General features: G+C 41.2%; 2 protein-coding genes across 4 annotated transcripts; both read left to right on the top strand.

Annotated features, from left to right (window-relative positions):
• The first annotated feature begins 1,248 nt into the window (after positions 1-1,248).
• Positions 1,249-35,583, top strand: caprin2 (caprin family member 2). Of its 2 annotated transcripts, none has more exons than XM_078243060.1 (21): positions 1,249-1,427; positions 2,565-2,820; positions 3,405-3,467; positions 3,979-4,065; positions 5,845-6,083; positions 13,123-13,205; positions 13,654-13,767; positions 13,980-14,017; positions 14,119-14,337; positions 21,420-21,461; positions 21,539-21,667; positions 21,802-21,886; positions 23,644-23,693; positions 23,794-23,901; positions 23,988-24,089; positions 25,018-25,158; positions 26,524-26,668; positions 26,762-26,938; positions 27,150-27,211; positions 30,899-30,953; positions 33,988-35,583. In XM_078243060.1, exons 1-21 carry the CDS (start codon positions 1,375-1,377, stop codon positions 34,563-34,565), a joined length of 2,826 nt encoding a protein of 941 aa, XP_078099186.1. In that variant the 5' UTR covers positions 1,249-1,374; the 3' UTR covers positions 34,566-35,583. The 2 variants fall into 2 exon arrangements, with proteins under 2 accessions (XP_078099186.1, XP_078099187.1); XM_078243061.1 differs by having other exon boundaries at positions 26,762-26,878.
• Positions 35,584-39,807: 4,224 nt separating this feature from the next.
• ipo8 (importin 8) lies at positions 39,808-92,765 on the top strand. Of its 2 annotated transcripts, none has more exons than XM_078281625.1 (25): positions 39,808-40,165; positions 44,324-44,405; positions 45,643-45,799; positions 47,410-47,568; positions 48,377-48,533; positions 48,802-48,891; positions 54,533-54,627; positions 54,726-54,810; positions 55,236-55,370; positions 58,419-58,518; positions 59,261-59,337; positions 61,148-61,264; positions 62,283-62,372; positions 62,508-62,673; positions 64,733-64,893; positions 65,315-65,440; positions 65,544-65,619; positions 67,680-67,805; positions 73,550-73,647; positions 73,773-73,868; positions 82,500-82,720; positions 84,898-85,103; positions 87,587-87,808; positions 90,756-90,885; positions 91,962-92,765. In XM_078281625.1, coding segments are annotated over exons 1-25 (3,057 nt in total). In that variant the 5' UTR covers positions 39,808-40,081; the 3' UTR covers positions 91,963-92,765. The 2 variants fall into 2 exon arrangements, with proteins under 2 accessions (XP_078137751.1, XP_078137752.1); XM_078281626.1 differs by having other exon boundaries at positions 65,544-65,610.
• The last annotated feature ends 12,212 nt before the right edge of the window (positions 92,766-104,977 follow it).

The raw sequence follows: 104,977 nt of genomic DNA on the forward strand, positions 1-104,977 counted from the left end.
TGCCTCCGAGTAGACCGGGTCTGTCTCTATGTCTGATGTATTAATTGTGCTTTTTGAACAATGTAGTCCCCGCCAAAACAGAGTGAAAACAATATGCTTGTAAAGTTTTCTCTGAGCTCAACACCAAAATTCCTGTCAAAGTAAGTTGGGAATGGTAAACAGCATTTCATGTGGACGCCATGCCTGGAGCTCCAAGAGAACGTTTGGTCACAGGAGTCTCTGTTAACTGGAACACGATGACTAGGCGATTCTTAATAGTGAACTGTGGGCAAGACAAATAAACTATTTTGATCAGAAAACAACTAAGAAAGAATATCAATACTGTAGAAAATGTCAGGTTGTTTCTTATTTTGAATTGAAAAAATGTAAATGCCCTCATGTCAATATGAATTAGTCTCACATTGCCAGACCTTACTCCACAGCGCTGTGCTACACTAGTAACCCTAGTGAAGATAATGACCTCTTCTGAAGAGTCCATCATGTTTTTTAATCCTCCGTGTCCTCCTTGGTTACTAGCAACTGGGTGTATCATGTGGACACGCCGACAGTTATGTTGACATTACTTAGAATTCCTCATGGGGGAGACAGAAACTACACACTATAGTTTTAAGATGTTTTGTCTGAATATATTGACACAAATTTAATTCCATAGCCCTATCTCCACAGCGCTGCAGGAAAGGACACAGCATAGGCCTACATTAAAATGTTTTAGTTCCCTTTGACTTGTTATGCAAAATGTAGACTATTTATGTGTAAAAATATCTCTGTCCTTCATATAGTGTGCTACAATACAATTATTTTTAAAATCAATAAAAAGTTCACTACTGCGCACCACTTTAAATCACCAAACAGTGAATCCCTGTTTAATATTATAAATAATGTGATTATTTTTATTCTTTAAATTTTTATTGCAAAACAAGTACAATGACAAATTCCAAAACTCAAATAGGCTATACCAGGGGTTAAGTGATAAATATGTTATGAACGAAAAAGAAAAGAAAAATACATATATTTAATATTTTAGCAATTCATGCAATTAAGAAATTGGTATGAGTCTTTAAAGCTTTAGGGTTTGTACAGCGCTGAATGGTTTGTATTACATTCATTAAAGAAAATGAAGGTTTTCTGTTACATGATTTACTTTTGTGAATGTGAAATAATAAAAAGATTTAGGTCTATGATGCATTTTGTGTAGTCGTGCGTAGGTGTGCGTGCACCGTGACAGGTGCCAGAACCGGATGTGGATCTTTTCGCCCCCGGCGGAGCGTATGTGTGCCGGTGGCCGGGTATATAAAGCTATGAGCGGACGCCGGCGTGGCCTCTACGAGTCAAACATCACGGTTGGAGAGGGGTCGCCCAGTTCGGCACTGTCGGATGTCCAGCGGCTCTCCGGAGACGATTCAACGCGCACGAGTCAAAGCTACAAGGTGCGTCAGCTGTTTGTTTGTTTGTTTGTCTTTAATAAAATGCTTACGTGTGTTGTAATTAAACTTGAAATAATGGAAATAAGGAGCGAAAGTTTCGAAGATCCTAACGTGAGCGTCTTGTCTTGTCAAAGGATCTCTGCAGCAAAGTTAGTTTTTAACCGACTGCATGGTCAGGACTTGACCGCAGCATGATTAAGCCCGTGCCAAGGCTAATCATTGCGCATTATATCCTGCTTAATTGGCTACTTCCATACTCCAATCCGCAGCCGACCCTCAGAAGTATGACTCGCGGAAAATGATGTATCACATGCCCCATCACATTTTTTGTAGTTTTTAGTTTTGCACGATGTTTATGTTGGTGTTTTGAGCTGTGGCTTCTGTCTCTTTCATGATTGATCCAGAATGAACACGCAGTTCTGTAGCCGCTGTAAATGCAGCGTCACGGCATTGGCGGCTGCCCAAACTGGGTTGAGTCCAGCTCCATTTCTCTAGAAACACTCTGCTTGGTACCAGCCAAGGGCGTAGGTTTCGGGGGGGGGGGGCGGCGGCGTCGTCCCGTCCCCAATAAAAAAATAAAAATTCCAAATCCAAGGGCGTAACTTTAGGTTAAACATTTGCACAGGCCAGTTTCGACTGTTATTACAGCTATACGTCAAACACTTAATTCTGGTTAATTTTAATGCTACAATTTATGATGTAAATTATCTCCTGTATTGTTCAAAACTTTCTGCATATTCACAACATCACACATGTTTTGCAATGTTCTTTTAGAAATCCTGTACATCTCAACAACAAATCTAGAGGGGGACTGTTAAAGCCAGAAGCTCCAAAGTTTAAATCTCTTTGGTTTAAATCTCTTTGGTTCGTGTCCTTTAACCCCCCAAATGTAGACACAGAACACGTCTTGAGCCCCCTGAACGGTTATTTTTACCTCTTTTGGGGTGTGGGTTGTTTTGATGGGGGACAATACTACCTCTTCTAAATAATTGGTGGTACACCCCCCACCCCCCACGAAATCTACACCTGTGGTCCAGCAGCATCTTTTCTCTGTTGCAGCTGCATGGCACAGAAACCGCACGGCTCCACATTTGCAATTATGACTAAATTCTTTGCTAAAATGTGTCCCTCCCTTTGTAGTGTGGAGCTCAACATGGTGCAGCTGTCTCCTTCCCCTACCCTGGATGTCACCCCTCCACCTGAGCGCTCGGTGGAGGGGGAGGAAAGACTGGAGGACCAGGTGACGGCTGAAAGCCCTAAGATGGGCTCGCCCGGTGGTCTGAGTGCCCTGCAGCTCAGCCTGGAGGCCTGCACCACCTACCACGGCTATGAGGCCTACATAGAAGATGGTCTCATCTGCCTCAAACACAAAGTCCGCAACTTGGAGAAAAAGAAGGTAGGATTGTTTTTAGGGCAGAGTAAATGATGGCTGTTTTTTTTTTAATGGATAGGTATGGTCGGGCAGTTACAGAAGAGGATTAGGGCCACATGGGGGAAAAAATGTATAGTTTGAGTTTAAAGTCAGAATTCAGAGAAAGTAATATTTCTGACTTTAAACTCAAAACTCAAATACATTTTTCACATGTGGCCCTAATCCTCTTCCGTAGGCAGTAGTGAGGGAGACAGACTGTTCTTAATGTGATCTCAATGAAATTGAAAATTAAGTTAATTTAGCTTTGTATTGTCCATATATCATGAATTTTAAGATTGCAATTATTTAACAAAGTTGAATGCATGATATAGATCTGTTAGTTTGGCTGTTTGAACATAAAACCTTTTTATTTGCAGACTTTAGAACAAGCATGGGCTGAAAGGAAGACTGCTTTGTATTGATGATTCTGTCTGGAAGTGACATTCCCCGTTTCATTTTACTTTTAGTTATTGTTGGTGTGTGTGTGTGTGTGTGTACACTTGTATTGGTGTCATGTAATTCCATGTGAGATGGTTTTATTTTTTGTGACGCGTCTTGTGTGCCCACAGCTGAAACTCGAAGACTACAAGAAGAGGCTGAACTGGGGCAAGAAACTTAACAAGGATCAGATGGTAAGACCTGGCGATGTATGGAGCTCAACAGTGTGGTTCCGGAAGAAAAAATCCTGTAAGGGTTTTGATTATAAGCCATATAGCTAAACCATCCAAGGTAGACTGACCAATGAGCTACGAGATTGTAAAATGATGGTTTATGCCACCGTAGAAGCCACAAGTCTGTATATCAACATTGTTTTAGTACTACGCTACCCACGATCCTAAGCGTGACAGCGACATCTGATTTGGGGAGCTCGCTGTTACCATGGAAATGTTTACAGAAGCTGTGAGCAGCTATAGCTAGCTGCTACCACTGAAGTCCATGATCTACAGTCTTGTACCTTTGCCTTTTTTTCAGTTTTGAAAAATGTTCTTTTGCGCTGAATCATTGATTCTCACAATTCAACAACGTCAATGGAGATGTTAAAGAGGGAAATTCGCTTCCAGAGCCTTTCAAAAGGAAGTCATTGTTAAGCTCTATTGACACAACTTATTAATATGATCTTGTATCTCATCTTTGTTTTTTCAGGTGGCTTTGGAAAAGTACGAGGAGGTGCTGCATAACCTGGCATTTGCACGGGAGCTGCACAAAACTCTGGATACCTTGACTCAGACGGTATGGCAATCTGACTACTCTTTACTTTGGTTTCTTTTTGTGTGAGAACAGGTGGGTTGTATTGGCATGTCAAGTATAGTGAGGATCCTCTGTTGTCAGTTCAAAAGTAATTTTACATGGCACCAAAGTAGGGCTGCACGATATGACCTAAAATCACCATTAATTACACATTTAGCCTCCAACGATAAATGAACAATTTTTTTTTTGTGATTCAACGACGGACACTGCGAAATTTTAAGAAACCTCTTTGTGTGATAAAAATGTAAATAGGCCATACAATCTATTTCTTAACTGCTAATTAACTTTGAACTAGCAAGTTTTGTTTTAAGCTCTTCTTTTTTCTGCTTGTGGAGAGCTACGTGACACATGAAACTATAGTGATGAGGGCCGGCGAGTTAAATCTGCCGTCTGAGAGTACACTAGGCAGACACACAGCTGACCACCTGCAGGTGGAGGCGTTGGAGACGGGCTCGGACATACATGCCGCGGATTTGCGTCAGTCTTTCAGGAAAGTGTCCGACAATGCACAGAACATCAACACCGGTACAAGCCTACAGCTGTCAGCAGACTCGGAGTGCGGAAAGTGTGTCAGAGCGTACCGGATGGGTGAACGGAGACTCTCTAAACTCAGCTGTCGTCGCACTCAGTGGCACTCAAGTTTTTGTCAGCTAAACTCAACAGCCATGGCCCCTAAAACGACATCTGGCAGCGCCCTGTAGCCTGCGCCCAGTAACCCTTTCTCAGCTAAACTCTACTACCATGTGCCGCCGATACAGCCGATGGCTTTCCTTAGCCAGCGTCGCATGACCAGTCGTTCATGGGAAAGGGTAGTCACATGGTGCTTGATCACACTGCATTTAAAATAACCAAAGAGGCTAATGTTACAGCCATATTTTTAGCTGCCGACTGTCTACTAAAATGACAATGTTGTTGGAGTTTTTGTAACCAATAAATGTCAATTCTGAGTTGATGGCACAACATGAAGCCTGGCTGTTTTGTCTGAGACTAGCCTACTTCTGGTTGACATTATCTTACTAAAGACAGTTTCAAAGAGTAATAAGACTTTGCTTTTTTCTATCTCTGTGCTGTTAGCAGCTAGTTAACTAATTGGCTTAAAAAAATAATTTGGACAGTTTAAACAAAACTGTCACATTTTCACACACGTTGAACTATTTACTTTAAATTGATACACATGCTCTTTTTCAATTAAAAATAATGAATAAGAAACAACTATTGTCACAGCCCAACATTTTATACTTTTTTCAACACCATTGGGTTTAGTAGTCTTTTAAACTTGAGTTTTGTGCTCCAACATCCAGCAGTGGGCTTTCCAAACATTGCACAACAGATGTAGTACTCAAATGTCTCTATTGTGACTAGGGCTGCAACTAACTGTTATTTTAATACTCAATTATTTTGGTCTATAAAATGTCAGGAAATGGTCGCAAATGTGGATCAGTGTTTCCAAAAAGCCCAAGATGACATTCTCAAATGTCTTGTTTTGTCCACAACTCAGATATTCAGTTAACTGTCACACAGAGAATAAACTAGAAAATATTCACATTTAACAAGCTGGAATTGGAGAATAAGCACATTGGAAAATGTTTCTTCAGACTAGACTAGTTTAATGATAGCCAGACAGATTATTTTAAGAGGGTGGAGGTGGATTTTTTGACCACCATTTACATCTGCAAAGCTTAATTCATCTTTGCAGCTGTAAATGTGACTAGTTGAATGCCATGTTTTCAAACCACTGCCTGAATCATCCTTCCACTGCAGCTGCTGAGAGCCCAGAGGAAGGTGGTGAAGAAGCAGCTGCTGTTGAAGGAGGAGGCGGAGAGGAGGCGTCTGAGCACCGTGCTGCAGGTCCAGCACCTCCTCCACAGCATGCAGCAGGAGCATGTCAGGCAGGACCTGCTGGCTGGACACAACCAGGCGCCCCTCATCCCAGCCCAACGGCTGCACAGCCTGGGTCAGCTCGCCGCCCTGCTGGGAGTCAATAGGGATAACAGGCTGAGGTCAGTCACCAGGGTTGGGTAGTAATGGATTACATGTAATCTGGATTATGTAATCAGATTACAAAATCAAGGAACTATAATCAGACCTGATTACAATAAAATGTGTAATCAGATTACAGTTACATTGTTGAGGATTACCCGATTACATTTTATCATGCAAACAATGCAACTTTTTTGTGATGGCCTATGTTTTAATTTTACAAGCAGCTCATTCATTTGTCCGCTAGATGTCACTATCATCCAATTGCCTGTCAAATCAAAACTCAAGATGGAGGAGCCGCCAATGTCAAGACGCGTTTCAGTTGGGGAAAAATGCATTTACTAGTTGGCAATATCACCACAACTTCAATTTAAAGATGGTGGAAAATGTCTATGTTGTGTGCAAGTTGTGCAAACCAAAAGTGCAAGTATTGTCAACGGCGCTAACATCTACTTCAAAGCTGAAGAAACACATGGAGGTAAGTTGAACGTTAACATTAAAGTGCTCATATTATGCTCATTTTCAGGTTCATAATTGTATTTAGAGGTTGTACCAGAATGGGTTTGTGGTTTAATTTTCAGAAAGTATCATTTTTTGAGGCATTTCACTTCTATTCCATCTTTGTTGGGAGTCACACATGCTCAGTAAGTACTGCTAGCTAGTCAGCTGCAGAGTATGAGGGAGTGCACGCTAGCAGCTAGGCGAGCATTATAACGTGTGGTCCAAAGTGACCACGTTTGTCTCTGAAGTAAAGGCTGGACTACAATAGAGCTGTTTGGAGCAGTTTGTGAACAGTGTTTTCTGTTGGAGATGGTAAGTCCGTTTGGGGGGGACTTTGGGCTTTTTCACTTTGTAAACCTATAACGTGCACAAAAAGATGTATAACACAATAAAGGAAAGGGGGGGGGGAAGCCAGAAAACATGAGCATAATATGAGCACTTTAACATTACAGGAACATGCTCGGCATCGTTCAAACATTGCTAACCAATAGGTTGTCCAATCATGATAAACTAATGGTTTCAGTTATTTAACCATTTAATTAAATTTTATTTATAGTATCAAATCATAACGAGTTATCTCGAGACGCTTTACAGATAGAGTAGGTCTAGACCACACTCTATAATTTACAAAGCCCCAACTATTCCATTAATTCCCCCCCCCAAGAGCAAGCATTAGCAGTGGCTAATGCAACCGTGGTGAGGAAAAACTCCCTTTTAGGAAGAAACCTGGGACAGACCCAGACTCTTGGTAGGCGGTGTCGGACGCTGCCGGTTGGGGATGTGCTGAACAGTGGCAATAGTCACAAAGATAATGGAACAGTGACTACAAATGGTAGTTGTAGTAGTTCATGTCATAACAGGGCACTGAAGGGCATTATAGGATGTAGCGTGGCACAGCATGGGTGGACGTAGCAGGACGCAGACACTTGGCAGGACGCAGCCGCACACTGCAGAGCATCGCCGGACACTGCAGGGCATTGCAGAGCGCTGGACTATAGTGACCGCGCCAACCAAGATTGTGGTGCCACCCTAATCCAAAGGAATATTCTTGGCGAAAAAAGGAAACATAAGGACTCTGGGGAGTAAACTCCCCAGAGCTAGGTTAGTAACAACCATTTCTGGGACAAGGATGCACACAAATGGAAACAAATAGAGAGAGGAGAGAGCAGCCCAGTGTGTCACAGGAAGGATGGAACTTCCCCCGTAGTCTAGAACTATAACGGCATAACTAAGAGGCAGGTTAAGGAGCGGAGCCTGGTCGGGCTAGAACTCTCCCTAACCGGATCGGGCTGTACTGGCCTGCCTCCCTCTATTCGCTCCCTAACTATAGGCTTTATCAAAGAGGAGTGTTTTCATTTTATTCTTAAATATGGTGACGGTGTCTGCCGCCCCGAACCCAGACTGGGAGCTGGTTCCACAGGAGAGGAGCTTGATAGCTGAAGGCTCTGGCTCCCATTTTACTTTTAGAGACTGTAGGAACCACGAGAAGCTCTGAATTCTGGGAGTGTAATGCTATAGTGGGACAATAAGGTATTATCAGCTCTTCAAGATATGATGGTGCTTGACCGTTTAGAGCTTTTGTAGGTCAGGAGAAGGATTTTAAATTCAATCCTGGATTTTACAGGAAGCCAATGCAGAGAAGCTAATACAGGAGAAATATGATCTTTTCTTTGTTCTTGTCAGAACACGTGCTGCAGCATTCTGGATTTGCTGGAGAGTCTTAAGGGACTTATTTGGGCAACCTGATAGTAAGGCATTACAGTAGTCCAGCCTGGAAGTAACGACTGCATGGACTAGTTTTTCAGCATCGTTTTGCGACAGGATGTTCCTAATTTTGGCAATGTTACGAAGAAGAAAAAAGGCTGTTCTTGAGGTTTGTTTTAGATGGGTGTTAAAGGATATATCCTGATCAAAAATAACTCCTACATTTCTGACCATAATGCTGGAGGCCAGGGCAATGCCACCCAGAGTAACTATCTTTAGATATAAGAGAAGTTCAGAGGTGTTTGGAGCCCAGCATAATCACTTCAGTTTTGTTTGAGTTTAACATCACAAAATTGTAGGGCATCCAAGTTTTTATATCTTTAATGCACACTTGAAGTCTAGCTAACTGACTGGTTTCGTCTGGCTTGATTGACAAGTAGAATTGGGTGTCATCTGCATAGCAGTGAAAGTTAATTGAATGTTTCCTAATAATATTGCCTAGAGGAAGCATATATAAGGAGAATAGAATTGGTCGAAGCACTGAGCCTTGAGGACTTTAGTGTACTTGGAGGATTTATTGTTGATATTAACAAATTGAGATCGATCAGAGAAATGGCTTAAACCAGCTTAGGGACTGTTCATTATTTAAGGGGCCACCGGAGGAGTTTTGGGACCTTTTAGACCCACATGACCCTCACCTCGCCAGTAAAAAAAAATTTCTATGACCCTACCCCAGCAATTTATCGATACCTTCTGTACGGTTTGTGCTTGGGAAATATACAGATTCCCATTGTTTAACAGCCATGTCATACATGACTAAACCTCTGCATTCTCATCTTACACATCACACTCCTCTGTTATGGTGTGGGGGCCATTTCAGTAGATTTACTCACTAACATTGTTGTGGAAACACTAAGCATGGAAACTAAATGCACACTTACTGCATTACTTCAAATACTAAGTTACTCCTCTAGTAAACTAGTATGCACATGAAATAAAACAATAAAATATTGAGACATTCAGCAAGGCACTCTGGGTAACATTCAACTAGGGCTGCACGATATTTTGTTTCGTCGTCTACATCGTGATGTGCGATAGTCACATCGCAGGACGTTGCGATGTTGACGCTACAACAACTTTGCTGCTTGATAAAAAAGTAAACTTTCACCGTTCTCATTTTCCATGATTGTTACTGGCTGACCCTTCCCCTTTTAGACAGGTGGTCATGTGACGTAACGTTAGTCCGACGGGGGGTTGTTATGGGAAGTGAGGCTCTCCCGTGTGTAGAAAAGTACCGTAAGCGGCAGCTGCCACTGACAGTGATGCACATGCTTTTCCATGGGTAGTGAAGCTACAGTAGTCAGTTATGTTCGCTGCAAAGACAAACTAAATCACCTGATTAATGTAACGTAATCACGACATATCCCGGCCATTTTTCACCGCAGAAAGCCGCTACCAGCCAGGCTAAAGCTAACATAGTTAGCCTAAAGAAATAAGGCGTCTGTCCCAACTAACGTTATGGTTCGGAGCTGCGACGCTGGAAACGTAACCCTAATCTACAACAGCAGTCTGTTTCTGATATAACGTCATTTACACTGATTTAAGTGCTCTTGGATACACAGTTTGTTGAAGAGTGTGACATGCAGGCTCTGCATGCACAGCAAACCAGCAATCATTATGAATTTTAATCAATTCATCAAACAACCAAAACCAACCAAAACCTGCTAGTCGACCACAACCTGACATTTAGAGGAAGCAACATGCATGCATTATTAATATCATTCACTTTAGCCTGGATTGATATTATATGAATACATTAGTGTTATGTCAGTCAACCAGTGTATTTCTTCCTAATGTCCCTCTCCTAAATCTCTTCAGAAGAGTAATCACAGCCTTACCTGCTTTGGTTTTTGTAAAGCTTTAAAGTTCAACAAAGACTGGTTCACATAAGAACATTTGCTTTTTATTTTCTTTGTAGATTCACTCCCCTACAAAATCACCCCAGTAGTTGAGAATGATTTAGTATTTCTAAATAGGGCTATTTATGTCCTGTAAAAATTAGTCTTTTTTTATCTAGCGAAGGAGGGCCGAGACTAAGAGCTACATGGAAAAACATGCACCAAACAAGCCACTTTCAAATGTTGCTGTTTCATGAATACAAAAGTTGGGTGTTTTCACCAGTGCCGTCTCTGTGCTATGATGCTTTCTAAATCCTGACTGAAAGTCCTCAAATAGACTATTCCTATGTAAAAAGTCACATAACTGATTAGCGACTACTTTCTCAAGGATTTTGGAGAGAAAGGGAAGGTTAGATATAGTTGGCTAAGACTTCAGGATCGAGGGTGGGTTTTTTCAGAAGAGGTTTTAGTACAGCTACTTTAAATGACTGTGGTACATAACCTGTTAATAAAGACATATTGATCATCTAGTAATGAAGTGTGGGTAACGCTTCTTTAAGTAGCCTCGTTGGGATGGGGTCTAAGAGACGGGTAGATGGCTTTGCTGAAGAGACCTTTAGCATTAATTGTTGAAGGTCTATAGGAAAAAAGCAGTCTGTCAGGTCCTGTCATTCTTTCTAGCACTCCTGCATTCAAAGGTGAACCGTTAGAAGTTAAGGGCAAAAGGTGATGAATTCCATCCCTAATCGTTTTAATTTTATAATTGAACCTCATGAAGTCGTTGCTACTCAGAGCTATAGGAATAGATGGCTAAATAGAGCTGTGACTCTCTGTCAGCCTGGCTACAGTGCTGAAAAGAAACCTTGGGTTGTTCTTATTTTCTTCTATTAGTGATGAGGAATAGTCTGATCTGGCATTTCAGAGGGCCCTCCTATAATTTTTCAGACTGTCTTGCCAATCTATGGAACGCCATTTACTTTCAAGTTTTTCGTGAGATTTGTTTTAATTTGCGAGCTTGGGAGTTATACCAAGGTGCTAGTTTCCTTTTCTTCATCTTTTTGATAGGAGCAACAGTCTAAAGTAGTCCGTAGGCAGGCCGTAGCAGCGTCTACAAAGTTATCAATTTGGGAGGGACTAAAGTTAACATAACTGTTATATTAAGGCATGACATTGAGTTAAATGCTGTTGGAATATCTTCCTTAAATTTAGCTATAACACTGTCAGATAGGCATCTAGTGTAGAAACTTTTATTTAATTTCGTATAGTCTGGTAGTAGGAATTTGAAAGTTGTTAAAAAATGGTCTGATAATAAAGAATTCTGTGGAAATATTATTAAATCTTCATTTTGATGCCATATGACAGCACAAGGTCGAGGGTGTGGTTAAAACAGTGCGTGGCTTTATGCACTCTGACTGAAACCAATTGAATCTAATGAGTTGAAAGCAGTACTAAGGCTATTGCTGTCAACGTCCACATGGATATTAAAATCACCTACAATAAGTACTTTCTGATTGAAGGACTACACATGATAAAAACTCTCTGAATTCAGATAAAAATTCAGAATACGGACCTGGCGCTCGGTAAACAACAACAAATATAATTGGCTGTAATGTTTTCGATGTTGGAAAAGATGAAGATTAAGAACAAGGCTTTCAAATGAGTTTTAATTTAGTTTAGGATTAATTAACAGGCTTGAGTCAAATATGGCTGCAACTCCCCCTCCTCGGCCTGAGTCTCTAGGAATTTGAGTATTATGACTGGGAGGAGTGGCTTCATTTAAACTAACATATTCTTCATGGCCCAGCCAGGTTTCAGTGAGGCAGAGTAAATCAATTCGTTTACCAATATTGCTTTAGACGACAGAGATCTAATATTTAATAGTCCACATTTGGTTCTCCTATTCTGTTCTATGGTTGCAGTGGTTGTTTTAATTCCAATTAGGTTAAGTATAGCACCTCGTTGGTTTACGTTTGATTTTACCGATCTCAGTCGGGGGACAGACATCGTAGTTATGGCATTATGAATGGGTGGCTGCTCCAAAGGAAGCACAGAGGAGCGTGTAGCGCTGTACCTCTGATTACTGATATTATTGATATTATTGATTCTAACTGGAATGATATAGCTGGTCTGTGGGTTAGTGGAGTTATTTGTAAAGGAGTGAGCTTATGGGAGAGTGACTGGGAAGTGTGCTTGCACGTGTGTTTACGGGGTGCAGACAGTCGAGCAAAGGTCTGGGTCTTTAGTGAAGGTTAAATTTGCATTTGCCACATCTGTATTGATCATGGTAGTGATGGTTAGGCTAAACGTTATGTCGACCACCCATAATGTTATACTGGATTTTTTTTTTTTATTTTTTTGGATCTCAACGTTATCCTGGAATTCGTTGTAACGTCACTCGACTTGTTAGTTAGCTTAGGTAACGTTGATACAGCAGTGTTCTGCGGTAGTAGTCTGGATTACTCTTCGATCACAGTAATTTAAAGTAATCAGATTACGTTACATGTTTTGGGTAATCAACGGATTACGAAAATTGCCATGTAATTTGTAGTCCGTAATGGATTACATTTCAAGGTAATCTGACCCAACCCTGTCAGTCACTGCATAGTAAATATCCTTGACCTTCCACTTCCACGATTGCTCCATTGCCGCCAGAAATTCTGCCGTATGTCCTTCTTTTTGGCCTTATTTTTGTTACCTTCCTCTTTTGTGTTGGCATTCTAAACTCCGGTGGATGTATGAGGACTATGGTTAACTGCTGGATTTACCTTCACGACTAAAACAACTTTTGAACGTACACCTATTCCACCAAAACAAGTTCCTTCCTGAGGCTATTTTGCAGAAGCACTGTGGCTCCGTGCAGTGGATTATGCTAATTTTTGTGTGTGTGTCACAAGTTCAATGGTATAAAGCCTCCACAGCAGAGCTCCTTGCTGACCCTCTATCTGCACTGTTGTAGTTTAGAGGCGCAGATGGAGCAAGCGGCTCTGGCCTACTTGGACCTGCTAGAGGGCAAAGACAAGCCTGTGGCTGGATCCACATGTGAGTATAAAAGCATAGACTTCGGAGCTTAGTTGCTGGGCCCCAGACTTTGTATGTCATTATGCTAATCCAGTTTAATGATTTGTGAGGCAAACCTCAAAGGTACAGTAGATGGCAAATTTAGTTATCACTCTTGGATGTAATTATCCTGGGATTACTATGTGCTTTTATATGTTGGAGTAGTAGTAAAAGGGGTCATGGAGTGCCTTCCAACCCACAAACTGTACTAAGACTAATTTTATTTTTTTTGTGGGCTGCCTAGATCAGAAAACATCAGATTTGGCATATACTTGACAAAACTTAGCAGTTACTTTGAAGATATGAGAAAAGTATCCTTGATGAAAGTGAAGGCCCAAGCTACAGAAATTCAAACCAACTTTTAATAAATCGTACATTTCCTTGTTTGGGTCATCTGAGCTGGATTTTCTTAATTGACTTATCTTTTCAGTTAAGCTGTTCAAAGAAGAAGTCACCAGGCTGTTGAACTGCAAGTACTTCAGTTGTCTTCCACCTCCGCCCAACAAGTCTCCAGAGGTGCTGCTGAAGTCAAACGGCCACAGCAGTAAGATGATCATGCTTACATTTACTGTGACAAACACCTATGGGTGAAGAGGGAGAATTTATTCAAACGGATAATTTAGTGAAACAGAAGATTAGGGCTCGGCCTTAAAAACCTTGCCAGTATGACTTTTAATTGACTACTGAAACTACTCTATACCCTTTTGCTAAGTATAAATATGGTAAACTGTGGATTTGTTTTTTTGCTCCTGTCAGCCACATCAAAGTCAAAACCAAATGAAGTTCCTAAGGAGGTAAGACTAATATCCAGTTTGTTTTTCAAAGCTATATTTCTGTGCCGTTTGTTTGTAAGCATGCTCCAGGATTCACTGATGCTCTGTTGGTGATATGGCAGTTTTTCAACAGACTGTACCTGACCAATACGGAGACTCCTCCCACTCCAAACTGGAAGGGGGACTTCCAGACCACAAGGGAGCCTCCTGACTCCTGGGATATGGAGTTCTCAGATGGACCCACATCACCCCAACCTGCAGTCCACAAACCATGGAGAGGAGCTGCCACTTTTATCCCCAAAGTCCCAGTGATTACCAAGAAGCAATATGCTGACTGCAAGGTGAGGTACCATCTAGTCTCGCTTTGCCAGACTTTTCTCCACAGCGCTGCAGAGGAGGGTCTAGCTAGTCCACACAGCATTCCAGGAAAAGAGAAAAACGTGCCCTGGTTTATTGGTGCTCAATGGTGTTTAAGCCCCCAACGTCGACTTCAAGGCAGCGCTGCGCCCGTCGACTTCAAGGCACCTAACCCTAACCATTGCCTAATCATTACATTAACATTACATGTTATTTAGCTGATGCTTTTATCCAAAGCGACTTTTTGTGGCATTTAGGAAACCTTTATTGCAACCTTGGCACGGTAAGATGTCCAGACTAGCAACAGTAACTTTCGTTTTTTACATCCTGCTGCTCCCATTGTCAGCCAGGTAATATTTTTTTTACTAAAGCGGTATATGAAATCAGATGTATTACCTACCACCGTTTAGTTGTTTTTTGTTTAAGATATTTATAAATATCTGATCATGTCAGACGTAATTATTCCGCTCATTTTTTTAAACAATGCAATTATCCGTTTCAGCCACCAGCAATTCCAAATTGCTATATATTAGAGGTCACACACCTCTGGAGCAACAAGGGGTTAAGTATCTTGCTCAGGGACACATTGGCTGATGTATCGCAGTGGCAGTCGAACCCTGATCTCCCACACCAAAGGCATGTGTCATATCCACTGTGCCATCACCACCCTAATCCTAGTGCCTTCCAGGCAGCGCTGCCTGGAAGATGACGTTGGGGGCTTAAAACACAGATAACGGTGAAGAACTGTAAGTGAGTTAGCAAGGTTGGTTGATGGCACTTTGTTTACTGCGTGACACGTTGTTGTGGAGTTAACGTCTCACTTTGAGTAAAATAAGCGCTATTTGCATCGTTCTTGTATAAGAGCTAGGCTCAATCAGCACCATGAGAACACGTTGGCAAGGGCTTGAAAGTAACAGACGTTCATTTATATGTAAAAACTGTAAGACTGTAGTTCACATCTGGCATCAGAATGCATCTTGAGTGACCACATGTTATTTGTTTATGCTTCTGTGCTCACATTTGTTTGATTTGTTCCGGTGGATTAAGGACATTTCTAAAAACAGGTAGCTCAAATCAAGCCATGATAACAACCATATATGGCTATGAATTCTAATTCCTTTGCCCAATACATATCACTCCTCTTTTTTCTTTCTTTTTTTAACATGTTAGACAAAGTTCGCCAGCTACTAAAAACATTTAAGGTTAACTTCGACCTCTCGAGTGGCCCAACGACAGAGGAGTGGCCCACATAGCCATGACACAGAACTTGTTTAAGTATCCCTTTAACTGTATGATTTCTTTAAACCAATCACAATCATCTTGGGCTAAGCACTGGAGAAAAGCCGTGGTGCCGCTGCAAAATAAGCTCGGAAGGAACTTATTTTGGTGTACGTTCCAAAGTTGTTTTTAGTCATGCAACGGAATTTTCTGCGGCACACAAGCAGCCCCGGCAGTGGAATGTCGGATATAGACTAGGTACCATCAAACCATCGGTGCACCGAACTTGGCATTGCAATTGTGTTGGACAAAAAAATAACTTAATGTGTAGTTTAATCACATTCATGATTTTGGCTTCCATAAAGATTTAAACTTAAAGCCCTGAAGCCCTATCTGTAGAATACATCTAGTGGTGGTAGGCAGGTAGGAGCAAAAAAGACCGTTTTATCTACTTATAAATTGTATCATAAACATTCAGGATGGCATTTACTAGCCAAATGTAAACAGACAAATGTCTGTACGGAATCAAATTAATGTCTGATTGAAATAAAAGCCTGATTAAAACGATAATGAAGTATTCACTCATTATAGTCAAATCCAGCAGTGTGCTTTAATTGTCACCAGAGTGACAAAGCATTTGTCACCGCAACCTCAGGGACTGTAGATGGGCAAAATAATCTACGTGGGAGTTTTGGACATTTTGTTGTTCTGCCCTTTTAAATGTTGCTCTGCAATGATTTTTGGGATGAAGGCCTGCATCAAGCCTGAACCGCTTGGCTTTCATTTACAGATTTTGCACTCTGCTCACTCCGCTTTGTTCACACGTATTCTATGAATTATTTAGCCCTACAGCCAATAAGTAACAAGAAATTGCTTGTTTTTTGTTTTTTTTCATATTTTATTAGATACAGCGTTCAAACAATATTTGCAACATAGTACAATATAAGTCTCCATTTTGTGTGTTCAGAATGAACAGTTCTTTAAAGTGCCCATATTATGAAAAAACACTTTTTCTGGGATTTGGGGTGTTCTTTTGTGTCTCTGGTGCTTCCACACGCATACAAACTTTAAAAAAAATCCATCTATGCTGTTCTGAGTGAGATACGGGTTTCTGAATGTGTCCTGCCTTCAGTCTCTGGGTGAGCTGGTCAAAATCGGCACGGCTTGTGACGTCACAAGCCGAAACGAGCTGGCTAACCACAACCATTAGCTCGTAGCGTTAGCATGCTAACACTAATGCTAACACTAGCATGCTACCTCGTTCTCAATAGCAAAGCACTGCTACAACACACAAGTTCACCATAATTTACAAAAGAACTACTTCCATGTGCGCCCTCATTTAGAAGAAGTCTCCCAGCTAATCCTGCCTTGTAACTGACTGAAGGAGGAGAAACAGCCTTTCTTTTACTGTCTATGGAGCTAGCTAGCTGACATGATCGACATCTGAGCTACTGCGCATGTATGCGAGTGCAATCAAAGATAGTACAGAAGAAGAAAAGAGGTCTCACTCTGTAGCTAAAACGGAGACCAGCTGAAAAGAGGATCTGCAGCAGCGGTGCAGCACAACAAAAATGTTTTTTTGAAAATTAAATGTAATGTAAACCTATTCTGGTACAACCTAAAAATACAATTATGTGCAAAATGAGCATATGGGTGCTTTTAAAAGAAATGGCCTTTTGTGGTTTCATCCCATATGAGCTGAGGTAAACCAAAGCATGCTCTTATGAGAATTTACAGCCTAGTAATAACCAATAAGGCTAGGCAGGCCAAGACCCCCAAGGGATCTGCTCCTCTGTAATAGTGATCTACCGGTTCTGGCGTGATTGCCAGCCCAAATAAACAGATCCTTTCTATGGCAGTGAAAAATGACCTGGGTAAGAAGATAGGCAGACGTTGGAAAATGTATAGGTATCTAGGAAGTATATTCATCTTAACAGTCTGTACTCTTCCAGCCAGGGATAGCGGTAGACGGCTCCACCTCTGCAAATTGGACTTGACTGTTGTCATTAAAGCAGTAAAGTTCTGCTCTCGTAATGTCCGGACTGATCTTGTGATTGCAATGCCTAAATATTTGAATCCTGAATTAGATAGTCTAAAGGGGACTGAAGACGGGGGTAGCTCCACAGCTAATTGGTTAATAGTATAGCACTCGCTTTTCAAGATGTTTAATTTATAACCCGAGAACGCGCCAAAGGACTTCAGAACCGAGAGAGCACGTGGGATGCTGGACTGAGGGTCAAGGATGTACAAAAGGAGGTCGTCGGCATATAACGAGACCTTGTGGTCGGTGCCCCATCTCTGAATCCCCTTGATTCCCTCCTCTGTCTTCAAAGCAATCGAAAGTGGCTCGATAGCAGCCGCAAATAAGACTGGAGAAAGCGGACATCCCTGTCGAGTCTCGCGGAAGATGAAAGGACCCAGAGCACTGGGTGTTAGTACAAACTGATGCGCAGGGGGAGTAGAGTAACCGAATCCAAGAAATGAAACCTGCTCCAAAACCAAACTGTTGGAGGGAGGAGAACGGGTAGGCCCACTCCACCCTATCAACAGCCTCCTCTGCGTCAAGAGATATAACATCCTCCGGTTCTGAAGGACAATGCGGGGTGTGAACGATGCTGAGAAGTCTTCTGACATTAGCCAACGAGTGCCTCCCCCTTATAAATCCCATCTGGTCCTTTGATATAACTGAGGGCAAGACCGACTCCATTCTGCGGGCCAGAGCCTTTGCGAGTATTTTAACGTCTACGGATAAGAGCGCAATCAGGCGGTACGATGTACAATTCAGGGGGTCTTTTCCTGTTTTATAGATCAAAGAAATAGCAGCCTGTGTGAGGGTGGGCGGTAGGGAGCCCAGGCGGTATGAGTGATTTCCAATAATAATGGGGCCAGTTTGTCTGAGAATTTCTTATAAAATTCAACCGGGTACCCATCGGGTCCCAGGGATTTACCGTTGTTAATTAACTGTATTTCCTCTTTAATTTCTGAAAGCTGCAAGGGAGTGTTTAACATCTCACGGTCGCTATCAGATATTTTGGGCATGGCCAATTTAATAAAAAAAAGACCTGAGCTTCATCATAAGAACACTCTGACTTGTATAACTGGGAGTAGAACTTCCTGAAAGTACCATTAATCGTTTCTGGGTCAGATGTAAGGGAGCCCGTTTCGTCTTTTATGTGTAATTTGATTTTAGGCCATCTTGGCCTTCAGTTGGTGGGCCAGGAGGCAACTTGCTTTATCCCCATGCTCATACATATATCCCCGCGCACGAAGGAGGTTTTGTTCAGCTTCCTTTGTCAAGAGGAGGTCGAGCTCAGTATGAAGTACCCTCCTGTCTTTATGTAAATCAGGTGATTGGTTGGTAGAGAGGGAGTTGTCCAAGTCCACGATAGCTTTTTCTAGTTCTATTCATTGAGCCTTATTTGCATAATTTCATAATAATTTATACTCTTTATTAGGGCTGTCAAACGAAAACATTTTAATCGCTGAAGTTCTATAGTTAATCGCATGTTTTATCACAATTAAAAATTCAATTTTGCATTTCAGAACTGTTTTTTTAGTACATAACAATTCTTACCAGTGTATCTTGATTAGTGACTTTATGAACTTGACTATTATTTATTTACTGTAAACAAATGTGTGAATCTGTCATTATTACACAATTCTTCCAAGTACCTAACTGAGATGTAACACTAACACTTTGCTTATACAGTACAAACAAAATGGTCCAAAAACCAGATGCCACAGCAGGACATTTAACCTTTACATTTTTAACAAGGATTGAGAACGATTGACTGAGATGTAACACTAACAACCACCGTTAAGGCAAACGAGTGCAAAGTCCAGCCAGAGTCAATCTAGTGTTTAGTAACTCCTAAATAATGATTACTGATGACGTCCAGTGATCAGCGGTTAATGAGACAGCGTTTGCACTTGGCAGCAGTTCCAGTTTAGTTTCTTCCCCCAATTCATACAGGCTGTGTGTGGTGAAACTACTGTCCCCCTGGATGGCAGTGTATAAGACGGGTCAGAACATGCCAACCGTAGCACTTCTTTAAGACCTGAGTCCTCTACGATGTTGACAGGTCTGCAGTTAGTTGCCACCCATTTTGCAAGAACTGTAGTAATTTTTTTGGGATTTGGTTTCATCCACAGGTCGGCAAGTAGCACTCTCCAAAATACTGCTTTGCCTGAGCCCGCTAGCATCAAACTGCGTCACGTTAATATGCTTAGCTCGTAGGTGGTAGCTCAAGCTTGACGTGCTTCTGTGATATTTTAATTTGGCTTTACACAACGTGTGCTTTCGACTTGTCTACTGAGTCCGGGAGTTTTTTAAAAGAAAAGCGTCCTTCAGAAGTGTGTTGCTGCTGTCTTTCGCAGAAGATGTGTTATGAAGTACGGCAGCGCCAAAGGGTCAAAATAGTAGCTGTTAGGCACGACGCAAAGCCGAGTGAAGTGTAAAATAAATTAATGCGTTGTTTTTTTTTTAAAATAAAAAATGAATCTCATTGCGCCGGCCCTTAATCGCATCGCGATTAACGCTGACAGCCCTACTCTTTATTGATCCCCAATGGGGAAATTACAATTTACACTATTACACACAGGCCTGAAATACACACACATGCTCAGGTCCTTTTTACATGCACTAATGGAGAGCTGTCGGAGTGAGTGGGCTGCGACTGCTGAACAGGCGCCCTGAGTGGTTCGGGGGGGTTAGGTGCCTTGCTCAAGGGCAACTTGGCAGTGCCAGTCCACCTCTGTATTTCGGACTTGAACCTGTGACCTTCTGGTTCCCAACCCAATTCCCTACAGACTGAGCTACTGCCACCCCCAATAAGATGTGATTGATATAATTTTAAGAAATTGCTTGTTTGAGGTCATTTAGTGGCTCCATTAGTTTGTCAACCGGAAGCACTGACTGAAGTTTATTTTGCAGCTTTAAAGTGTCCTGCTCAGTATTTGGTATCTTTTGGTATACCCAAATGTAAGAGACTCTACCAAAAATTTTTTTTTAAATCCGTATTTGTATGGTCATTTCTAGCTTGCAAAGAGCAATAGCTGTGTAAAATGGAATTTATTTTGGAAACTGTTGTCTGCTCACAACCTCGGCAAACAAAGATGTGGGTCTGACATAAGTGCTCATATTATGCTTTTTTGCTTTTTCCCTTACCTTTTATTGTTTCTTTTTTGTGCACGTTATAGGTTTACAAAGTGAAAAAGCCCAAAGTCCACCCCGAAGGGACTTACCATCTCCAACAGAAAACACTGTTCACAAACTGCTCCAAACAGCTCTATTGTAGTCCAGCCTTTACGTCAGAGACAAACGTGGTCACTTTGGACCACACGTTATAATGCTCGCCTAGCTGCTAGCATGGCATGCCCTCATACTCTGCTTCTGACTGGCTAGTAGCCCTTACCTAGGTACTGTGCATGTGCAACTACCAATGAAGATGGAACAGAAGTGAGATGCCTCACTCTGTAGCTAAAACAGAGAGGGGTGAAAAGAGGAGCTGCAGCAATGTACAGTACAACAAAATATGGTGTTTTTTTGAAAATTAAACCATGTAAACCTATTCTGATATAACCTAAATACAATTATGAACTTGAAAATGAGCATAATATGAGCACTTTAAGGATTAGGTTCAGCAGTTGATGCAGGAGTTGCCCTGAATGGAAAGACTATAGGTCATACTGTACAGTAATTATCCACAATGAACTCATGAGGGGAAAGAAATAGTCTGTCTGTGCCTGCAAACTGTGGAGTTGGTCTGATTTGTAAATCCATTGTATAGGAAGTGTATTTTTCAACAACTGTCCACTTAATGATTAATAGCTTGATTTTTTTCCCCAGAGAAAACAAAGGAGAGCCAATGGAGAGCAACATGCCAAGTTGGTGAGTACAAAATGGTTAGTTTAAAATATGCAGACATCTCTACTGGAAACCATTTGCGACTACCCTCTTCCTAACAGGCAGTTGACATGGATATTCCTGTGGAGGTTTTCAACTCTCCATATACCTTGCCCAAAGACCCTGTCCTGAGGAAGCAGCACCTAGAGGACCTCATGACAAAGATCCATGGTTCCTTCAGTTTTATGCAGGTGCAGTTTGGCTGTTTGCAAACCCACGGAAATCTTATTAACCAACCAGTACAAAATGAAACTATGGTCTGAGTATTTGAGTTTGCTTTGTGGCTGTTGGAGCTAAGTTTTTAAAATGATCCTGTCCTCTTCAGGACTCTCTTCTGGATGGTGAGGTCTCCCCCACTAATGGCCACCCCAGACTGAAGAGACGGCCATCTGGATCTCCATCTCCTCTGGGTAACTTGGAACAAGTCAACAAGTTTTCTAATTTGCCAGACAATTGCAATGGTCCACTCACTAACTTTTTCTGGAGCTCTAAACCCATAGCACATGGTCTTCATCAGTTGATGGGAGATTGCTCATGGAACTGAATCTCCAATTAAAATCCGAATGGTCTTAAAAACAATATTTTGCAATTGACCATGCGTGATATTTAAGGTGAAATGTAAACAATATAACATAACTGGAAGATATTTCTAATCTACCGCTACTTATTCTAAACCTTAAAGTAAGGCTATAGATGTGTGCAGGAAATATTGTATGTCTTTAGTACAGGGTTTCAGACAAAGCAAAAACACTTAAACTCTAGTATTAATATGTGATTCACATAAAGTTGAAAGTTTCTGCTGCCAATGCCTAATGAGGTCTAGCTTTAGAGGCTCTAAAACCAGAGTGGACACGTGGAAAACCTGGAACGGCAAAATGATTGTACTGATCTATTTAAAAAAAATCTATTGCTCTTTATTGTTTGTCACTTTACTTTAAAACTCTTATGTTGGTATTGTGTAGGAATGATGCCCCAGTTTTTCCAGTGTCTTATTGGTCAGACATTGGGCTGTTGACAGGTTTTGATTTGAGCATCTGAAGTTAATGTGCTCCGCAAGGTAGCCATGCCACATAGGTTACCTAGGTGATCCAGCCCAGTTAAGTGAGCCAGAAAGCCTGGCATGACCATTAATCTCAATTTGTGGTAGAGGCAGATTGGTTGGGGGGGGGGGGTTGAGCTGTGAGGACTCATGAGTTGGGATTGCTTTGTCAAACTGAGGTTGAAAATAATCTTTAATGCTAAGGCTCTGTAATGGTCAAGTTAAAGTGTTTGACCACTGTACCACTATAAAGCATTTTTATTTACATGTGGCGTTTACATGCATCCATGTGATAAAATTTGATATAAGATTTCACACTATTGATGACATTTGGTGGTAGAAATGCACTAAAACGAAGACAGCTAGCTTAACGTAGTTTAGCAATCTATCTTCATTGGCTGGATTGCCATACATCCTGACTTGATTAATCCCCTGACTTCCTTTAGTGCCACCACAATACAATTTGCCCAAAACTTTGGTTTACTTGCTAAACTAATGGGTTTCCCATTAGCCTCAAGGCCTTTGCACACCAGGGGTGTGACGAATAAATGACACAAATGCGACAAATTTGCGACATTGGCTGAAATAAGTTTTTGAATATTTGCACTAGTTTATCTACCATGTCACTGGGACAGTTTGAGGTCTTTCTGTGGTTGCTTGTAAAAACAGGAAGTGACTGGAGATGTGGTGTGAGCGGACGAGAGCGATCGAAGCAGGAGACTTGACATCTAGCGGTGAAGATATCAAGTGAATGTACAGTAGCTGGAGTCTGCAGTTTGAGCCTAAATACATTCTGCAGCCCCACAAGACCAGTGGAGGTGTACCGTGTGTTTCCCCGGCTGCTGAGTGGAGTGACAGGGGTTAGCTCCGGAGACTCCATCCCTGCCTCCCCCAGTGCTGCCAGACCACAGTCTGGAAGCAGGAAAAGCTAACACTAGGCTTCTGTCAGCTATTGTATTAAATTACTGTAGACTTGTTCAGACCTCTCCAAAATAATGGTTAATGTAAACGGGTAGGGTACTGGGTATGAAATGCAAATGCAATTGAGCAGTAAAATGTATATGGAAATTTGTCTTGTGTAATTTCTTGATCAACTTTTTTTGTTTTGATATGTCCTCATACTAACAGGTCACACAGACGTGAGAAGCCCAGTCGAAGACCTGTCCGAACCAATGCATGTAAGCTGTCTTATCTTGCTATTTTTCTGCGATAAGTCTGTTATGATCAAAATTGAAATCACTTGGACTGGTCATCACTTCATCCTCATCCCCCACGCAGTCCACCCCACTGCCTGCCAGGCTTATGGAGCGCAAAGCCAGCCTGACAAATGGGGATCAGTGCCTGGAGACCTGTGACCTGACGTTTTCCTCAATGGACCTACCTCATGTGAGAAACTGCACATTGGCTATAAGATGCAATACATTTTTTTTAGCCTGCATTACTAAGCAGTTGAAGCTGTCTTGTCTCTGCAGGAGCCACTGCAGTTGGCTGAAATAAAGAAGTTTTCTTCACCGCCGCTGTACCGCAGGGAGTCGATCATCTCGGTTGGTCAAGAGGAGAAGAGCCGTCCTCAGGTAAATGAGCATTCTGGTCCATTTCGTCAGACCAAGTACTTAGGCTGATGTGAAGTGTTGATGCATATTTTTTTATAAACCATGTTAATTGAGTTTCATTTTAATCAAGACATTCAGAAATGTAGACAGCCTGAAAAACAATAGTAGCCAAAACCAAACAACTGACAGCGATTACTGTAACAGACAAAATACAAGAAAAATCTTTTTTATAATATAAAAACAATTATAAAGAAAACAAAATTACCTTACAGTGGCTTGATCCAACAAATCAAACTGTCACAAGCCAATATAAACCTCTCTCTCCCACATGAAAAATACTAGATTTCTCAGAATTCCCCTCATTTGCCAGTATATCACTCACATCATTTTGTTCAAAGTCCAAGAATGGTCCCCACACCTGTTTGAAAGTATCTTGTCTATCCTTAACTATGTACGTTATTCTTTCCGTTGTTTTCCAATGTCAAAAAGACATTTCTCTAAGCCACCGGCAATACTAGGCCTATTCACACTTTTCCAAGCGAGAGAAATCAACTGTCTTGCTTGCAATAAACCCATGTCTAGAAGTATTTTTTTATTTGTATTTATTTTTTAACCCTTGTGTTGACTTTGGATCACATTGACCCGTTTTTAAATTTTAGTTTTATATCAGAAAATATGGGATGTAGAAATAAGCACTGAAAATGTGTAGAAGAAAAATTGAACAATTTAAAACGTTGGAAAACAAACGGTGAAAAAAAGGCGTCAAAGTGTTTTTTTTTTTTTTTTTTTCAAGGTTGACGGGAAGACAACACAAGGGTTAAATTGGGATCAGTTGGGTACAACCCCAGGATAAATACTTTGGGATGGAGAGGCAAATTTACAGACACAGATCATTTCCAGAAGTCTGTCTATACTTTTAATGGAACTTTTCTCCTCTCTTGGTGTCTAGACACCAGTAACTGAGTCAGGGAAGCAGTCCCCCTGTAATGGGGTGGCATCTGGCACCTCCACCCCCCCTCAGGGACAAAGTTTCTCTACACCCCCCACCAGGCGAACTCTGACGTCTGCACAGTTTGAGAACATCCAGTCAGTAAGTCTTACCAAAAGTGTCATTTTTCTTTTGGGTTTTATGCTATTAAGGCTCTGTCTTTACATATCTGAATCATATGCGGAGTTTGTGGCTGAAACGGGTAATTTCATTGTTTCAAAAATGAGTGGAATAATTACTTCTGGCATGACCAGATATTTTTATAAATATATAAAATGGCACAAAACGACTACATTGTGGTAGGTAATGCATCTGATTCCCCCCGGCTCAAATGTCAGACTCCGCTTATGATCTGGATACCTTATGACATCTGGTATTCCAAAGCTCCTTGACCCTTAGTCTCTCATTGCCAGACCTAGCTCCACAGCGCTGTGGAGGAAGGTCTGGCAACAGGAGCGTACGCTCCTGGATGGGAGGAAAACTGTCAGGGGTTGTTGGTTTAAAGAAATGCAAATCACAATCCTCTTGGGCGGCGCTAAGCTCCGTACGCAGAGTCCGTGGCTCTGCAAAATGGTCTTGGGAAGGAACTTGTAATCGTAATCAAGCATGGTTTAAAGTGTGATTTTAAAAAAAAAATTCTGTCGTTGGGCCACTCGGGAGGTCAAAGTTAACAAATGTTTTTAGTAGCTGGCGAACTTTGTCTAACATGTTTTAAAAAGTGATATGTATTGGGCAAAGGAATTAGAATTCATAGCCATATATGGTTGTTATTATGGCTTGATTTGAGCTACCCGTTTTTAGAAATGTCCTTAATCCACCAGAACAAATCAAACAAATGTGAGCACAGAAGCATAAACAAATAACATGTGGTCACTCAAGATGCATTCTGATGCCAGATGTGAACTACAGTCTTAACGCGTGTGGAGTTTTTACATATAAATGAACGTCTGTTACTTTCAAGCCCTTGCCAACATGTTCTCACGGTGCTGATTGAGCCTAGCTCTTATACAAGAACAATACAAATACCGCTTATTTTACTCAAAGTGAGACGTTAACTCCACAACAACGTGTCACACAGTAAACAAAGTGCCATCAACCAACCTTGCTAACTCACTTACAGTTCTTCACCGTTATCTGTGTTTTAAGCCCCCAACGTCATCTTCCAGGCAGAAGACTTAAAACACCATTGAGCGTTCTTTACAGCATAGCTGCTTATTCTGGCTCTCTGATTGGTTACACGGTATATCAGTCTACCTGTATTACCCAATACCTTGACAGGCAGAGTTGAAAGACCTGCACAGCTTTGAATCTGACTGCTTTAGTGTTTGTGTAATAAGTCTTACCACCAGAGGGGGGAGACACAAGTTCCACACCCCAGCTTCAACTAGACTCAGATGTAATCTGAACAAAAGCTTGCAGTCACAGTCTGCAAGCTTCTTTAATGGACATTTTTTTTCCTCACTGTAGGCCTTCAAAGCGAATGCCTCTTTACCTCAAAATGGGGAATTGAACTACAAACCAGATTCTGCAGTTTTCAATGAGCCCAGGTACAGCACTGCCAGTACCCAAACACCACCGGAGATGGCTCCCTCAGAAGAAGAACTACAGCTGGGTATGTTGATCAAATGTTTGTTCCTAAACTCTCTTGGCTGAATGGTCCAACAGCCAGTTGTCTGAGACCCATTTCTTGCTGCATTGTCTCTAGTGTACCAGGCAGATTATACAGTGGGTAACGGTGGACAGATCTTCCTGTCCCCTGGCCAATCAAGTGAAAGTGTGGGTCGTCCTGGCCAGTCGTACTACACCAGAGGATCTGTGAGAGGTATGGCACGTGGCGCCAAGGGACTGGCACAAACCTTTCGCTCTTCTGGTTGGCATCGAGGTATCTATCCTCAATTTTCCTTTTCCTCTTTTGGGGTTTTCAACACTTCTGCATTTCTCTCCTCCTTCTGCATTTCCCTCCTCTATTTTTGCTAAATATCTGTTTAGGATCAGGTGTTGTAGGGTGGCTTTGTCACATCTTGGCTAAAGTTTGGCTAAAATGGATCTGACTGAGTTAGTTCTGAAGCTTACCACTGATATCTACTCCTTAGGAGGATCCTACCTCCCACAGACTCATCTAAGGGACTCTGGACCTGTCCTCTATGCTGCTAGAGTAAGTGAATAATTCCCCATGTTCTCTATTTAGTAGTCGTACTGTATTTGGTTTGGGGCTGAGGAAGTAACTGCGACTAATACCTATCATACACTAGAAGACTTTGAGCAGACTTTGAAAAGACTAAAGTCTGACCCCTTCTCACATCTAAAGATAATAATCTCAATCTAACGTTAAAGACTGTCATATGTGAACACTGGAGATCTTGCAGGGTCCAAAATTGCAATACTACAACTAGATTAATTTTGAAAAATGTAACCAAGGTAGCTAGCTACTGCTAGCATTAGCTGCTTAATGGAAAGTTTGCAGATTTTCTGTTCTGCCATACATGCAGATGAATGTCTCAGTACCCAGAGGTCTGCGTTTATCTGCCAGTAAAACTCCGTTGGATGATGTGCTTCAGAAGGTTAGAAAATCAGCACCTTTCCCTTTTTAGCGTTTAGCTTAGCGCCATAGCAACCATAAACACTGGCACAGCGGTTTGCTGCTTCCTGTTTGGTGCTGGAGGGAGTGCACTGATTGGTTGTTGACAATGTTCATGTGCTTCAACTTCCCTACCAAGACTTAAAACTTACGATAAAAAAAAAACACTGACTGGGACTGAGTTTTATGACCACCAAACGATTGAGACGACGGGAAAGCCCAAACTCTAGCAAGACTCATGATTTCATTCCGATATTGGAAAATGGTCTGTGACAGTGGAATAACTTGAAAAGTCATTTGTAAGATCGGCATAATATGTGGTAACACCAAGTCCACGTAAATTTATTCGGAAGAAAGAATTGAAGCAAATGGTAACATTGGAGAAGTGAGCTTGTGACCGGGAGGTCGTCGGTTCAATCCCCCAGACCGGCAAGATAAAATCTGGGTGGGGAAAGTGAAAGAACAGCGCTTGTCCCTCCATTACCACCACTGAGGTGCCCTTGAGCAAGGCCCTTAACCTCTAACCGCTCCAGTGGAGCTGCTCAGTGGCCAGCAGATCAGACTGTGGTTGTACCGGGCAGCTTCCAGGTATGAATGTGATCAGATCAGACTGTGGTAGTACTGGGCAGCTTCCAGGTATGAATGTGATCAGACTGTGGTAGTACTGGCAGCTTCCAGTATGAATGTGATCAGATCAGACTGTGGTTGTACTGAGCAGCTTCCAGTATGAATGTGATCAGATCAGACTGTGGTTGTATCGGGCAGCTTCCATGTATGAATGTGGAACTGTGTGAATGTGATCAAGGTGTTCTGCAAAGGAGATACTTCCTCTTAGTGAACCTTCAATGAATGAATGAATGAATGAATAAAGGTTAAATAAACAATGAATACCCAAACTGTCCATTGTACACATCCATTTGAGTTTACAGTTCCAGCTTCAACTGGAAGATTTTCTTATGCAGTTAGGGCTATGCAATAATTAAATGATAAATGATGGTCTTTCAATAAAATCCTATTGTGATGAAATATTTTATTTAAAAATGTATTTATATTTCAAGAGTGATGCATAATTATGTTCTCAATTGATAACAAGCACATTCTAACATTTCTTAAATCTGATGTGAAATATTTAAAGAGATGGTAACGGTTTTGTTTTTACAGCACTACTTTGTTAAATATAATAAACTGGACTATGAATGGCAACCTTCTGGTCACATGCGTCTCCAACCTTTCATCTCCATGTCCCCAGAACACATCTGTGCATACAGCTCAGGACACAGTTCTCTCTGCATAAAAATGGTGGAGAATAATCCATAAAGGTCCAATTGGAACTCAAATGTTTTTTTGTTTTTTTTAAGTAAATTGTGAGTGATGTTTAGGGCTGCAACTAACATTATTTTCATAGTCGATTAATCTATCGATTATTTTCTCGATTGATTAGTTGTTTGATCTATAAAAATGTCAAAACATGGTGAAACATGTGGATCAGTGTTTCCCAAAGCCTAAGACGACGTCCTCAAATGTCTTGTTTTGTCCAAAACTCAAAGATATTCAGTTTACTGTCACAAAGGAGAGAAGAAACTAGAAGATATTCACATTTAACAAGCTAGAATCAGAAATCTTATTTTAACGATTAATCGATTATCAAAATAGTTGGTGGTTTAATCGATTCATCGTTGCACCTCTAGTGATGTTTTCCAACAGCAGTGACTCCTGCCTACACCCAAGAATTCTGCTTGCTTGTATTTTTCTCCATTTAACTTGACACTGTTTGTTTTTTGCACAAAAGTTCTTCATTAAATTAGAAAATTCTCAATACTTTAAATTTGTCAATACTTTAATTCACACAGAAGTATACAACATTAGGCTTAACCATGTGGTTATTTCATATAGACAGTTCAATTACAAGAAAACATTCTATATCATAATAGATCGTTATCGAGATATGAAATGACCTATGTCTGGATAGACGATTCGGGACATATCGCCCAGCCCTATATGCAGTGATGGCCGATAAGCAACATAGTAAAGTGGTTTAGAAAATGTGGCTAAATTGACTGAACAACCTGTCTGATCATATGACTGCTCATTGCCTTTTTCTCTATTTTGGTCAATACAAGGTTATCACAGTGGATGCAACTGAGGCCTATTTCCATAGTTTTGGCCATCATTGATAATTAAGCAGAATTATTATAAACTAATGCTGGGACAATATGCTTTTGTCCCAATTCAATTCCTTCACGATTCACGGGTGCCGATTCAGTTCGTATTGTGATTTTATTTTTACTTTAACAAAAACAAAAGTTGAATAATACACTTCTAGAGATGATATATCATGAGACATTTCCAAAAACAAATGTCAGTCAGTCTGACATTTATTTCATTTGTAAACAAGAACATAACATGGATTTTCTGCATTTGGTCAAAAAACGAATATGATTTAGTCGCCGACCACGGTACCGTATTAACACAAAATGTTTAGGTGGATCATTGGTGCAAAGAAGAGGAAAAAAATCACAATTCTAGGGAAAATATTTGTTTTCTTTTTTTCCCACCCCTATTATAAAACTGACCCCAGCTATATCTTCAAAACTGAAAGTACCATGTTACTAGTATGTAATGTAGATTAGCTACAGGCAACTGCATACTCCTAAAGGGTAATTTTGGGGTTTTCAACCTGGACCCTATTTCCCCTGCAACCATTCACCAGCATTATTAGATCTTGGTAGAAGCATGCTGCGTGCTTATTGGCTCGCTGATGAGATTTACTTCTTAGGTATTGAAATGTGGTTATTGAATGACAAGGCACTTATTTGAAACTTGATACTAAGGAGGCAATTCGGTCGGTGCCTAAAAAGTCAAATTCTGTACCCACCCTATAAATAAGTTTAATTTAATGAACTCTGGTGGGTTTAGCGATAGCTCTCTTGCAAGTGTTGCATGTTAAATGTAAAGGATCTTACTCTTTGACAACATTAAAAACTTAGAATAACAATCTGAGAATGTCAGTGGAAAAACTAGCACTTTTTAGTAAGTTGGTAGTAAATTGAAGCATTTGCCCATTAACGTTACATTGTAGCTTGTTTCGCTGCTGCCGACTGCAGCCGTCTCCCTTAATGCTGGACCAATGTCAAAGATTGTTGTTCCCATCAGTCACTTAGATACAAATGTAGGAAAATGGGCTCCAGTTTGAAAAAAACAAAACAAGTTACCCTTAAAGTCCAGTCTGTCTGTCTTTATAGTTCCTCTGTGGTATTTTCTCAGGACTCTGGATATCAACACAGCTATAGACGTGGAGGAGGAAGGCGTCACTCGAGTGGTAAGAACACAAGTGCTAGCTCTAAACTGATCTATCGCTCAGGGAAGGGCTTTTGTGGCATACACATGCTAATTTCGTCCCATAAGGATACTACTATCACTCTTATCAGCACTGCTTATGTCTGGTAGTTTATTACTACTTATGGTTTCTTAGCAGAAGAACATATTTTGATATCCAGCCCTGGTAGTTGGGGGGGGGGCACAAAATGGCATTCATATCTCCAATGAAACACTTGTATGGGCATATAAGTGACGGCATTTGTGGAGGTGAAAATGTTTTTTTTTTTTTGGGATGAAGTCAAATGTACAAGTCTGTTAAATGTGCTTCATTTTATTCATCTCATGTCTCTCCAAACAATCGGCTGTAATGGCCAAGTAAGTGTGAACACGTGCAGGGAATTTTGACTCCAGCTTTTTGTTGCTCTCACAGTACATACACAGAAATAGTCAAATGTTTGTTTACCTTGTTCAGCTTGGTTGTCCTTGTTTTTAGCCATTTGTCTATGTACAGATACGTTTTTATAAAGTGAATATGTATACATATACACATACGTACATGCATACACACAGCTCTGAGGATGATTGTAAACCATAAGAATGGGCAATGCAAATGGTGCTAGAATAAAGAATTATTATAACAGGTTGCTTATTATCTGAGGTAGGTGGATATGACATATGTACAGTACAATGTATTTGACAGATATTTACATGTTTAACACTATTGGATATATAATTTATTGAAAGGTAGATGCTTGATGTTATAGGGTCATTGCACAGGGATAAGTCTCATTGCCAGCTCGTTCTCCACAGTGCTATGGAGTAAAGTCTGGCTACACCACACATACATTCTGGGATAGGAGGAAAAAAAAAACGCCCTGGGTTGTTTGCATTTCCTGAAACCAAATACAATTGTCTTGGGCGGAGCAGAGATCCTGAGGCAGCTGCAGAACGGTGCCTCTGCAAAATAGTCTTGGGAAGGAACTGGTTTTGGTGGAACATTTGCTCCCCGCAAAAGAAGACGCCACATACAGTGTTAAAAGAAGTTAACTGTTCACACAATACAATAATGTGCGATATTTAAATTAGCTGGATACAGGGTTAAACGTCATTTAACGCCGTGTGTACTTTGTCCACAGCAATCCCAACAATCGGTCCCAAATGTCTAACCCGTAAATGTCGTAACATTTTTTGTAAACCCTTTACAATCATGCCCCGAAAGAACGAAGCAGGCCTGCCTTGTTGCACGATCCAAATTTTCTTCAAAACGGGCAATTATCCTGGAATATTACTACCATTGATCCAGACTACAGGGATTGATCCTGACACTATGGACTGGTGTTAAGTGTTCGTCATAGTGACAGCCTGTGGGAAGAAAATGTTCTTGTCTGGTTGTTTTGTTGAACAGTGTTCTGTAGCGCCTATTAAAGGAGAGACGCTAAAATGGCTTGTACATGGTGTGATGGGTCTGATTTTGGAGGCGTATACGTCCTGAATGGAGGGCAGGTTGGCACCAATGATTTTCTCTGCAGTCCTCACTATCTGTTGCAGTCTGTTCCTGTTTGGTATAGTGATGGATGTGCAGAGATCAGACTGGATGATTGCACTGTAGATACTGGATCAGCAGCACCTGAAGCAGTTGAACTTCCTGAGCTGGAATAGGAAGTTCAACCTCTGCTGGCATCTAGGGACGTCCACTTCAGGTCCTGAGAGATCGTGGATCGCAGAAACCTGAAGAATTCCACTGCAGACAGTGTTGTTCAAAATGGTGATAGGGGGCTCACCCTGAAGTCCACTGTCATGGAAATGTCCATGTGACTCATGGGTGCTGTAGTATTTCCAAAATTCAGTTTAGAGTAATAAGGTACAATAATAGTTTGTATTTCTAGAACAGAAACGGGGGTGAATGCCACGATCTACAGTGAGTTTGGCGTCCTTGTGTAATAAATTTGTTTTTAATGTTTTTTTACGTGTTCTTTCTTTCAAGCGAAATAAAAACACTTTTGTTGTTGTAGCAACATTGCACAGATGCTATAGAAGCAATGTTTATTTTATATTTTAGTGGTTAAGTAATTATTGGAGCCTTCAAGGCATTGTCCTTTAATTATGTCTGTTTGTAAAATGTGCATCAAGATAGTACTTAATTTAACTGCAGACCAAATCAGCTATGGGTACAAATAAAAGAACCTGAATTTAAATGCATTTAGTATGAAAGTGTTGGAAGTTCCCCAAATTGAATTCAGTGGCTTGGTGCACTATTCTCAGGTGCCACCTTTTTAAACTAAAGTAGCAGCCATTTGTCAGAGCCAAAGTCATAGATGTATTTCTACACAAAGCCCAAAAAATACAGTTCTCCTTCTGCGAACGATTGGAAGATAGATTTGTAACATTACACTCTGGCTTTTGCTGGCCATCCCTTTTCTAAGGCAGTTTTTAAACCTATAGTTTAGTCTTAATCAGCGGAAGAGTTGGTAAATGTGTTGCATTTTCATTTGGCTCAGTTTCTTCACTCAGAAATTCAAGCAAACCAAAATGCATCCCTAAAATCCTTGTGAGAACGTTCACTCCACTCATTGGTTAAATTTGTCTGGGAGCAAGAAAGCAACCGCAGGAAGAAAATCCTATCTCTCCAAATATCAAGAAGGCTGCATACTTCATTGTTAATCCAGACCAGACCCAAATTCATTCTCTGGCTAGCTGCTTGCATAATGGGGTGTTAAAACCTCCGTTTGACTGAAATGTGCGGTGAGTGCCTTGTAGTTTGCTCAGATCAAAGTTGAGTCCTGTTCCCACCTCCAACAAACCCCTCCAGAATTTGTGACTGGACGGAGACCTCTTCCTCTAAAGGCTCTTCAGTGAAGTTGTTTTGGTCTGCAGCCAAGTAAGATTGCTGTGTTCACATCTGCTCAAACTAAGCATACCAAGGGGAAAGCAAACATTCTGATTCAACCAGACTAAACGCAATTTTGAAAACGCCCTGTACTGCACACAGTCCACATTGTTCATTCCTAATCTGCTTTTTGTCTCGACCCCCGCAGCAGCCTGGAGTGACTCTTCACAGGTGAGCACCCCAGACAGGGAGGGAACGTTTACAATTGTGGGTCATGACTCAGGTCATGGGGATTCCCTGTCGGTTTCCACCGTGGATGTCCCTCTCACTCCCCACGGCCACCATCACGCCCTGCTTCCCATGCAACTCTACCCGCTCTCCCAGCCGATGAGAGTGGCCTTCAACGCCTCTCGCACTGCCAACTTTGCCCCAGGCAACCTCGACCAGCCAATTGTGTTCGACCAGCTGCACAGCAACCTAGGGGAGATGTACGACACCCACGTCGGACGCTTCACTTGCCCCGTCAACGGAACCTATGTCTTCATCTTCCACATCCTGAAGCTTGCCATCAACGTGCCTCTCTACATTAACCTCATGCGCAACGAAGAGGTGATGGTGTCAGCGTACGCTAACGATGGAGCCCCAGATCACGAGACGGCCAGCAACCATGCCATCCTGCCACTCTTCCAAGGAGATCAGGTGTGGCTCCGGTTGCATCGTGGTGCCATCTATGGCAGCACCTGGAAGTACAGCACCTTCTCCGGCTTCCTGCTGTACCAGGATTGAACTTTTGGTCAAACAAATGGCTCTCTTCTTCCAGTGTGTGGACTGTTTACTTTGTACTAAATGGTGATTTAAACTGACATTTCAGTATTGTGGTCAGGCTGCATGGCAATGGCCTCTTCACCATAAAGCTCATTCATAAATAAGGTGTCAGTTGCCAAATAGTATGATCTGTCCTCGCAGCCATTATCTATTTGAAATGGGGACTGTGAGTACTTGACGTAAACCTAATGTAAGATTCCATGTGAATGTATACATGATGGTGGTGCTCCCTGTGAATAAGTACAACTGATAACATGTCATCTTGCTGTGAATCAACCCATAGTATATCACCTGTTCAGCCCACAGGTCACTTATTGCAGTGAGAACTCCAAATGCAATGTTGTGAATTTGTGCCTTGTTTTCTGAATGGCTTTGGATGACTGACCAGATGTTAAATGGCTAATGAACTGAATTATTGGCTGGTTTATCCAATGAATAATAGTTGACCCTACTGTCAGCACTTCGCTTGTTGCTGGGCTCCTATGCATTCAGTCTCACCTTACTGTATGTGAATGTGAAGCGGAGGAAGGAAAGATTGTGTTCTTGGTGGTGGGTATGGTGTTAAACACTTGAGGCCAAATTGTTGCACTAACAGACTACTGTGGAGAGATGGAAGTGGTTCCTTGATGTGCCTAAATAAAAGACGCTGTGAAGTTTGGGTGCTTAATCTTTACTTTGGATGGAAGATGGGTGTTTTGTTTAAATTAGACATGCATCTGTTACATTCAACTGTGTCCATTTACTTAGCTGACTTATTCCAAGCACTGGGGCTGTAGGCCTTTTTAGTGTGCATGCTTTAACAGGGCTGTTAAGCTAAAAATCTTAAATTTCCGTACTGCAATGGAAACCAATTTTGTCAAAGCATTGCTCAACAAGATGATCTGGGGGCCTCATTTATCAACCGTGCGTACAAACCGATGTGTGTACATGTAACGCGTAAGAACATTGCCTTGCAATGTGGAATTTTCTAAAGTGTACTTACACTTTGGAATGTGCGTGTAATAAGCACAGCTCTGGCCCTGCTTACGAACAGAATCTAGGTAGAATAGAGATATTACAAATGAAAAGGCATTGTCACAGTATGCATTAAGCAATCAACATATTCCAGTTTCCTTTAATTAGAAAACACTCAATTAGTCATTTGTCTAGTTTTAAACTGACAAGTTACCTAATTGGTGTCAAACCCTATAAAAGAGAGCTGTGACAAATGTTTGAAATGCAAGTGCAATGGCTTATCTTGCATTACTGGAAGACTTGGCAAACAGTGTGCTCTGCTGTGACATGTTTTACTTTGTCAAACCATTTTTTTGTTTTTTTCTGGGAGAGTTCTTTCCTCAGACCCAACGGAATTAACCACATTGTTTATATTCTCCCATGCAGCATTTTTTTCTTTTGTAATTCCTCCTGCACTGAGTGAACCAAACAATATTTGTTGATTGGATTCAGCCTCATCTACCAGTACGGGGTGGGATTTATCATGATTGATTACTGATATGCGTACAATTGGCTTGCGCACGTTTGATAAATACAGATTTTTTTGTTGTATTAAAGCACATACTACATTTCATTGGTAAGCCAGAATTTAGAACCTTTTCTACGCACTGTTGATAAATGAGGGCCCTGGGTCTTAAACACACAAGACAAACAGGACAGAGCCAGTCATGTTAAGCCTTTTAGATGAAAAGTGGCCTTCTGTAATAAAAATGCGTTAGGAAAAGAAATATTGATATTAAAATTGACAACTTTAAATGGCTAACTGCTGGAATGAAATAAAAATAACCTGCAGTAAACTTTTAATGATCTGGTTTTTAAGAATATATTGGATTATTTCACAATGTATTGGTTTATTTTATGTATCCATTGTAGTTCAATAAGCTTCACTTCATTTTGAACACTTCAGTCTCTGTAGAGTTAAAGCAGAAATGGGTCGTTGGTGTCATCGCCTGCTACTTTGCCAGAGCAAGTGCATGTTGATTGAAAAGACAGACTAGTTTCATCTATCTGCGAGGTTGTGGAATGTTTGTCAGAACGAGGAGAAGTGGAATCCGATAGCTATGAAGAACGCTGCACATTATACATAGAATAGATTTAACTGCAACATTGATTAGCCTAGATGCAGAAAAGGCGTTGATAGGGTCAATTGGGAATTGTTATACATAACATTGGAGAAATGTGGCTTTAATAAATCAATGCATCACATCTTTTTATAACTAGAGACCATCTTGGGATGGGATCACACCAGCCGTGACGCCAAATCGGGCTAGGGGCGTAAAGGGCCTCTTCCCTACTTCCTACTTCCGACGCCCCGACCCCACGTATTTGAGAACTCCGCTTTCATTTTGGTCTTAACTACAAACCTGTTGAGTTTCATTACTGCATCTTGCACAGTTGTGACACTATCGTGGTGATAAAATGTGTCCACAGACAGAAATATAAACACCTGGTGTACACCAGGGAAAATTTTTTTCCCAGTTTATATTCCGGGTACAAATTAAACATATCTAAAACTAAAAATCTCATGTTTAGCTGCTCACCAAATCAAAAACTTAAAGAATAAGAAATAAATTGGGAAGCAAAATCACTTAAATACTTAGGTTTTTAGTTATATTTATACCTATCAAATCTATATCAAAGCAACTGAACATATTGATGTCAACATAAGGAAAGACAAAAGATGGTCCACTTACCCAATGGATTTATATGACTGGGTGTGAGTGAGGTGAAAATGAACATTATACCACGTTTGTTATATTTATTTCAATCTAAGCCTAAAATTACACAACATTCATCCCGGCTAGACTTCTGCAATTTGCTTTTCACCTGCCTCGGCAATTTGTCCCTGAACAGTCTGCACCTGGTTGTTGTTGACAGGACACCTCAAACTACAAACAGGGTTGATTATAAGTATTTATTTACAGTTACAAATCCATTTTAATCCATGGAGTTTTTATATTTGTAAAACCTTACTTGAGCTGATTTAAAAACCCAAACCGTGCTCAGCAGAGTGTACAGTATTTCACTCAGTGTTGCCAACTTGGACACTTTCTCGACATATTTACCCTCTTAGCAAGTTTTATTTGTAAAAAGCAACTAGCAAAAACTATTTGGCAACTTCAGGCCATCAGAGATGAGATGAATCGTGACCAGAAAACATTTGATTTGACCCAAAATAACAATTTGAAAAAAAAGGCAAATGTACAAGACTTTGTACATAAACTATCTCTGCCTGTTCGAGTTTTGCATGTGTGATAAACATTTCCATGGTAACAGCGAGTTCCACCAATCAGAGATGTCACTGTTATGCTTAGGATTGTGGGTAGTGTAGTATTTATCCATAAGATCATGAATAAAACATGTTTATCTTAAAACAAGGTTGATTTTGGAGGAAGGTCTGGCTAGTCCACACAGCATTCCAGGATGGGAGTGCTCTGGTTTATTGGCATTTCTTTAAACCAATCACAATCGTCTTGGGCGGTGCTAAGCACTGGACGGAGCCACGGTGCCTCTACTAAATAGTCTCAGGAAGGAACTTGTTTTAGTCGAACATGTGTATGTTCAAAAGTAGTTTTAGTCGTAGAAAACTCCGATTGGACAGATAGTCTAGCTAGCTGTCTGGATTTACCCTGCAGAGATCTGAGGAGCAGTTAACCATAGTCCTCACAAATCCACCAGAGTTTAGAATTTAGAACACAAAGAAAGCCCAAGACAACGGATATCTGGCATAAATGAGTGAAATCCAGTGGAATTTCCGTCTGCAACGGAACAATCCCGGAAGTGGAACGTCAAGGATATTGACTAATTTTATAAGAACTTCGAGCATCTACAGATGTAAAAACCTTTGTTTCACAACCTCGGAGCTCGTGGTCAGTCTACCTCGGATGGTTTAGACATTATGGCTGATAATCTAAATCCTTATAGAGAAAATTAATGGGATTTTCACTTCCGGAACCACACTGTTGAGCTCTACAGCACGGGGTCTCTCTCTCTCTCTCCTCTAGCAACGGGGGCATCAAGGCAATCACCTGACCCAGCCTTAATGCAAATGATGATGTGACCAATATGAAAATGAGTGTATGATGTCATCTGACGGCTTTTACAGGCTTTTAGAGCTAGTGCTAGCTACTTTAAAGGACAATTCCGGCGCAAAATGAACCTAGGGGTTAATAACACGTGTACCGAGTCGAACGTTCTCTGGGATATGTTTTCATGCTAATCAAATGTGTCCCTAGCTTTTAACAAGCTACCGCAAAACAGGTGGTTAGCTGCTAACGCTAGCTTTCAGGGCACTTGGTAAATCACTATTTTATACCACTAACAAGGCTCAAAATAGCACCACACTTAAACGGTAGCATAATGAGGGTCCCTACATGCAAACCGAAGCATTGAGAACTTTGTAAGTGTACAGACAGTTTATTAAAAAGATAGATTATAAAGACAGTAGCGTTCGTGTTTACATTCGGCTGCCATCTTGGAAAACAGTCATGAGCAGTCGAACCACGAACGCTGTGTAACCACTAACCAGTAACATAGCATCTTGCTTCCAGGTTGAGAAAACAGTAGTTACCCTTTAATATGGGTAGTAGCAAACATGCAAATAAAATTATTGAGCGCAGAATATTTTTTTTTTTTGCTCAGACGGAATTATATTTTGCTTGTTTAGCCTATAATTTATCATCAAACACGTTTGTGCTTGCAAAATATATTTCTCTGTGCTCAAAATATACAATTGCTCGATCAGGAATGGGGCACAAATATAACGCCATGGCTAATCAATCTAAGGCAAGGATGCAAGAAGATCTAAAAAAAAGGCTGGACTCATACTTTCTTACTGAAAACATGAATGAACGTGTCAACTGTAGCAACCAGTGCATCTTTTTGTATTCATAATTTTCTCATAGAAACAGGATTAGCGGATATGATCTAATCTCTGAAACACACTCCAAAACTGAAGGTGGCGGCAATGCACGTTATACACTGGTTGCCAACCGCTGATAACCCCCCCCCCCCAAAAAAAAAACAACAACAACAAAAAAACAACGTATTCCTTGCTAGTTTCTGGAAACAACAGCGCCAGCACTCAGGGTGGCAGCAAAAGTCCCAACGTACCGCTATGACAGAGAAGAGGAGGAAGCCCGTAAATTGTCTGTTTACTTTGCTTTACGTCCACGGGTTGCCGGTAAAACGGGGCAGGGCCATCGTTCTCTGTCAAGCTAGCCAGAGTTTTACAGAAAGAAAAGCGATTCTGCCTTCAGAATAAACGCACCACCGCTGTTTAAAAGACATTTTGAGTCTTCCGCTGATGAGCCATTTATTTTGAATGTACAGTGACCGGGACTTGCATATGTAACTCGGAGGTTTGACCCTGTTTGGGCCACAGTGAATGCTTAACGTTAGCTTAAATATAAGGCAGAAAGGTAAGCTAACTCTACATGTATGTGATACTAACAACACAGAAGGAACCGTGGAATTGAACACATATGGATCCTAACCGCATAATCCAGGCTCTGAAAGGGACTATCGACCCTAATTTGAGGATAGCGGCGGAGAATGAACTCAATCAGGTGGGTGAGCTAAAGTAGTCGGTTGGTTTTTGTTTTGTTTTTTCAGAGGGACATTGCATTAGAGAGCGGACCGTTGTGGCAAGGAAATGATGCCAGTGTTTGGAGGATGGAAGGCCGTGTTTTGGTGATTGAGCTCGGCTTTGGCCTGGAGATTCTTTAACCCTGCTTTAAGGGGGTTTATATCAGGCCTGGGATAACTGTTCCCCACCACAGACTGTAGTTCTCCCCACACACAGACTGTTGTCGACGAACAATAGGAGTCAGATCTGACAGCCATCACGAAGCATCAGGAGCTATGGTGGCTATCCAAACTTTCTCACGTCAACACTGGAGTTCACACAAACACTTTAAAAGAGCTCTGCTGCTGAATTAGGTATCCAGACAATAGCTATCTATCTATCTATCTATCTATCTATCTATCTAGGCTGGGATGATATGCTTTTGTTGAATAATACACTTCTAGAGACAATATATCATGAGACATTTCTAACTAATTGTTTTCTAAAAAGAATGCATATCAGAAGTCAGTCAGTCTGACATTTATTTCATTTGTAAAGAAGTAATATGGCTTTTCAGCATTGTCTGCTTTTGCTCTGTTTTGCTGGAAACAGATATGATGTAGTCGCCATCTGCTGTAGCCTACACATACTTTTGAACACATTACTCAGGTACTCAAATCACTTCCTTGGCTCCCGGTACAATACAGAATCACTTTCAAAATCCTGCTTATAGTCTGTAAAGCACTGAATGGTTTATCGCCTCAGTACATCTCTGACTTGCTCACTGATCACAACTCCATCAGGCCTCTCAGGTCATCGGGCAGAGGCCTTCTACTGTAGCTGTACAAAGAAGATCCAAGTCAGGTGAGGGGGCCTTCAGTTACTGTGGTCTCTGAAACAAGCTGCCTGATGACCTGAGGGCCATCACTACTGTGTCCACATTCAAAACCTTATTTTCTCAGGCATTTGTTTAGAGTGTGTGTGTGTGTGTGTGTGTGTGTGTGTGTGTGTGTGTGTGTGTGTGTGGTCTTGTTGTGTATTCTTATTTCTATTTTCTCATGCTTTGTTCTAAATGTAAAGCACTTTGGGTTTATGTGTAATAAAATTGACTGACATCTGTTCTTAATACTGTTGGTAGAGTGAAGGGTGTTACAACGTGGCGACTGCAGTGCACACAGAGACTAGAGTGTAGAGTAGAGAGACAGAGTGACATTGTGATTAAATACCTAATTGATTTGTTTTTCTGGCATTGCAGCAATATGGTTCTGGAAGTTTGACATCTGTAAACAATCCAAACGTAATGCCATCTCCCTTTTCAAATGAGAGGTTAGAGATTAGGTTGACCTACTGCAGCCAGATTGCTTGTCCTGTGGTATTGCTGCTTACTGCTTTCTCCAGAACCATTGTACTCAGAAATAACTTACAGAAGGACCCCAAAGCAACCCAATTGTATACTACTGACTAACTGTGTACTTCTACTTCAGAGGAAAACATTATACTACTACAATTTTCAATTTCAGTTTGCTTTATTGCCATGACAAAACCAATACATCTGGGTTGCAAAAGCATAAGAACAGACATACATATAAACAACAAGGGGTAAATACATCTGATAACACAAGTAAACAGGATAATTATTCACATTCTGTGAATGCTCCTCAAAGGGTATGTTGAAACAATATTTACAAAAAAAGAAGAAAAAAAAACACCCAAAAGAAGAATAATAATTATAATATATACAAGTCTCCACTTATTTAGCCTTATATCGTGGCAGGAGAAGACAGATTTAGCTGCTAGCTATGCCGTGCTTTCATCTTCCCCTAATAAAAAAGGAAGCTGTTTGTCTTCAGTGTAGGTAGTGAAGCCTGGTATGCATTTTTCTAATTATTGAAAATATTTGGTTCTTAAGTCTTCATATTTGGGACAAGTACATAAGAAATGCAATTGTGTTTGGATGTCCTGGTGGCAGTGTGTACGGACACGTTCCTCTCTTGGTCTCCACAATTTTAAATGGCAACCTCTTTCTTCTTCTACTACATTTACCTGACAGAAAAACGTTAGTGGTTACATTGCAGATTCAGATTTTATTCACAAAATATCACAATTAAAATATGATGCAATTATTATTCATTATATTAGAGTTGAAAGCTTGAACAGACGTTAGTAAGTACATTGTGCTGATAAAATGCCTCTTTTTCACTTTAAGTAAACATTTGAATGACGGTATCAGTAGTTTTAGCCCAGTATTAATAGTTTTACTTTGGAAAAAATGTTTTAAGTTCCTCTTTTACCAGTGCCAATACCAACATCGACATCTAGGGAGGCCAATTTTGTTTTTAGTTTGTTTTCTGACCGATAGCCAACTGATAGCCAACTCTCGTGTATTAACTGCTAACAACTGAGAAGCAGGTGACAAAGTCCCACTTCACCTGTCCGGGAGGCTTGGGCATACTGTCCACGTTCCATGGACAGCTGAGGAGTTGTACCGGTCGCGCAGCCATGATGTTCCGTGCATTGTCGTGAGCACATGCCGACACTTTCCTGGAACCGCTTGTGCGACAGACACAAGTCCACAGCGGTCTGCGCAGTGTTGCCAACTCTTTTCCAATTAAAGTAGCTAGCACTAGCTCCAAAAGTCGTGACGTCACACGCTCATTTGCATATCTGTGAGTGACGTCATCGCGTATCAATTGCATTAAGCTTAGTGGTTGTGTTGGCTGAGTAGAGGGACAGAGACCCTGTGCTGTTGGTAGAAGAGCCATGGCCCGTGGACTGTGCTGCTCTGAGCACCATGCTGTGTGTCTGCCTGGCATAGCCAGCGAGACATGAACACGAAGGGAGGGGGCCCTGCATCACCCTGAAGGTAGTCTATATCCAGGAAGTTCCACTTGCGGGATAGCTCCGGTGGCCGGATGCACGTCTTTTCACCGATGTCTGTTTCCTTCCGCTTTCTTTGTGTTGGAATTTTAAACTCCGGTGGATTTATCCAATCTGAGTATTCCCTCGCAGGGGTAAACAACCTTTGAATATACACGTTCCACCAAAACAAGTTCCTTAGTCTGTGCGGAGCTTAGCGCTGCCCAAGAGGATTGTGATTGGTTTAAAGGAATACGCCACCGTTTGTTGAAATAGGGTTATTCACCATCTCCTCTATATTTATATAGGTAAGACAATGCATGCACTGAGACAAAAATGCGTTTCCCACCTATATAAATATAGAGGAGACGGTGAATAACCCTATTTCAATAAACTGTGGCGTATTCCTTTAAAGAAATGCCAATAAACCAGAGCCTGTTTTTCTCCCATCCAGGAATGCTGTGTGGAGTAGCCAGACCCTCCTCCACAGTGCTGTGGGGGAAGGTCTGGCACAGCGAGGCTACCCTGAAGGGGTTCAATTCATAATGACAGGCATTATCCATACATATTTGATCAGATATTGCGGACGTTTCTGTTGTGAAGAAATAAAGAAATCACTGAGTAACGTTAATGGTGTGAAATATTCCAAAAACTCCATAACGTTAAGTTACGTTACACTCAAGTATTTCTTTGACCTCATGTCAGCTAACGCTAAAAAATGTACAGGTTAAATAATGGACCGCAACCGTGATCCATCATGTAACGGAGAGGGAATGTAATTATGTCCGTGTGTTTGCTTTTGAATTAATCAAAAGGGACACAAATCTGGCAGATTTAGCTAATGCTAATTAGCTGAAATGAGATCTGACTCTGAGAGACACTAGTTACGTAGACCCAACTAATCAAGGATAAAAATCTGTTGCCAACTATTTTTTATAATCAATTCGTTGTTGTTGCGTTCATAAAAATACCACAGGTGCAATTATTATCTCTTTGTCTGAAGTGCTCTGTGGGAAAGACATTACCTTAGTGGAGAAATAAATGATATAATTGTAATTATTCTGGTGTCTAGACAGCAGGTTCTCTAATTTGACATTTACATGAATGCAAATTATACATTATAAAAAAAAGCAGTGTGACTGATTTTTTCTCTTTAGGTCCTCAACACAGGTTACTATGTTGTGCACACAAGGTAATCGATTGAAATTTGTATTTTTGTCACATCATGCACACACAAATGGAAAATAAACTGTCCGTCTGTCCTCTGCTGGTTGTTTGACGCTGAGTCTGCTGTGTGTTTCAGTCGTACAAGATCATCAACTTCGCTCCGACGCTGCTTCAGATCATTGTGTCGGAGCAGGTGGAGTTCCCTGTTCGTCAGGCAGGTAGGACTCTCAACTGTTGCTTTGCTCACTGCGGACATTTTTTTTTTTTGTTGGTATAATGTACAGGTGTAACGATACATCAATCTGGATCGATGTATTGATCCAATCCTCAGCGATCCAATATCGTCCATACAAAGTGAAAATATCGATACATATCGTCATCTTTAAGAGTAGTTTGTTTTTTAAGTTCAATGTCCTGAAGAGCCTAGCAATGAAAATGTAAAATCATATGTTAGTTTTTTTTTTTTTAAATGTATATTAATATGTAACTGATTGTGTTAAGTGGGCTTATGTATCTCGGTCGGTATCGGTCGCAGGCCCCTGAATTGGAAAGAATCAAAATCTTATCATGGCAGACTTTGAGATATCAGTAAATACTGTATGTTGTCCAAAGAATTAATATAATATCGTACATGATAAAATGTGTGATTTACCCCTCTAGTATAATGTCTGAAACATTGTTTGACCATTTCCATCTCGATTCTGTAGTTATGAAGATAATACTGACATAGTTTTGGCCAAAGTAAATTACACTACGTGTGTGGTCAGTTTGAAGGTTTTCTGGCATTCATACATTTTATGAATGTCAACAAACTGAGGGAAATAATATCAAGATTACACCTCAGTGTAAATCCCAGAAGAATTTTAAAGAAGGGGTCTAGCTCACACAAAAGTATTGCTGACACAGATTCAAAGCTTTAGTTTAGTTTTTATTGCTATATCAGTCTCTATAGTTGAATATCAAAAAATAGGGTTGCACTCAGGTTGTACACTTTATGTACTTTCTTGCTTGAGGGTATCAATGAGTATGTTTCCATATTCCGAGTATTCTGAAAAAGAATAAGCTGTTTACATGGCTAATGAAAGTGAATATTACCATTTACATGCAGCCGTGCAAAATATGATTTTTTTGAATATTGTCATATTTGGAATATTAGTGTGCATGGAAACATACTCAGTCAAGTGTGTTTAAAATATATGAGGTGTGTTTCATGCCATGCATGTATTTTCATGCATTGATGACATAAGTGTGTGTGTGTGTGTGTGTGTGAGACATGTCACCCAGTGTGACTCCTTGATGTGTGTGATGTGTTTTTAACAACAATGGAGCATGTTGACGATAACAGAAATATAAAATATCACCAGAATTATCTTTTTAATCCAGTCTCTGTGATTTGAAGATCAACTGGATAGATAGAGTTCAACATGATGTCTGTATGTGACTCCCTGTGTGTAGCGGCCATCTACTTGAAGAACATGGTGAGTCAGTACTGGCAGGACAGGGAGCCGTCTCTGGGCGAGGTGGTCTTTCCCTTCAACATCCACGAGAACGACCGGCAGCAGATCAGAGACCACATAGTGGAAGGGATCATCCGCTGTCCAGAGTCCATACGGTACATATACTGATCTCACAAACTGTTTCCATCTCTAATTGCTGCAACTCTTGTTTTACTGTCCCTGTTTACACCTCCATATTTTAAAATGTAAAGGACAATTGACAAAGTTTTTCAACTTTCCTATATATTTTATGGAGGACACAGTTGGACCCTGAAGGATATGCAGTAGGTTCGGTTCATATCACGGTTTGTCACGTTTTTTGGTTCAGTGTGGTACGTATTTGGTACGGAGGGGGGGGCATTGCCAATATCAACATGCTTTTCATTTATTTGCCATAACAAAATTCAGGCTTTGAACATAAGGAACATAAACATATCTTGATTATCAAATCTGTATTAAAAGAATAGGTTTTCTAATTAGTGCAATCAAAAAATGCAACTTTGTTATTTTTATATAAAAAATGGCCATATGAACATAAAGCACTGGCCTATTTAAACAACAGTAGCCTATAACATGTTGGTTCTTAATGGAAATATTAGATTTCCCACTGAAATTAAAGTGCAGTATTTTAAATTCAGTGAAAGAAATATGGCTAGATTGTTTTGATCAAAAGGGAAATTGCCACTGTGTTATTTTAAAAACAAACAAAAAAAAAACACATTTAGTGCATCATAACCCAAACACACAGTGTACACTTCGAAACAACACTGCTCTGTTCATTCTATTTCCATGTTCCCCTGCAAGCAAAATACATTTAGGGATTGACTGTGTTGCTCAAATGTCAACAGATATTATAGTGAGTGGCTCAAGTAATGTTACTTTAATCAAATGCTGAAACCCTGTGTCCTCCACGACTGCATATCTGATGGCTTTAGTTCTGGATGGGATTGTCCTGTCTGAATCTGCATGGATAGGTTGTTTAAACGTGTAAGGAGTTACTCTGTCCTACCCCACTCTCTCCTCCTTGTCTGTCCTCCGTGAAAGCACCGTCATATTGGAAGTATTGCTGCTATCGTAGGCAACACGTGTTGCACAGTGCTCTTACACAGTCGCTGCTTTAGCCATCACTTTTTTTCCGTCATTGTCAGCTAACACTAAATCCGAAATGCTTTTTTGACTGAAATCGGTGAGGTTAAAGCTTTAGTGTGTAACTTTTTGATATTAATGAATGTCCGTTACATTCAAGCCATTGACAAATGAGTTGCTACAAAGCTACTTAAGAGCTAATCAGCTCCACACAACTCTCTCTGGATTTCTCAGTAGGACTATGTTCAGAAGATTGTGTTGTGCGCAGAAGCTCGAGTGAAGATAACGACCTCTTCTGAAGAGTCCATCATGTTTTTTTAATCCTCCGTGTCCTCCTTGGCTACTAGCAACTGGATGGAGGAGGGGTGAGGGGGGTGCGCGATCATGGAAGGCTTGTATCATGTGGACATGCCGACAGTGTTGTTGTCATTACTTTGAATTCCTCATGGGGGCGACAGAAACTACGCTCCTATAGCTTTAAAATGAACCAAACAATACATACAGTGCATGCCCCGTACCGTGACTAGCGGACCAGATTTTATTCTTGAACCGTTCCATCCCTAGTATGCAGACACTGAATGAATAACCTTGCTTACTGACTGATACAATAAATGACTATATGTTTTTGTACTGTCCGTAGCGCCCAGCTGACCATGTGTCTGCGAGCCATCATCAAGCATGACTTCCCCGGCCGCTGGACCGCCATAGTGGACAAGATTGGCATGTACCTGCAGTCTCAGAACAGCGGCAGCTGGTACGGCAGCCTGCTGGCTCTCTACCAGCTGGTCAAAACATACGAGTGAGTAACCGGTTCAGGTTCCACTTCACTGTCTGAACATTACGACTACAGATTTACAATAAGGGTGGTTCAATGATAGACTTCATAAGGCTTATGACTGGACAAACACAAGACTGAGAGAATAACTCTGAACTCAGTATTTAAATCCCTGCAATGTTTCCACAAAAAGTGTTCAGACTGGTTGGTAGGCTTCCACTGTTATTTCAGGAAGCAAACCCTGAGTCAAATTAGGGATAGACCGATCATCAGCCCCGGCCGATTATGGGCCTGTTGTTTGCAGATTATCTGTATCAGCGTTTTATTCGCCTGATAACCGATCAAGTTAATGTCTAGTGTCTGTCCCTCTGCTATGGTCCCCCACACCCCACACACACACTATCTGACTATCTTTTACTAGGGATTATGTTGAAAGTTATTTATTAAATAATTGCTTAAAGCATCTTAACTATGTTTTCTGTTTGTAACATTCCAAAATCTTAATTTTGACTTAAATATTTTTATTTTCTCTGTAAAGGCATATCAGTTCTAAATATTGGATATCAGTTGTATTAACTACTAATAATCAGTATCAGTATCAGCCTTGAAAAACCAGTATCGGTTGATCCCTAGTACAAGCCTCAATCTCCACATACAAACATCCTTGTAATTAGGAGGACCGGTCACATTTACCTGCATAAATACCATTGCAGGATTGCACAAAACCAACTCCTGAGTGTTTTGCATTTGAGCCGGTGTAAACTTGAGAGGGCGTGTGGTTTTGTGATATTCCATTTCTAACCCGGCATCATGGGTTTGTGTTGTGCTTCAGGTACAGGAAGGCAGATGAGAGGGAGCCGTTGCTGGCAGCCATGCAGATCTTCATGCCCAAGATTCAGCAGCTCATCAGCCAGCTGCTGCCCGACGCCACCATCTTCTCTGTCCTCATCCAGAAACAGATCCTCAAGATCTTCCACGCTCTCGTACAGGTGTGTGTGTGTGTGTGTGTGTGTGTGTGTGTGTGTGTGTGTGTGTGTGTGTGTGTGTGTGAAAAAGCCAGTGACCGCAGGATTCAGAAATTTAGAAAGAGAACAACTTTGTCAGACCGACGCATCTCAGCTTGTTGCCTTCATCTGGGACATTAGAAATACCCTGCAGAGAACTCATGTTAATAAATATGAAACATATAAGAAAATGTACTACGGAAGTGACTGTGATGATGATGGTGACAGCTTTGAACTTATCGTTGTCCTGCAGTACTCACTGCCTCTCCAGCTGATCAACAACACAGTGATGACTCAGTGGATGGAAATCCTCAGAGCCATAATGGACCGAGACGTCCCAGCTGTAAGAGACGCGCACACACACACACACACACACACACACACACACACACACACACACACACACACACACACAGATTTGCATTCTTGGACTTGTCAATGAATTACGCTGACTTCCACAAATATATCATATGAAATGTGCCACATTTAGTTCATACCTCATACAACAATTGAACCCTTAAACAAACTAGTAAAATAGGAATATAGGTACTGTATGGGTTCTGTATGGAGGTGCTCTGATGAGGCTATATGCATATGTTTCTATGTATGTAGCTAACTGAATTACCTAAAATATTCAGTGCCAAGTAACGCCACTCCACCACCACCATCACCCCTACATCTCCGCCGGACCACAGACAAATGACAACATACCAACTCATCAAATTATAATGAGAAGTCTTTTTTGACGAGATACATCAGCTTTGTAAAATAACGAGGTTTTGTGATATAACGACAGTGGTGGAAGAACTATTCAGATCCTGTATGGTATTAAAAGTATTAATACCATACTGTAATAATGCTTTGTTACAAGTAAATGTCCTGCATTGAAAATGTTACTTACTGTAAGTAAAAGTATATAAGTATCATCAGGAAAATGTACTGAATTTGAATTAAAAGAAATAACAGTAAAAGTACTCGATGCAGAACAATCCTCACATTTTAGAAACTGGAAACAGTTCTGTCAAATGTTTAATGGTCTAATCAGCTGGACTTGTAGGCTATTATATTCAGTGTCTCCCCCAGTTTGAGAATTTACTTGTGGCGGTGGGTGGCACAGGACGTGATGGCACGGCCCGTAATGGCTGGGTTTAGTAATAATGGATTCAGTTATAAACTAGTCAAACTAAGGTTAAAACAATGACTACATAACATTATCAGATAATTTAGAAAGAAAAAACTATTTACATATTAAACAAATTAGACTAAAAGATGATACAGATGAAAATATTGCGACACTATGCGGCATCTGACACAATTACAGGGTAGTTATTAAGGCTGCACGATATGAGGAAAATATGCGATATGCTCTAACGTTGTTGAATATCGCATAATGATATAACTTGTGATAAATAAACAGATATTAAAATGTAGCCTACTTAGTTCTGCATTTCTGCTGCTTTCAGTATTTTGCTAAAATACAACAAATTGCACGTTACATTTTAAACAAATGACAAAAAAAGTGTAGCCATGTTGTGCTTTGTCAATTAAATCTTGTGCTAAATGTTAACGATTCAGCAGATGAAATACTACTAATTTATTTAACCCTTATTTAACCAGGTAGGCCATTGAGAACAGGTTCTCATTTACAACGGCGACCTGGCCAAGAAAAGCATAAGCGTACAAGACAACATATAGTTTCACATTCAACATAGTATAAGAAAACAAAATACAATAGGCTACAAAGGTACAGATTAAGTAGGCAGTTCAAGCCGGCACAAAGTGAGGTTAAGTAAGTCGATGGATATGCGAAAGTGGTATGGTGATAACATTTTATACATGAAATAGACAATCTACAACATTGCTGAGATGTAGTAAAGAGTCAGAATACAGTTGTGTGGATCAGTAATAACACGGTAAACATGAACAGACAGTCTGTCAAAATGCTGAATATAGTAAAGAGGCAATATACAGTTAGTGCAAATATTTGTCTAGGTAGTGAGATAGAAACATGAATAACACAGTATACGTGAAAAAACTGTCTATATGAATGTTAAATGCAGAGATGAAGTAGCGAGTCAACGTACAGTATGTGCAAAGTGTGGACTAGATAGTGAGGTTGCATAGCACAATATATATGAATAGACAGAAATATTTAAATGCTGAAATGTAGTAAAGAGTCAATATATAATTAGTGCAGGTTGTGGTCTGAATAGCGAAGTAGGTGTAGAAATGAGTAGTAGATGTGCAAAAAAGAAACTGACAACAAGGTGTTGCAACAGTGGTGTGGAGTTTTGCATGCAAGTGCGAAGTACAAAAGCACGTAAACAGATATGCAAAGGAACTTGTCAGAGACAGTGAGATAGGGTGTGTAAAAATAATATATGAACGATGAACAATTAGCACATGCAGTGATCGGACAGGAGCTTGGTCAGATGTGCTTTAAAGGTAGTTAGTGGGATAAGGGTTTTGAGTTTCAGAGTTTTTTGTAACTCATTCCAGTCATTTGCAGCTGAGAACTGGAAGGAGTGGCGGCCAAAGGAGGTGTGTGCTTTTGGGGTGACCAAGGAGATATAACTACTTTTGCGGAGATTGCGGGTGGGTAGGGCTATTGTGACCAGTGAGCTTAGGTACGATGGGACTTTGCCAAGCACGGACTTGTAAATGAGTTGGCGTCGAGTGTGTAGCGAGGGCCAGCCAACTAATGCATAGAGGCTGCAGTGGTGGGTGTTAAGAGGGACTCTGATCACAAAACGTATGGAATTGGTAAAATTGTCATTTTCACCAAAGCGTGATTGAAAGAGGCCCTGTTGCGGAGTAGAAAACCGATCCTGGACTTAACCTTAGATTGAAGGTGGATTATGTGTTGCTGGAAGGTGAGGGAGCTAGCCAGACACCTAAGTATTTGCACACTGTCACATTTTCTAATTCCAGCCCATCGAGCATGGTGATGCTGATCGGATGGGCAGGGGGAGGCAGTGATCGGTTGAAAAGCATGAACTTGGTTTTGCCGGAGTTTAGAAGTAATTGGAGGTTTTGGAAGGAGTGCTGAATAGTGTAGAAGCTGTCCTGGAGCACATTATCTAATGAGGGGCCGGATGAATACAGGATGGTGTCGTCTGCGTAGAGGTGGATTTGTGAGGGCCCGGCAGCAAGAGCCACGTCATTGATGTAAAGGGAGAAGTGTCGGCCTGAGAATCAAGTCTTGTGGCACCCCCATAGACACAGCCATAGGTCCAGACAACAAGGCCTTGGACAGATCAATGTAGACGGCTGCACAGTAATGCTTTTTGTCAATGGCAACCGTGATCCTTTCTGACCTTGAGGGTGGCTGTGGTACAACCATGACCAGCACGGAAGCCAGATTGCGTAGCGGAAAGGACACAATGGGATTCGAGATGGTTGGTAATCTTTTTATTGACCAAGCTTTCGAAGACTTTCGAGAGACAGGGCAAGATAGAGATGGGTCTATAGCAGTTTGGGTCAAGGGTGTCTCCCCCCTTTGAAGAGAGGGATGACTGCGGCGGATTTCCAATCTCCAGGAATTTCTGAAGATGTGAGAGATTGGTAATGGGGGAAGCAATAATACTTGCAGATAATTTTAGGAAATAGGGGGTCCAGATTGTCTAGCCCAGCTGATTTGTAAGGGTCCAGATTTTGCAACTCCCTCAGCACATCGGCAGTCAGGATTGGGGTGAAGAAGCGTGGTGGGGGTTGTGGATGTGTAGCTGCGGGGGTTGTGGGACCGTTTACTGGGGTTCTGGCCACCAGATGGAAAGCATGACTGACTGGCTTCAGCAAAGTGCTTATTGAAGTTTTCTAATATCGTAAGCTTGTCAGTAGTGATAGTATTACCTAATTTCAAGGCCTTGAGCAGCTGGGAGGAGGTGTTCTTCTTCTCCATAGTTTTTACAGTGTCCCAGAACTTTTTTGAGTTGGTACTGCAAAGGCCAAATTTCAATTTGAAGTAGTGAGCCTTAGCTACCCAAACTGCCACTGAGTGTATCGGTTCCTGGCTTCTTTAAAGAGTTGCATATTATGGGGGTTGCTTAAAGCTAATGCGGTTCGCCACAGTATATTGTTTGAGGGCGGTCAACTCTTGGGTGAACCAGGGGCTATATCTACTTTTGGTTCTGAACTTTTTAAATGGGGCGTGCTTATTTAGGACAGAGAGGAAATCGGTTTTGAATGACATCCAAGCATCTTCCATTGTCGGAATGAGGTTAATGCTCTCCCAGGCTACAAGGTTCAGGTCAGTCAGAAATTCTTGTTCGCAGAAGTGTTTTATGTTATCATTAATCTCAACACTGTTCCCTCCTAACTCCTGTTAAATCATATAAGACTAAGTATATCTAAAGTTAATTCTTGTTCATTTTGATGGTTAGATCATTGTTAATTTTTTGAAGTGTATTCATCTGTGATTTGGGGATCCTAAACACGCTGTTCTGTACTAATACTATACATGTGTTCATGTTGCACTCATTTAGATCTCATCTGAGCAGTATTCTGTCATTCAAACACCTCTGAGTTGTAGTTTAAAACTTTTACAGACAATTTAATAGAATTAAGGGTTTTATTCGGGCTCGAGTCCATAAATCTAGTTAATGGATGCAGGCACGGAGAACTGAAGGCTCGGTTAGCAACCATTAGCTCCAGTTAGCTCCGGTTAGCCAGCTCGGGGTAACAACCAGACTCTGATAAATGACGTTCAGGGAGCTTTCACAGTGGCATGGCCGCATTGTTTCTACAGTTTTATTAGTACAGTTAATCCCATTGCAAGACCACCAGCAGTATGCTACTATGGCAAGCCATTTTAACATTTAATAGCTAGACTGGATATGTACTATTGCAGATATCCATCATTCAACTCTTCCTAGTCAAAAAGAACAATTCAGATATCCACAATGACATTCTTCCTATCTATAATTGTCATTTCAGACATCTACAACGTCATTCTTACTAGTACAAATCACATCACCTTTCCCATTCATGTGTCTGGGGCTTTCAATTTCAGACAACGTCATTCTTTCTATCCACAATGAACATTCCAGATATCTGCAATAAAATTATTACTAGGAAGTACTCCCATTTCAGATATCTAAGATATATATATATATATATATAATACAATTGTTACTAGTCAAAACTCTAATGACAGATATCCAACATGAAACAAACATTCCAGATATCTATATTGTAATTTTGATTATCCAAAATACGTTCTGACTAGTAAAAATGTCATAGAAAAATAGGGTCCAGGTTGAAAAAAAATGGTAGTTACCCTTTAAGTACAGTATTTGAGTAAATGTACTTGATTCAATTCCACCACTGTATACCGAGATGTGTGGGTGATATGTTGTTACAAAAATAAGTTTCTTGAAAAAGAAAAACAGAATAATTTGGTATCCAATAATAACGAGAACATATGTCACAATAGAATGAAAAGTATAGTTATAATGGGAAAAGGATCTTGTAAAAACTGAGCAACGCAGCAGTTTTTTGTCATGGTGGCAACAATACGCTGCAGCAATTACCTGTGTTAATCAGTTGTTATTTTTATAATGGACACTTAAATTGAACTGAATCTAAGCGAAGCTTGGCTGTGGCGTTTCTGTTCTTTTGCTGTGTTCACAAGCTCCAAAAACTAGGCCTGGGTACTGAATTCAATACTTTTTAGGCACCAACCGAATTGCCTCTATAGTACAGAGTATTAAAAAAAATGCCTCGTCATTCAATACCTAAGGAGTAAATCTCATCGGCGTCAGTGAGCCAATAAGCATGCAGCATGCTTCTACCAAGATCTAATATCAAGGTCTGTGATTGGCTGTCTAATGTTACACGTCGTAGAGACACGCAGGAAGAACTCTACGTTATGCTTGCGTAGAAGAAGCTGAAAAATAAATAAAAAGATTTGTGCACTAATGAGTAATATTGTAATTTCCGGTATTGTGTGTGTGTGTGTGTGTGTGTGTGTGTGTGTGTGTCAGGAGACGTTGGAGGTTGATGAGGACGACCGTCCTGAGCTGGCGTGGTGGAAGTGTAAGAAGTGGGCGTTACGCATCATCACCAGACTGTTTGAACGGTGAGTCCAGAGCTGCTCTTACATCACGACAAAGCAGATATTTGTAGTTAGCAGAGGGACGGTAGCCGCCATTCACGTGCTTCTGGTCTGAATTACAGATATGGAAGCCCTGGCAATGTGACAAAGGAGTACTACGAGTTTGCAGACTTTTTCCTGAAAACATATGCAATGGGCATACAGCAGGTAAGCATGGGTCACTGAGACTTGAGGATGTTGGTTTAGATCAGGGATCGGCAACCTTTTTTACAAAAATGTAGATGAACGGTGTGCCAGTGGCTTTTTTTTAATGCCCATGCAATTTATTTTCAATGTATGCACTGATAGTTAGTTACATTATTATTGGAAGTTTGACCTTGTTTCTAACAATAGAGTTGTAGCTTAGCAATTTGTAATCATGGGACCGCACTAGGGATATATTTAACATAGTAGTGACATATGTCAGTCTTGTAGTATACTATTTGCTTTCTCATGTACCGCTGAAAATGGCTTTGCATGCCCACGCTGGCCTGTGTGTCATAGGTTGCTAATCCCAGGTTTGGATTATCCTGTTAACTTGTTGCTAAGGCTCTGACGGTTTTGGTTTGACTGTCTCTGTGTTGTCTGTCCAGGTCCTGCTGAAGGTGTTGGACCAGCACCGACAGAAGCAGTATGTAACTCCTCGCGTCCTGCAGCAGTGCCTCAACTACCTCAACCAGGGCCTGTCCCACTCACTGACCTGGAAACAGATGAAGCCACATATGCAGGTAGGACAGTCATGGAGGAGTTTGATGCAGAGTGAGTGTGTAGATGGCTTTAACATTAGCCGGATACTTAACATTTTGCATCTAAGTATCCGCATTCACTTTAGATTTTCCATGGTAAGCATTTTACCATTAGCTGCTGCAACATAGATATACTGTATAGTCTGTTCTGGCTAGATCTTTGATTCTTAGTCCGAAACCTGATCAGAAGTTTGGTAGGGTTCTAGTTCCCTCACATCAGGTCAGGGTTTATTGACTGTTGGTGCGTTTCTATCATGGGAACTTTCCTAGAGGTCCAAGAACCTTTTGAAGAAATTAACCTGCCCCAGGTGAAAAAGAAATGTACAAGTTGTGCTTTTTTTTTTTTTAGATGTACTTATCACATTTTAATTGTACTAGAAGTGCATAAGCTTGAAGTATTAACCACTGAGATTTTCATTTTGATAAAGTCTGTTAAGTCACTATCTATCGACAAATGAGGCCCTTGCATTAGCAGTATTATGAACTGAGTGTCTGGGGCGACATTCTCGGGAAAAATCACAGGTGGCGCACAGTTTCCGTCACACAGCACTGGTTGGTTTGCCAGAGAGAGTAGGCGGAGCTAACAGACAGACTCACTCATCAACTGCCAACTAGTCTATATCCAGGACATTCCACTTCTAGGATTGCTCTGATGCCGCCGGAAATTCCGCCGACTGTCACTCTTTTTGGCCGGATGTTCGTTACCTTCCTCTGTCTCTGTGTTGGCGTTCTAACCTCCGGTGGATTTGTGAGGACTATGGTTAACTGCTCCTCAGATCTCTGCAGGGTAAATCCAGACAGCTAGCTAGACTATCTGTCCAATCTGAGTTTTCTGTTGCACGACTAAAACTACTTTTGAACGTACACACGTTTCACCAAAACATGTTCCTTCCTGAGACTATTTTGCAGAGGCACTGCAGCTCTGTCCAGCACTTAGCACGCCAAAGACGATTGTGATTGGTTTAAAGAAATGTCAATAAACCAGAGCATGTTTTTCTCCCATCCAGGAATGCTGTGTGGACTAACCAGACCTTCCTCTGCAGCGCTGTGGAGGAAGGTCTGGCAATGTGAGAATAACTGCCAACTGACTAATGTCACACAGGCAACACGGTTTGGATCTCTGGGAAGCGAGATCCAAAAACACACCTGTAATTACCACTTATCGCCATAGGTGCCGCCAAAGGAAACTAAACGAAGATCTTCGAGATTGTAACTTTAAGTTAAATTTTAAGCTATTTGCAATATATTTATTGTATTAAGTTGTGTTAAAATGGAACGGTTTTAAGTACCTTTTTAATGTGATTCAAATGTATTACTTCAAATTGCATTTAAAACCCTCCGCTTCTGTCGTATTTAAGTTACTCTTTGAGTTTATCGTCATCTGTTTGGTGGCAAGTGGAAGTTCTGTTTTCTATAAGTAGGGCTCATTGATGCATTTTCTGCAAATAAGGATTGCACAATGAAACAACCTTTATTGCTGAAATGATCAGTCAATTAAGTACTGTGTTCACAAAACATTTGCAAAGCCACATTTTTAGAATATTACAATTGTGTATTGTTTACACCGTGTCTACTCGCTTGCTGTCTTCCCTGCCTGTGCTGCTGTTTTGCTTCACTGCCAATCAGTGTAATAGAGTGAAACCATTTGCTCATGTGTTCATCATGTCCATTGCACTTAGTCCAACATTTCAAAGGTTGCCTTTAGGCATGGAAATGGTTTAGGCTTAGGTCTGGTTTTAAGCTAGTTGGTTGAGGTTGGTTTGGAGAGCACACAAAGGGAAAATGGCTTCTTCATAGAAAACAAAATACATCCATTATTCTCTAAACCACTTATTATGTTGTCAACGGACAAGGGTAGACCATAGACTGTAAAAGGCCAGTGTTGTTTGTGGTTGCAATGAGGCTGGCGCAATGCTAAACGCTACAGAGGGAAAGCTTTAACCCTTCCGAAGCGAGTTATTCAGCGGAGATTTATTGGCGGGTAAACGCCAACCTCTGGGTACTGGCACCATGTACGGCAGTACACAGAAAATTGACCATCTTTCCCATATGTAACCAGCTAACACTAGCAGCAGTAGCTAGCTAGCTCGGTTGTCATAACGTTGAACAAGACATTTTTAGGCGTTCAAATGTTGAAACGCACAGTGAAGGGTCAAAGTTTAAGATGAAAACAGTTTTAATGTCCACAGTGTTAGCTTGGTTAGCATTGCTAAGCCTCTGTCCTGATTGGCAGGTCGGCGTGTAGCCACGCCTCTAAAGCATCCCCTGCTTTATCGTCAACATAATTTCAATTTAATAAAATAAATGGGACCATAATTTACAAAAGTACCATCATGCTGTATTAAAGAAGACTTGAAACTAGAGATTGAGAACATGAACTCATCATGAAAATGTTTACAGAGATAATAAATCAAGTTAGAAGTAGGCTCATTTTCTCATAGACCTCTATAGAAACAGACTTCTTTTTGGAGCCAGTGGAGTCGCCCCCTGCTGGAAATTAGATAGAATGCAGCTTAAAGTCACTTTGGCATTAGTCTATATCCTTTGTGTTCCAATTCCTGGGATTGCTCCAGTGCTGCTGGAAATTCCACCTGATGCATGTATTTTCCGTTTCCTTCTGCTTTCTTTGTTCACTTTTCAGTTCCAGGAGCTTAGTCCAATATTACAGTCAGTCATACAGTCTGTGGGTTAAAGCCTGGACAGGTCACATGTCTATCATAGGCACATATGCATAGGAGTCAAACCCAAGCAAAAGTGGTAACCACTGAGCCACCATGCCATCCCAATAAAACAAAAGGTATAATTAAGTGTTGATTAAAAGTTGTTCTTTTATGTACTAAAGAACCAGACCTGATCAGACAAGTCATTTTGTAATTTCAACACTCTGTCCACAGTTCCTGAAAGGTGGGCTTTAGAGGGATGCAAAGTTTCCTCTATCACTAGTGTTACATTTCTTTCCTCCTTATTGATTGTTGTTTTGAGCCACTGTATTTTTCCTCCTGAGCTTATGAGAACCATCCTCTCTTACAGACCATATGCCAGGAGGTCATCTTCCCTCTCATGTGTTACAAAGATGAGGATGAGAAGCTCTGGCAGGAAGACCCTTATGAGTACATCCGCATGAAGTTCAGTGAGTACTCAAACACTTGGGTAATTACTAAGCTCGCTCAGCTTTTGATGGTTTTCAGTTGGCTAACCGATAACACACCATATCTGCCAGCAAATGTCTTGGTAGAAGAAAGGTCTTGGTAGCATTTTGTAAATGCTGTTGATTTTAGTTTAAATTACCATGCAGTTGTTAGACAGTCATGTACAATAAATGATTAGAGCACAGGAAAACTAACAGGAAGTGAGTGGGCTTTTGTTAATGAACCACACTTTGTAGTTGTGATCTTTGAAGGTGCACTATGAGTTCCTGCATGGTTTCAGCGCGATTTCACTTTTGTCTCAAATCGTAGTCATCTCTCCTTGATCCGCTAGCTGCCTGCCCCCTGAACACACCGTGAAAAAGCCCGGTCTCGGGAGACACCACAGGGGTCGTAAATGTCAAACAAACACTAGGGGCACAGGAAAGACACCAAAATACAACAAACCAGCTATCCAGCAGCTACTCTCAGATACAACTCGCGCTACTCAATCAACTCTGCTCAAATTTTTTTTATAAATTATACAAATATTACTTTTCATCCATCCACACGACTTTCACTACACTTTCAAATGAGGCCACGCCCATTTAGGAGACAGGAAGTGTGTACCGTTTCCTACCAGTAATAGAAAATCTTTGATTGTAATAAGTGGTGGAGGAAGGGTTTCCGCCATGTTGTTTGATCCCAATCTTTGTATGAGTGAGTGTGTGTTTGTCTCTGTTGCAGACCTCTATGATGACCACGCCCTACCAGCCACCGCTGCCCAGAGTGTCCTGTGTAAAGCTGCCCGCAAGAGGAAGGAGGTAAGGAGGAGCATTTTAGAAGAGGAACTGAGTACATTACTCAACTAGGGCACTTCTTCACAGTTTCTAGGCACCTGCTCTTTGCATGAGTACATCAATTTTATGACACTTTATACTTTTACTCCACTACAGTTTGTCTGATGGCTGTTGTTGCTAGTGGGTGTGTGATTTTACATGTAAATCACAGCAAAGATATTACCTTGTGCCTCAGGGCTGTTCTTTATTTTTAATGCCACGCACGGCAGTAAGCATGACCACTACGCGTACAGTAAATGAGTCTGTGTTACCTTCCTTGAAATAAATCTATGCACTTACCTGTTATTTCTGACAAATCGATAAACCAAACTGTATATTATTCTAGAGTAAATAAAGCCCCAATTAACAAAACTGGTTAAAAAATAATATTAATATTCAAGAGACTCCGGTACAGCATAACTCTGGAGATAAAACTGATATTGGTGCTTTTTGTTCTGCTTGTTTGGTTTTTGGTTGAAATAAACACATAGTTTACAGATTTACATGTGAAAATATGTTGGCTCTATACACACTAAAAGTATTGCTTTTTTAAATGGAGTCTGGAGGGTTTTCACCGACGTCACGTTCTGGGCGGTAACCTGGATGCGCGGCCATATTGGAGGCACTCGGTGTAAACAACTGAATGGAATATTGTGCACTTTGGATACTTTAATACTTTGTCTAACAACAGAAAAGCTCATCAAAACGTGTTCAAGATGCAAAGACATGGAAGGACTTGGACCACAAAAAAGGCGCGATATTTTGAGAAATTACAGTTTACTGGCGGTGCAGATCCCTACAACTTGGCTCCCTCTTCTTGGATCCATGGCGACCCGGTGATTCTTCCTTCAGTTGCATATCCCGATATAGTCAACTACCTGGTTTTCTCGCCGAGCCCATACACAGCGGAAGACCTTAAATCATACTAAAGTTTGGAGGCTTATAACCAGATGGTGTGTGGATGGGTGAGGGAGACCCAGTACCAAGTCATTAACAACCAATGTGTTGTGAAGGCCAAAGTAAGTAATGCAATAACGTCTTTAATCAACCTAACTTTAACTGTATGACATCATTGTGATACTCAAGGTGTAGCCAAGTGACTCTCGATAGTTCATTTCAAAGACTGAACAAGACAGAGTTTTCCCTCGTAGATCCTGGTTGAGCTTCCAACCATAAGCGCCTCCTTTCCTCTGATAACTTCTGACATTCCTCTCCCTGGTTTTTAATAACTTTTGGAAGTCGATAATATTCCAAATGTTTTTCTCGGTCTGACCTATTGGTACAACCTAAAACACGGCAATAATTAACCATTTTCCTTGACGCCGTTCGGAATCTACTTCAGTGCCTGTGTTTTGTTGTGATGCGGAGTACCTCCAACATGGCGACTTCGGGTCTTATGACGTGCCGTGAAAACCCTCTATAATGTTATCAGACACTTAGAATATTAATCTGAACTTGTCAGTGGCAAAACCAGCACTTTTGTGAAGGTAAATACAAGCTGGACAACTGTCCTATTACATTGTAGCTCGTTTCGCCGCTGCTGACTGGAGCGATCTCGCTTAATACTGGACCAATGTCAAAGATTGTTGTTCCCATCAGCCACTTATCATTTTGGTGCTGGTGATTTTCTTTTGGGTCTGGCTAAAACCTCTTTGGGGGCCGCCAAAAACTCCTCTATGCAGAAAAAAACCCTCTATGTTGCATAAGCAGTGAATCAACTGAAACGGTGACAATGAGTTTTAATTTACGCATCAACCTTTTCTACGTGTAACCTTTGTGTTTTTCTTCTTGGCAGGTTCTTCCTCAGATGATGGAGTTCTGCCACCAGATACTAATGGACCCCTCCGCTGACCCCCGCAGGAAGGACGGGGCACTGCACTGCATCGGAGCTCTGGCCGAGCTCTTACTGAAGGTACACACATCCACAGATACAGATACGCCTCTGTGTGTGACTTCATTTATTTTCTGGTCAAACTGATCGGATAGAGCCTTTAAAGTTTAAAGTTATTTTAATCCTCTTGCTGCCTCTCGTGTGTTTTAATCTTCTCCGGGCTGGGATGTGTGTATGCATGCAATTTTGTGTTTTTAATAGGGCTGTCAAACGATTAAATTTTCTTAATCGCGATTAATCGTTGAATTTCTATAGTTAATCGTGATTAATCGCATGTTTTATCACATTTCAGAACAGTTTTTAAGTACATATTAACAATAGAAAGCAATTCTTACCAGTGTATCTTGATTGGGAATCAAATGAATGCAAAGAAAGTTACTTTATGAACTTGATTTTAAGATTTGTATTTGTTTATTATATATTTAATCTAGTCACACATTTGAATCTAGAGTCAATATTAGGGTTGGGTATTGTTTGGTTTGGATACCGGTGCTAAAGTGGTACTTTTAAAACCGTACTGGTGCCTTAACGGTTCCTGAACCGATACTTTTTAAGAAAGTAAAAAAAAAAAAAGAAGGGTACTAAACAGTTGGCGACATTAAAGAAGGCTTGTTTATTGCTAAGGCCATATCGTCAAAATTAAATGTTTAATAATAATGTAATCACTATAACAATAACTTATTTCACTAGTAAATTGCTGTTGAATGACAAAAACAACCACCAGATGGGAAAAGGGCATTTAACAACAACTTTGAATGCACCACGAGGCTGTAAATTACCAGTTTCATTGAACGCACCGTCTGTGTTTTTCCGACAACAGCAGCTGCAGATTGTTACATCCCGGTGTTGAATCCTCTACAGTAAAACACAGTCACACTTTACACCGTTTAGCGTTAGCTGTCAGCATTTTAACCGTGTTTAATCCAGCTACTAGCTAGCGGTAGGCTAACGTTAGCTGCTGTTGAGTATAGTGTTAACTAGCTAGCGGCCTAAAATGCCAAAACATAAAAAACAACACTTATTATGTCTCATCCTATAGAAGCGGATGTACAGGGAGCAGATGGAGCTGATGCTGCAAAACTATGTCTTCCCTCTGCTCAACTCTGCTATGGGTTACCTGCGAGCCAGGGTGAGTGACCAGTGAAGTAGAAGGTTCACAGGCCTGCCTTGTAGCGGTGGTTTGTGAGATCTAAGAACACTGTGGATGGACTGAGCTCAAACTTGCCTTGCTGTTGTATTGACCTGTGCTTCTGTATTGTGGCAGTCGTGCTGGGTGCTGCACTGCTTCAGCCCTCTGCGTTTCCACGACGAGCTGGTGCTGAGGAACGCCGTGGAATTGGTCAAACAGGATCTGATCGACGACAAAGAGATGCCTGTCAAGGTGGAAGCCGCCATCGCTCTGCAGACGCTGGTCAGCAACCAGGAACAAGGTAGGACTGTTCGATTCTGGGAGAAAAAAAAAAATCATAATCACAATTTTTTTTTTTGTCAATATTGAAATCACCATTTTTTTACTCGATAACTCATTGTCTTTTGGAAAGATGTATTTATTAAAGTTAAAAAAAACTGTGAAACAGTCAAACTAATCAACAGTGAAAAGACTGATGTGGTGTTAAATTTCCCTTCATACTTTTAACGTTTGAACTTTTTTATCCCATTCAGAACACGAGACAAAATAGGACTTTCCTTGAAAAAACGTAATGTGCCGTCCGTATTTGTGATTGTTAGGGGACAAAATCGTAATGGCGGTTAAAGTTTGAATAATTGCAGAGACCTAGAACAATATCTGTGGAGGAATATGGATGTGATTTGACAGTATTTTGAAGTTGATACCAAAATTAAATACTTTCTCACTTCAGTCAGCTGATACTACTGTTAGAAAAACAGATGACAGAACAAAAGGATGATGCAAACTAATGGATGAAATATGGCGAATGCAAAAAGTGCAAATATGACCATGAAATGCATATGCACTCAAAGGTGGGGGGGGATACATTGCATCGATGGGCAGCACATGAGCAGTGCTATCCACTGGGCCTCACAGCAAGAATGTTCTGGGTTTGAATCCCCGTCTTCCTTTGTGTGTGGAGTTTGCATGTTCTCCCCATGTCTGCGTGGGTTTCCTCCAGGTGCTCTGCTTTCCCCCCCACCATCAAAAACATGTAGATTAGGTTCTCCAGATCTGGAGTTGGTCCCCGGGCGCTGTAAGTGGCTGCCCACTGCTCCCTTGAGGGATGGGTTAAAGTGCAGAGGATGAATTTCACTACATGTATGTGACGATAAAAGTACCTTTCTTAATCTTGAACGATATGTCATATGTCTCAATGCAGAAAAGTCTCCTTCTATGGACCTATTCTTGTCTTCCTTCCTTCTACTGTTTGTTTTTTACAAGTTTGTTGCTTTTTGTGAAGTTTGTGTCGCTTTTTTTGAAGTTGTCTTTTTTGTCCGACCTATTCTTGCCTTCCTTCCCTTTTTTTCTACTGTCTTTCTTTTCAAGTTTTCCCGTTTTTCAAAGTTTTTATTCTGCTTTTTTCAAAGTTTTTGTTACTTTATTCAAAGTTTGACGCTTTTTTGAACGGAGCCACCGTTGAATGTTAACATTTTTACAAAATAAATGAAGAATGAAGCCCTAATGCAAGTTGTGTAGAACTAAACTAAAAGATAATGGAAGTAAATTCATCTATGTACTGTATTTTAATTATGAATCAATCATTCAAATGAACTTTGGTTTACAAGTAGCAAGTAGTCACACAGTGAGTAAAAACAAATCATGTATAGAAATCAAAAACTTTGATGCTTCGATAATCGTTTTATCATTGCATCGTAGCCCTCTGAATGGGAATCGAATGGGGAGGTGCCTAGAGTTCCCACCCCTACTCACAGGGATAGTCATTTTGGGAAACACACTTGTTTTCTTGCTTTCCAAAAGTAAGATGAGACGAATGATTTCAATCTAATGTCTGTGTGGTAAGTACAGAGCCAAACAAGCCAGTACACGCCATATGTCGCTATTATGACTTTTATACTGTATATAAGTGTGGTCATTGTTGCCAATTAGAACCCCGAAAGACACAGACACACACACACACACACACACACACACACACACACCGACAACCGAAAAAGAAAGAGAGAACTGAAACCCCAGAGCCGTGTTGTGACAGGTTAACCTTACATAGTGAGCTAACATAGAGCTAACTAATGCTCTGTTTGCACTGTAGCCGTTTCCTCCACCCTCTCTCTCCCTTTGGGATCTGCCGATCAGCAGTATGAGCTCCGTATGAGCACACATTTTTAGTTTGAAAACGATTTCTGATATTTAAAAATAGTCCGCTAGAGATAATGATCAGATCTCTGTCCATGGCAACGATCTGTTATACAGTAATAACAGCCTGTAGAATGCAATCCTAGCCGTGTAATAATATGATATAAAATGGCTGTGATGGAGGATTTTACACACATGCTTGCTCTGTGTTTGTGTGTGTGTAGCCAAGCTGTACATCAGGCCGTACATCCGGCCCGTCATGCAGGAGCTTCTGCACGTGGTGAAAGAGACGGAGAACGACGACCTGACCAACGTCATTCAGAAGATGATCTGCGAGTACAACCAGGAGGTGGCCGCCATCGCTGTGGACATGACGCAGAACCTGGTGAGAATAAAACACATTAACGCATTTCTGACCATTTAATGTCTGGCAAAGCCTTAAAAAGTCTTCATTTGGCTCACTAAAACTTGCAGATGCATTATTGCCTTGTTGTGGCCGAGTGAAAGGAACAGGATGTCTCTCTCTGTTCAGTTACCATATCTGCGTTATTGTGGATCCCACGCAACTTCTAGGCAAGTCCCGCCCTTTGAAGCAGCCCGATTGGTTGAGGTTAGACATTGACTGGTCACGGGATAGGACCTGAACAAAATTGTTCAGTTACCTTGCGTAAGCATGGACACCTGGCTGCTATTGAAGGCGGGTCTTGCCTAGAAGTTGTGTGGGTTCCATAATAACACATGATGTTACTAATAATGTTTTTTCAAACATGCACATCAGTGTGTGTGTGTGTGTGTGTGTGTGTTAGGCGGAGATTTTCACCAGGGTCCTTCAGAGTGAGGAGTACGAGGAGAGCGAGGACAAGACCGTCATGGCCCTGGGCATTCTCAGCACCATCGACACCATCCTCACTGTAATGGAGGACCACAAGGAGGTCACACAGACACACACAGCCATCACAGAAAATACTTGAACATGCTGTCATTGTATTGTTTGTGATGTTTGATATTATATATTTTTTTCATTCTGCCTCTCAGATCACTCAGCAGCTGGAGGGGATCTGTTTGCAGGTGATTGGTCTGGTCTTGCAGAAGCCCATCATAGGTATGGCAGGTGTGTGTGAGCGGGCAGTCCAGTGTTTTTACATGAACACACTCACTTACACCCATACACACGCACACTCCCAATCAGGTTCCTGCTGTTTGTACATTTTGCCCCTCTCAGATCATTTTATTGGGGTATTCACACTGGCCGCGTAGCTAATATTCTCGTGAGTTTGATCGCGGCATCGTATCGGGATCATTTGTGTTTAATCATGCTAGTCACGCTACTTGCATTACCTGCCGGTGTAGAGCTGTAGGCACCAACAACGTTTATTTCCGTCATCAATATGGCCAAAATAGTTTTGCATTGTCAGGCCCCTAACTAGTGTGGGATACAAACATACAAACAAAGCAACATTGCAGTGAAGAAACCGACTTTTACACCCCGGTCTACTGTGTTGAAGCGCTGCATAAGAAAGCTAGCCGGGAGAGTGGAGATGGATGACAGCAAAGCAATTTATTTGCTTCAACATGAAAAAGCTGTTATTCATGAGCAGTAAGGTAGCCCCGCTTCCCAGTCAGCCAATCTGCAGTGAGTACTCCGTTGAAAGAGAACCAGTCTGCTTTCATCCGTCAAAACAAAGATCCTCAAGGACAACAGAGCTCTCATTCTCACATTATTTTGGCACACAAATAATATGCAATGTACAATCCAAAATACGGCTAGGGCCGTAACCCAGCCAGTATACAGAAAGTGCATGCTCTAATTTGTGTATGTAAAAAAGAAATGAGAGTTGATGAGGCATGTAAAGTATGGGTGTAATCCTGGTAATTGGAGCGGTTTGCCTTGCAGAGGATTGCATCCTTCCCACTTTGTCAATGAATGGATTAACTGATAATCTCCTGCTGGCAGAACTGAAAGCTGTTTTCAGGCAGAGGCAGATAGAGCAGCAAGAGAGGGTCATAATGAACAAATTAAATGATAGAGATGTCAAGCAAATTACACTTCAGGAAATGTATACCACACTCTCATACACACGCAGAGTCCAGCACAGCGGCACTCTTACTTTATTGCGCGAATCCCTGAGGAGGGGGGACTGAACTAGGGCTGCACGATATTTTCTTTCATCATCTACATAAACAAGATGTGCGATGTTAATGCTACACTTTTTTCTGCTTGATAGAAAAGTAAACTTTTACCAGTTCTTCTTTTACATGAATGTTACCTGCTTGCTAGCGGTTACAAATAGAGGCTAAGACCTAAACACCTAAATATATTGAGGCTGAACGGGCTATACTTGCAGCTTGGGGGCCCCCTAGTGGCTGTGGGGGCCCTATGAATCCGTATAGTCCGCCTATAGGAAGTAACGGCTCTGGTAGAAAAGCAGCTGCTGCAGACACAGTGACACACATGCTTTTCCAGGGGTAGTGAACCTACAGTAGTCGGTGTTTTATGTTCGCTGTAAAGATGAAATAATATAGGGAGGCGTGGTCAGTTTGACAGGCGATGCGACACGCGGGCGCAATCCCGTGAAACTGTCCGGTTCGTGCTCGTCATTCGCACATGCCCAAACACTGCAAGAGTTGAATTGTGTTGGACTTTTCCCTACGCGAGCGATGCGTTGCAATGTAATTTTTTTTTCAATATCATGCAGCCTTCATAACCACACTAAGACCTTCCTCTGGTTTTACAACTCATTGACAACTGCTACCAGTGTGTACCTACTCTTTGAGCTGTTTGTTGCTCCTGTGCTGACAGAGTGTAGCGTGGGGACAGATCTGGCAATGAAAGACTAAAATCTTCAACCCGTAGAGGGCAGTAAACACTGTTCTTATCCTGGTTTCTCTCTTCAGTGTCAGAATACAACCATACAACTAAAGGTGAACAAAGTACAACTGCCTTTGATTTGTAATTCTTTTTATTTCCATCTGATTATAAGTGACCATACAATACTACAATATTATGCTTTTAAAATAATAATTGTTGACATATTAATAGATTCATAAGATTTTTCTTCTTTCTTTTTCATGTCAAGCAGTCCATTCACACACCTTGCTCCAAAAGTGAAAAATTAAATAAAATGACATTAAAAAAATGTAAAATATATTCTCCTTTCCCGTCCTCTGCAGAGTTCTATGAGGAGATCTTGTCGCTGGCGTTCGGCCTCACCTGTCAGACCATCTCCCCCCAGATGTGGCAGCTTCTGGGCGTCTTGTACGAGGTCTTCCAGCACGACTGCTTCGACTACTTCACAGGTCTGTTTACATGAATGTGCAAACACGTATGGACTCTTTCAGTAGTCCAGGAGAGGCCCTCTGTTGGTTTCTGGAAATGTAAAGTGATGGCACTAACGGTACATAAAGTCTGCTGCAGTGTCAGAAACAGTCAGCTACTGCCAAATACTGGCTGATCTGGTCTGCATAATTATGTCAAAGATGACTTTACATTTGTAAACGTAATACAAAATGGTCCGGCTAGTTTCTTTACTGTTTGCTGTCCTCCTCACTTTGTCTTTACTGATACTATAAAAGCCTTTTTTTTTCATGGCTTTGAATCAAGTGTGTAACTTTGTGTTCAACATTGGGGGGGTTGAGATGGCCACTTGTGAGCAAATTCAAATTTTGAACGTCAAACACTTAATTTTCTGCATTCTGGTGAATTGTTCGGCAGCAATCTTTGCCTTTTTCTGCATCAACTTGTGGTTGAAATTATCATAGGTTTTTGGGGTGGGTTGCAATAGCCAGTTTTGATTATTAAAAACTGTTATTGTTCCCCCCCTGTAAATTACACTTATAGTTTGAGATACCAGTGTCAGAAAAGCCTCCAATACCGCTCTAACATGCTGGTATCGGCGAGTACTGGAGTTTATGCACCAATCCGATACCACATAATTAAGCCCCCAAAAAGGAGTAAGTAGTTCATTGATGTTCTTTTTCTGTTATGACTGACTGTCAAACTGGATCATAAAAGAAAGTTCTACTGCGTTCATTGTTTAAACAAGAGTTTAACCTGAACCAGACCATACAACAAATTATAGAAATCATATCACATGCATACAGGGATAGTAGTATACAGCTGTTAAAACATAATATAATATATGTTTTTTTTTGATAATAATTTGAAGCTTCTGGCCATCAGTGATTTCAGGCCACAAGATCAGTTGTATTTTTTAACACAGTCATTACTGTAGTTGGAATTAAAGATATTAATGGGACCAAACTGACAGATATTTTCTTATAATAAACCACTTTTGTATCATGCATAGCAATCAAAATGTGTCGCACTTCTTTTTCTAACTTTTAAATGTGTTTATTCCAGCAACCAATGATGAGGCTACTGTTCATGTGTTTCATATTCTCAAAAATGTGGTTCATGACACTGAAAGCATCAGTAACATATGAATCGTTCAATTCAATTAGTGAAATATTCTTCCTCAAATTTTAGTGCAAGAACATTTCTAGACAAGACATCAGGACATCCTTATTTCCACAAGGTTTTCGTTAGCGATGTTCCGATACCGATACCAGTAGATACTTGTACCAGTAGATACTGGTATCCGATACCAGTATCGGTATCGGCTCCGATACTGCCTAAAACGCTGGTTTCGGTATCAGGAAGTACTGGAGTTCATGCACCGATCAGATACCACGTAATAAAGCCCTAAAGAAAATCTACGTTAAAGTAGTTTATTTATGTTCTTTTTCCGTTATAACTGACTGTCAAACTGCAGAATAACAGAAAGTTCTGTGGCGTTCATTGTTCATGTTTCACAAAGAGTTTAACCTGAGCCAGACCGACAACAAAGATAGAAATAATATCACATCCATACAGGGATAGTAGTATACAGTTGTTAAAACATAATAAAATATATGACACACTGGTATCGGATCGGTACTCGGTATCGGCCGATACGCAAGTTCAGGTATCGGTATCGGGAAGCAAAAAATGGTATCGGACCATCTCTAGTTTGCGTGAGGCATTATTGGAATATATTTATTGTTGGACTACTTTCATGTAAAGGTGCTTACAGATAAAAACATGGAATGGTGCACTGACATTGAGAAATCTGGAAATGTAGTTTTTATTTGTTGAAACTGGTGTGTGAAACTTAAATGTAACATTATTTTTGATTGGATGGTATATACAATTCATATATACAATTCATATATTTATAATTTCATTCTGAGTTGCTTATTTACAGCTCAAACAGCAAATGATAAAAAAGATTAGCCAATATTCTTTTTATATTTTATTGAATCAGTTATTTGATGTTATATGGACTGAATGTGGGAGAAAACCGGAGCACCCGGGGTAAACCCAAACATACCGCCACAGTAGACAAGACACAAGCTCAGAAAGGCTCAGGCCCGATCACCGAACCCTCGCCTTCTAGCTGTGAGCTCACGCTGTTGACCACTGAGGTGGCCCTGAGAGCTCGGGTCCTGCCCCCCATCTAGGTGGCCTCTTGCTCCATTGGTCTCTGTGCCTTTAAGGACAGGGGCCGGTGGAGGAGACGGTAACGTGGATGTGAAGCAGGACTGGAGCCCTTTACTGCTAATGTTGTTTTTTTATATTTACTGAATGTGGGAGAAACACTCGGAGCGTCCGGAGAAAACCCTAACGTAGCAGACACACCACGTTTCACTTAAATACAACCAAACCTGGTTCTACATCCGCAGATGTTGGAGATGGCTTTGCCCACAGATGAGAAGAACCTGGACATGGTGCTAAACTTTTTTGGTGGTGTCATCAGGTGATCTTTGACTAAGGAGGCAATACAGTTTATCAGTGCTGGTTCCTCTAGATGCATGCAGACCAGCACCTCGTCTGCACGGCCCCACTTCTTACACAAGTCCTGGAGAATGGCCTTGTCAAGGTTTTGAAAGATTTTCCAGCTGGTAGCAAAATCTACACCCTCGACTTCGGCCCACGTTCTTTCAAACAGACAGCTGATGGTGGCCTCTGGGTTTCCAATGGTCCATCTCACTTTTCCTTTCGTTAATATTCGCGAAACCAGCTTCTCTGTGAATACCTTGACGTACATTTTTCTAATTTTATCCTGTGTAGGTTTGCTACGTGTCTCCTCACATTCTGAGCGAGATGCTGCAGCAGTAGCCACGGGCTCCTTGAAGACGTGGACCTCTGGTAACTGTGGGGTTGCCAGGGACTGATTTTTTAATATGGTGTTTAACACCTTTTCACTGTGGCCGTCGATCTGAGTGTTCAGCCACCACCCCATCAGTCCCAGGAAATTCCACACTTTGTTCATTATGTCAGCGTACATGTCAGCATGTGAATGAGGAACAATCACGCTACTGCATGACCCCCTTCCCATTGGTTCTGGGATCATCTCGGGTGCCATCCCATGGATGAGGTCCTTGTAGAGGATATCGGTAAGTTTCTGTGTGAATAACATCCTTTTACCGAGGGACACGTTCTTGAACTTTGGAATCACATTAACCACATCTCCAACTTGTGGTTTTTTACTGTCCACTGTCTGAAGCAGAGCGTCAAAGCTCTTTATGGCTTCTTGCATTGAGTGCTTGCTTTCAGTATTGGAGTCCTTGTTGAATTTGGTCTTCAGATCCTCCAATATACGATGAAACCATGTTTTGGCCAAGCGCATTGCAAAAAAAGATCTTGATCTTGCTCTTCATTGCTTTTATGAACTCTTTGAGCTTCTTTTTGACATGGTGTCCCACCCAAACTCTTAATTTGGGTAATTGACCGAGAAATGTCTTCTGCAACATTTTCAATATCCCGAGCGCATTCACGTTGCAGCAGCTCATACTTAGAGTCTGGCACTTCATCCAAAAGAGGATTGATGGTTGTAGTCACCTCCTCCATGATTATTTCTTCGACAGCTGTTAATGTTGAAATCTCAATAACACTGTCCTGTGATGAGATGTTCCCTGGAATTTCTACTTCCACACTTGTGACTGGTGAGTGAGTGCAGTCATCAGTTTCTTCTGGCTCATGTTTTCTCTGATCTTCAGTGTCTTCCGGCTCCATATGTCCTGCCAGTTCTTCCTGGGAGGGGGTCTGACCTGTTGTCTGCCTACATGTGGTTTGACTTGTTGTCCGCTTACGTGTTTGAGTTAGGCACACAATTTTCACCTTTGCTGGGAAAGCTTTTAACATTTTGAAGGCATGACGAAGCATAGCATTAAGTCTGCGAGGGCGAGTGACGCGCTGAATAATTACAGGCTCTCTAGTGGGCATACTAGTGGAGAGAGCCGAGTTGACATTTTGTGCAACCTCTTTAACAACTAAGACTGTCAAGCGCTGTGAGCTGACACACTCGACTTGGTCCTCAGCGTTCAGAGCTCCTGCAAAACTCCGATAAAGTATGTCGTGCAGACTGGACAGAACACGCTCCTCAGAAACAAAACACTCCTCAGACGCCAAAACATTTTCACTCCAAAGAGTCTTCAACCAGACTTTTGACAAGGCTGTTATGATGTCCAAAAGCAGGTCAGCCGTCATGATTTTAGTGGCATCATCGGGGGTGCAGGACTTCAATGATTCCCACTGTTCTGCTGTCATCCTTTTGAAAAAGGATTCGATCAGTGGGCGAACGGTATCTTTTGAAACCTCCGGCATTTCTTCTGTCTGTGATATTTCTGTTGTAGACATAATTGTAAAATCCAACTGTGTTGGTCTTTGTTCTGTGACTTTTAATGTACCAGCGCTTTGTGTAAAAAAAAAGTATGCTATTTTCTGTGCCAAGGACTCTTTTACGGTTTTTGCAGCGTTATCGAAAGAGGTATTGAAAAGCCTGCAGATTTTTTATAATCGTTTTGTGAGAACAAGTAAGTGATGAGAACCTTTTTCCAGCTCCAATGAATAGAAATAGAATGAATTTCCTTTCTATAGTCCTACATATAAAGAAATGTGTATTACATCACAAAGGATCAAAGCCTTTTAGAATCTGATGTCAGAGATCAAATCCAACCAACAACTGCAGCTAAGCAACTGTTGCTAGGCAACAGCAGCACACTGTGGCAGGTTTCTAAACTGGCAACATTCCAATGGAGTTTGAAAAACCAACTCCCCACAGCTGATAAAACTATCCCAGCAATTGTTGGGATTGTCATCTCAGCCGCGAAAGTCGATTAAAATGAGGCACCTGCGTTTGGCTTCTTGTGTCTAAGTTTCAAATTCACAAAAAGTTTAAATTTTTTTTAAACTTTTTAAAGCCGCAACCTACAGGCATTCATAACTCCTCACAATAAAGGCATTATAATGTGATCACAAGTTACTCCAAGTGGTCACCGGGTGACCCAAGCAAAGCAATCAAATTCCTGAGGCACAGGTAGACATTACACATTACAAGCAGGCAACAAAGTCACCACAAGTAGTCATTGCCTGCTCCAAGCAAAGTATGCTCAGATTATTATTATTCTATCTGACAACATTATATAAAGGATCCCCTAAGAGAGAGAGCTTTTTTTTTAAATTTTTTTTTATCCTTTTTGTTTAACATGAAATGTCCCCAAAATCGCTTTCGCCAAACCCACCAGACTCCATGTAAATAATCAGCAATTTTATCATTATAAAACACTCTTCATTCAAGGTCGACGGAAACAAAATAAAACTATCAAAGCCGTGTTGGTTCATCTTTCCACGGTTCCAACAATCACCACTCTGGTTTGGTTGAAATAAACCCTTAATTCACCCATTTACATGTGGAGATATGCTGGCTCTAAACACACACAAAAGTATTGTTTATTTACATGGAGTCTGTTGGGGTTGGTGATAGCGATTTCGGGGCTGTTTAATGTTACACAAAAAGGATATTACTCTCTTAACAAAAAGTTCCCTCTCTGTAGGGATCCTATACTGGTCCAATTTCAAAAGATCTTTGTTCACATTAGTCACTTAGACACAAAAACATATGAAAATAGTGTCCAGGTTGAAAAATACTGAAGTTACCCTTTAATACACCAACCCACACAAATGGTGGTATTGTTAATGAAGGTCTGTGTTTGTGTTACAGATATGATGCCTCTTTTGCACAACTATGTTACCGTGGATACAGACATGCTCCTGTCCAACCCTAAACACTTAGAGGTCATCTACAGCATGTGCAAAAAGGTCAGGCTATACATGTCTTCACCTGCTGTTCTCAGATCCATCAAATGTGAACAAGGATCCTGTTTTTTCCAGTGCTGTTGCTGAGTGTTGACTGGTCAACTGTTATGACCTTTGACCTGTTGTAGGTGCTGACCATCGATGCAGGTGAGGACGCAGAGTGTCACGCTGCCAAACTGTTGGAGGTCATCGTCCTACAGTGCAGAGGCAGAGGCATCGACCAGGTCAGAAACAGCCCCACACACTACAGACCTTCATTTCCATGGAATCAGTCGTACTCTGGTGAATCTTTCAGACAGGGGGACACAAAAAAAATAATAATAAATATATATATATATATATATATATATAATACAGTCAGGTCCATAAATATTGGGACATCGACACAATTCTAATCTTTTTGGCTCTATACACCACCACAATGGAGTTGAAATGAAACGAACAAGATGTGCTTTAACTGCAGACTTTCAGCTTTAATTTGAGGGTATTTACATCCAAATCAGGTGAACGGTGTAGGAATTACAACAGTTTGTATATGTGCCTCCCACTTTTTAAGGGACCAAAAGTAATGGGACAGATTAACAATCATAAATCAAACTTTCACTTTTTAATACTTCTATTAGTATATTTTATACTTCTAATCCTTTGCATTCAATTCCAGCCTGAAGTCTGGAAGGCATAGACATCACCAGACGCTGGGTTTCATCCCTGGTGATGCTCTGCCAGGCCTCTACTGCAACTGTCTTCAGTTCCTGCTTGTTCTGGGGCATTTTCCCTTCAGTTTTGTCTTCAGCAAGTGAAATGCATGCTCAATCGGATTCAGGTCAGGTGATTGACTTGGCCATTGCATAACATTCCACTTCTTTCACTTAAAAAACTCTTTGGTTGCTTTCGCAGTATGCTTCGGGTCATTGTCCATCTGCACTGTGAAGCGCCGTCCAATGAGTTCTGAAGCATTTGGCTGAATATGAGCAGATAGTATTGCCCGAAACACTTCAGAATTCATCCTGCTGCTTTTGTCAGCAGTCACATCATCAATAAATACAAGAGAACCAGTTCCATTGGCAGCCATACATGCCCACGCCATGACACTACCACCACCATACTTCACTGATGAGGTGGTATGCTTTGGATCATGAGCAGTTCCTTTCCTTCTCCATACTCTTCTCTTCCCATCACTCTGGTACAAGTTGATCTTTGTCTCATCTGTCCATAGGATGTTGTTCCAGAAATGTGAAGGCTTTTTTTAGATGTTGTTTGGCAAACTCTAATCTGGCCTTCCTCTTTTTGAGGCTCACCAATGGTTTACATCTTGTAGTGAACCCTCTGTATTCACTCTGGTGAAGTCTTCTCTGATTGTTGACTTTGACACACATACACCTACCTCCTGGAGAGTGTTCTTGATCTGGCCAACTGTTGTGATGGTGTTTTCTTCACCAGGGAAAGTATTCTTCGGTCATCCACCACAGTTGTTTTCCGTGGTCTTCTGGGTCTTTTGGTGTTGCTGAGCTCACCGGTGCGTTCTTTCTTTTTAAGAATGTTCCAAACAGTTGATTTGGCCACACCTAATGTTTTTGCTATCTCTCTGATGGGTTTGTTTAGATTTTTCAGCCTAATGATGGCTTGCTTCACTGATAGTGACAGCTCTTTGGATCTCATATTGAGAATTGACAGCAACAGATTCCAAATGCAAATAGCACACTTGAAATGAACTCTGGACCTTTTATCTGCTCCTTGTAAATGGGATAATGAGGGAATAACACACACCTGGCCATGGAACAGCTGAGCAGCCAATTGTCCCATTACTTTTGGTCCCTTAAAAAGTGGGAGGCACATATACAAACTGTTGTAATTCCTACACCGTTCACCTGATTTGGATGTAAATACCCTCAAAGCTGAAAGTCTGCAGTTAAAGCACATCTTGTTCGTTTCATTTCAACTCCATTGTGGTGGTGTATAGAGCCAAAAAGATTAGAATTGTGTCGATGTCCCAATATTTATGGACCTGACTGTATATATAAGATAAAGGGATTAAGGCGGGATATTCAAGTTATCCTGGATGAATTAGCTTTGATTTGGTTGCACAAAAGCAGGTTGAATTAAACTCAGCCAAGTAACCATGGAGATGTATTCTTTGCAGCTAGCCTGCTCCAGAGCAGGCTAACGGCCGGGCTAACAGCCAGGCTAAGATTAATCCTGGAGTCTTATGCGTTAAATCAGCTGCTGCTCTGATCCGAAATAAACGTGTTTAACAGTTATTCCGTTGTCTTCTGAATGTGTTTTTTTGTATTTTTATTAACATGCATTGCTTGTCACTATTGCGGTCACAAGTTTGATGTAAATCCTACTATTGCAGTTGTTTGGATGATAAGAAATTGTTGCACTATCACCGGAGATAAAGTGGGACAATGCGGAGGAAATGGGCTTTTCCTCCGCTGCTCTCCCCGTGAATATGCCCCGTGCAACATGGAGAGGCGGGGGGGGAGGCAGGGGGATCCTCCCACACCGTGCAGCGGACTCTAAAGGAGACTTTTTAGCGTCAATAACGACGACAATGGCACCTGACCAAACGTCCGTATTTTTCGAGATGGGAGTGGGAATGTGTTGGAACGCCACAAAGCTTCTTAATCTTTTTATTTTGGTGCCATCACGCATCTGGAGCTTGGGAGTGAGAAAAAAAACATGAATAATAGGCTATATTGTTTTACAGATATGCTTACAGTGTGTATTGAAGTCACTTACTTCTTTTTCTAGTTTTTGTCCAGTCATGTTTGTTCTGTATGAACATTAATTGTAGTAAGATATTTAGAATTATAGCTTATAGAGATTTGTGGATATGGTTGTAAAACATATTCTCTCATTATGAATAAGGGTTTGAAATTAAGCCTAGTCCTTAGGGTAAATGTCCCGAGGAACATGAATTCCCTCTGCTCACTTTTAAGGCAAAGTAGGCTAAATAATAAAACATTTTATTTATATAGTGCTTTACAGGCTACTCAAAGACACTTTACAGTACAACCAGCACATTTAGCACATCAAAACAGATACAGCAATAAAACCAACACAAAACAAGCATATTAAAAGCAATTAAAACTTTGTAAAAATGTGGAGTGACTAGTAGGCCCTAAGTAGATCTTTTTAAATCCTTACGCATTGTTTTGTCTGTTGGACTTTTTCTCTCTGTCTGATAACAACAGCCGTATTTCCCTTTTTGCATATTATGTTTCACCACCTCATCAATTTCCATTAACAGCTGCTGCTCAGCGGGTTAAAGATATGCCGCACGCGTCTTCTCCATTTCTCCATGTCTATTTAAGAAAGCCGTGAACGTGCACTTATCCCAACTATCTACACCTGGCTTGACATAGCTTCACCTTCTCATCCTGGCTCGGCAAACGTGCAACCGATTAAGCCGCGATGAGCAGACCACACTAAGTCAAGCTGCGCTTTTTCAGTTATCCTGGATTTCTTTATTCTACTTTTGTGCAACAGGCCCCAGGTCTCATTCAGGTCAGTGTCCAACATAACCACATAACCTGTCTCAGGCAGAGGAGTATTTCAACTCTGTGTCTCTACAAATTTGGCGAATCTGGGCAGCAGCATGATAATGATAATGAATGTTTTGATCCAGGACTGTCTCCTTTTGGAGGTCAGTGGAAACGAGGTAAAGGGGCCTAACAGTGAAAACGTAGCGTAGCGCAGTTATTTTCATTTCGGCACCCATATTATCCATTCTGTCTGTTGATACTGGGCGAGGAGCAGCCACGTCAGCCCGCGCACTGTGATCGTTTCTGCATCTTTTTTAAATTTAATTGAATTGAAAACTTTATTGGACAACAATCAACAAGAGGTGTTCAAAAGGATAAAAACAGAATAAAGCCCAAAGGCTTGTTTCCATAGTGGTATTTAAGATGGAAGGGGAGAAACACCACATGGACTAAAACATTGAGGACAAAGGGAAAAAGGGTCCACGAATATTTTTTCAATTCAATTTTATTTATAGTATCAAATCATAACAACAGTTATCCCGAGACACTTTACAGATAGAGTAGGTCCACACTCTATAATTTATAAAGTCTCAACAATTCTAGTAATTCCAGTAATTCCCCCAAGAACGAGCATAGTGCGACAGTGGCAACGAAAAACTCCCTTTTAGGAAGAAACGTCGGCCAGACCCAAGCTCTTGGTAGGCGGTGTCTGACGGTGCCGGTTGGGGATGTGATGAACAATAATCACATGGCAATAATAGTCATAATAAAGATAATGGAACAGTGACTAGAAAATGGTAGTTGTAGTAGTTCATGTCATAGCAGGGCACTGCAGGGCAATACAGTATGTAGCGTGGCACGACAGAGCATAGCTGGACGTAGCAGGACACAGCAGGACGCACCGCAGAGCGTAGCAGGGTGTAGTGAAGCAGGACCACGGCGACAGCTGCAACCAAGATCTTGGTGCCATCCTAATCCAAGGAAATATGCTGGACTAAAACATAGGGACTCCGGGGAGTAAACTCCTCAGAGCTAGGTTAGTAACAAGCATTTCTGGATCTCCTCACTCCCTAACTATAAGCTTTAATAATCAAATAATCAAAACAAACAAGTAAAACGGATCAAAAACACAATAGAAAACAAGGGCTAAATTCCCAGACAGACAACCAGACACACAGACAGTACAATATTACTAGTACCTCCAAGGATCTTTTGATTTTGTTTATGGGTTTGATTGTTGGTTGGAAGGTAAACCATTCCACAAGACAGCTGCCGAGTATAGGAAAGAGTACTTTCCCATACCGCTCTTAAAACGGCAGGGCCTGTAATCTGTGGAACTCCCCCTGGTGGAATACCTGTGCATATCACTAATTTTAGAAAAGTAATTGCATAAATACTTGGGTGCCAGGTTATTTCTTATCTTATAAACTAAACACAGTTTAAGTTGGGAAACTCTTTTCATCCTCTCTGAGCCACCTAAGACTGGAGAAATGGTCAGGAAGAAGATGAGTTCTAAGATGGAGTTTAAGGCTGAATCCCATTTCTCTATCTTACCCCTTACCCCTACCTTTGGGTGAAAACATACCCCTATGAAATGAGACGCCACTTGGTTACATCATCATACATACTTAGGTCTGTTTGCAATAAATATTTGTATACACACTGCATGGTGTGTTGTATATCTGTTTCAGTTATCACTGTTTTGAATGTCATTGATGTTTAGAAACACTTTCTTTGTTAACAAAAAGCTGTCTTTATTGCCCAATAAAGTAAACATTACAAATATTACAACTATTAGAACCATAACTTACATGTCATACACATATAAAAAAGGCACTCACATGTATTAAACTATAAAAAGACACACAAAACCACAAACAAACAAAAAACTACAGCTATTCTGAAATTCCAGACCCCATTCTGATGCCTGTTGGCCAGTAACCTTTCCCCTCATACCCCATTTCTTTCATTAGTGTCCTGTATCATAACCAACAACAATGTACAGGTGCATGAACAGGAATGAATTACACATTTACAATAATACAGTACCAATAAAATAATGAATGGAGTTTTAAGAAAGTGGATCAGCTGCTGGGTTTCCTCCGGCGTCCCTGTGTGATACAGGACGGTATATGTAAAGCACGTATCGATGTCTCCAAAGCAAGTAGTGTTATACACTGATATCAAACAAAATTTGCTGCTAATGGAGTTTAGTTAACACTGTAGACATGTATGGAGTCCATTCAAAGCAGAGAAATGCGGGACTGTTGTGCAAATAAGCAATGTAGCTAACATTAACGTTAACTTTAGTGTTAGCATAGCAAGGTAGCGATTTTTTAAAAAACGTTTCAATTACAAATATGGTTGCAAATATATATGTACAGGACTGTGTAGAGCACAAAACAAGACCGTCGTTATTTTTAAATCCATTCTTTAAGCCGAAAATACTTACATTTATGGATCTCTCTGGTCGACCGGGCAGCCATGTTCCTTGTTGAGCAATGAATCTGGATACCCCTTGCTGTTCAAGTAAGCTTGCGTCCTTACTTGGCCTACCCCTCGACCAAAATGAGTATTGGGACAGCACTTACTCTCACGGGAGCACGCAAAACTAAGGGGTAGGGGTAAGGGGAAGGGTTAAGACAGAGAAATGATCAATGATCTTGCCAGGAACTTACCTTACTTACAAGGCTTACCTTTTGAGATAATTTTTTTGGGCCATGAACTCCCCTGATAGTTTGTTGTCCAGTATACAGCCCAAGTAAGTGACCGCTTCCTTGGCTGTAATTTCAACATCACCTACAACTACCCTAAATCCCATAGACTTTTTCAGTTTAACTCTGGACCCAAAAAGAATCGACTGTTTTGCCAAGGTGGAGAGACAGCTTGTTGTCTGTTAACCAAGCACTGAGGTTAAGGAGCTCTAAACTCAGCAACCTTTCCACCTCTGATTTCTCTTCATGAGAGACCAGGATAGCTGAATCATCTGCAAATAAAAACAAATTACAATTTATGGCTGACGGCATGTCATTGACATATAACAAAGAAAAGAGAGGACCTAAAATGCTCCCCTGGGGAACTCCACAAGTTAATTAAAGTGGTGAGGACAAGGTCCCTTCCACATTTACCACCTGTTCTCTGCCAAACAGGTATGACCTCACCCACTGAAGAGATGTACGAGAAAATCCCAGAGCTTTGAGTTTGTTCAAAAGGATATCATACTGAACCGTATGAAAGGCCTTTTGAAGGTCTATTAACACCATGCCACAAAAGTTCCTAATAAAGTCTGAAAGATAAAGCAAACAGGTGTCAGTGGAATGAGCTTTACCAGCTCCTCTGTTACTTGTTTGAAATAAAAAGTGTTTGGCTGGACTCCCTTTTCTTCATAAAACTTATGGATCACTAAAAACACCAGAAGTAGATGGAAACTTCTTCACCAGATTACTTGCAATTGTTGTGAAGAAACTATTAAAAGTATCTGCCACCAATTTTTTATCATTCAATATGGACCCATTAATATCTAGGCCTATTTTACCTTGTTTTTGCTTAGGGTTCTCTTTCGACCCCAGAGGCCTAAGAGTTGCCCACAATTTCTTGGGAAATTTTTATGCTCCTCAACTTTAGACATAAAAAAAAAAATCCTTTTTCGCCTCAGCCACCATTTGCTGTACCTTATTTCTAAGTATTTTATATTCTTTAAAAAGAACAGGCAGTTTGGTTCTTTTAAACTCACTTAAAATTGTATTCCTCAAGTAAATGGTGTCCAAGATATCATTATTTATCCCAGGCTGAGATCTCTGTTTAATCCTGGTCTCAAGTACTTCCAAGAAAATAGATTGAAAGCCATTCCATGCTGTATCAACATCACATATGTTGGGAATTTCCATCCAGTTGATATTATTAAGTATGTCCTGAAAGTTGTTAACATCATACCCTTTTATTAAACTTCTGCTCTTCACAGATTTGTGGCATTTAATTTGAGCGCTCTTAACTTTCCTGGTACAGTAGGTTAAAAAATGGTCACTAATTCCATACACAATGACACCACTTTGTAGGATTTTACATGTGTCATATACCATTATATGGTCAATAGCAGTTTGGTTATGTTATTCTGGTTGGAACACTAATTAATTGGGTTAGACCACAAATATGCTCCCTTGTCTGTTCCGGTCTTTGCGAACGATAACAAAGTTTTCAATTTCAACTTCGGAGTCAGTGATATGAGAACCATGTCTCTGAAAAACATGGTATGCTTGCCTTGATTTTCCTGGCCAGCTCACTCATACCTCCGTGATCTTTGGCAGTAAGCTGTGAATGTTTAAATGAAAACAGTGCAACCCCTTCGATTCAGAAACTGATATCTGCTCCTCGGTGAAGTCCAAGGTGTCACTTCTCACTGCAGCGATTTAGTAGCCGACACTACTGGTGTCTCCAGAAACACAGTGTGTGTCAGCCTCCTCGCCTTCCCCGGGTAGCAGCCCCGTCAGTGTATCCACCAGTGTTGTATGTCCTCCAGGCGCCAATGACTCAAATGTTATGAATGCCTTTTAAAGTTGACCAATTTTTCAAAATACACTACTCGATTAGTGTGACAGTGGTGTGTCTAAGTATTCCTTTCCTAAGGTTAATGGAACAAAGAAAACTCTTACTCATGAAGGGACAATCATTTGGTTTTCAATTATGAGAAATTAATATGTTTGAGTAATCAAAACAGCTAATTACTGTATGTCAGTGCTAATTCACTCCTAGTATGTATGAGGTAGTTCATTGGAACACAAGATGGTTTCCTTATTTAGTATAATTTGAAATTAGAATCATTTTACAGCACAACCAGCTCTCAAAGTACAACTTATTTTATTTGAACCTCGTCATTCTTTGGGTGTGCTGCTGCTTTCTAATAATTATCTTATCCAGGTGAATACAATGGCATTCAAATATAGGTGGCAAAAAAAGCCACACTGAAACACAGATCTTTGGTCTTTTTTAATATATAATATTCTTCCTTTATTCTCAAAATGTTCATGTGTTCTAAACTTGGTAGGGAAATGAAAGATTGTAAACATATGACAAATCCTTATACTCCTTTATAAAAATTCTGAAATCTCGAACCCTTGTTTGTGACGTGTCACAGCCCAGGCTCACTGAACTCAAAAAAGCGGGAAACCACACAAGAGTTGAAGTCATTTAAACAATATTTAATTGGAAACTAAGACAAAAATAGCATAATACATGAATCTGTAGTCTGTAACTCAGTGGTGGTTGCAATGCTGAATGTATGTGTGGTGTTGTGAAGGTAAAAGGAAAACCAAACGTTGAACTATAGGCGTACCCACAGCCAAATTTCTCTGTTTTTTTTCCTACGTGCAGTGCATCCCTCTTTTTGTGGAAGCAGTTTTGGAGCGTTTGATGCGGGGGGTGAAGTCCAGTGAGCTGAGGACCATGTGCCTGCAGGTGGCCATAGCTGCTCTTTACTACAACCCAGCCCTGCTCATTCACACTCTGGAAAACATGCACTTCCAGCTCAACCCTCAGCCCATCACCGCCCACTTCATCAACCAGTGGATGAATGACACAGAGTTCTTCCTGGGGTAAGGGTGGAGGCCTCTGTTGTTTTGAACTCGTTAGGGTAGAAATCACAAGTATTAGGGTACATTTACATTGCTACGTTTTGGTTTTCAAACAGAGTTTTGAGCCAAAGTGATCTCCGTACAACCAAGTGTTTTTAGCTCCGGTAGAAGAACTGATCTCCGTTTAAACTTTAAACACGCCCAAACCGCACATCTCATCAACATTCTGCTATACTGGGCATAAACAGGAGGCAGCATGTATACTCCACCCGTTGCTGGTAGTTGCCATGTAGCTTTAGTCTCAGAGAATGAGACGTCGTGACCGATAAAACCCAAACTGGCGGAAAAACATTGGCGTTAGTGTCGGTGTGCCAAAGGTTTCCATTTGCGGCCGTTGAGACTGCAACACAATCCCGCAGATTCCAAACCAAAACGGGTCAGAAGTGTTTCCTAATGTCTCCGGTTTAGGGGCTAGCAAAAGATATTTATTTTTAAACCAAAACGTAGCAATGTAAATGTAGCCTTAAAAGAGAATGACCAGTATTGGAAAAGAAGTGTACCTGACAACTTGTTTGATGCTTAAATGGTGAAAATCCAAACGGCAAACTGGAAGCTGCATTCAGTTTACAGTTGGATACTGGTTTTACAAATGAAATCTACCACAGACTGAGTGGATCTATTGGTGTCATTGGTGACGTCTACAGTGGAGTCCTGGAACGTGCTCCAGTCTGCATCCGTCACTTCTGGCCTCCCCGTCGTCCATTAATTCCTGATAATGGACACCTTGTTGTAGGGCTGGACGATTTGGAGAAAAAAAATCAAATATCAGGATATTCTTGTCCTAATACCTCGATGTCGATACTGTGACGATATTGTAGGGTTGACAATTGATGCTTTCATAAAATATTTTCACAATTAGATTTTAGATAAATAATCATCAGTAATGTGGATATAATGACTAAGTGGGTAAAGGCAAATAAGAACAGCTAGAACAGTCTGGTAAATTCAGAAAATGACATCACTTGACTGTAATGCAGTCTTTAAAACCAGGAAAAGACAACACTTACCATATTACGATTTCCAAAATCTAAGATGATATCTAGTCGTCCCAGCCTTAGTCTTGCATCTGGTTTATTGGTATTTCTTTAAACCAATAACAATCGTCTTGGGCGGCGCTAAGTTCCAGACGCAATAACGGTGTCTCTGCCAAATAGTCTCGGGAAGGAGCTTGTTTTGGTGGAACATGTGTACGTTCAAAAGTAGTTTTAGTCGTGCAACAGAAAACTCAGATTGGACAGATAGTCTAGCTAGCTGTCTGGATTTACCCTGCAGAGATCTGAGGAGCAGTTAACCATAGTCCTCACAAATCCACCGGAGGTTAGAACGCCATCACAGAGATCTGTCTGTGTCTGTCCGGCCCAAAATGAGGGACATCCGGCAGATCTTCCGGCGGCAACGGAGCAATCCCCTAAATTAATCGTCGTCGATATAGACTAGCCCAGCCCTACCACATTGGTGTTTATTTTGAAATAGGCTTCTTTTGCCAGATTTGTGTCTTTTTTGTAGTTGTTAAAATCCATCATGAATTCAGTTCCAGGTAAATTACAAGTGTGTTAGGAAGGTTTATTTTATGGCTTTTAATGCCTGTAAATATCTTGACAAGCACTCAATGTTTAATGACTTAATACTTAAAGTGCTCATATTATGCTCATTTTCAGGTTCATAATTGTATTTAGAGGTTATATCAGAATAGGTTTACATGGTTTAATTTTCAAAAATCACCATATTTTTGTTGTACTGTACATTGCTGCAGCTCCTCTTTTCACCCTGTGTGTTGAGCTCTCTGTTTTAGCTACAGAGTGAGACCTCTCACTTCTTTGTTGGGAGTCGCACATGCGCAGTGCCTAGGTAAGGACTACTAGCCAGTCAGAAGCAGAGTATGAGGGCGTGCCCTAACAGTACCTAGGTAAGGACTACTAGCCAGTCAGAAGCAGAGTATGAGGGCGTACCATGCTAGCAGCTAGGCGAGCATTATAACGTGTGTGTGTATGTGTATATATATATATATATATATATATATAACACAATAAAGGAAAGGGGAAAAGCCAAAAAGCATAATATGAGCACTTTAAGACTCCATAGCTTCAGTTGCCCTCATTCATTCATTCGTTCATTCATTCATTCTTTCATTCCCCTAGGCTCCATGACCGTAAGATGTGCATCATCGGCCTCAGCGTACTCATGGAGCTGCCCAGTCGGCCGGCAGTGCTGGAGGGAGTCGCTGCCCAGATTGTCCCCTCCATCCTGCTCCTGTTCCTGGGCCTCAAACACCTCTACGCCTCCCGCCTTGTCAACAAACCGGACCTGCTGGCCCATGCAGGGGCACAGGAAGAAGACCAGAACGGTGAGAAAAGATCAGGCACGCGCAGAACAAGGACGATGTTAGGAAAGTTGGGAAGATGGATTGCAGAACAGAGGCAAAGGGACTAATGTAGAATAAATACGGACAGAAAGAAATTTGAGAGAAGAAAAGGAATAGGCTTAGCGATGATAATGAAATGAGATTCTCCATTTTTGCCAACATCAGATCTCCCACTACTCGAATCTTCATTCAGCTCTGAGCTGAGCTCAAATTAACTGCACCACATTTACGTTCTCTTCCCCACAGGCTCTTACTTTGCTTCAGCCAAGCGTAAAGGAATTAGATTTCCAAACCTTGTCCACTGCTTGTGGGGCAGACTGATGAATTAACTTATCGCTGCGGTGGCAGCTAAGAGTTTCTCCTGCAGCCTGGTATCTAAAATGCATTGATTTTTAAAAGGAAATCTTACATTTTTTCCAGCGAATGTTGAACGTGTTCAGGTTTTAAATCTGCTCCCAGTCATAAGGCAAGGATATGAAAGGACAATGTTACGGAGCAAATATTAACTAACCAAGCTTTAGTGTTGTAGGTATTTGTTTTAAATTCACCTTAAGAGTACTAATGAAATAAGACCGTATACAGTGCATATGAAAAGTTTGAGAAGTTTTGTTTTCTTGAAATCTGTAGACAGACCGATTTTTTTATATATGCACTAAGCCAGGGGTGGCCAACCAGCTCAGCATAAAGAGCACCATAGCAAAGAGCCACACAACACATGCACGTCCACACTACAACAGCAGCAGTGACTTCCAGATGTAATGACAGTCCTATTACATAGCTGTTTTCATAGTTTTTTTTCTTACCTAGATTGAGTAAGTGGGAAACCTGACAGTCTTTGTTATCCACAATACTTTTCATGTCTGGCTCGTACTGGGTTGTAGCAACTCTGACAAACACTGATTCACAGACATAAGTTGATGCATACATTGACATTAGCTTGAGTTTTTTTTTTAAATTGGGATATCTGTCTGTGGGCACTGTTTTCTCTTTGGTTCCCTCTCAATACAGTCATCCTTAGAACGTTCAATCATCTACAACTGGGACACTGCATCATTTATCACTAAAAGGGCTTTTAAACAATCTGATTCAGCAGTGAAAGGGTTAATGAGTAAGGTGATCTGCGGTTGCTTATTTTCCTCAGGTTGCAGGATTTGTCCTCAAAACTGCAGCATTATTTAAAAAAATGATTGGTTCACCACCTCTGCACTAGGCCATCAATTATAAGATAGAAGTTCTATACTATCCAATATTTCATTTATTTCTAAGCAGATTTTCTATTCTGTATTCTGATAAAATCAACCCCCGCCCCCTGATTATTGGTCCCCCCCCCCCGTGCCACCCCACTTAAAAAATCCTGGAATCGCCCCTGCATTGAGTACATTTCCCTGATGTTACTTACAGACTTTTACTTAAGTACCATTTTCAATTCAGTATTTTTTACTTGTAACAGAGTATTTTTACAGTGTGGTTTTAGCGCTTTTACTTAAAGGGTAACTACCATTTTTTTTACCTGGACTCTATTTTCTTGTTTTTGTGTCTAAGTGACTGATGGGAACAACAATCTTTGACATTGGTCCAGTATTAAGGAAGATCTCTGCAGTCGGCAGTGGAGAAACAAGCTACAATGTAAATTAATAGGGCAATTGTCCAGCTCGTTGACAGACTCAGATTAATATTAAGTGTCTGACAACATTATAGAAAGGATTTCTAAGGAGGTCGACCTTTCTGTTAAAGAGTAAGATCCTTTTTTAAACATAAAAACATACGCAAAATTGCGTTTGCCAAACCCACCAAACTCCATGTAAATAAACATCCAGTCATTTTAGTATCATAAAATACACAACTCTAGTTTTGGTTGAAATAAACACATAGTTTACTGATTTACATATGAAAATATGCACGCTAAAAGTATTGGTTTTTTAAATAGAGTCTGGTGGGTTTAGCGTTAGCGACTTCAGAGCTGTGTCTGGTTAAACAGAAAGGTCTTAAAGAGGTTTTAAAGGTCTATCTCTGTAGGGATCCTTTCATAATGTTGTCAGACACTTAGAATAATTATCTGAGTCTGTCAGCGGCAAAACGAGCACATTTATGAAGGTAAATACAAGCTGGACAATTGTCCTATTAACTAACATTGTAGCTTGTTTCGCCACTGCCGACTGCAGCGCGTGTGTGTGTGTGTGTGTGTGTGTGTGTGTGACTGAAGGTGTGTCAGACGTTAGGTGAACATACAGATGCTTGTTTTTTATGTTTGTGTGTTTTTTAATGTTACCTGTTGACTGTTGGAGCAGACGACGCAAGAACATTTTCTGTGTGAACAGACAATAAAGTTTTATCTTATCTTATATAGAGTCAATAAACAGTTTGTGCAATGTGATGTCTAAGTAGTATGGCAGTAACGCAATACAATTATTAATACATTATTAAGGCTTTGATCCTGACGGCTGTATTACTCTGTGTATGGGCAGAGGAGATTCCCAGCGATGAGGATGAGGTGAACGAGAACCATAACGACATGCAGCAGCAGTCCAGCATGGCGACGGGCCAGGCCAGCGAGGATGACGATGAAGACGAAGATGACTACTGGGATGACGACGGCTTTGAGGGAACCCCCCTGGAGGAATACAGCACGCCTTTGGACTACGACAACGGAGAGGACGAGTATCGCTTCTTCACCTCTGCCCTGCTCCGTAAGTCATCGTTCCAATATCCAACCAGGTGTCAGCTTAAATTATTCATTTTTTGTTCTTTTCTTATCTATGTTCTATTAGATAATGGTTTATTTTTGCCAGAGCTGTTCACAACTCTAAAGCTTGGCATCCACTTGTGTATCTATATAAGTAGTTATATTTATCAACAATTGACACACAATTCATATTTTCTGATGCATTTTCTGATGCATTTACTTTAGATTTTAACTAAATCTTTTGAGACTTTTTTGAGTATCAAAAGTTGGCATTGAATGTTTGGTCAGTCTTATTTACTTATTTGGTCAGGCAACTTTTGAAATATAACATCTGCACTGTAAATAAAAGAAGTACAACCTTTTTCCAAGCTCCCAGTTACAGATTTTCATTTCCCTCCACACCCAGACACAAGAAGGCTCAACTAAAATATGTGTGGCTTTCTTAGAAATAGAGAAAAAACTAAAAAAAAAATAATATAATGCTGAGAGAAAGTACACAAGAATAAATCCCACAACATTAGTCTCTCAGTGGAAATGATTACTCTGCCCTGTGTAAATGTATAGCTGGACCACCAATCACAGAGCTGAAAGCATAACCTCTTCTTCCCAGCAACTGCAGAGGCAGCAGAATTCTGATATGTCGACAGTTAATTTAACACTTAACAACTTAACATGAAGGGTTTTATTTCTTCAAAAACGTTGATTGTCAAATTATTAATTGATGAGATAAAATTAGAACGGATGACTTTATACATTTTTATTTTATTTTAATCTCTCTCATTCCTACCCTCATCTATGGTCATGAAGGCTGGGTCATGACCGAAATAGTCTCGCTTTGCCAGACCATCCACATGCTGCTGAGCGGAGGAGGGTCTGGCTGGTCCACATAGCATTCTGGGATGGGAGAAAACCGTGCTCTGGTTTATTGGTATTTCTTTAAAGCAATCATAATCCTCTTGGGCGGCGCTAAGCTCCGGACGGAGCCACGGTGCCTCTGCAAAATAGCCTTGGGAAGGAACTTGTTTTGGTGGAACGTGTGTACATTCAAAAGTAGTTTTAGTCGTGCAACAGAAAACTCCGATTGGACAGATAGTCTAGCTAGCTGTCTGGATTTACCCTGCAGAGATCTGAGGAGCAGTTAACCATAGTCCTCACAAATCCACCAGAGTTTAAAATTCCAATACAAAGAAAGTCGGGTGGTGATGGTGCAGTGGATATGAATCATGCCTTTGGTGTGGGAGTTCAATTCTCACTGCGATACATCAACCAATGTATCCCTGAGCAAGACACTTAACCCCTAGTTGCTCCAGAGGCATGCGGCCTCTGACATATATATCAACTGTAAGTCACTTTGGATCAGTCAGCTAAATGACATGTAATGTAATGTAAAGAAAGTGGAAGGAAACGGCGGAATTTCCTGCAGCACCAGAGTAATCACAGAAGTGGAACGTCAAGGATATAGACTATGACTGAAAGAACAAGATCCAGGGTACAAGCGGCTAAAATGAGTTTCATCAGGAGGGTGGCTGGTGTCAACCTTGAAGGACAATTCCGGAGCAAAACAAACCAAGGGGTTATTAACAGTAACCCCTCTGTACCCACTCTGTCGCTCTCTGGGACATGTTTTTATGCTAATCGAATGAGTTTTTAGCTTGAACGACGCTAGTGCGGACCGCCGATTAGCTTACAACGCTAGTATTCGGGGCACAGGGAAAGTAAAAACAAATCGCTATTTATACCACTAAAAAGGCTCAAAATATCACCACACTTCAACGGCAGCATAATGAGGGTCCCTAAATGTTAACCGAAGCATTGAGAACTTTGTAAGTGTACAGACAGTTTATTGAAAAGATAGATTATAAAGACACTCACGTTCATGTTTACATGCCGCCGCCGTCTTGAAAACCAGTCATGACTTACAGCTGGCGATGCAAACTAAAATCAAAAGCAATTTGCTCAATATATCTGAAATCATCGCACTCTGCATAACTTGTCTAGTGTACTTACTCAGTGGATAACTGTCCATCTGGTCTCTCCGGTCTGGGTCGCCGAAAAAGTTTCAAGTACAGCCCTGTTTATCAGAGAGGGGAAATCTTCAGACTGTACAAAACACTGCGTCTCTTGGGTATCGCAACGCAACAGGTCCCACTCCTTGCAACACAGACACTCCTATTGGGTGGCCATAGCTTCACAATGTCCGCAGGTACACCACCAGTTTCCTGAAGTACGAGGCTGTGTTGCGGCATTGACAGCTCTCGTATCCCTTTCATGGAGCAACCGCAGCTCTTCGTTCAATAAACTGTCTGTACACTTACAAAGTTCTCAATGCTTCGGTTAACATTTAGGGACCCTCATTATGCTGCCGTTGAAGTGTGGTGATATTTTGAGCCTTTTTAGTGGTATAAATAGCGATTTGTTTTTACGTTCCCTGTGCCCTGAATACTATGTATGTCAACACAGTATAACTCCTAATTTAAGAATCCTTTTCTCTAGTGATATCCAAATAAAGCTTCATGAACCATTAGTTGTATTTGTTGATCCCACTAGATTTAAAGAAAAAAGCTCAGGGAATACAATTCAGTGGGCTTTCAACCCTTAGTTGAACAGAGTGCCATCTAGTGGGCTCAGAATATTAAGAAAATGCTTCATGGAGCTTCATTTGGACATCACTACCTTCCTCTACCTGGTATGGGGCTGTGTATCCTTTTATAAAACGAAGAAAAGCAGCAAATCCTCACATTGAAGAAGCCGGAACTAGCATTTGTGCTTGATAAATCATTTGATATTATCAGAATTGTTAATTTTTTTGTTATCAGTTAATCCAATAATCTTTTCATGTTGACTGTAGCTGCATGAAAACGCTCACATTATAACCTTACTGTGTGTGTCTCTCTCTCTCTCTCTCTCTCTCTCTCTCTCTCTCTCTCTCTCTCTCTCTCTGTGTGTTTTAGGGGTCCAGAACACTGATGCAGCCTGGTACCAGTGTTTGACAGCTCCGCTCAGCGACGAACAGAAGAAACAGCTGCAGGAGATCTACAGCATCTCACAGCAGAGGAGGAGCACTGCTGCCAAGGGCCAGTGGTGAGAGGCAACACACACACACACACACTCTCACACATACACACACTGTAGAATACAGATAGGGGGAGAGAGAGAGAGAGAGAGAGAAGTCAGGTCAGTTTTATTTAAACCCAATATCACAAATTTTTCTCAGGGGGCTTACTCATACCAACATTATAAAATTACAGTATAAACAATCAGGATGATAAAACTATAGATATATTGTTAGTATAAATAAAAAAATGCATCCAGGAGGATGTGAAGCAACTTCCAGGTTTCTCCAAACAGATAAAACCTGAGCCACACGAGACTGAGACCGACCCGGCAGCCGAATAATGACAGAATTAGCAATGAATTGAAAGTTATGGCAAAAATGATGAGTTTTAAGCTTAGACTGTAAAAATAATGGAAGAAGCACCCATGACGTCACCTATTGGTTTGTTGACTGCCGTTCTGAACCTTGAGTTGGGCATTAACAGACATTAACAGTGGAAGGGGGTTGGGGAAAATGTCACAGTCACAGCAAAAAACTATTCAAAATATCACGTAAAGAAAATTACAAACATATAATATTAAAGGAATAGTTTTCCAAGATCACTCTCAAACAAATAGGACTTCTTCCCCAAAATATTGACCTATTCCATTAATTGAATATTAAGCACAGTGACATGTGACAGTGTGCACAAATTATAATTGTACTGTACTTTTACTGTATTAAGTACCCTTACATTTTAATATGTAGTTATATTGGCAGTCCATTAGAATTTACAGCTAAAAATGACACATGTATATACATTACTTTTCTGACACCAACTTGTATTCTCACTTAGTAGGTATGATTTATACCCATTAAATAAAAAATGACAGAATTACGAAAATTCTAAAAACAATTGCTTAGGGCTTTTATTCTGAAGTCAATCTTGGGAGGTCTTGTAAGATCTTGCAAAACTTTGGTGGGATCAGACTTTTTCCCCCGTTTAAAATGTTCCAAACCTCCTCCTCTTCTGGGGTTGTGTAGCAGACATCTAGAATGACTTGGCTTTTAAACACATCCTGTATTGTTTAGTCTTGAGTGAAACTGAATCTTGGGTTTTCAGAGTGCCGAGGAGACAAGACAGACCGCAGAATCAGAGGAGGGGGGGGGCAAAGAAGAAAGGAGCTGACCTGACCTGAAGTGGATTTCAGTCTAATCTGGATGAAATCAGTCCAGATCAGACCATGTCAGATTTATTGGATCCAACCCAAACCAGGTCCCAGGGTGCCATCAGAAATGGATGGAGGAGCAGGGGCTGAGTCGCCATTATATCAGTTTGGACCTGGTGCACTGTAAAGAGCCCCTACTGGAATATTCCTATGACCAGGACGTGTGTGTGTGTGTCTGTGTCTGTGTGTGTCTCTGTGTGTGTGTGTGTGTGTGTGTGTGTGTGTGTGCACGTATGTGTACTCCAGATAAGGCTCTGCATTATAAATGTCCTTGACCAGCAAAAGTAGTTTAAGTTCTTGTACAGTGCTCTGTGTGTGTGTGTGTGTGTGTGTGTGTGTGTGTGTGAGAGAGTGAGAGTGATATTGAGGAACTGTAAGAAATAAAACCACAGAATGTGCGTTTGTCCTAGTCTCTCTGTAGTTTGAACACTTTTTATCATCTTATGAAGTGAGGGCCGACGGGGAGCAGGAAGAGCCCGGTTTCTGTCTGGGTGCCTTGTGTACAGACTGCGGATGGACGAAAAGGTCAAAGACTTGTGGCCTCCAGCTATGACGTCACACATGAAATGTGAAATGGGAGAGGGTTTTCGGGAGAAGCAGTTATTTGTCTTTCTCTTTGTCCCTGGGTTTTGTTTTTGTAAGGGTTTTCAGAACTAATTTAAAAAAAAAAAAAAAATCATAAAAGTTCATGTAACATTTTTCTGAGTTGTTCTCCAACCTCCTTTACTCCTTCCTTCCTACCTTTAACTAAACGTCTTTTCTCTGTGTTAATGCTTACTGGCAAATGTTAACAGATGTACTTACCGAACATTAGCATTCAATTGTGAGAATGTTAGCATGGGAATGTTAGCATTTAGCTCCAAGGAGCACTGTGCCTAAGTACAGTCTCACAGAGCAACTAGTGTGGCTGTAAACTCTTGAGTCTTGTTTTTCTTTTTATAATGTTGATTTTTACCATTACATTTGGAATTAAACAACACCGTGCCCTTCACACTCAGAGATTAAAAAATAAAAAACACCATGTATGCTAAAATAACCTTGCATAGCCCATGACTGTCGGCTCACGATTTTGGCTAAATCCCCAAATCCTGCCACTCCGTGCGTTAACATGCAGTTTAAAAAAAAACGATTATATTCGGGTTAAGGCATTACCCCGATTTCTTAAATGCCATGAAAACACTGACCGGGGTATTCCTGCATGTATACACCTCAACCGGAGTGTGGTCGGGTTAAGCATCTGCGCATGCCCCACTGCCCCTCCCCACTCCGCTGAAGTGGTTTTTGAACCAAAAATAATCCGTCAGCGCTGTGAATTGTAGTCTTTGCTAAGATACCATGCAACAAAACGGCGTTGCCCGAATCAGCGGGCCAACGGCAACAAAGAGCCTACGGTCCATCTGTTTTACGTGACTCTCAGCGGACATCGGCTAAACAGATTGTCCATCTCCGGGGCTGTTAACGCTGGAGGGACAGAGCAGCCCCCACTGAGGCCACTGGTTAATGTTAGCTAATGAAGTTAGTTTTCTTATTCCACCCGACAGTGTGTGACACTTCTTTACAGATATAATGAGCCAAACAAGCTGTCAGTCGTCTGGCAAGAGCACTGTGCTTTCCTACGCTGTGACAAGAGTGTGTAAATTAAAACATTAAGTTGGTACATTTTACTAATTTAGTGGTCCGTTGGTGTAATTTTGACAAAGGTCAGCCGGATAAAAAAAAAAAAAAAAAACAGTTGTGCATTGGCAAAGCACAACCTACTGTACTGGAGGTAGAGTTACTCCGTCATTCTTCCCCATTCTGCCCCGATCATGTAAACGGGGAGAACTGGCATAACCTGGTTATTCACTAAGACCATACCCCATTACTGCTGGGCATGTAAACGCACTGAGTCTATTCCTTTACCTCACACCCAAACCTACCACGTAGCCCCTGTCCAGGAAACAATGGAATGGAAGGGGGTAGGTAAGTTAAGAAGGCTGACCATGTTTTCTCAAACAAACCATTATCCCCCCCTTCCCTCGTACATTAAGAAACAGAAAAGAACGGGCTGCAAATCCTGCCCGCTGTTATTAGCTGGGGGTAACACGCCCATGTGGAGCCCAAAGGCTCGTTGCTGACGCCCAGAAACGTCCCGCGCACAGAAAATTAGAAAAGAGAGTCCAGGCAGAGGGCAGGGTTTCTGCAGATATACACACCACCACACATTTCTCTTGAGTCATTAGTGATGATTGAGAGGGATTACTTTTGTATTGGTCTATTGTTTTTTAACCTTTTAAAATACATCTCCTAGCCAGGAGTAGGGGTTTGTCACATAGTCAGATTTACTCAGGGACAATGTTTTGGAAGGCAAGCTTAGTATAAAGAGGACTACAGTAGATCTTTGGTAACTTTCAGTGAGAGAATCTTTCCTAATTCCTGTACTGTATTACTCTCAAACAGAAAATCCCAAATACATTCTCCCCCAAGACGGTTTCTGTCATTTTAAGTAGTTCTTATCACACTGATGTATTTTCAAGTGTACATTTGTGTCATATGTTTGGTTTTAATTAGTTGTTTGATGCTATAAAAAGCATGTCACGTCATGATTGACAGGCGATTTAGTCCAGCGGGTATATGGGCGTGACTTCGTTACCCTGGCTCCAACTCCAATCATTACTACGCAGACACTGGCTCAAAATGACGCCACCTGCACAAGATGACGGCGCCCGTATCCGGGATTTTTCTTTTCTTTATTTTTGTAAAGTGGGAGGAAGTGGAGATGAGACGTCCATCTTTATATATAGTCCATTCCATTGTTGTGAATGCGATATCTCAGGAATATCTTGAGGGAACTTTTTCAAATTTGGCATAGATGTCCACTTGGATTTAAGGATGAACTGATTAGATTTTGGTGGTCATAGGTCAATCTCACTCTGACCTCCCAAAACAATTTGGGCCTTAAAGGGTAACTACTGGTGGCCTGGTTAGCTCAGTTGGTAGAGCGGGCGCCCATATATAGAGGTTTCCTCCTCGACGCAGTGGGTCCAGGTTCGACTTCGACCTGCAGCCCTTTGCTGCATGTCATTCCCCCCCTCTCTCCCCTCTTTCATGTCTTCATCTGTCCTGTGGAAATAAAGGCCTAAAATGCCCCAAAAAAATAATCTTAAAAAAAAAAAAGGGTAACTACTGTTTTTTTCAACCCTATGTTCCTATGTGTTTGTGTCTCAGTGACTGATGGGAACAACAGTCTTTGACATTGGTCCAGTATTAAGAGAGATCACTGCAGTCGGCAGCAGAGAAACAAGCTACAACGTAACGTCTGCGTCCCTACTCTGTCCCAGCTCCGGCGGTCCGCAGTCCTCCGGAGCAGATACGCAGAGCTTCTATTTTTGCCGGAGGCAAAATTACGAATCCCATTATGGCCACGCCAAGACCCGCCCTACGAAGCCGCTCGATTGGTTGGGGTTAGGCATTTGACCTCAAGGTCAGGGTTAGGGGATTGGTCAGGGGATAGGACCTGTACATGTAAGCATGGACGCCTGGCCAATAGTAGTGTGTGAATGCTATTTAAGGGCAGGTCTTGGCGTGGCCATAGTGGGATTCGTAATATCGCACACAGGAGAGCTCCGCAGCAGTTCAGCACACGGCAGATAGTGCGGGACAGGAAGTCGAGCACAGAATATCGGCGGATCATATCTCCCTGCACTACACCTTGAAAACACAGCACAGAGTTGTGTCCCCTCTACTCCTCTGGATGGAAACAAACTGGTGTTGGTTTTGTGGTTCTATTCTACGTGAATTCGTGAGATCTAACGGGTCCACGTGACTTCAGCTGTCAGTCACGGCCGCAGCTGTGCCGCAACAAATCCGGACCTGGTGGGTATTGACGGACGGCGGAGCACGCAGCCGATCCGCAGCGGAGCCGGTCCACAGACGTTCTGCAACCAGTGGAAATCCACTTTAAGACCTCTGAAGTCGCTAACGCTAAACCCACCAGACTCCATTTAATAAAGCAATACTTTTAGCATGTATAGAGCCAACATATTTTCACATGTAAATCAGTAAACTGTGTTTATTTCAACCAAAACTAGAGTTCTGATGGTTGGAACAGTGGAAAGACAACCAATTTTATTTTTTCATAGTTTTGCTTCTGTCGACTTTGAATTAAGTGTATTTTACGATGCTTAAATGACTGTTTATTTACATGGAGTTTGGTGGGTTTAGCAAATACAATTTTGCGTATGTTTTTATGTTTAAAAAAAGGATCTTACTCTTTAACAGAAAGGTTGCCCTCCTTAGAAATCCTTTCTATAATGTTATCAGACACTTAGAATATTAATCTGAGTCTGTCAGCGGCAAAACAATTAATTTTAATCTATTAACTAACATTGTAGCTTGTTTCTCCACTGCTGACTGCAATACTGGACCAATGTCAAAGATTGTTGTTCCCATCAGTCACTTAGACACAAAAACAGGAAAATAGAGTCCAGGTTGAAAAAAATGGTAGTTACCCTTTAACTCAAGAATTTATATGTTAATTAATAACAGAAAACACTACAAACTGTTCAGTCGTTTAGAGAGTACAACCGTACAAATAAGTGTTCTATTAATGTATAGAATCCATCTCTGCCTCCCCATCTCTCTCTCTCACTCTCTTAAAAATAATTTGTCCTGCATGCGAATGACAGTGCGGCTGGTGGAAGATGTTTTTTGGCTGACGTATCTAGGCCAACCGAGGATGCTGCTGCAGCAGTAACAAGCATTTCCACGCCAGGAGAAGACAACTGGAGGGAGAAACACAGGAGCTGTTATCAAGAAGAGATTTGCAGAGGGGAAAGTAAAGAGCAGTGAAAAATCACCACTGTAGGGGTTGGGTTAGTCTTGCATCACCAGACCTTCCTCCACAGCGAGACACAGAGAAACGTGCTCTGGTTTATTGGCATTTCTTTAAACCAATCACAATCTTCTTGGGCGGAGCTAAGCTCCGCACGGAGCCACGGTGCCTCTGCTAAATAGTCTCAGGAAGGAACTTGTTTTGGTGGAACATGTGTACGTTCAAAAGTAGTTTTAGTGGTGCAACAGAAAACTCCGATTGGACAGATAGTCTAGCTAGCTGTCTGGATTTACCCTGCAGAGATCTGAGGAGCAGTTAACCATAGTCCTCACAAATCCACCAGAGGTTAGAACGCCAACACAAAGAAAGAGGAAGGGGACGCACATCAGCGAGAAGAGTGACATCTGGCAGAATTTCCAGCAGCAACGGAGCAATCTCCGAAGTGAAAGGTCATATAGACCAGGGTTGGGTTGATTTGCAGCTCCACTGCCAGCCGCTCTAAACACGTTGGTCTGGGTGATATGTGGAGTCCTTGAAAGTTTGATCCATCCTTGAGTCCCATTTAACTGTGACAGAGGAATATCAATGGAGCAGAGGGCATTTATTACACCCCATGAGGATGCCACTAAATTTACAAAGATTAGTGGTACTGTACTGTACCTTGCCATTAGAAGTGAAAGACCCTCTTGAGGCAGTGCTGCACTGTAATATTGGAATTCAGTGAATTAGGACTGGGTATTTGATTCCAAAGTGTGTATTTGAACTATAAATATATATGTGACGACGATTACAAATCTCCCATACTGTCAGTGATAACGGCGTGTTGTGCAGCATCTCAGCAGCGAACACTCTGAAATAACTTAACGTATTACGTTTGCTGAATTTACAACAAGGCATGGATAATTATGAGTTTGTTGTAGACAAGAGAGAGGTGGATGCACTCAGAGCAGACAGCTGTCAGTGAGCGTGTACGGAGATATGAAAAACCTGAGTTCTCTGTATATCATGTTAAATAATATCCAGAATATGGTCATAATCTACATTAACATATCGCCCTGTTTCCAGGGGTTAAATTGGGATTTGTTATGTGGGGGGCTCTCCCTAGGGGGGTCCGGTGGTATGCCCCCCCCGCAATGTTTTTTTGAAAAATAAACCATTAAATGGCACTTTCTAGAGAGTTTTGTGCAAAGAAATGGAGAAATCGAGTCTTACATGATATGTGCAAAACTGCAAGGTTAAGAGCCTATACTTTGCATTGTTGTAGTACCAACAGGTATTTACATTACTGTTAACCAGTCATCACTTGATTACACATTGTATTGTATTGTATTGTTCCGATTGTTCTCATCTCATCTCCGTTGAGACAAAATAGACATGCCATTTCAAAAATCTTTCATTTATTGTCAGAAATATCATGTTTTCAAAAGCATCACTTTCATCAAATTGTATGTGACATATTTCCAGTAGGCAACTGACTGCAAGCAGGCACATCTGGACCCAAAGGAGCAGGCTTATGTGCCGGGGCTGAGCCCCGGAGAGCCCCGGCCCAATTTAACCACTGCCTGTTTCAGTAGTCAAAGGTAAAACACCAGATGTCAAAGGAGTACATAGAGATCTTTAGCTGTTAGACAAATGATATACAACATAATTCTCTGTGCCATATTTAGGTTTTATCATCACAAAAATACGCAATTTTGGCTTAGTCCATATATCGTCGGCCCATCGCTCTTTGTCTTTAGCAAACACAGATTCTTTAAACAAACCAATATAAACCACATTGAGACGGGGGTTAGTGTTAACCTTAAGTGTTGTTGTTTAACAAGTCCAGGTTACCTTTAGCTGTTTGTAACAATATATATGCATTACCTGTTCTTAACTGCCCATAACCTGTTCTCATTACTGAAATACATTTACTACATTACTGCACAAGCTGTATACATTAGGCCTACAGTTTTTTCATTCTATCAATACTGTACACCAGGCTACCGCAGTACTATGTTTAATATAATTGTATTCTATTGTATGTATAGTCTATATTATTACTAAATTTTAACTTCTGCAACAGTTTATCTTTATGGGTTGGTTGGTCATTTTTACTTACGTGATTTCCTTTTTCATACATATGATGTATGAGCATTGTTGGAGGGAGGCTGAGAACAAAGAACTCCATTGCCAACATCTAATTCACTGAAGTTGTTGTGCATATGACCAATCATGAACTGGTTCGTATGATATCGTATGAATATTTATGGACACCAATTCATATGATATCCTACAAAATTAGGTGACCGCCAGCTGGTCACGTGACGCCGGCTACAGAGCTCCCTGAGCTGTCGCTCGTATCAGCGGACATTACAGTTGAGTTTAGCCCACAAAAAGTGAGCACCAAAACCACTAGTTAAGTTTAGGAAAAAGATCGTGGTTTGGATTAAAACACTCCCGAGGAACGAACACCCTTATCCTGTGTGAAAGTATTTTGTTTTCCCCGGAAAGCGAATTCCGCTCCCCGGTTTCAAATTGCAGCGTTTTATGACCCATCCAACAGAGTCCACAGAGTTCCAATACAGCAGCTGTCAATGTGGTGCATACAGCAGAAAATATGTAGAATGCATACAAATTACTTTTCGTAGCTTTATGTACGAACGGTTTGTGAAAAAAAGAACTTGAAGGAGCTGTACTCGAAATACTGGAGAAAAAAAAAAGGGCTGGAATTGCCTCCACACGGCTCTCACAAACCGTTCCACAACTTTTGATATTTTTGTCATGGCCCTCGGCATCTTATGTGCACTCACATGCACTAAGATGCACGCAAAGCCTCACCAGCTATGAAAACAAAGAACAGAGAAGCCTATATCTGTACATAGCAAATATTTGTTTCCCGCTTTATTAATGTTCAGAATGTCGAGTACAATAACTTTTACAAATGAGGCATTTGGTAACAATATTGTCATCCTTCAGAAAACAAACAGAGAGTGTTCTTACAGTTTCTGGCAGTGTTTAGCTGCTATAACAAACAGCACACGAGATATTCAAAGGACAAACTCTCTCAACAAATGCAGGAATCAGCTCCGGCGGGACACCCATATTTCAAACAGCTTATGGTGAATAATACCTCCTGGTAGTTTCCCTTGTAGATCAGCAGGAAGCTGTGAGAGCAGAGAAGAGAGGTGGAGATGGAGGGAGCAGGTGTTTTATTATCCTCTGATGCTTCATACAGAGCGTTGAATAGCTGATGTGGTGATTACAGAGGCTGTGAGTACAGACGAGAGCTTGATAAGGACTCGCGGGGCTACCTGGCTACAGGTGTATCTCTCCGCCAGCTGAAGGGAAATGCAAGGCTGACCAACCCTGGGAGGAAGCAGTGCCAAACAGAAGAAGAGCAAGATTTCTCTAATGATGATGCTGATGAGGAAAGCTGGGAGGAGTGCAACAGGGCAGATGGGGGAAGTGAAAGGAGATGAAAGGAGGGGAGAAGAGTGTTGAAGGCTTTTGGTCTGCACTTTCATTTCTTCCTTCACCCGGTCTCTGTCTCCTGCTCTTTCATCAAAGCATTCTGTCTGACTTCCCACCGAAAAAAAAAGTCTTCCTCTCTCCTTCCTTGTACACCTACTACTAGCCTACCTAACCCTACCTACCCTGATAGGGTAGGCCTAACCCTAGCCTAGCCTAACCCTACCGTACCTAAGACCAGTTACCTAACTACATAGCTCCATTACTTGTAACATCCATTTTAAGATAACACTTTGATTAAGCCCCTGTCTAGCTTTGGACCTGTCCTCATGAGAAAAATGACAACCCCTGTAATTTGTTTAAACACTTAAAATAATAAACACAAGGTCATTTTACCAGCATCTTGATCAGACGCGTAACTATCGGACCAATCAGGGGTCCGCTGTGGAACTGGATGAAATGTTTAATGTACTGTTCTTATGTTTAATGTACTCTTAATTTCCAGCGTTACTCTGTTATGGCCCTAACACACCCAATAATCGGCCGTCGGACAGTCTGGCGAGGTCAGTGACTCGAGTGTGTTCGGTGTGTTCCGTGCCGTCGTCTATCGGAGGAGCAGTCGGCCTTCATTTTGACCGACCTGAATTTAGCTGCATTGGTGGTCAGTTCAGTGTCAGTGGTCAGTGTTAAGTTAGTGTAAAAGAGGCAAAGAAGCTCTACAATATAGGGCTAGTCATAGTCACACAGTCAGAGATGCAGGTAATTGGGAGCTGTGTCCGCCTGAGGGCCCTCTATCGCATTTTCATTATTCGCGACAATCCCAGCAGTCCCACGTGCACTTGTTTCTGATATGAAAACGAGACCGTTCTCTTAATACATCCATGGACGAGATGTGTGTGTGACTTGAACATCTCACATTTACCAACAAAACGTACAGCTAAAGACCGTGCAGAACATTTCAGACCGTCCTGCCAACATGTAAACATTTTAACATCAATGTACGCTGTAACGATTTTTCACTCTAAAGTCGCTGAAAGCTGCTGCTGTTTACATCCTGTCTGATCTCTGCAGCGGGCGGGGCTGCTGCTCCGTTCCCCCGCCGACTGACGTGTGCACACACACACACACACACACACAAACACACACAATCACACACGGTGGATGCAGGAAAAAACGCAGATGAGACATACAGGATGACCTAAATTCAGGACAGTTACGCTCGATATTGTAAGTGCAATGATAAGTTAAAGTCCAATAAGTACTTTATCAAACTGTATGAATGTGTCCCAGGCCAGGATAGGAAATTAACGTGTAACAATGTAAAGACTGACAGTGACAGATATGTTCATATTTGATTCATTCAATAAATTATAATTTTGTGTCTTAAATCCACCAGCCATTTTCATATTCTACCACCATTTACAGCATCCTGAGCCTTTTTGGTAAGGTTACTAGGAAATCTCAGCCCAGAGTAATTCATTAATAGTAATAATTATTATTCTCCCCCAAAACAAGTTTCCTTTTTATTTTTAAAGAACTATACCAAAAAAAATCGCAACTTTTTTTGCAACTTTCACTGTCTTCCGCAACTTCATTGCAACAAACATAGAAAAGACATCGCAACTTTTATCGCAATTTTTTACAAAAGCTCCCGCGAAATCAGGCATTTTGGGCCGCAACAATCTCAAAAAAAGGCCACAAAATCCTGGAGGGACTGCCCTTGTGTGTTTTTTCATGTGTTATGGTGCACATTCACCAGTGTTTTGTTGTTGTTGTTGTTGTGGTGCGTGTAGGCTACTCCTGATTGCTACTCATCTCTTATGTGCTGTGTCTCTATGAAATAGAGACGGCGCAATGTCCACGAGTAGGCTACCATCAATAGGACAGGAGTCCTATTGATGGTAGCCTACTCGTGGACATTGCGCCGTCATCACGTGCTGTAGTAGGGGGGCCCGCCTTGATAATCCTGCTTAGGGGCCCGGTGTTGGCTCGTTACGCCACTGATCTTGATTGTATTGAAAGTCATTGGAAAGAAACAACTGAGCACAAATTCAGGCAAATACGCTTCTGTGAAAGTTGCAAATATTTTAACTTTACCCAAGACTGTGCTTATCCCAAGGCTCAGTTGTAATTCTAGCTAGCTGCAACTAACACCTGTACAGTTGGTACATTTGTTTGAAGAAAAAGAAGTATTACCATACTTTAATCCACAGGGGGACTCCACACACACACACACACACACACACACACACACACACACACACGTCATTTAGCGTATAGTGCTCAATGACCAGCTGGCCACCACGCAACAGGAATTGCAATGAGCTGGTCAGGCCGCAAGGGGACACACCAGATGTTCAGCATGTTGTTGACTGAATCTCTGCTGTCTGCCCTCAGGCTCTCTCTCTCATTCTCTCTCTCTCTCTCTCTCTCTCTCATTCTCTCTCTCTCTCTCTCTCTCTCTCTCTCTCTCTCTCTCTCTCTCTCTCTCTCTCTCTCTCTCTCTCTCTCTCTCTCTCTCTCTCTCTCTCTCTCTCTCTCTCTCTCTCTCTCTCTCTCTCTCTCACTCACTCACTCACTCACTCACTCACTCACTCACACACACACACACACACACACACACACACACACACACACACACACACACACACACACACACACACACACACACACACACACAGGCAGGTCTATTTAGTGTTATGATATCATTCTAGAGCTTTTATGGGAGTAGGTATGGTTAGCCTTTTGATGGTCAACTGATATTAAATATGACACATGAGGGGGCATGTTTGTGTGATTTAATCCGGCCCAAGCGGCAGGTGGGAGAGATTCATTGGGGATTCATTTAAGAGGAAAAAAAGGAGAAGCTGGAGGCTTCAATCAGGCAAGACACACGAGAGCTGCAAACCACATGCTGAAAGAAAGAGACTATTTGTTTAACACACCACTTTTTGTAAAAACACCTTTTAAAACCTAAACTTCAACACGGAGAGCGGGCTTGCAGAGTCCTGACGCCGACCGACAACGCTGGAAAGCGGACCCGGAGCAGACGTCGCTCCCTACAGCGTAGACACCGAAGCTAGCAGGCCCGGCTCTGGAACGCAAATTGAAACAGTGGCTGGGTGAGTCAGTTTAACACAGCACAACCCGTGCTTAATTTGTGAAGTGGGAGGTCCCGGAGCGCAGAGGGGGGGTGGATCCGGTGACTCAAAACAGGGGTTGGAGGTAATGGAACAAAAAAAGAAAAATGACACTGCCTATGTAGCTTCTCTGACTAAAAAAACCTAAACAACGCTGTGTGTACATCAGGGTAATGTTTATTTTTATTTCAGAACGTGCACTGCATGGGTACGAAATGTAAAAATAAATAAATACAACAATCGTTTTCACAAGCAGCAATTATCCATCGGACAAGATCGTGGTTTTGGTACGTGTATCAAATTAACCAAAAAACCCACCGTGGTCTCCACATTCTTGATCGGCAGAAACGTTTTTTGCTTGTTTGGGATCCGACTGGCCAGCGTATTTGAAAAGGTTAAGCAAACTTTGTTGTCTTTTTGACATTTTTCCCTGAGTGAAATGAGGCTAACAGCAATCTCAACCAGCACAAGCGCTTGTGTCACTTGAAGTGCAGCGCGGCGCTGTTGGAGTACCTCCCCTCCCTCCGTCCCTCTCCCCCCTCTGTCTTACCCTGAAAATTCACCTCAAAACGCATCGGAAATGCAAACACAATATTTTAGTTGAACTTCCATGGGGAATAAAGACTTACAAGACAGATAACAACATTGAACACTACACAAACAGTCATTTATTTTTTTCATTTAGGCAATTCATTTTTCATAGTGACACAGGAGGTTCCGGATCCAACGTCGGAGGTGCCGGTACATGTTCCGGCTCAAATTAAATCCTGAGCACAACCCCTCTTAAGTAGGATAGTACACACTCATCCAGGCCAGTTCAGGTCTCACTCTCACATTAAATGCACAAACGCAGGGAGAGGAGATAATATAATTAATGTTACAAGCTTGGTTAGCCTTTAGAAGCTGTGTTTGGTTCTTCTACGAGCCCAAGTTAGCTTAGCTGTGTAACATTAGTTTTGTTGTAAGACATGGGCCAATGCTGAACAACATCTTACTGAGGTACTTGTGCTGTGGAACTGGATGAAATGTTTAATGTACTGTTCTTATGTTTAATGTACTCTTAATTTCCAGCGTTACTCTGTTATGGCCCTAACACACCCAATAATCGGCCGTCGGACAGTCTGGCGAGGTCAGTGACTCGAGTGTGTTCGGTGTGTTCCGTGCCGTCGTCTGTCGGAGGAGCAGTCGGCCTTCATTTTGACCGACCTGAATTTAGCTGCATTGGTGGTCAGTTCAGTGTCAGTGGTCAGTGTTAAGTTAGTGTAAAAGAGGCAAAGAAGCTCTACAATATAGGGCTAGTCATAGTCACACAGTCAGAGATGCAGGTAATTGGGAGCTGTGTTAACATGCACCATGACAGACTGTAAGAAAGAAGGTACGTTTGTTTTCAGTGTGAGTACCTGTTGCAGTGTGCTGTAGTGCCAAACGAGCTCTGTTTCAGAGCAGGAGGCTGAGTGCTCAATGACCAGCTGGCCACCACGCAACAGGAATTGCAATGAGCTGGTCA

The sequence above is a fragment of the Sander vitreus genome, chromosome 23 (genome assembly GCF_031162955.1).
Source record: "Sander vitreus isolate 19-12246 chromosome 23, sanVit1, whole genome shotgun sequence".
NCBI classification, from domain to species: domain Eukaryota; kingdom Metazoa; phylum Chordata; class Actinopteri; order Perciformes; family Percidae; genus Sander; species Sander vitreus.

Excerpts from the sequence above, each read along its gene's own strand:
- ipo8 (XM_078281625.1), top strand. The coding sequence starts at position 40,082 with ATGGATCCTAACCGCATAATCCAGGCTCTGAAAGGGACTATCGACCCT. Across the intron at positions 61,265-62,282 it reads TGGCCGAGCTCTTACTGAAG|AAGCGGATGTACAGGGAGCA; the intron begins GTACACACATCC and ends CTCATCCTATAG. Across the intron at positions 82,721-84,897 it reads GACACAGAGTTCTTCCTGGG|GCTCCATGACCGTAAGATGT; the intron begins GTAAGGGTGGAG and ends TCATTCCCCTAG.
- caprin2 (XM_078243060.1), top strand. The coding sequence starts at position 1,375 with ATGTCCAGCGGCTCTCCGGAGACGATTCAACGCGCACGAGTCAAAGCT. Across the intron at positions 13,206-13,653 it reads GCCTGTGGCTGGATCCACAT|TTAAGCTGTTCAAAGAAGAA; the intron begins GTGAGTATAAAA and ends TTATCTTTTCAG. Across the intron at positions 21,668-21,801 it reads GTTCCTTCAGTTTTATGCAG|GACTCTCTTCTGGATGGTGA; the intron begins GTGCAGTTTGGC and ends TGTCCTCTTCAG.